Genomic DNA, 136,942 nt, shown 5'->3' with positions numbered 1-136,942 from the left:
TAACGCAATTTTTACTTGTTATCATTGTTATTGTTGTTGTTGTTGTTACTTGTGTGTGGGAGGCTTGGGGGCGTCTGTCATGCTATTTTGGCAACATTGTTACGTATGTCGACAAACTCGTCTGACAGTCTGTGCTCCATTCCCATTCAGCAAACACAAATGGCGTGTTAAGTAAGGACTATGACAGCGGTTATTGTACACATGTGTGTGTGTCGCTGTGTGTGTGAGCCCCTTGGGGCATAGCCAGGTGTGTGTGTGTGTGTGTGCGTATGCGCGGCACTTACTTGCCTTAGACTGTAATTGTATTAGGCTTATCTCAACGCTGATTTATGTATGCAAATTTTCTTCATGTTTTCTTTTTTTCTTGCTGCTTTGCTGTGTCTGTTTGTCTATCAAAAATCAACAACAATAACGGGGCAAACAATGCGCTAAATTGATAAATGATGCGCCAGCTATAGACATATGTTAGACTTATGTTACTCCTGATATGCTTTTTAGATCAACAGAATGTCAACTCAAGCTTAAGCACAGTTACACTGTTAAAAATATAAATAAGATTTTACATTAATCATATTTTAAAACAATTAAAATATTACTAGTAATAAAAATTCTACAGCTGCTGCTATTACATTTTTTAGTACTACTACAAACTATTAAAATAATTTTACATACTACTGGCATATATAAAAAATATTATATATATTATATTACTTAAAGTTCACAAAATGTAACAGCTCAGCAAATATGCTACTACTAATTAGTAATTGATTTTACTTCTAACGCTTAAGCTACTAAAATGAGAGTAAATAACTTGTATAAAAGAAAAATAACACGGCTTTTATTAATTATAATGTTATAACAATTATATACTAAAGCGACTTAAATCCTCATAAACTATTATATATTATTATACTACTATTAAATATGTGACTTAAAATTTAAAATATTTAAATTCAAACAGATCTCAGAGTTCAAAAATGCTACTACTATTTATACCACTCTTATATTTATATTTTTACTACTTGTTCTACTACTAACTCAACTAATATTGCTACAACCATATCTATTACTAATGCTACTACGATTTCAACTATTATTTCAACACATTCTTATGTTACTCATGCTACTACTGCTAACTACTACTAACTAACTAACTCAACAACAACAGCTGCTTACATTTTTGCTACTAAAATAAAAGTAAATTAGCTAATAAGCTAATCATGGCTACATATTTATTACAATTTTATAAAATATAAATTCTATTACTACTACAAATTCTGCAAAAACTTTACTACTAATTTTACTTTCACTACTTCTACAAAATACACAACATTTTAAATTTAAACAGCTGTTTGCTTAAATAAATGCATCGTAGCTTAGAATTAAAATTCAATAGTCTTATTGCTTAGCTAAAAGTTTTAATTTGATAAGCTGCACATGCAAATATTTGTGACAACATGAGACGAACAATGCAGAAATCTCTAATCTTATAGGCTGCTATCCTAAAGTAAACAGAGAAAGTGGAAGAGAGCGAACGTATGATAAGCCGTAGTTAGCGCAGGTTAAGCGTATAAATTGAGAAATTGACAATCAGCAGACAGCAGTGTGACTTAAGCAGCAGCTGAGACAAAGTGCAGCTTATTATTATTAAATATTAGGTAGCAATTTTAAATGTGCCACAATTGCCTTAAGTAGTAACCATTAAAAGGTTGATGTTGTTTAAGAAAATTCCGCCTTTTAATTTACTGCTTGCGACAATTGCTGGCCTAAGCAACAAATAAATAATAAACAAAAATATTTTCCGAGTTTCTGCAGCAAAATATAAGCAGCTTAAGTAGTTGATACAAGAGCGAAAATAAATACATAATAATAAAATATGAATCGCATTGTGTTAAGCTACTTGAATTGCAAATATTTCTAATTCAGCATAAATGGAAGTTCTGGAAGCTGCACACTTGAGTTTAATAAAACAAAATCCTGTGGCGATAATTTACAACACGCTCAGTTTGCTTGTGTGTGTGTGTGTGTGTGGCAAATTGCTTTGATTTAAGCGAGCCAACGTGCCACACACACACACACACACACACACACACAGGAAATAAAAACAAGCAGTCAACTCTGTGCTGGGGCAGGCTCTAACCTTGCCACAAGATGCTGCACACACACACAGAAACACATTTGCTTCACACTTGACTAGCAAGCCAAGCCAAAGGCAAACCAATTCAACATCCGTTTGCCGCTAATTCACACACACACACACACACACACACTCACTCACTCAGGCAGCATCTTGACAGTAAGGATATATGAAATACGCGCAAATAACGTGTTGGGAAAATTGTGTGAAAATTGTTATATATATTATATCCGTATGTGAAGCTATAGAACGCGCTTCATATGATTTTCTTATGCGCCATTCACTGCCAAAAGGTGCGAGCGAACTAAAGGGGGGCGCTGGTGGGTGGTGAGGGGATAACAGTTTAGTTGCTAGCGGATGCTTTCGTTGACGGATATCGCTGCGGATGCGTAGCTACATGCTTAAATATAAATTCAGTTTGCTTATCTTGTGGGATTGTCATAAAACCCAAACGATGATTGCTTGACATTTACTCATAGATTTACTTAGCTCAGTTACATATGCATAGTTAGTTTATGCAGCAGATTGACAGCAGAAAAAACTTAAAAATTAAATTGTGTATGAAAAGTCGGAAATTCAAACCTTTACCTAATTTTATTTATAGAAAAACTTAAATAATGATTGAAATTAATTTCAATAATTTTTTTAACACTCAATTATTAGTGAGGATTACAAATAATCTATTAGGATTATTGTAGGTATAATTATAATATTTAAAAGTAATCTGCGCATATTTTAATCATTCAAATTAAAATTATTTTTGCATTGATGCAATTAGAATTACACATAATCGATGAGAATTATTGAAAATATAATTATAATAATTAAAAGTAATCTACGCAAATAATTCAAAATAATTTTTGGAATATTTTAAATTATTTTTACGCAATTAGTTTAGCCCAGTAATAATTATAACAGACAGTTTTAAAATTAAATTCAATAATTTTCTCAAATTATTTATCGATAATTTGCTAGCGTAATTAATTGAGCTACAGTTTGAATTTTAGTTTGACAATTAAATTAGTGCGCTTAACTAAGCCAATGCCTAAATGATTTCAATTGAGCGAAAAACCGGAAGCGAACTGCAATTTCAAGTGCACGTGACTCAAGCTAAATTTAATAAAGCAATTGCATACGCTTAGTCAGCTTGGTTAAATGAAAATTTATGCATTTTGGTCAGTTTGGCTTTAAAATGTTTGTTGTCGTTGGTCCAACAGTTGCCAGTTTGCCATTCATTTGCACCTGAGAGCGAGTAAAGCTTGGAGAGTGTCAAGGTATAAACCAAAATGTCTGTAAACTGTGTGCACGTGACTTTGCGGCGAGTTGCAATATTTTGCAGCTAAGCTCCGGCCACGGCTCCAGCTCCGAGAGCTGAGCTGACAACAGTGCGCAGCAGCATGATGGCAAACTTGAAATCAAAACTAAAAAATGTTCTGAAAGTCACATTTGCAGTTTGCCAAGTTAGCAACTAACCGAAAGTTGTAAACGACAAGCGGGTATATAGTATGGATAGGGCTTAAAATGAGAGCGAATGCAACTAAAGGTGCTATGAATAAAGTATGAATAATTATATAAGTTATTAACAAAATGTTGAAGCTAACTGCATAACTAATTTGAATTATTATTAAATTATTAATATAATTCATTCAATCAATTTAATCTTTGATAAGTATATTATTTATTATTAAAAGTTTTGCAGCTGACTGTGCTACTTTTATCTTCTATTATATCCATTCGATTTCAAAGAACTAAAGATTCTAAATTTAATTTCATAATTTTATTATTTATTAGCAAAATGTTGAAACCAACTAATATGTTAAATAGCAAACCAAAGACTAAGACTTATTTGTTTATAATTAATTTATAACTAAAACGTCTTCATTATAAGCGCAACAATAAGCAGCAAGTCTTAGCTTAAGCATAAACAACTTATGACATTAAAACTTTTAAACAATTGCTACATGCATTTAATTATTGCATTAATTATTTATTCATTTCAATTGCAATTACAGCGCAATTAATGCTTATCAAGCTTTAATATTTAATTCATAACAATGTAAATTTTTTTGTTAATATTTTATATTATTTGCATTTGTTTAATAATTATTCTAATGTTATTGCAATTTGTTCAATTGCCACTGACTGCCCCCACTATATATAAATATTACAGGATATATCTTTTATACATATTTCCATATGCATAAGCTGAAGCTCTGGTTAGAGCTAGACGCAGATAGATGTGCATTGTGTGTCGCTGGCAGATACTTTGGCTTTGGTTTAAAAAGTCTGGCAAAGTCACTCACTGTTTACCTAAATGATTTTGCACATTTTCCATGTTTTTTCTTTGGCTTTGGGTGCAAGTTTTTTGGGAAAAACTAATATTGTGTGTGGCAGAGAGTGCGAGTTTATTGGAATTCAGCAGCACAAAAAAGTTTTAACAGGTAATACGGCGGGACTACCCAGCGTACTCCTAGCTTGTAGTTGAGAATCCTGTCGTGCAACTTGTGCATGGAAATCGCTGGCGAAATGTCGTAAAAATCAGCGTAGTTCATACGCAACCGAGCAACTGCCGTTAAATGTGCTTGACTCGAATTGACAAACTTTGCCGCCGCCGGATTTTGTGTCTTGTCTTGCGGTCTTGCTTGCGATTTCATAAAAATCCACAAAAAAAAAAAAATAAAGCGAACGTGCCAAACATTTCGTATGCAGGACGCATTATCCTTAGCGGGCATGGTCCGTTTACTAGTTCGCTATCGATACTAGAGCAGCAGAGCAATGGCTCTAATTTTAGTTTAAATTGTGAGCTTTTTATTATTGCTAAACATTAAATTTACGCGCAGTCTAAATCGGTTTTAAGAATGCAACAAAGTTTAAGAACAAAACTAAGAAATTGTAAATATAGTGCCAATTTTAATAGCAAACAAAGCAGCTATAAAAATTAAAACGTTACTGTTGAAAAAGTATTAAAAATGTAATAAAAATTCAGTCAATAAGCACAGATAGTTTAAATATTATAAACTATAATTACAATTGCAATTTTACTAATTTAATTACCGATTTATTTATTTAAAAAATTGTTTGATATAAATTTATTATAGTTCCTGCTTAAGTTTACTGCAAAATCAATTATTTAAGGTAATAAATTGTAAAGAATAAATAACAACAACTAAGCACGCAGTCCGCACATAAATAAGTCTACATTAAGTTCCATTCAAGTATTATATAAATTAAAAGAGCTTAATGTCTTTAGAAATGTTTGTAAAATAATTCTATATTTTGTTCTTTGATAAGTTTAAGCTAAATTTCACTCACCTGTGACTATTTTCAATTGCATTGAAGGCTGCAGCAAGCTGAAATTACAAAATACAAAATGAAATTAATAACGCATAAGTAAATTTGAATTCTATGATTAAATAACTTGTGTTACATTATTAAAATACATTTGTCGATTATGTGCAATGATTTATCAGCAAATTTACGCAGCGCTTCAGTTGCAGTCGAGACGCTGGTAAAACGGAATTAAATTAACTGCATTGTAATTGTCTGCAGTCAAAACGTATAATAATAAATTTATTTTCTTAGACTGCAGCAGCAGCATCGGCGTCTGGTCCCTCCAGCCCGTCCCTCGCTCTTAGCTAAACCGCAATCCAATTTATTGCTGTTGACCGCGACTAGGATTTGGCTTGTTGGCTGCTGCTGCAGACTCTCAGTTTGACTTGAAATTGCAATTTACGTGCTACGTAAATGCTACAACAACAACAACAACAATAGCAGCAGCAACAACAACAACAATAAGTGTAATGCTAAAAGCAAGGTAAGCCCGCAAACCGGCAACATTTGATTGAAACGCTGCAATTTCGGACAAGGAGTCGAGTCCTCGCTTTGGCTGCTTCTGGCTTTGGCTGCTTCTGTTTGTATAGACTGCTAAAATTTCACGAATATTCATAGCCATGGCCAATTGCTTGACTTACACACACACACACTCACACAACCACAAAAATGCATTGAATTGAAAATGTTTGAATTTATATTGCAAGCTTTACTTGATTGAAGCACTTGTAATATCGTTTCCTTTTTCTATTTTTTTTTTCTTTACCTCAACTATGCGGCAAGCCATAAAAGTTTACACAAAAATAATTCCATTGAGAAATTTGGCGTGTAAGAAACTAACAAGCTTTAGCCTTTGCCTTTCATAAATCAAATTTTTCCAGGGCATCGACTAATTAAAGTTCATTGTTTGCTGCTAGAGCAAAGAGGTTGAGGTAATTATTTATATAGCAGGTGGCTGCACTTGTTAAATGCATTGAGTAACGATACGAGTAATTGACAAACATAAGCGCATGAAATTGTTTAAATAAAGTATTGATTTTAAAAATGCTGCACATACATATGTTTGTTTATATGGAGATACTTTAAATAATATTATTATATGCAAAGGGAGTACATAATTTGTTGTGCGTTAAATATTTAAAGATATGTATATATGTAAAATATAATATGGCGCGCGCTACTAATTTCGTTTGCTTCCAACGAAGAGCGCGGCTGAAAGAGCGCTGCTAAGAGAGTGCGACTTTGCCTAAGCAAGTGAAAGACTGAGCAAAGAACATTTCGCGTAAGGAGTCGAATAGAACACGAAGTAAGCACAACTTACCGTTTGAACGCAGCTGCAAATGCTTAGAGCAAGCACAAAGCACGAGAAAAAAAAGCGAGCACATAAGAAAAAAAACTTGGAGCACCCACTAACCGAACATGGGCAAACTGCGCATTAACATTAACACATACACACACAGTCATAGCAGCGCGCCCAGGGCAGCGCTCGCTTAGCGTAAGCTGAGATTCTAGCTAGTATGTGTGTGTGTTATATGCGACGGCTCCCAACGAAAAGCGCAGCTGAGAAAGAGAGCGCTGCTAAGAGAGTGCGGCCTTGCCTAAGCAGTGAGCGGCTGATCAAAGATGGCGCGCGCTACTAATTTCGTTTGCTCCCAGCAAAGAGCGCGGCTGAGAGAGCGCTGCTAAGAGAGTGCGGCCTTGCCTAAGCAGTGAACGACAATTTGAGCGACTGAGCAAAGAACATTTCGCGTAAGGAGTAGAATAGAACACGAAGTAAGCGCAACTTACCGTTTGAGCGCAGCTGCAAATGCGCAGAACAAGCCAAAGCACATGAGAAAAATAAGCGCGCACATACGAAAACGAAAAAAAAAAATTTGGAGCACCCACTAAACGAACATGAGCAAACTGCGCATTAACATTATATTCATGCAATGCGGATCACTAAACACTGATATTATTCACTAAACACTTACACTAACACAAAAAAAAAACTATAACTAATTTATTTGCAGCCACTAGAAAAAAAATGCGGAGCCGCTAACAACCACACACGACAAACTCCTTAAAAAACTTTGCTCATGAACATTATATTATTATTAAACACTCACATTAATTACTAACACTTGCAGCAGCACAAAAATATAAACAATAACTAATTTATTTGCAGCTCCAAAAATTTCACACGCGCACGCGGCAAATTAAGAAGATCAACTATCGAGCAATTGAGCTTCCACCTGTTACTCGTGACTTAAGCTGTGACAATAAAAATAATTGTGACACCTAGGCCGATAACCTTTGGCGATCATTGCGCGAGTTCGAAAGGTTGCTCACAGCCTAACATTTGGAGCAGGCGCTATTGCTCTCTCGCTCGCGCATTGTAAGTTCTGCTTGCTGCTTCAAGCAGTTCGCTTTTGTGTTGCGCTTGTTCTTATGGTTTGACTTTGAAAGAACTTAAATAGTTGTAAATTGCTTGTATTAATTGCTGCTTGCTTAACCCTCTATCGCTTAGTTGGTTAATAGAACAAACACAACGCACACGAAGAAAAAAAAGTAATAGAATAGCAAAATTACAGCAAAAACCTTAAGATTTTGAGTAAGCATAACTAACTTATTCAGTATAAACTAAGAGAACAATAAATATCTAAGCGTCTTGGACATTCTTGGTCAAATAAGTGAATTAATTTCAACTAATGAATTTGGTTATTTGATTACAAAACTGCTTTATCTTGTAATTCGAACTATTCTTTCTATTTTCATCAATTTTGCTGCTCAGTGTACATTGCCAATTAGAGAGCAATTAAAATTGCTGCATTGCCAGTTAAAGTTCGCGTCCATTTATGCTTCAGGCCAGGCCATTTAAATACGCATATTGCTTACGGCAACAGCTGCTGCTGCTGCTTCGATTACAACTAAACTAAAGTAAATGTTGCTGCTGCTGTTGAAATTGGAGAGGCGCGCACAAATTATATGTTAATGCAATTGTAATTGATACAAATTTGATTTCGTAAAGCATAAAAATATTCACTCGCTGCTGCTGCTGCTGCTGCCTGTTGGCAATGAAAATGAGAAATCATTTTCCAGTGTATGTGTGCGTGGTGTGTGTGTGTGTAGCATATGCTGGCATAATGTGCCACACGTGGCAGCCCCAGTCAGTGTGTCGGCGTTCGTGTTGGCAGCTGCCAGTAAAAGTTGCCGTTGCCGTTGCCGTCGCCTTTGCGACTTTGCCTTTTGCCATAGCCAAACGCTGTAGAGATAACGTAATAATTTATATGAACTTTACAGGGTCATTAATTTAAAGCTTATTCAGTTGTTCAAGATTTATTAAATTAACTCAAGTTCTGGCGTGGCCCAGAGGGAGAGAAAATCACAGCTACACGTAGGAAAAGTAACACAAGTTAAAGTTGCGCTTTGCCAAAATTTATTTATGAATTATTTTTTTGGGAATTAATTGTAATCGAATTGCAAGCAACTGCTGCAATTAAAACAAGTACAGAATAAATTATTATTTTGTTGTTTAAGATTTAGAGAAAATCACAGCACGCTTTTAGGGGCAAGCAAATAGTTAAACTCGAACAAACACTTTGCTTTTTATTTATAAATTATTTTTGTGGCAATTAACTAATCTAATCACATTTAATTGAATTGCAAGCGTTTAATTTAATTGATTTTGCACTTAAAACAAACTCAGAGCTTAAACCAATTGATTGTCATAAATAAATGAAATTTTCAATCAGGCACAAGCCTTTAACAAATTTAAGCTCTAGGTTATATGCCAAAACTTTATAACAGCTGCGGCATAATATCAACAAAGGGCACGACAAGTATGTGTGTGTGTGTTAGTGTGTGTGCCCAAGTAGATTACAAACCAAACACAAGCTACATTGTGAGTTAGCAGTCTTGGCCTTGCCCATGGGTGTGGATGAGAAGCTGCAGCAGCTTCGACCCAATTTCCCATTTCCATGCACAGAGTTAGTTTTTGGCTTAACTAGCCCAAACTTGTGTGTGTGTGAGAGAAGTTTGCGTGCCAAGTTGGCATTACAGCAAGTCAAACAAACGAAAGCCAGTCCAAAGACACATACGAAGCCAAAGAATCCGCCAAAGCGAGTTGCAGTCTCTCGATTTGTCTGTGGTTTCTGTTCCAGGCAAAAGTTGGCGACCACAACACCGTCGGTGTTCTCTAATAATATTGAATAAAATTGAATTTGCACCGTTTGGCTTGTTGTAAAATTATTAAGCATGGCAAGCATGCCCCGAGAGCTTTTGCGGCAACAACAATTTCTGCCGAGAAACTCTGCGCCATATTCATACATATATAAAGTATAAATAATTCAATTAAATGCCACTGCAGCGCTAAAGCTGAAGCTGAAGCCGAAGCCGCAGAAGATTGTGTGCAATCTCAAAAATGGCAAATTGTAAGACTTTTGCAATTATGCGGCAAATTGCAAAATGCTTTGATTATGTTTTCAGTGGCTTCAGCATAAACTTAAGCAAATGTTAATAGAATTGATGGTTAAGCAGCAGACAAAGTCAAGAAGCTTAATAAGTATAAATTAGAGCTACTTTAATTAAATTTGGCAGTAATTTTGATTTAATTTATTAAATTATTTAAATGATTGTAGTGTGTATGTAAAAAAAACTTATTAAAAAAAGTTGTTTTAAGAATTTAACTAAGCCTTATAAATATTTGTTTTATTTTCAATTCAAATATAAGCACAAAAAATTGTTGTATTTTTTATATACTCAATTATAATAGATATTTAATATATATATTATATTAAAAAATATATTAAAAAATATCAATAAATATTAAAATCGTATTGACTAAGTTTATGTGCATTTTTGAGTGTAATATTAAAATTCAATTTAGTTAACTAAGCAGCAGAAAATGTATAAAATATTACTGAATTTATTTATTTAAATTTCGACAGAAATTCAATTAATTTGCAGTTGAAAAAGCTGCATATGCCACCTGCAACATGCCACAATTGCAAATCCAATTTACCAGCTAAAGAAGCCGATAACACTTCAAAGTAAATAACTCAGTTATAAGATCCCACAAATCAACTGCAATCAATTCAAATTTCACACTTCAATATTCATTAGAAATTTATTTTGCTTTACCCTTGGCGCTGGCTAAGCCGCTGGCTAAGCCAATGCAATGACGTGCAACGAGCGGCAGTGGCAGCCAGCCAGGAAAATTTGCCTCGCGACTGGGGCCAAAGAGGAAATAAAAAAATTGGTTAAATTTTGCGCAAAATTAGCTGCCAATTGTTTTGAGAAAAATAAGACACTGCTGGCAAATTCAGTTGACTTGATAAATGGCAAAAACGGAAATTGTGCTAAATCAAGCTAAAGGAAATTTTCGCAAATTGTCGACAGCTGCTGCAGCTTTAATTTAACTACAATTTATAACAATTAAAGCTGCACACGCGGCGTATTCGCAACAGCAAAGAACTACTACACAGCTAAAAGGCAAAAGGTGTGTGTGTGTGTGTTTCTTTTTGCATGTGCACATAACTTAATTATGCAGAAGTGTAAACGCTGCCAGCAGCAGCAGCAGCGGCAGCAGCAAAGACTCGAACACATGTAGCAAAGGGTAGAGCTGAAGCTGCTGGAGTTTTTTTCCAGACAATGCGCCGCTTGAAGTCTTTTCATAAGCTCAAAGTTCATAATAGGATTTAGTTTTGTGTTGCCCGCTCGCTCGTGTTGCCTCACATAATGTTGTTAATGTTGATGATGATGATGCATGTGCGACCAGTGCCAAGCAGCTGTGACAGTGTGCACAGTGGTTAAGTTTAGAAAATGTTACGTATACGTATTAAATTTGTGAGCATAGCATAAAATGAGCATAAGCTGCTGGTTTAAAATATTTCAATATTATTATTACATTGCTTTAGTTTGGTTATAAACAAAAATGCGTATACGCAATGTACGCATTAAATAAAACGAACTCTAAAATATTTTAATAAACTTTTTTTAATTGCACATTGTATATTTTTTATTATTTTAATCACATTGTTTCATTATGACAGTGTGCACAGTGGTTAAGTTTAGAAAAACATTACGTATACGTAATATGTATAAAAAGTTTGTGCGCATTACATAAAATTAGCATATGCTATTGGCTTAAAATATTTTATTTAATTTTTTTAAGTCATAAAAAATTACGTATACGCAATGTATGTAAAAATTTATAGCATTTAATGTAATTAGTTGGTTTTAAATATTTTATAAAATTGTTTAAAATTGAATATTGTACATGTTTAATTATTTTAACTACAGTAGTTCATTACGAGTCAGTTCTTGGACACTGCTGCGCGACTATAAACTAACTGGACCTGCTGCTGTTTGCCTTGTTATTTACTCGTGACACATTCCTGACTCTACAATTTTTTTTTTTTTGCATTTGCTACTTTCGCTGACAGATAAATTATGCACATAAGACCAACGTGTGTGTGAGAGAGAGAGCGAGAGCGGGCAGAGTAGCCAGTGAAAAAAAAAGAACTGCAGGTTGTGCTTCAAATTACGTGAGGGGAGAGTGAGAATGCATCTTATAATTCATGTATGAAAGTAATGGCAGCCTAAATGCTGGGCATGTGATAATGGAAATTTATGTGGCACAAGCACGACATGCAACATGGCAAAACACACACATACACACACACACACAGAGATGGGTGTATAAATATTTAAGCAATGCGCACTTCTTAGCGCTGCTTTGACCGCAACCTCAACGTCAGTCAAGAGTCAAGTGAAGTCGAGCCGCAGTCAAAAGCAATATACACTCTATATATACAGATAGCTGGCACAATTACCGTTAGGTATTGATAAACATTAAAAGCCAATCAGTGTAATGGGTTGTGAAGTTGAAATGTTGCCTCGTCGTCGTCTCACTTCATTTTCAACAGCTCATAAAATTGCAATTGACTTTCCACAGAAAGCTGCCATATAAACAAATATACATACACATACAGCTGTATATATGTGTGTGCTTTTGTGTGTGTGTGTTTGGCGCAGTCACACACAAGTTGTATGCGCTTAATTAAGTGTATAAATTGATATTTGCTGCTAGAGTTTATGACTGCAATGCAGTCTCATTTGCTGATGCTGTCGTCTTTGGCGGTTTTATGCTGCTTATAAATAAGTTTATTGGTTTTATTGCTTAAGCATTATCAGAATTCTTAAGCACACTTGATTAACGTTAATTAAATCGTATACAATGTAGCTTAAATTAAATTACAAGACGTTTGAAATTGTTTATGCAAATTAGTTGTGCTAAAATTGGAGAATAAAATGTCAATTGATTTTTTTTTGAGTAACTTACTTTTATATATATTCTTTCATATAAATATATATTTTTGATATTTTTATTTAACAACTTGGCCTGCTAATTTATGTTAATGATTATTGCATTTATTTTATTCAAAAGGTGAACTTAAAATGTTTATATTATGTTTATTTTCAGTTTCTTTCAATAACTATTTGAATTAAAATTACAAAAAATATGTGTGATTTACATTTTTTAAAAAATTAATTGAAAATTAGCTTGAATTATAAAATTCAAATAATCTACCTCATTAAAAAGATTATTCAATGATTTTAAGAATTTGTACAACAATAATAATAATAAGACGAATTATTATAGATTATCTTTCGTTTAGTTTTATTCGTATTCATTTAGTAATTTAAATTATTTCAAACGGCGATTACTTAATTTGATTAACTGAATTTCTATGCATAATTCAATTGATTGATAAGCGTGTTTAAAATTGAGCAGCCATGAACATTATCCAGTCAAATATAAACCTAGGCATATAATTTTACCTTTTGCTAACATTTTATATGCATAAATCTATTAAATAATTTTATTTAATAATTGTTAAGCTGAAAACAATTTTTAAATAACAAAAATGTATTGAACTGCATAATATTAAATAATATTTTGAGGTAAGTCTGCTTATAAATTGTATACTTTGAAACAATAAATTTGTTGCCTAGCCCGCTGCAAGTTAATGAAGCTTAAAACTCATCCAAGAAATGCTGAAATTACTTTCTAATTTTGCGGCAATAAATATCAAAGTTGTGCAACACCAAGGGCTACAAAATAAATACACAAAGCAGTGTTGTAATTCGCAATTGCTAAAATATTGCCTTCAAATTACTTTTCAGTGGTGGTGGGGGGCGGTGTAATTTGTGTGAAGCGAACTTTCAAGTTGAAGTGTAACTTGTCAAAACAAGAGATCTTCAAAAGGGGGGAGGATGGGGCGTGGCATCAATGGAATCAGCGAACTGTGCGAACTTTTGTGCAACAATACTCATTAAGCAATGTATTAATTTCTTAGATGCGTTGCAAACATTTTGCGGTACATCAACTTTGGCCGCAGCAAAAGTTCGTTTAAAACAATTAGAGAGATCTCCCAGTGGCTGGCACTGGGCGCCCACTCAAGGGAAATTATGGCCAAAGTAAAAGTTGCAGCGCGATAGAGAAAAATGAAAAACAAAAAGCGAGAGAAACTTCTGCCCAACTGGCACTAATAAGCACTAATTTTGTTAGCAGAGCAACGGAATTGAAATAAAAGTTACGTGACAAGCCGCTGACTAACTGACTGACGAACAGACTGACTGACGGACTGACTGGCTAACTGACTTAACTGCTTGCCGAGGCATTGAAGCGGCTGCCGCTGAGTTTGATTTTTAACACTAATTCCAGCTATTAGGAAAAAACTTTTCTATATGCCAATTTTTTATACACTTTGATATTCTTAATAACAAATGCAAAAGGTTAGCTTGAAGTTGTGCAGCTAACATAAAGTATATATATTCTTGATCAGCGAGTTACGTGTTCTGCTCAGTCTGACTTGAAGATCTAGAGCAACTTTTTATTCTTCCGACATCAACGTTATGCAGCATTAAAAATTCTGTTTTTTAATTTTTTCATTTTTGTAATAGTCTAAAAAGTATTTGAGCAAAAGTTTCAAGTCGCCACTCGCTTCAGTTTTGGCGTTACCGAATGAAAATAAATCATATTTAGCTTTTACATAGTTTAGCATATTCATTAATTAATCATATTTAATTTATTAATAATTTATATTAATTTTATAAGTACATATATCACTCAATTCTAAAAAGCAAATCGCTTACATTTTTAAAATATTTGCTGCTCCTGCTTCTTACTTGAATTGAAAAAAATCTAAAATAAATCAAACTAAAGCTTTGTCCTGTTCTCGATCGATGCCTAAAATTTCAATGTTGCAATATTAAAGTATATATAAAAGTTGCTTACGCCGCATTTGTTACGCTATTCTCTTGTCATTACAAAAACTTTCAGGCAGCTTGTTGAGTTTACACAAAAAAAAAATGAAAAAAAATATGATAACTTGCCACTGCTGCTGTACATCATCAGTCAGATAATGAAGCTGCAGCTGGTGGCGGTGGCAAGTTTATGGCTTGTTCAAAGCTCTGCCAGCTCACTGTGCTGCATGCAGCGTGGCAAGCAAATTAATTAAATTTTCTTTAAGCTACGTGGCATGCTAAGCATTTTTTTCTTTCTCGCTTTCCTCTTAAACTCAAGTCTAGCGCTCAAGTGTTGGTCTATTAGCGCAAATTGTTCCAAGCTTACTTGACATCATTTTTTATGACTTGCAACGTGCCACAAATTAACGCGTTAAGATGTTTTAAATATTTACAGCGACTATTAAAATTTATAACATACTCCCAGCTGACCACAGAACTGCATAAAAATCACAACAACAGCTCTGAGTGCAGTTGCTGCTGCGGTGTGGCAACAACAACAACATTTTGCATGTTTTGTTAAAGAAAGTTTTTTTTTTTCAAATATGTTATGCATTGAGCTGCAACCGACAAGCTTTGTGGCTTAATACACATGAAAAAATCAAAGTTGAAATGTTTTTGTAGCTAAATTTGTGCTCAAAATATAGTTTGGAATTTTTTTAATAATATTAAAAATATTAGCAAAATATTATTAAAATATAATATAAAATAATATTTAATTAAATATAAATATTTAATAAGCATGAGTATATTTTTGAATTTCTATATATAATTTAATATATAAAAATATATGAATTAATTTTATATATAATTTTCATGTATTTTAAAATGCATTAGATAATAATTTGACACATATTTGTCTGCTTTTAATTATAATTTATATAGCTTAGCTAAATTAAAATAAAAATATGTATTATAAATATTTTTTACATGCATGAAAAAAAAAATTATTATGCTATAACTGTTAAAATATGTATAATTTTAAATTTAACAATAATACTAATGATTGCTATAATATTTTTATTAATCTGTCAAAATTTATTGAGCACTGAACTACCCTCTACCCTCTTTAGACTCAAGAGCGCAACCGAGTGCAATCAGCTGTTAGTGAAAGATGCAACTGACAAGAGCCACAACGGAAATCGACGCGTAATAAATTTAAATTTATGTTGCCATTTAAAAACGTATAAAAAAATTACAATAAATTTATAACGCAGGCGACCACAAAATGTGGTCAACCAGACAATAAAAAAAGTGCGACAGATACCGAGCGCAGAGAACAAACCAAAGCAAAAAAAAAAAAAACAAACAAATAATAAAAGAGTTGCAAAAGCGAGAGCGAAGCGCATAAATAAATCAATTTAGACAGCGAGCGAATAAAACAAGAAAAGCTTGGTCAACCACATAGAGAACTAAAGTCGATGCACAAAAAGTAGTTTGGGCATTTAATTTTCACTGTCAACTGCGTTTGAACTTTTGTCGTAAAATGAGTTGCAAACGTAACAAAATTAGAACAATTCAATTGTTAAATATCATAAAAAGAAAAAAGAGCAAAAGCAAAAGCAACTGCTAAGCTAGAGCGAGCGAGAGAGCATAGCAAATTGCAAATGTTTGTCACGTATTTTACAAATTCACTGCGACGACAAAATGTATCTTTTGCAGCGTGTATCTTGTATCTGAACACCTAGAACGTGCAGCTGTACAGCTGTAACTTTAGTTATGCCACCGCAAGCTGAGGCAGCAACTGAGCCAAAGCCTGGGGGCATGAGTTGAGCATTTGTGGTTAGTATCGCATCGATTGTTCATTGATATGTTTTGCGGCTTTTTTTTTCTCTCTCCCTCTCTCTGTCGTTACTGGGAGCAAACTCCATGGGGAATTCCAATGCCACATTATTATGTAGACTGTGTCTTTATGTGTTGCAAATGAAGCCGCACAGTGCATTTGGCAAAACTATCTATGATTATTTTTGATGTTAACCATTAAAGGTGAATTTTAGCTTGAATTATTTTCAATACAAAATGCAAAGTGAATTTTGGCTTGCATTTCATTTTTATAAAGAATCATTTTCAATTCAAAATTGTCTACATTTATTTTATGATGTGAACTATTAAAGGCAAAATTTTAGCTTGAATTTCGTTAACTATTAATTTCGTTTTTATCTAGAATCATTTCAAATTTAAAATTAATAATTCTATATTCGATTTTTATTTTAGCTTGAATTTGAATTTTAGTTAGAATTATGTTCAATACAAAATGTTAAGTGAATTTTGGCTTGAACTTCATTTTTATCTCGAATCATTTTCGTTTTAAAATTGTCTGTTTATTTTTGATGTGAGCTATTAAAGATAAAACTTGAGCTTGAATTTTTATTTTATCTAGAATAATATTTTTAATAAATTGTTAACTATTAATTTCGTTTGTATCTAGAATCATTTAAAATTCAAAATTAACTGTGATTATTTTTCGATTTGATTTTATTTAGATTTATTTTAATTACAGAATTTTAACTAGTCTAATATAGTCTAAGCTTATCTAGAAATGTATTTATTACAAAAATATCTGTGATTATTTTTGATATTAACTATTAAAGGAAATATTTTTATAAAAAAAATGTTAAAGCTTTTTTTTGACTTGTATTTCTATTTTATATAGAACTATTTTCATTTACAAAATTTTAGCTAGTCTAATTTACAAATTAATCCAACCCAGAAATGTTTTTATTTGATGCAAATTTCGGCATGAATTTAAATTTTTTTCGTAGGAATCTCTTTATTTAATCTAAAATAACTTTCATAACAAAATGTGCGCAAATTAAACATTTTAATTGTTGCATTAAAGTAACTAGTTAATTATTTAAATTATCAACGTTGCGTTGAGCACGCGTAATTGACATATCAATTGTCATTGTCAGGCTTGTGTACTCAGCATTAAGTATACGCCAGCGCTGTCAATGGGCTGAGATTTATGAGAAGTTTAAAACAATGGCAAATGGCAAATGTCGAAAGCCCTTTACAGCATTAATAAAGCGCAGAGCCACATCAATGGCAGCGACATGTGCCACACATTCGAGTTTCCAATGCATTGTTGGCAAATAAAAATTAAAAATGAAAACAAACACAAAGCGTGCTGCAAGTGGCAAAGCTGCGATTGAGTTTAATGCGCTTACATGAGAGCAGCAGTCACGAGTCTCGCTCTGCGCTGCGCTGCGCTCTGTTAAGTGGGTAAAGGTGACTTAAGTTACGCAAAAGCTGTTAACGTATTTATGGCCAAGGTAAGAGCGTAGCCAACTTCCGGCCAAGGCGAGAGTTATTATCTGTCCCTCTCTCACACTCTATTTCCTGTCTGTCGTATCGTAGTCGCTCGAGCTGTTGGCCAAACTCTGCTTAGCCCCACAAATTGTCGAGTGGCAGATAAACTGCAAATCTAAGCTGGCTGCCAACATAATTGTGTATGTAATGGAGCTGGGCGAGCAATGGAATTTTAGTGCCTGGGCAGCTGTTGTTACAAATCGACACAACGAGCTTAGTTTTTAATTTAAAATTGTTTAATTGCTACACACAGTTTACTTTAAGCAAATTTATTGCTGCAATAGGAACAGACTTACAACTAAAAAAATATAGAACAGACACTTTAAGTTAACATTAGCATTAACTTTATCATAAAGAAGCTTAAGCACTTATATTGAAGATTTTAATTCTAGCAGCAAATATCTTATTTTTACAATTATGTAAGCTGAAATATTTGAGCCTCGAAACATTTGTTTATACCAATAAGTGTAGATTTAATAATTTGTTGCAATAAATATAAATTTATTATAGCGAATGTGTTAAGCTTTTTCTCTAGTTCGTTAAGCTAATACTTTAGTTTAATAATAAAAATAAAACATAGTTGACTATTAATATTTTTTAAAGGCAGCCAAGCGTGAAAATATAAAACAAACCAACAGTTTATTGATTCTAAATATTATAACAGTTTGAATGAGTTTAATTTTATAATCTTCTAAAATAAATTTTTTGTATTGAACTGTCAGTAAAGGTATAAAATAATATAATTTGGTTGTGCAGCAAATAAAATATAAAAGATTTTAGTTATTTCTACAAGTTTTTGTGACCGAATGTGTCGATTTTCTAAATATTTATAACAAATATAATAAAAAAGCTACTGCTAACTAAATAAAATATGCAAATATCTCAAAAAAGACACAACCAGCAAAGCAAACAAAAGGAATAGAATTTCCGCATAGATTATGCTATCTATTCGAATAAGTCTGTTCATTGATTAAAGCGCCCAAGCAGATAAACTGATAATCAGCAGCACAGCATTAGCTTTGAGCTTTTATGACACTTTTAGTTAGGGCCAGTTTTTTCTTTTTTATGTCAACATTGCTGTCTAAGCAAATTTTAGCTAAATGCCCACAAAATTGACCTGTGGCCATTCCCTCGGCAATTATAACAAATTATCAACTGACTCACGCACACACACACAGACAGCAGAGAAGCGACATAGACACTCACAGCGCATGCTGGAGAGACAGACATTAATTATTCATAAGTTGAGCTTGTAGTCGCACTCGCTCTCGCTCTCGCTCGCTGTGTGTCTCTGTTGCGCTTCTAAGTTGATTGTGAGTTGGCCACACGGTCATTGTCTTCATTTCCATGTCTGTTGTTGGGTCTGTGTGGGGGTGGGGGCTTTTTGTCTTTAGGGAAATTTTGTGCCAGCCTCCATCGCTTAAGCTTGTCGCACCTGCCGCCTGCGGTTAGCAGCAATCAAGCCTCAGCATCAGTCGCTTCGATTTAATGTCAACAGTCTGCAACTTAAATTCGCATTGAGTTTGCTCAAAATTCAACTAATTATAATGCAGCTGGACACACACACACACTCACACACACACGTGTAATCCAATAACAATTAACGCAGGCGACTTTATTAACTGTTGCCTTAGCAGCTCGTGCGGCAATATAAATTATTTTCCCCACTGCGTATACTTAATTTTTTCCTTTTTTTTTTTGGCATGCTCTCTGCTCTTTTCGCTGCTTAATTATGTTCGCACAGAGAACAACAAGCGCGCACACATAGCAACCGCATGGGCTGAAATATTTTGCAAAAATATTCACGTTGCATTTCAACAAATAATAAACTGAAATATGCAATGCATACAAACATATGTGTATATGCTATATATATACACATATATGTTTACTTATGCGCTGTTCGAACAACGCGCTGTGCATTCTTCTCTTAATTTGCATTATTCGAATTAAATTACATGTTTGGCTTATAGCAATGCAATAAGCCTGAAATAATCTATTTTCAAAGGCTGAAAATGAGTAAAGCTGTAGAAATGAGGAGACAGGCACAGGACTCGCATTAGTGCAACTTTTATAGAAATTTGGATTTAGTGTATAAAAAATTAACGATTCATTTTATAAAGCAGCGTTTATTTGATAGATTGCTCAACTTTGAGACGCTTCATGCTTAATAAATATTCGCTTCAATTAATTTATAAGTGTTTTTGTATATTAAAAATGCGTAAGAAGCAGCCAAAGCTTTGGAGCAGTACAATAGCAAGATTAAGTCTACAGAAACAGCAACAACAATTCAAATAATTGCAAGTCGGTCAAAAATATTGAAACTTTTAACTTTAAAGTAAGAGTTTAAAAATTAGATTAAAATTTAAAGAAATGAAATGAATTTTTAATTGTTTTTCTTGAGAATTTGCTTTATTATTTAGAAAAGTTAGGAGGAGGAGTCTAACTATTCAAGGGAGCAGGTCCAGAAAATACTTCTCAATACGGAAATAAGGACTTCCCAGTAAGGGATTAAAAAACATCCGCTCTTCCAATCCCCCCTCTACCTCTTCCTCTACACTACCTCTACACTACCTCTACCCCTATATCTATCTCTATTTCTATCTCTATCTTTATCTCTATCTCTTCCTTTACCTCAAACTCTTCTTCTACCTCAACCTCTACCTCTACCTCTACTTCTACTTCTATCTCTTTCTTTACCTCTTCCTCTTCCTCTATCTCTAACTCTATCTTTATCTCTTTTTTTATCTCGACCTCTACCTCTACCTCTCTTTAACTTTTCACCCAAGAAACTCCCAAATACAAACTAATAATTTCATTAGTTTCTACCTAAAGTTTGTTTACTAAAGAATAAATTTTTATTGCTATATAGCGCTCTATAGTGGCTGCAAATTGTTGTTGCCACAAACATGAATACAAATAAAACCTCAAAATATTTTCAAAACCCTGGCGAACTTACGACTGGGAGCGGGGCAAAACCAAAAATGTCCACAAAAACAAACGCATAAGTTTTCAAAAATTAAATTAAACAATGTGTTTCAAATGCAAACCGCATTGCGTATTGTTTGCACAATAGCCCAAAATGCAAAATAAATTGTAATTAAATTTAGCGTCAGCAGTGCTTGTCAAACTGTAAGTCAACCCAATGCAAACGTTAATTATACGCAATGAACAAGTGACTAAATGATCAATATTCAAATGCCAGAAATCAATGACAAGCGATTGAGTGTGGATGGAGTGGGGTGGGGGTGGGGGTGGTGTAGAGTTGACAAATGCGGCAGCGGATTTTAGCATTATATAAAATGCGATTGTCAGTCGACAAAGTGGCCACAGTGGTTTTCATGCTGGCGGCTTTAGCGCTTGACCTCTGACCTAAATGCCGCTACTTTTGTTCGGAAAATCCAATGCAGAGCTAATGGTCGTTGTAATTTTGATGAGACGCGCTTAGAGTTATCGAACTTTCGAACAAAGTTAAAGCTGCAAAATTAGTCAACACTAAATAGTCAATTAAGTATTTTTTTTTAGTTGAGCTGCATGCAGCTGTAATTAATGCAAATTAAGCAGAGCTCAGTGGCCACCCCATGCACAATTCAGCTTAAGATTTGTTACAACCACCCACCCCACCCACTCGCTAAATGAAGCTTTCAACAGCGAACTTGGCTGACGACAACTCGTACAACATAATTAGGCTTATGGCAGTGACTTTTATAGTCAAGTGCCACGCCCACCCCACTGCAAACCACCCATCAAGCGCTTTGGCTCGTTATTTGCCTGCGTCGCTAATTAGTGTAAAATGTTTCCTGTTATTTACCTTTTTCGGTTTTGCAACAAAACAAACGACAAGGCCTAATTGTAAATGTGCGCAAGGGGGGTGATGGGGTAATGGGGTGGGGGTGGAGGACTAACAGTTTGTTATACTAACCACTTTGGTTACGCTGTCGATTTACGTTTCATTTTCATTTGTATTTTAGTTATTCTTTTGTTTATATTTATTTAATGTTGTTGCCGCCCTACGTGACCTGCTTTGTTAATAATAAAGTTTAAGTATTTATTTTGCAGTTGTAATCAACGAAAACAACAACAAATCAACGCTAATTAAACTCAAAGCGTCACATTGTTAAATATCTCTCTCTCTCTCTCTCCTCTCATTTGAAAAGCTGCTTAGCATGCATAACAACAAGTCAACTTTTCAGCTCAACTCAACGCTGCGTAAATTGCATTTTAAAAATAAATTATAATGATTATTATGCTGCAAACAACAGATGTCAAAACTCTTGCAAAAGTAACTGCCTCCTACTCACTCGCTCTGCCTCCTTTGGCTTGTTGACAACGTTTGCGACTTTTTGTTGTTATGAGCGCCACAGCATAAAATTGTTAACTGAACAACATTAACGCAACGCATTTTATGACGTTGATCTTAATATTATTAAATCAGCGTTGAGTTTATTAAGCGCTAAAGTGTGCGAGCTTAAGCGTCTGACAGCTGCTGCTACATTTTGGCTATTGAGCAATTGCATTGCTTCAATTTAATATTTAGTAAAGGCTACAAAACTTTAATGATGAACTTCTGAACCTTAAGTGTCTCTTAGCTTGAAAACGAATTTTTAAATATTTAAAAAATTACATGTAACATTTATTCAGTTAAATCATAAGACAATGTTGTGAGTAATGCGAGTTAGTAAATTAATATCATAAAAGAATAATGTGTACGTTAAATTAATAACTTTCAATTAAACAACTTAACGACTTTTTGGGCAACTTTAAAACAAACAACTTCGCAGCTTCAACTTTCATTTAAGAGTGAAAATGCGCTTTCATTCTTAGGGGTGGTCAGCTAGTCAATAGTTGTAGGGATGTCACCCTTCGTCAGTGATTCAGTGTTGCTCTACTACTATTTCTATTATTGCTTGGAGTCCAGTTTCTACTTCTAAGTCAAATAGAGTCTATGAAAGATATTATTTTTTATAGAGAATTGATTTACCAAATCAAAAATTCGAGGATTTTCATAGGTTTATGACTCAACATTCGTTATTAACCCCTTAAGCTGCAAAAGTGTCTTTGGGTGTTTATATTAAATATAAAAATTGAATTTAGAAAATATAAAAAAATCGAAAAATATATCAAATAATATTTATTACTTGGAGACGCATTTATTCTTTAGAATATTTATAAATCAATATAGATTTTGCTTATCTGCATTCTATTTATTTATTTTATAACTTTTTTTAATCGAATTTGCTGCAGAATATTTTTGAAATAAACTCGAGTTATCGAAACAAAATCTGCATGTTATAAATTTGTTTTATTATTGTTCACAAGTGTCAAATCTTAAGTTTTATTTATTTATTTTAACATTTTTTGATGACCATTCAGTCAAAATTTCGATTCAAATTACTTAAGATACTAAATTGTTGTCAGCATATTCTTTTTTTTTGCTTTTACACTTAATGCTTTAGCACAATTATGAATTGACTGAAATCCTTTAAGCCTGCAAATTACTTTAAAGACTTTTACTTGCCATTTAAAGTTTTACTTTGAGCTCTAAAGCTGTCACTTGCAAATGGTTTTAATGCCAAATTCGTATTTGTGCGTTTGTCTCTCTCTCTCTCTCTCTCTCTCAAACATTTTTGGACTGGCTCACGACGCAGTTGAGCAATTTAACTAAAATAATCCCCATTGCATAATTTCATAGAGCTGACTGCTCAACGGACCAATTTCGACTAAGCGTTTGTTCGTTGTTGTTGTTGTGTTGTTGTTTTGGGCACTAGGCCTATGAATGAGTTTTTTGGCACTGACGTCGACGGCCAAGATCTAAACATATTTTACGACTCATGCGACTCACTACCGACCACCCCCCACCCCACTTTAGTTGCTCGCTTTAGTCTGTCAACAGGCAATGGGCACAGCTCACAGCTGTTGTTGTTGTTGTTGCTGCCTACTCAGTTCTATTGCTCTCGCTTTTGCTAATTCTCTGTGCCTTTCACTCTGTCACTTTTTTCTCGATTTCTTTCGCTCGCTATGTAAAAACTTTAGTACGGCACGACCTCGAAAAACTGTAAAACACTGGCTGTCATTTCAAATTTATGTGACTTTTGTGAGCAACTGTACACACACACACACACACACACACATGTTTATATTGCATTGCTGCTGCCTTTTGGCAGTTTATGGTTTGGCAATGGCGCAAGTACTTTGCTAATTTTTCCTTTACGGAAATTAGAGCATAAACTTTAATGCCTCACCCCGAACTCTAAAGTAAGTTCCATGTAATGCAAAAAGCCTCAAAAACCGCCGCGTTTAACACTTTTGCATAAGAATCGCAGCAGCTGCAACAAAAATTCAGCAAATGAAACACAAAAAAAACAAACTCATAAACAAAAAAAATAAAAACAGCAGCCACAACAACAATTTATTTGCTTTTGGGCAAAAGTTTTTAGCTTGTGCGTTGATACTCTAACGAAAAGAATTAAGTCGTATGGGTTATGCTATTTAATAGAAAAGCTTGAGAAGCCTCTGGAATATACCAAGCATAGTTATAATGCTATAGTTGCTAGTTTTTTTTTTTATTATGTTTTCATATTGCTATATGTCAAAAATAAATAAAAGTTAAACTATTAAATATTAATCAATATTATTTAAATAAGGCTATTATTATAGATACGTTTTTTTATTTTTCTCAACCGCTAACAGATTTTTATTATAAATAGAAAACATAATCTTGTGTTTGGGTGCTTTAAATTTAACTTTTAATATTTAAAAATTCAGCTGCAACTTAATTTGTTTAAAAAATTGTAACAACCTTTGTTGCGCTGCTATACCATTGTACCCATATGAATTTAATTCTAGGCCTACAATTAAAATAAATAAATAAATATAAACGTCAAAAGCTATTATTTTTTAATATACATATATAAAATCAATTTAATTCATCCGAAGAAACTTTTGATAATTTTAATTATTTCTACATTTTTATTAAAAATATAATTAATTTTGGAGATTATTAAATTAATTTGTATGTATTTTTTTATATTATTAGTAATCGTATTATTAAGAAATTGTTGATATGATTAATTAATAGCAATGATTATATTAACTAAGCAGTAACTTTCATGCCAAAATGTTTGTACACTTGTTGTTAATTGATCAAAGACTGAGCCTGCAATGTTAATTTCACTGCCTTTAGTAGCAAACGATCTCTCTAAGCGAGAGAGTGTATACAGCAGTTTCAGCACACACACACACACCCACACATAGACTTGGCTGGCAAAGCGTATGTAACAGTCGACACCTCGGAGAGAAACTTACATTCTCACTTGTTTGGTTTATTATTAACACTCACACACACACACACACAACTTCCACACACTTCCTCGCTCACTCTCTACCACCCCGCCCCCTCTCGTTCGCTCTCATGGTTATTGTTGCTCCCTGAACTGAACAGCAGTGCACTTTGCATCATCTCAAAGTAAAAGTTATGAGTTGCTGGCAAAAGTTTATGCAAGCTGTTTGGTTTTTCTGTTAGTTGTCTAGCATCTTGGCAGGGCAAACGCAGGAAGCTTTAATTACAGTTAAGCTTAAAATCATATGCAAAGTTTTGCTTGCTTTTAATTGTTATCAATGTCGTTTAAAGTTTTGCTGGCCAAAAAGCCAACTAAAAGTATTGCACATATTTTAATAAAATGTTTTGAATTAGTTCACTAAGCTGCTAAGCTAAAAATATACAAAAGCTGCAGTTGGTTTAGGTTAAGAAAATTAAATTCATATAAATAATAAAAGAAGAAAAGTTGTAGTTAGCATAAATAATTTAATCATAAATATATATGTAGATTTTTAAAAGATTTAATGCCAAAGTCGCTTGCACAAAAACAAGCAAAGAGTTGTCAAAATGCATATTACGTATACGCCATGTGCATACAAAATGAAACACATGCATACACGGAAATTGGCATTTGTTGTTGCTTTATTATTCTGGGCTAACACACACACACACACTGCGTTTTATTTACATTTTTTATTGACGTAACGGAAACATTCGCAGCATGCAAGTGGTCGCCATTTTTGTTTCATTTCCGCATGGAAATAAATTTACATCAACTCAATCAAAATGCGTAAGCCAACATAACAATAATACACGCAAGCGAGCGAGCGATAATAATGACAACAATATATATATAGAAAAAAATAAACACAATAATAATCGTTACGTTCGAGCTATTGCTATTGCTTATTGGCTTTATATAAAGTTATAAACTAATGCCCACTTGATGTTAAATTGGCAACTTTTCGAAACAAACTTTTGCCGCCTGGCTGGCATACTTTAAACTTTAAACACACTCAATTAGATAGCATCAAATGTTTAGCCAACTTTCATATATATATTAAGCTTTTTTTACATTTTTTTTTCGTATATATTTGTGCCAGGCCAAAACACAGCTTGACCCAAGGGTCCAACTTTTTGACTAGCTGCAAAATGTTTGGCCAAAAACTTTTCTGTATACACTTTTGTTGATATAAATATATATTTTATATATATACATTTTTTTTTTCTGCAAACAACTTTTGGCAATTATCTTGTACATACTAACTGACAGACATTGTTTCAACTGCAGTTTGTGTGCACTGCCTAATATATATATATATATATATATTTATTTTAAAACAATTTTGTGCTTTGAGAGATTCCATGGCAGTGTCAATAATCCTTTAAGTGCATTTGCAAAGTTTATGTCACGCGTTTCGTTTGTTCTAACTGCAAGCTTTTGTTAATCAACTTTTGCTTGTACTTTAGCATACAAAAGATTAAATATTTGCACACAAACAAACACACACACACACACACACACTCACACTGGGAAATGCAATTCTCGCTTAACAATATATTTTTCGAAATTTCAAATTCAAAGCATACGCAAAGCGTAAAAATAAAGTTTTTAACATGCAAATCTAACAGAGTTGAATATAGAGCAATTCTAAATTTAATATATGTTTAATTTATAGTATAAAATTACTCAAAATTAATCTATATTGGTGAGGGAAATCATAAGAATCAATATATAATCGTATAACGTAATTTTTAAAATAAAGCTTAATCATTACGGTCCACTGATTTATACTCAAATTTCAATCAAGCATTTTAGTCTAAAAATATAAATACAAATTAATTTAATAAAGTTTAGCTAATATAAATAATAAGTACAAAAAAATTATCAACAATAATCTAAAAAAATAGTTTATTGTTAATTATAGAACTTTTGAATAATTGCAGTAATGGCTCAAACTCAACTTATTAGTTTGAATATTAAATACAAAATGCAAAAAGACAAGCTAATTTTAAAAGAGCGAAATGAATTTTAAATGCATTGAAATCAACCGAAAAAACTAAGAATTAATGAAAATAAACTGACTATAACACTTTTGTATAAAATTTTTTTTTTTTATTCATTTATTATTTATTTATTATTTTTATTTAAAATTTTTCTTTTGCAATTAATGTCAAAATAACGTTTTATAGCATTTTCAGCAGCTAACTAAATAGTTAATAAACTGCTTATATAATAAATTAAAAAAATAAACTAAAAAAATAAATTGCTAATATATTGAAGCTGGCATAAACAAAAAGAGCAAGTGTAAGTTAATCATTGTAAGTTGTAACCAATAGCAGCTGGCCAAGTGCGCTTAAGAGAAAGTTTCGAATGCCTGGAAAGCCTTTCCAGTGGGCGCTTAAGAGAGCGAGCAAAGAGCGCGCGTCACATAAACAAACGTACGACAGTCAAGCCAAGCTAAGCAGCGTTCTATGGCCTGCCACAAACACTCGCAGACACACACACACACACACACAGCTTGAAGCAATATTGGCTTACATTACAAAGCATGGCCAAAAGGCATTGCAACAAATGCCGAAAAGCATACACAGGACAATACACAGGACAATGTACAGGATAACACGCAGCAGACGGTATGCGACAGTCGCAAATGGGCACAAAAAGAAAGAAAATAAAAATGCAGCTACAAAGCAGAAACAGCAAAGAAAAAACAGATTTTGCTCATTGCTGTGTTCACGCTGTTCTTTTTTTTGGCTAGAACTAAAAACAGGGTCAGCATACTCGGCGTATACTCGATGGTGTTTGTTTGTCTGTTAAATGAGCCCGTGAACTACGCACAGATTCTAATCAAACGAAGTAAGTACGCAGACATATCTATGTCGAAAAGTAAACTGGCTCGACTTGGCTCTGTCAACTTTTAGCAGCCAAGATAAGATAGTGGGTGGCTTGGTTTGCTGCCAATTAAGTGTGTGTGTGTGTGTGCGTGTGTGTGTGTGCTCAAAGAAAAATGCATAAAAAGCTGTTGAGATTTATCTTGCCGCACGACGTTGCAAGCAGCTACTTCAGCTTGCCGCTAACTGCATTTTCAGCTGCCAGCAGTTGCAACTGCATACATAACATATGTCAGTTTATTTATGGCATGAGCACGCTTCAGCTTCTTCACACACACACACACACACAGACGCACGCACATACAAATGTGAGTGCAACGGCGGCATTTAAGCGCCTTAAAGTATGCAACGCGCATTGCTTTTGGCTCTGTTGGCATTCTTGACACTTGTTGTCGACACATACAGCCGCAGTTGTTACATTGTTGGCATTATGAGAATCCAACACACTTGACTGCCAAAGCACAAGAAGCTGTGTCATAAAATCTCCCGACAAAATCTGCATACAAGTGTTACATGCATAATTGAATGGGCTCAGCTTAAATATGCAACTGGGTCGCACACATCAAAAATATGTAAGGCCAAGCAAGGTAAACAAAATATATAAAAAAAGTAATATGCGTATATGTTAATTTTTTTAATTATCAACTAAATATAAACTGCTGTAACTATTATTAAGTTAAGTCGTTTGATAGTTTATTAATATTGTTCTCAAATATCAAATATACGTATGCGCAATATTTTTCTTAAATATGTAATTATTTTTTAGTAATATTTTGAAAGGTTTAGTAAGCGAACTATTTCAGTAGTAGTAGCTTTAGGAAAAATAAAAACATTGAAGAATTTAATTAGCAGCTGAAATTTCAGACAACTTTATACATAAGAAATATATATTAAATTTCATGTTTTTTTTTGGAATTGCAAAGATAATAAAAATGTTTAGGTTAAGCATCATTTAATTACTAAAATTATGTTACGTTAATATCTTTCGCTTGTTTTTCAATTACTAAAATTATGTTTATATTTATATTTATATTATATATTTACTATTCATATATTTCTCATTATTAGAAAAGAATTTATATTTATATAAATAACAATCGATCTGCCTAAATAGTGTTTGACTTAATTTTGAATGGAGCAAGAGTTTCTTAAATTACTGAAGCATAATTTTAAACCCATTTGTTAAATTTTAAAACTAATTAATATGCTCTAAATGAATATTAATATGCTCTTTTTGAAATTTTTTTTTCATATTCTTTGAATGCAACTCACAAATATTGCTTAAGATCTTTCAATAACAAATAATTCTCAATAATTTCGCTTTAAACTTTATGCCCACAGCTAAGAGAGAAAAATATTCCGTGCCTTTTGGTGCTTTTTAAGCTCAACTCGCTATACTAATCGCATTTGCTTGCACACACAACTCAGCGCGCCCACAGCGAGCCACCCACACCCAGAGCCTACTACTGTATCTATTGAATATATTTGCTGTCAGCAATGTTGCCAGCGTCAAGCGCATCCGACAACAGCGTCCATTGATAAAAGCAAGGAAAAAAACAATGGACCACAATGTGTGCAAAACAAATGCACAACAACAACAACGAGAACAACAACAAAATATAAATTTTGCACAGCCATCGAGTGGAGTGCACAAAAATATAACGTTCATCAGATGTTGCCGGCTTAAGCGATATGGCGTGCATATGCTGTGATCAAAAGTGCTACAGAATTCTATTCGCTTGGGTTCTGTGGCTGCTTCTCTGTGTGAGATAAATAAAGTAGAAGCTGTAGAAGCAAAAAATTTAAAGCATACTTTTTAGAGCAACAAGCAACAATTTGATAACTGGAGCAAATAATAAAATGTTTTTTGCAAGCTGCAAACAACTGTTGCATGTTGTACGACAAAAACACACACACAAAGCACAACGATTTGTATTTGTTAACCGGAAGCGTTATTTGCCTCAACAGCAGGCACCGCAACCAAGTTAAGGCAAAAGATAAAACTAAAAATGCGAAAACCAAATAGCAACAGCAACAAAAACTCAGTCAAATGATACAAAATACTCGTAGGCAAACCGAAGCCATTCCCCTAATGTCGAATGCTGCTCTGCTCAGTGCTCAGCTATCAATAACACTTAAAAGCTTTTTTAAATATTTCTCTATTGCTTTTGTTTTCCACTTTGCATACACTGCCATTGGTATTAAACAACTTTTGTTGTTGCTTAGCACAACGCTTTAAATGTTAATACGCACATTTAATATTTTTATTCACACAATGTTGCGTATTTGTTTATGCAAATTGTAGCTTTATTAAGTGTATTTAATAGTCGCTTTTAATACAACTTTTATTTCACATTTGTTGCTTTCTTGTTATTCCCATGACTATGCCATTCCGTTAGTTTCGCAACAGCATATTTATTGTTTTCTACTTTTTCTTCTACTGTGATCTGTTTTCTCGTTTATTAGTGAGAAAAAACACATTTTTTTTGTACGCCAACCAAACTACTATTTAAAAATGCAATTTTTACTCGGTGTTGAAGTGAAAAAATGTTTTACATTTGGGAAATGTTGCTAAATGCTAGCGACGCTGGCAATATCCTAAGCTCTTTGCATAGATTTATAAGCAGTCGAATATTTAGTGGCATTTTTTATATTGAACAATTTAATGCTGGTGCTAACTATTCAAATCTTACAATAGGCATTAGTAAACAAATAGTGCTTAGATTTATTTTGACAGTCAACAAATAAAATTTAAAGAGAAATTCAGCTTCAACTTTGACTCATAATTCGCAGCTTGAGAGAGTGAAAAAGAGAGAGAGAGAGAGAGCAAGCAGCAGCAACAGCTGCCTAAGTATTTTTAAAGAATTTTTCAATTCATTATTTAATTTAAAACTCGCAAGTGTGCGAATGAATTTTGTTATAAACAAAAGACTATACAGATTTATCAATATTTATACAAATAAAAGTAAAACTTATTTCAAAAATTCACATATCTTAATTTCTAACACTTCACAGATGCATTTTGCACCAAGATACATATACAAATATATGTATATATACTTATGGATATAACTTTCACTTCACAAAGCGTATGATGCAATTACACAAGCAACAATTAAACGCTTAGAAAAAAACAACAAATTAAACGTTTACAACAACAACAGCTGATCGCAGCTTCAAGACAACAGCTGGATCGAATGCTGCTCGATATACATTACATATCTCATTACATATTCAATACACGCATTTGATATATGGTTAACTTGTCGATAGCCCTTTGGAGCGACGATCGCAGCTTAAGCAGTCGAACCTGTTCGACGAACATGTTGTGTGGTTCGATGAAATTTTCGCCGCTGCATTGCCAATTTAGCTATTTGCCCGCTAGAACTGACGTTGATGTTAATTGTGAACTAGCTGCAAGCGCGATTATAGCTATTTCATAAAAGTGAGTGACTATTGTAACGTTTTTTTTTATAGTTTAGCTTGCTTAAGTTGCCAACACTGATCCACATTTGTTGTTGTATGTACTGTTCATAAAAGTGCGTGTGTATTTTAAAACTTACCCCAATACTTTTAATACTTTTTCATAGCAGCTGAGCTGATGCTGCGACTGCTATTACATGCAGCTATGATAAATCACTGATAAGCAGCTGAAGCCATGCAATTAAATTGCAACCATTGTCTAGCGCTGAGAGCGGCTAATCTAATTGTACAAAGCAAAATCAAATGCAAACTCAATTAGCAGCAGACAACAACAACAACAACAATGACTTGGCTGAATAATGTGGCTGTGTGCGTGTGAGTTTCTAAGCATAAGTGTGTTGTCAAATCGAATGGCAGTCGGTCAACACCTGATGCTGCTGCTGCGAGCCAAGGTCCAGACATAGACACGTCCTGCAGGCAGTCGTGCGTGCTTGCCAGCGTCCTGCAGAAGCCTTTGACTAAAAATATTTAGACGCTCGAAAGCACTCGACAAAGATGCTGAGCTACAAGGCGAGGACAAAGGGCAAGCAATTAACTAAAATGTTGCTGCCATTTTGCCAAGTCTACATGTGCGTATGTGTGTGTGTGTGCTAGACTATTTGCCATGAGTGGGGGAGTTACATTTTATCAGACCGAACGGTCAAGCATCAGTTCATTTTATTGACATAAATGTTTATGTTTATTTGTCTGCGTTTAAGCATTAATGTTTATTGTATTTGTTTGTTGTTGTTGTTAGCGCTGGTGTTGTGCAAATAAAAATAGCAAAACAAAAAAAAACTTGCATTTGGCCAGTGCGTGATAAAATTAAATAATTTACATGCGTAAGCAAATAATGTCTGTTTACACTCGAACAATTTAACTTGCATTAAAAAAACGCTTGCTATTGTAAATAAATGTAAATTAATTTGTAATACATTTAAATTGAGAGATACTTTTAGATAGCGTACTAAAATTAATAGTCTTTATATATTTTAGATCAAAAGCTCTTAGGTGCGCTACTTGTCTAACAAGCTTTTGGCCAACGCTGCAGCTTTCAAAGCTTAACTGTGTGCTAGCAAACAAAAAGTCCTTCGCATCTGCAGCTGTAAAGGACATTAAAGTAACAAAAAGTTAGCTAGCTAAGTTTCTTTCCAAATATAACTTACAAGAAATTCAATGAAAATTCAACAAATTTGAATTTGTTTTACACAAATTACGTATGCGTAATTTTTATATAAATATTAAAAGTAAATTTTTGCTATTAAAGTAAAATTTCAAGTTAAATATGCCAATAATAATTTAATTTTAATTAATTAATATAATGATTTATTATTTAACTTTGAAATAAATATTGCATAAATTTCCATGCGCTCACATATTCTCATTTGTTATTAAAGCCACTCAACAAATTTGCAGATTGCAGCAGAAACCTCAACACATTTGCTTATGGCACTGCTAATAATAACAATTAGACATAATTCTTATTGAAAAGCGCTAATTATGCGCAAACAGCAAAAACTGCAAATTTGGCAAAAAAAAAAGAAGCACAAAAGCTGCGCATGTGAGCAAATAATATTCATATGTGTGTGTGTGTGTGTATGAGTTTGTCTTTGCATTTCAAGCTTAATTAGACAGCAATTGAGACTCCCAACTGAAAGAGAGAGTTTGCCAAGTGCGTTTAGTTGTTATCAGTTGGGAAATAGTTATACAAGCAAAATAATATTGTGCTCAACCAATAAATACACTTGAATTTTAGCAGAACCACAAATTAAACAAAAGAGCGCAGCCAAAACATTTAAAGCGAATCAAATGAAATTAAGACCAAATATAAAAAGATTACTAATGTATTTTTTAAAAATAATACAAATAGCATTAATTATATATATATTATATATCAATTAAATCAAAACATTTCAGTTCAATTATATTTTTATTATAATTCATAATTATGTAGTAATTATTAGTACGGAGCTGATGCTGTTTTCAAATGGGTAAATAAATAAAATGTATTAATTATTTAATTTTATTTGTTAACTTATACTATCATTACTATTATTTATGCTCGCTAACTTATCAACCCAGTTGAATTGTTAATTTGCTTTAAACTTAAGCATTTTAGTTAGAATTGAACAAACTATTCGAAGGCTTCTAAACAGCCTAGCAGCAAGGATATACCCACATATATTTACACATACACCCCCATACACATGTGCACAGCGCACACCTCACGTGTAAAAAATTGTTACGCTCAGCGCTTTATGAATGAAACATTTACTACTTTTTGGCTTTTACCTTTGGCCAGGCCTGCAGCAACAGTCGGCGCAACGCGTAGTCGTAGTCGTTGGCAACTGCGAGGCGCCACCACCACCAAAGCCACCCACTGGCAGCCAAGCTTTAGCCACTTTTGGTTGGCAGCCCCACAAGACACATGCGCAACGCCATTTGCCTGTGCGGCCTTTTGCTGCTGTTGCTGTTGTTGTTGGCAAGCATTTGAATTTTTGAATATGAATTTTGACACTTGATTATCAGCGCCAGTTCGCAGTTCGCGTCCAGTTCCAACTGTGTGCAGACGTTAACGCTCGAGCCAAGAGCAGCAAAAATAAATTCACATAAAAAATAACAAACAAACACAAACACTTGGTGGCAAAACGGAAGTAAATAAATTCGCTTTAGCAGCGCGAACGGAAATGCTTTGGTGAAAGTGTCTACTACAACTGAAAGTTTATCTAACCGTAGTTGCATTTGTATATTGTTAAAGTGAATCAGCGCATAGAATATGTTTAAAGTGCATATTGTTAAATTAATAATAGTGCTGCAAATTTTCAAACTGGCGCGCGCTAGTTTCGCTGAATTAAATAATTGTAAGTAAGGAAATAAAATAAATTTAATAATATTTAAAGACGGTACACCTCAGACTTAAAGTTAATTGCGCATATAAATGCAGCAGACAGCAACAAAATTTGTAGCGTTAACTAACAAGCGGAAGCCAAAGAGTTGCCTAAGTGAATAAACTGCGGCCAACATATCATAGAAAGCTGCTAGACGAAAAAACAAAAGCAACAACATTGCACACTTCCGTTTGTGTTTTTGGAGCTCGCAAACCTTTTTCTTAGACAACAAAACATATTAAAATAAAGTCCGGCATGTGAAACTTTAAAAATGCTTAAAAAACAATTATTGACAGCAAAATTAAATGTGTTTATTTTTATTTAGATTATTAGCAAAAGAAATTAATTTATATCAATTGAATAGCATTTATCATAGCATACTTTATAGCGCTCAGCTGCTAAGACAGCATTTCCAACTGAATTGCATTGACAGCAAAAGTTGATAAGCAGTATCAGTTAAGTAAACTGTTGTTGTTTAAATCAAAGAGTGTCACATGCAGGCAATGAAAAATAAATAACGAAAATATTGGGCAGGCAGGTACGTCTAAGATAGTGAGAAAGCGACAGCCAAAAAAAAATAAAACTAAGGGCGACGATTTTTTATACTCACTTCCTATTGCACTTATTTATTTATTTTTTTGTTTTTGAGTCAGAGTTGCAGTTTTTTTTCTTGTTTTTGGCAAACATTGCGTGTTGACGTATTTCGTTATGCGATTTCCTTGCTTGCATTTTATTAAATGCCAGACAGTTGTGAGTGTCTAACAGACAGGACATTCACTTTCCGTTTCAAGTTCAATGGTGCGGGTGAGGTAGACAAGTAGACAACCTGTGGTGAGCAATGGTTTGCTTAATATGTAAAGAAAATTAAATTTTGTTGCTGTTTAAAAAACACAAAGCATAAGTTATTGACTGCACGTTTATTTAGTTTTATTTATTGCGTTTTTGCTAATACCTTCTTTGATTTTACTTGGCTTTTCAACTTAAAAGCCCAACAGCCAACAAAACATTTAGTAATCGACCATGTTTTTAGCCACAAAGCTAAACGCAAAACTTTGCCAGACATTTTCACTTCATATGCCTTGTACCTTGCATATAAAAACTGTTTTAGACTTTGGAATGTTTCAATATGCAAACATGCAATAACTAAATTGCAATAACAACAACAATGAGTCTAACAATGGCGTCTTTTGGACGCGTTCAACAATTGAGGCGGTTCACCCAAACATAATCGCAAATTATAGGCTATATAGCATAGGCATAGCGACTGGCTGTACCCTCACTAGCAGCTAGTTAGACTACACACAAACACACACACACAAACACAAAAAGCAATAAGCGGGTTGGAAATGTTTAAAAAGCAAGTAGGCTTCAATTATTGCACATCAAAGCAAATATGGCATACCCTAGAAAAATTATAAGCTTGCTTTAAATATATAAAAAATAAACAAAGTAAATCTATAATTCCAACATTTGTTCTACAATAATTGCATATCTTTTGTACAATATATCTGCCTTTTTTTAGAGTATCCTCATGTTGAACAATTTGCACACTTTGCTAAACTAGAGTTCAATCTATTTTCATCTTGCTTTTGCACGCTTTGCCCGACTGTGTTCCCTAACATTTTTACATGGTTTTTTTCGGGTTATTATTTGGTCATAATTGTAATTTAGGTATTTGCTATGCGGAGGCGCCGGCCTGCCACAAAATTCATGCTACCTGTTAAGTGCCATGTGATGTGATTTTAGTTCGTTATTTGCCTTTTGCCTTTGCTCCGCAACTATGTTCGGCAGTGTTTAAGTTGAGTGCGGGCAACCCTTGAAATTATTAGCACGTCGTAAGATGTAATACGAAATAAATATTTATTATTTATTGCACTTTTTCAAAAATGTATTTTGCTTTTATTGAGTTTAAGCCTTAAAGTATATTTTGATTTAACCACTGAAAAAATATGCCAGCAAACGAATTTTTCAACAACTGAGAATTCATGTTGGATATTTGCTTATCCTTTTCAGCCAGCTTAGTACTCAAATCTGCTGCCTGTCCTTGAAGTTCCAAAATATAAGCTGCCTTTCTGTCATATTCTGCTTTTATATTTTTCAATTGAGTATCCATGCTTGATATCTGCTTATCCTTCTCACTCATCTTTATATTTATATCTACAATAAACTGTTAAGAATTCCAAGTCATTAAATTATTTCTTATAGGTATATTTTACTTTAAACAATAAACGATAAGCTTATAAAATAATGCCTCAACTTGTTTACATATATAAATTCGTACAAATTTAAATTTAAATTCGTTTATTGGTCTGCCAGCTCTTTATTGGAGTTTTCCAGCCATTTTTGAAACGAATTCAAACAACTATTCAAGGCCACTTGATTGCGTTTACTAATTTTCTTCTCCAGTTCTAAAATTTTAGATGCCTTCTTTTCAGCATCAGATTTCGTATTTTGATTTTGAGTATTCAGACTAAATATCTGTTTATCCTTTTCGCCCACCTTGATATTCAAGTCCTTCATCTGTTTCTCAAGCTCTACAATTCTAGATGCCTTGCTGACTGCTTCAGTATTTTTCTTTGATATATCAGAGTTTAATGTGGTTATCTTCTTATCCTTCTCTGCTGACTGTTTCTCAAGCTCTACAATTCTAGATGACTTGCTAACTGCTTCAGTATTTTTCTTTGATATATCAGAGTTTAATGTGGTTATCTTCTTATCCTTCTCAGCTGATTGTTTCTCAAGCTCTACAATTCTAGATGACTTGCTAACTGCTTCAGTATTTTTCTTTGATATATCAGAGTTTAATGTGGTTATCTTCTTATCCTTCTCAGCGAACTGTTTCTCAAGCTCTACAATTCTAGATGCCTTGCTAACTGCTTCAGTATTTTTCTTTGATATATCAGAGTTTAATGTGGTTATCTTCTTATCCTTCTCAGCCGACTGTTTCTCAAGCTCTACAACAATTCTAGATGACTTGCTAACTGCTTCAGTATTTTTCTTTGATATATCAGAGTTTAATGTGGTTATCTTCTTATCCTTCTCAGCGAACTGTTTCTCAAGCTCTACAATTCTAGATGCCTTGCTAACTGCTTCAGTATTTTTCTTTGATATATCAGAGTTTAATGTGGTTATCTTTTTATCCTTCTCAGCTGACTGTTTCTCAAGCTCTACAATTCTAGATGCCTTGCTGACAGCTTCAGTATTTTTCTTTGCTATGTCTGAGTTTAATGTGGTTATCTTTTTATCCTTCTCAGCTGACTGTTTCTCAAGCTCTACAATTCTAGATGCCTTGCTGACTGCTTCAGTATTTTTCTTTGCTATGTCTGAGTTTAATGTGGTTATCTTTTTATCCTTCTCAGCTGACTGTTTCTCAAGCTCTACAATTCTAGAAGCTTTGCTCACAGCTTCAGTATTTTTCTTTGATATGTCGGAGTTTAATGTGGTTATCTTCTTATCCTTCTCAGCCGACTGTTTCTCAAGCTCTACAATTCTAGATGCCTTGCCCACAGCTTCAGTATTTTTCTTTGCTATGTCAGAGTTTAATGTGGTTATCTTCTTATCCTTCTCTTCCGACTGTTTCTCAAGCTCTACAATTCTAGATGCCTTGCTGACAGCTTCAGTATTTTTCTTTGATATATCAGAGTTTAATGTGGTTATCTTCTTATCCTTCTCAGCTGATTGTTTCTCAAGCTCTACAATTCTAGATGACTTGCTAACTGCTTCAGTATTTTTCTTTGATATATCAGAGTTTAATGTGGTTATCTTCTTATCCTTCTCAGCCGACTGTTTCTCAAGCTCTACAATTCTAGATGCCTTGCCCACAGCTTCCAGTATTTTTCTTTGCTATGTCAGAGTTTAATGTGGTTATCTTCTTATCCTTCTCAGCTGACTGTTTCTCAAGCTCTACAATTCTAGAAGCTTTGCTCACAGCTTCAGTATTTTTCTTTGATATGTCGGAGTTTAATGTGGTTATCTTCTTATCCTTCTCAGCTGACTGTTTCTCAAGCTCTACAATTCTAGATGCCTTGCTGACTGCTTCAGTATTTTTCTTTGCTATGTCTGAGTTTAATGTGGTTATCTTTTTATCCTTCTCAGCTGACTGTTTCTCAAGATCTACAATTCTAGAAGCTTTGCTCACAGCTTCAGTATTTTTCTTTGATATGTCGGAGTTTAATGTGGTTATCTTCTTATCCTTCTCTTCTGACTGTTTCTCAAGCTCTACAATTCTAGATGCCTTGCTGACAGCTTCAGTATTTTTCTTTGATATATCAGAGTTTAATGTGGTTATCTTCTTATCCTTCTCAGCCGACTGTTTCTCAAGCTCTACAATTCTAGATGCCTTGCTCACAGCTTCAGTATTTTTCTTTGCTATGTCTGAGTTTAATGTGGTTATCTTTTTATCCTTCTCTGCTGACTGTTTCTCAAGCTCTACAATTCTAGAAGCTTTGCTCACAGCTTCAGTATTTTTCTTTGATATATCAGAGTTTAATGTGGTTATCTTTTTATCCTTCTCAGCTGACTGTTTCTCAAGCTCTACAATTCTAGATGCCTTGCTGACTGCTTCAGTATTTTTCTTTGCTATGTCTGAGTTTAATGTGGTTATATTTTTATCCTTCTCAGCTGACTGTTTCTTCTCAAGCTCTACAATTCTAGAAGCTTTGCTCACAGCTTCAGTATTTTTCTTTGATATGTCGGAGTTTAATGTGGTTATCTTCTTATCCTTCTCAGCCGACTGTTTCTCAAGCTCTACAATTCTAGATGCCTTGCCCACAGCTTCAGTATTTTTCTTTGCTATGTCAGAGTTTAATGTGGTTATCTTCTTATCCTTCTCTTCTGACTGTTTCTCAAGCTCTACAATTCTAGATGCCTTGCTGACAGCTTCAGTATTTTTCTTTGATATATCAGAGTTTAATGTGGTTATCTTCTTATCCTTCTCAGCCGACTGTTTCTCAAGCTCTACAATTCTAGATGCCTTGCTCACAGCTTCAGTATTTTTCTTTGCTATGTCTGAGTTTAATGTGGTTATCTTTTTATCCTTCTCAGCTGACTGTTTCTCAAGCTCTACAATTCTAGATGCCTTGCTGACAGCTTCAGTATTTTTCTTTGATATATCAGAGTTTAATGTGGTTATCTTTTTATCCTTCTCAGCTGACTGTTTCTCAAGCTCTACAATTCTAGATGCCTTGCTGACTGCTTCAGTATTTTTCTTTGCTATGTCTGAGTTTAATGTGGTTATCTTTTTATCCTTCTCTGCTGACTGTTTCTCAAGCTCTACAATTCTAGATGCCTTGCTCACAGCTTCAGTATTTTTCTTTGATATGTCGGAGTTTAATGTGGTTATCTTCTTATCCTTCTCAGCCGACTGTTTCTCAAGCTCTACAATTCTAGATGCCTTGCTCACAGCTTCAGTATTTTTCTTTGCTATGTCTGAGTTTAATGTGGTTATCTTTTTATCCTTCTCAGCTGACTGTTTCTCAAGCTCTACAATTCTAGATGTGCCCACAGCTTCAGTATTTTTCTTTGATATATCAGAGTTTAATGTGGTTATCTTTTTATCCTTCTCAGCTGACTGTTTCTCAAGCTCTACAATTCTAGATGCCTTGCTGACAGCTTCAGTATTTTTCTTTGATATATCAGAGTTTAATGTGGTTATCTTCTTATCCTTCTCAGCGAACTGTTTCTCAAGCTCTACAATTCTAGATGCCTTGCTAACTGCTTCAGTATTTTTCTTTGCTATGTCTGAGTTTAATGTGGTTATATTTTTATCCTTCTCAGCTGACTGTTTCTCAAGCTCTACAATTCTAGATGCCTTGCTGACAGCTTCAGTATTTTTCTTTGATATATCAGAGTTTAATGTGGTTATCTTTTGATCCTTCTCAGCTGACTGTTTCTCAAGCTCTACAATTCTAGATGCCTTGCTGACTGCTTCAGTATTTTTCTTTGCTATGTCTGAGTTTAATGTGGTTATCTTTATCCTTCTCAGCTGACTGTTTCTCAAGATCTACAATTCTAGAAGCTTTGCTCACAGCTTCAGTATTTTTCTTTGATATGTCGGAGTTTAATGTGGTTATCTTCTTATCCTTCTCAGCCGACTGTTTCTCAAGCTCTAAAATTCTAGATGCCTTGCCCACAGCTTCAGTATTTTTCTTTGCTATGTCAGAGTTTAATGTGGTTATCTTCTTATCCTTCTCTTCTGACTGTTTCTCAAGCTCTACAATTCTAGATGCCTTGCTCACAGCTTCAGTATTTTTCTTTGATATGTCGGATCTTAATGTGGTTATCTTCTTATCCTTCTCAGCCGACTGTTTCTCCAGTTCAACAATCTTAGATGCCTTTTTGTCAGATTCAGATTTTGTATTATGATATTGACTGTTCAGGCTAGATATCTGTTTATCCTTCTCAGACAGCTTGAAATTTAAATCCTTTATCTGTTTCTCCAGTACCACAATTTTAAAAGCCTTCCTGTCAGCATCGGTCCTCGTATTTTTATTTTGAGTGCTCAAGCTGGATATCTGTTTGTCCTTCTCAACTATATTGGTGTTGAGGTCTTTCATCTGTTTTTCAAGCTCAGCAATTTTTAATGGCATATGTTGTGCATTTAGAGTGGATATAAGTTTATCTTTCTCCATCATCTGGGTATTAAAATCTATCTTTTGTTTTTCCATTTGTAAACTAATAGCTGCTTTCTTGTCATTTTCAGCATTTGTATTATTAATAATAAGACTTAAGCTGGAAATCTGTGCAGCCTTATCACTCAGTTTGGCATTAAGTTCCTTGATTATATTTTCCTGATCCAAAATTTTATGCGCAGCACTGTTTGCCTCTATTGTTTTCTTAGAAAGTTCAGAGCTTATGTCAGATATCTTTTTGTTAGCTGCTGTCAGCTGAAAACTTGAGCTTTGGAATTGATTCTTTAATTCAAATGATTTAAATACAGCGCTATTCAGATCCGAGGTTAGATTAGTTAGCTTGCTATCTTTTTTAGTGGCTTCAGAGCTTAGCTCGCTTATTTGATTAACCAATTTTATAATCGTTACTTTTGCATTCGCTGCTTGGGTTTGTAAAGTTTCAATAAGTGCATTGTTATTTTTCAGTGTATTTGTATGCAATAATATTGCATTGTCATTACTCTTGACAATGGACTGTAGTTGATCGATGAAGGTTTTGCTAGTCGCAGCATTTTGCTCAAAAGCATGATTCAAGTCAAGATAATATTGTACTTTATTCTTATAAGTCAATAGACTAGCTTGACATTCTGTCACATTAAGTTTCATTTTATCAATGAGTGCTACTTGCTCGTGAACTTTATCCAACAGATTATCGTGCTGCTGCGACTTGGTGGTCAATGTTGAAGCATATTGTAGCAACGGCTTGACAATTTTGTAGCAGTAGCGACTACATTGCTGCTCCTCTGCTGCTGATGTGTTGCAACCCTGCAAAAGAAAGCTCTAAAATTAATTGCGACATTTTGTATACTTAATACGATATAAATATTTTTTATAATTAAATTCAGCTGACATAATACAGAATCAGCAATTATAAGCTTAGGCTTGACCGCTCAACCGTTGCGTGTCCACCCTAATAAGCTGTTAATTTAGATAATTGTGAGCTTATCTGTTTACCGCATTAAATTTATGAACATCAGCAGCCATCTGGCAATTTTTTTAAGGACATTCTAGTTGTGCACTGTTGACATTTTACAGACGCAGCGAATACAAATAATTAAATATAGCAATTATTGTGGCTTAGAAATGCGCAAATGGCTGCTGTCATTTTTTTAAGTCTAATATATATAAATTACCACAATTTCTTCGTTTGCATAGTTCAATTTAAACAGCACACATATAAATAAATATTTAAAAGCTTTCAACATAACTTTTGAATTAACTTGCAATTCAGAACTGTAGCACAATTGAAATTATTCCACACTGAATTTATTAAAAGCTTATTGCTCAGCAAGTTACGTCGGCTTGCTGCCTTATCTAAGCTTACTCATGCCGCTTTAACCTCTGACCTTGAGGAACTTCCTGCTGCAGCAAAGAATTATAAACAAGCTTATCGCAAAAGCCAAATGTAAAGTACAATTTCTTCCAGCAATTAATGCACTTAGTTTATGTTAAGTGTAGCTCTGTTAAAATTCGCTGTTAATGTTAATTTACATGCGCGCCTAACAGCGACTCTTATCATCGTTAAAGAGTGACGCATCAACAAAAAGTTAACAAATGCCAATTTGTGACATTTTCAAGCCTCATAAACAATTGACATGCTTTCCTTTTTTTATTTCACATTATGCTTGCCTCATTTAATGCCATAATAAGCAAAAGTATGTGTTTTATTTTTTATTGCAGCAGACCCAAAGTTCAGTGGACCGATCAACAATGTAACTGTGCCCGTGGGACGAGATGCGCTGCTCACCTGCATTGTACATGACCTAATGAGCTACAAGGTGGCTTGGCTAAGGGTGGACACGCAAACAATACTCAGCATCCAGAATCATGTGATAACCAAAAATCATCGCATTGGCATCTCACACACAGAACATCGCATTTGGCAGCTACGCATACGAGATGTTCATGAATCAGATCGTGGCTGGTAAGTGCATGGGAATACAGTAAAGCATTTCCATATAAGCAACCCCGAAACTCAGCAAACTCTGTTTTTAAATATATCATCATATTTGCTATATAAACATCAAGTTCCATTAAAACATTAATATAAAGCTTGGACTAGCATGGTAAGGTCCCTGGTGCCCTGGAGCAAGATTACTCTTAGTTCAGCAAGCTATAATACTAGATTATATTATAGTTATAATCCTCTTTTATCGTATTAAAAATTGTTTTTTGTTTATTAAGAATATCAGCAACAGCAGCTGTAACTAATTCAATGCATTTATTAATTCTTTCACTTATAAAATGTTTCCTAAATAAGATCAACAGTCTTTGCAACTGTTACAAGCCTAATGGTCCATTGAATTGAAATTATTTATCCAAATTTATATATATACATGTATATAATATTTATTAAAATTATGCTAGCAACTAGTTCACTATTGATATTAGTGCAAGAACGAAAGGTGAGAGCGCAAGCACATCAGAGAGCGCAAGCGACAGTCAACGCTTGCAGTAATCAGAAAATTCCATCATGCCTACGTGCATTCTAGCGCGAGCAGCGCTGCTCGCCGCTCGATCCAACAGTTCGGCTGCAGCCGAAAGAGAGCGACGTCGATTTTTAGCTTAGAGAGCACCTATACGATGGCTTACGCATACAAACAAAAGCTACGAGTAGCGCTGCTCTCGCTTGAATGCATGCTCCAAGCATTGGCGCTTACGCTCTCTGAGGGGCTTACGCTCTCTGAGTGTCTTACGCTCGCACCTTTTGTTCTTGCACTTGGGTCAATGTGTGTGTGAAGTCAGCAAGTGAGGCCCTACGTAGGTCAGTTGTGCCTGAACTGTTGGCGACTAAACACGCAGTGAACATGTTGTCGCATAATTTTTAATAAATAATTCAAATTTCTAATGATCATACAATTTTTAACAGTTGAGAAGACTGTTTATCTTATTTTGCAAACATTTTATAACTAAATAGAATAAATAAATATATAAAATGCATTAGTTAAAGCTGCAGTTGCGCATATTTTAAATAAACAAATAATTGACTTCACTTACAGCTTAGACTGCTCTTTTCTCTATATAAATAACTTTTTGTAACCATAAACTTTTATTTTTAATTGTTGCTTATATAGAATGCTTACTGTATATTTATTTAAGCACTCACCTATTTTATATTGCTGCTAGGTATATGTGTCAGATAAACACCGATCCGATGAAGAGCCAAATGGGCTATTTGGACGTGGTGGTGCCGCCGGACATTGTTGACTATCAGACCAGTCAGGATGTGGTCTGCGCCAGTGGCCAAAATGTTACGCTCACCTGCAGCGCCACGGGCGTGCCCCAGCCCAACATAATCTGGCGACGGGAGGAGAATACGCCGCTGCTGCTGACCAACGAGCAGGGCGAGCCAAGTGAGCTGTACAGCCTGGAAGCGCAGAATCTGACGCTGTGGCAGCTGCAGCGCGAGCATATGGGCGCCTATCTATGCATTGCCTCCAATGGAGTGCCGCCCACTGTGAGCAAGCGCGTCATGCTGATTGTTAATTGTAAGCTAAGCAAATATAACTAATTTAAATCGATATGTAAGCAATCGAATTGCAGTTGCGCCTACGATTTGGACGCGCTATGATACAATCTATGTGGGCTTGGGGCAGAAGCTAGCGCTGGAATGCATAAGCGAAGCGTTGCCAGCTTCCATTAACTACTGGCTGAAGGATGAACAGCTGCTGCCCACAGGCAGCTACGAATCCTTGCTTATCGATCATGTGCAGCGCATGGTCATGCGCCTAACGCTGCGTCCAGTAACCAAACGAGACTTTGGCGAATACAAATGCATTGCCAAAAATGCTTTAGGACAAACCGAACGCAGTATTATACTACACCATGAGAAGATAATAATAATAATACGCCTTAATGCCAAAACACTTTTTGACTTCCACATATATTTTCTCGCCAAAAGAAACAAGTGAAAAACAATATTAAGCCAAAATTGAAGGTTTGCTATAACTTTAACTTTTTTGTACGCTTAATTGTCATTATCTTTTGCAGAATATATAGCAAGCAAAGTTGCCCACAATGAGCTGCAGTTTGCTGCCTGGCATGGCATTATCCTAAGTCAAGTTGCATTTATAATTTATAATAATATTTTAAATAAAGTTCTATGATTCAGTAGAAAGTTAAATGACAAAGGCTTGTTGGCTTTAACATTTATATAGTGCAGTTATAGATATATAATGCAGCCGATGAGCATACAAAATGTTTCTTCTTCTATTAAAAGCTAATATATACTCAAAAGTAAAATTGTAGCCAGCTCACTCTGCGTATGAAAATGTCATTCAAAAATTATTATAGTCCTTTGATTATAAGGAAATATGCTTGAGGACAATAATATTTGCCTATTAATATAATTTCAATTAGTTTCTAGCTTAATTTCGCTGAATTTGTGCATATAAAATTAAATCAGCTGCAAACTAAATTGAGGCCTTCAATACAATAAACGAAAATAAACAAATTAAAGCTTAAAACTATTTTGAGGCTATTCAGTGCTTAATTTAATATATTACACATTTTTCAAAATAGTTTAAAATATTATTTATGTAGCTTTAAACTAAAATTCCAGCTAATCTATAATTTATTAAGCTTTAATTGAAAAGAAAATAAACTCCAAAGCTTTTTTCGTTTGGCTGATATTAGGCAAAGAATCATTGACTGTTCTAATCGGCTGTCCTGCACTGTATATATAATGCTTACATTCTATATATTTTATATAAATAAAAGTCCACATAAATTGTAGTTTTGTGTTTCTCATTTTTTACACAATTTTAATAATTTCATTGGATTTTGTTGTCTAATATCTTTTCTTGCTGTTACATTTGTTTATCGACTGTAAGTGAATTTTGATTTGCATATATTAATTGTTAATAATGCAGACATTTGTTTTTTTTTTTTGGGATTTTTTTTTGCTAACAACATACATCATCATTAAAATTAACTACAATTTATGTACAATATATATTTGAATTAGCTACAAACTTTGAGGCTTAATATAGATACAAATTGAACTAAAGTGAATTAGAATGGCACAGAACGGGCCGCGTCAATAAATTAAAATGAAGTTACAATTATAGTAAATGGTGTATATAGTACTAACTATGAGCGTGTGTCGAGGTAGGCTTAACAATTTGCATTTTGTTAGTTGCATTAGCTTATACATTAAAGAGCATGTGTGTGTGTATATGAAATGGTTTGTGTGTGTGTGTGTGTGTGTGTGTTATAAACTATAAGCTGTACTTAAAGAAATTGCTACAACATCGAGAGCTTGATCCATATGGCTGATCAATATGTTTGGTGTTGCTGAGCATATCAGGCACTTCAAATTGCTGAGCGGCCGGTGTCGACGCCCTTGGCCTTGGCAAGCAGCTGCGCTGGTTCGTAATCTCGTTGACAGAGGTCTTCTTGACACAAATCGAATATTAAACTATTGCCCTACACACATAAAAAGGTGGAAATCAAAAGAATTCCTGATGCCTTAAGCAAAGCAATTGTCGCGCCTTTTCATACTCAAAACTCTGTTTCGAGCAGTTCATTTAAATATTAAAACATAAATCCAATATTTGTGACTGTGAAGCGTGTTCGTATTCCTAAAAATAAAATACATTAATTTTTTGTTTTATTTAGCTGAGCAGCACTTACTTCGAAGAGCTCCATAATGCGCTTGCCACGTGGCTCAATCAACTTGCAAATATCCTCCATAGCCTTAAATTCCATGGCGCGTTTCTCATCCTTGGATACACCACAGAAGGGCGTTATATCGCCCACTAGACTCTCGGCCAGATCATGCACCAGCGCCAGCTCCATGCAGCGTATTTGATTGAGACCCTCGCTGCCATCCAACAGAAAGGTCAACATGCTCATCCTATACATGTGTCCGCTTATGGATTCACAATCGTTCACATCACGCAGCACCCAGCCAGTGCGCTTCGTATGCTAGAAGAAAATTAGATATTAGTCTAAGGTCATACCTTCAACTTAAACCCAAACTACAAGCGCTACGCCGTTGCTATTTGATCAATAAATTTATATATTTATTTATAGCCTGCAACCTTGTTGCCAACAAACAAACAGTTTGTTGCTCACTTCATTGCATTCTGCTATTAACATAATTAAATTTCTGCATGGCAATTTGTTTATAGTTGTGATTAGCAGCAGCTACAGCTGCGTGAAAGTCACGTTGGGGCACTTATCAAAGCGTGCAACTATCAGTGGCACAAAAGTCTGTGCAAATATTTATGTAAGCTGATAAACTTGGTTATATGAGAGCTATATCTTTATTTCTGTTGTTAGTAAGCGTTAGCTCTATTTTATTGCTAGTTTAAATACCTTAACTAAATGGAATGTGTATTGACTTTTTAATACGCTTTGTTATTTAAAATACAGTAAAGCTAAAAGGCAGCATAAAGTTTAGTATATGATGAGTATAAGCTATATATTTGCTTAAGATCAAAAAGGCAGCAGCAGTAAGTGTTGCTTACATTAAAATGTGGCTTGACTTTTGATACGCTTTGTTATTTAAAATATAGAAAAGCTTACAGAGAGTTGAAGTACTAAGCTAAAATTATTTTCAAAATTCAAAAATGTGAGACAACATTTAGAGAAGCGTATTACATTAAAAAATGTGGCTATGGGAGCGGTTTTGATACGCTTTGTTTAAAATATAGAAATAAGCTAAAATATGTGATAAATAAGCTAATTATTTTGTAAAGTCTAAGCATGAAAATAGCATTTAGTGAGGCTACATTAAAAATTAAGCTTGATTTTGATACCTTTGTTATTTTAAAGTAATAGAAAGAATAGAAATATTACTGAGTCTATAATAGCTAAAAATCAAGATGAAAGTCACAGTTAGAGAAGTTTACATAGACCCAACCCCCATAGCTTATTTTGCCAAAGTGTATATCAAATTTGAGTGCGCTTCTCACACTTGTTGCTCTTTACACTTGACAAAATTCACAGTTTACTGTTAAAAAAGTGACAACGTACAGTTAGTCACACAAACAAATGCTAAGAAAACTTCAAAAAATACTGATTTAAGATTACTTAAGTTCATTCTATATTGCATCAGCTTGAAATTTAATGCTCACAATGAGTTTAGTGCTTTGTCAGCCAGCTCTGACGCTTTATCTAGCGAAAGATTAGCGGCGGATTGAATAACCAACTGCCTCATTTTGAAGGCCAAGATCAAAGTCACAAGTTTCAATATGTTTCTAATTTCCAACGCTACACGCTCTATATAATTCCTCTAGATCTAGCGCATATATTTTCTCTAGAGCTGTGCCAAATTGCTTGCTATACTATATAATTCCAAATGTTATTTGCGTAAACAAATCAGCATTGTTTTTATTTTTCTTTAGCTCACGTGAGCCATTTGGTACTCTGGTCTGATATTTTTAATTGAGTTTGACTGCAGCGCAAAGTTCAGTTGAGTGATTGGCTACTCAAATTACAAAATGAAAATTACTTGACTTAGGCGCATTTGTCAGTTTCGTGTGCGGGGCATTATCAATTATGCTGATTAGATAATAATAATAAGCGAAATGAAAGGGGGTAGAGCTTATTGTTTTGTTTGCTTAGGGCCCCACCGAATGACGTTCGTAATAACAACAGCTGTTTTTTGTGCTATAGAGAAAAAGGGAAACCCTTTAAGATAATCACTCTGGCATAAACAAAATGCTCTGTATATATTTATAATATATACATTTTGTTGGCAAGCTGTTGTATTCTCAGAGAGCGCGTCAGACATTCTCAAGTATTATACAATATATACATATGTATATATCTAGCAAAAGCAAAAAGCAAAACAAAAACTTTCCATTTAAAAATAATGCAGAGCGCTATACAAACAAAAAAAACAGCAAACAATAAACAGCATTTTGCATTTTTAAATAATTTTGCTTATAAAAATTTGCATAGACAAGTCAATACTGCATATAGACAAGATCTATAAAAATAAATATATTGTAATCTTTATATAACGATAAATGCGCAAATCTATTCTAAAATATTTAATCTTTACTACATTAGAAGCTTAGAGCTTAGCTAGGCTTTGCTAGCAAACTTTAAATAAATAAAACATATAAAACAAATAAAATAAAGCTGCCTTGGTTAATAAAAACTTTCACGGTCGCTATCACAAACGAAAATAAAAAAAACCTTGTGACAGGCCTATGAGCTATATGCTCACTAATATTTTGGCAATGGGCAAAGCCAACAACAAAAGGCAATAAACTAATCTCAAAGTCACGCGATGTTTTTTGTTAGACACCAGAAATCACAACAGTCAAAGCTGCTCCTGGGGTTGGAAGTGGGAAAAATCGATACACGCCACGTTTGTGCTTTGTGCATTGCTTGAAGACTCTGCTCACCTTAAGATTGCCAATGAGCTCCATGAACTGCAAAATATCAGCGAGTCCAGTATTGAAGCAAGGCTTCTTGCCGGCTGCACTGGAGTCCGCCTCGTGGCAGACGGCGCCATTGCTGCTGCCGCTTGTTGCTGCCGCCGCTGCGGCGTTGTTGCTGAAGGCATAATGGCCTTCCGCGTGGAGTCTGCTCTGTGCTAGTGAAGACATGGCAAACTTTGTTGTCTGTTGTTGCTGATGATGTGGCGTTGATTTGGCCGAAACGCTGCTTTGCGTATGGAAGAGACGTTGTATGTCCTGAGGCACGAATTGCTTTAATAAATGTTGCTGTTGTTGAACGATATGCGCCGACGCCAACTCCAAATTTGATTCGCTCAAACAGCAACCACCGTGCGCTGTCGCTGGCAAATTGTGACTGGTTGTAGTTGTGGCTGTTGTTTCGCTTGTTGCCGTTTGACTAGATTGCTTTGGTATTGCTTCAGTTTCAGTTGCTGTTGCTGTTGTGTTTGTGGTCGATGACGTCACGCTGCGTGCGCCTAACACAGCTGCTTGTTGCCTGAGGAACTTGTAGAGATCGCCGCCCACACAGCCATTGCCGCTGCTGCTGCCAGCTGCTGCTGCTGCTTTGATCAGTTGCTGCAGTGAGAACATGTTGAAAGAGAGAGAGAGAGAGAGAGCGGAAGAGCGAGCGCGCGCTCTCTTTTGTTTAGCTACAAAAATTTGTTGCTAGCGTCTCAGCCACGTGACAAAAGCGTGCAGCTACAAAACTGTAAGAGCGAAAAAGAGCGTAAATTACTTTACAGTTTGAGAGTCATTGGTCTTAGTGTATAATATATGCATTTAATTTGCATGTCTGCGCCTTGGCAATTAGCTACATAAACAATATATTACGTATAGCAACATTGTTTGCATTATAAATTTTCGACTTCCTATTTGGCAGATCAATTAGTGCGAGGGCAGCTTTGTAACTTGCTCGCTGCATGTAGCGCTTAGCACTTAAACTATTAAAGCCACCTTCGTCTATCATCGATTAGACACATAACGGTTTACGCAATATTTGTGCTCCGTAGTTTTTGCGCTTATCAGCTAAATTACTAGCGCTGTATTTTTTTTTTTTTTTTATTGAAAATATGGTTTGTTTAGAGTCCAAGCACCAACCTTGACACCACCGCACTATGGGCCACAGCAGCTGCTCAATCCAGACTTGACCAACTTTTGGTTGCAACAAACGTTGATGACTAGCACTTTCAAGGTGACGCTGGCGTTTTGTTTTGTTTCTGTTGTTTTTTTTTTGTTGTGGGCACGAGTCGCAGCTGTAAATGTTGCTGCTGCTGCTGTTGTTGCTAACTAACGACAAATGCCGTCGAAATTCTTAATTTGACAACGGGTCGACCAACAACGGCGGCGGCATCGATAGCACGCGGACTGGTGGGCTGAGGCGGGCACAGAGCGGGCGCACAATTAAAAATATCACCAAGCTAATACAGACCGACACACACACACGACGAACCACTACACATACACACGCGCTCACTAACAAAATACATGCTGCTGCTGCTGCTGTCTCTTCATTGCGCTTTTCACTATTTGTTGCTATATTACAATTTAATTTATTTTTGCACAATTACTACTGCAGCTGCGTACTGCACGCGTACCCCAAACAGCCCAACGGTAAATAATTTCGCGCTTTCTTTTCTTTTGCCTTTTTGCTATTAACGAATGCGATTCGATTAAGTCGATTTATTTTTGAATGCACAAGAATCGATTGCAGTTGCCGCAAATCAACTTTAAAAAAATTAAAATTTTTCTTAACGAATTAATACACTTAATTGTATATTTACTATTTACAATTAATTATTTATGTAATAAGCTATTTTCTTGCAACGCATGCAGGAAATTTGCGACTATTAACTGCAATTAATTGAAAGCAGTGCAAGCAGTTCGATTTTGTTACTCGATACTTGCAGCAGCTGCGTAGAAGTAACGAGTCAAAGCCGTTGCAAGCATAAGTATCATCACTAAAGCAGCACGTTTTATTGTTTTGTTACGCGCGCTTTAAACAAATTGCTAATTTGTAAATATGTTGGCGCCCATTAAACATTTGCTAAGCAATTATCGGCATTGTGCTGGCTAGCGGCTCACCCAGGACGACAGGAACTAGTACAAATGCTGGTGTGTATATCAGCAAATAATAATTAAAACTGGATTTGGACTAAAACGCAATTTGTTTACAAACAGGGCCTGAATGCCGAACTATGCCCTTCGACATTTGAGGAGAATTTAAATGTAGCTGACTTTACGGAATTCAGCGCCTATATAGAAGCCACAGCGCTGGGCAAAGCTGAGGAAGTGTTTCAACGCTTGAGCGGCGCAGGCGGCGATGATAAGCGACAGCTGCTGGTTATAGCAGCGGATACGATGGTTACGCTGGGCAAGGAGATCTATGGCAAACCTAAAGATGCAGCCGATGCTGTGCGCATGTTAAGCAAGTGAGTTGCAGTTGCAATTTTAAGTCATTTGCTTTCATTAAATTGTCTTGACAGTTTGTCTGGTGCCTGCAATCGCGTCTATACGGGCGTAGTGCTTAAGCATGCTGCAGGCTTGCGGCAGTTTACAGACACAGCGGATGTTTATTTCGGAAATTTAACAACTGCTCAAATACAAGACTATGTGGATAGTGGAGATCCACTGTAAGTTGAGACTTACAGACAGTTAAACTTTATTTAATTATGCTCTAATTACAGTGACAAAGCTGGCGCCTATGGTGTGCAGGGACCTGGCGGTGCTTTAATTCCACGCATCGATGGTGACTTCTACACTGTCATGGGCTTGCCCCTGCATCGACTTTGCTGTGAGCTTAATGCGCTTTTGCTGGAGGATCTCAATTAGCTGTCAACCTGCAAAAGCTTATATATGTTATCGCTCCAGAGTGAACGTCAGAGGCTACACTTGCTGATAAGTTGTACTTGTTTGCTTTGTCGTTATTTATTATTGTTTGACTGTGGCCCAAAAATAGCTTAAGGCAAGGCACTGTGGTTAGCTTAAGTACAAATTGACAAATGTTATAAAGCAGCAAGCACTTAAACAATGTTTATTTATTTCGTTTGTACCAGTGTGCCGCTTAAGTTTCCCATTGCATTTAAACGTCACGACCATTTGACTTTATCGCCAGCAGTAAGACACATAGAATAGGCGCGACTGAGAGTGACAAGTTCATGAAATCAACGTTTATATTTTTATATTCCCAAGCAGATAAGACGCTGATTATATAAAGCCAGCTGAGCAGCAGTGAAATTTGAGAAAATATTTATGTACATCAGCTGGCGTTCAGTTCTCAATCAGCGCAGGCAGAAGCACAAGCAGAACATAAATTATGTCGCAGCAGCAAAAGGCAGAAAGTTGCTCCTATCAGCTCTGGGGTGGACGTTATGGCAGCCAAACAAGTGAAGCAATGCAGGCACTCAACATAAGCTTGCCACAAGATGCGCGTCTGTATGCGGATGATTTGGATGCCAGCAAGGCTTATGCCGAGGCACTGCAGCGTGCTCAGCTGCTGACGGAGCAAGAGTGCGATTTGCTTGTAAAGAGTTTGGAGCTCATACGCTACGATTGGATTGAGCGCACCATAAAGTTTCTGCCCAGCGATGAGGATGTGCACACTGTCAATGAGCGTCTGCTGGTTGCTCTCACTGGTGAAGTGGGTCAGCGTCTGCACACTGGACGCAGTCGCAACGATCAGGTCGTCACCGATATGAAGCTCTGGCTACGCAAGGCCATACGCGAGACTTTGGGTAGACTACGCGCGCTACTCTCGGCCATGGCGGCACAAGCGGAGTCCCAGCTGGGCGTGCTTATGCCTGGCTACACGCATCTGCAACGCGCTCAGACTGTGCAGTTCTCCCACTGGCTGCTCTCTCATGCTTTTGCTCTGCGCGAGGATTGTCTGCGCTTGAGCGAGCTGCGTGATCGCTCCAACATTTTGCCCTTGGGCAGTGGCGCTTTGGCTGGCAATCCTCTGGGCATTGATCGTGTCTGGCTGGCGCAGCGTTTGGGCTTTGCTGGCGTCACTGGCAACAGCATGCATGCGGTTGGAGATCGCGACTTTGTGGGTGAGTTGGTTGTCTCTTGATTAGCGGCACTTATAACTTAATAGCATTGCTATCTATAAATGGACACACATGCAATCGCTTTGAATTGCTGGCAGTATCTGTGTAGCAAATACGGTAAACACTCGCTAAGTAGCACAGAGCTTCACTAATTTCTGAATTGAGTAATTCAAAACAGTCAAAAGTGCAGCAAATTTAAAATCTATAAAATTTATTAGTTCCATGTACACTGAGATAAAAATATATCATTATATATGATTACAAAATTAATATATAATATAATATTTTGAAGCTAAATTGCGCCAGAGCTTACACTAAATTCTGAATTGAGTAATTTCTGCTGCTAATATAAAATTTTGAAGCTAAATATGCTAAACCAGCTCAAATTTTTAATACACTTTTAAACACACTTTTTAAATTTATTCAATTACTTTACTTTTTATCGTAGAGCTGAAATTTTTTATACTGTTTTATTTATTTTTATTGCTTACATGTGCCAATTTATAATAATTTTCAATTGAAGCCATTGCCATTGATTCTGCTTATCAACGCATTATTAAAATACTTATCAGCCAGGCATTAAATTTCTCCATAAATAAAATTACTTTGTACTTTATTCTATTTCCAGTGGACTTTATCTACTGCTGCTCCATGGTTAGTCTGCATCTCTCGCGCTTAGCCGAAGATTTGATTATCTACAGCAGCAAGGAGTTTGACTTTATTAAGTTGGCCGAGAGTTTTACCAGCGGCAGCAGCTTGATGCCGCAAAAACGCAATCCGGACAGCTTGGAGCTGCTGCGTGGCATGGCGGGTGTCATTACTTCAAGTCTAACTGGCATGATGATGACTCTGAAGGGCACGCCCTCAACTTATAACAAGGATCTGCAGTTCGATAAGCAATATTGCTTTCAAGCTTACGATAAGCTGGCGCAGAGTCTGGACATAGCGCTGGGCGTGGTGCAGACAATGAAAGTGCAGCGTGAGCAAATGGAGCTGGCGCTAAGTCCGGATATGTTGGCCACAGATTGGGTGAGCTGCAAAGCGCAACTAAAGCTTTGAGGTTTATTAATGATTGAGCTTTAGGCTTATTATCTGGTGCGCAAGGGCGTGCCGTTTAGACAGGCGCATCAGCATATTGGACGCGTGGTGCAGCTGGCGGAGCAGCGTGGCGTGGACATTACCGAAGTGCCGCTGGGCGAGCTGCAGCAAATTTGCGCTGCCTTTGGCGCGGACATTGCAACAGTTGCCGACTATGCGCGCAATGTGGAGCAGTATGAGTGTGTTGGTGGCACCGCCTCCAGCAGCATCTTGGAGCAGCTGCGTCTGTTTAAGAACTACGACAAGGAGCTACGCCAGCAGTGCTAGGACCAAGTCCTTTAGTTTTATTTGCTTTGGCTTTAGTGTTTAACAATTTACATACATTTGTTTAAGCTTATTAATTGTATTTTTTATTTGTGTGCGTCGACTCTTAATTGACGCTGGGACTCTGTGGAGTGTATGTGTAGGGCTCGGTGCTGCCCAGCTCGCCGCTGTTCTCCAGCTGCTGATAGCCGCTCATGGCCGAGTTGGCGGGCAGGCCCACCTTGCCGCCCGAGATGAGCACGCCCAGACTTTGCTGCAGCTGCCAGCGACGCGCCTCGCGTATGGACTTGTTGCGTCGCAACGTCTTGGCCAGCATGAAGGCGCAGAGCACGCCCAGCAGCTGCACAAAGGCCACAGTGGTGGCGCCCGTGGCAATCAGCATTGCACTCTGCGATAGAATGTAGCTCATCTTGCGGAAGCAGCCATATTCGTAGGGCTCCAGGCAAGTCAGTTCGTTTTGTTCGTTGGGATCTTCGGCCAGATTGCCGCAGCAGCTGAGTGGCACCACCACATCGTCGCTATCAATGTGGCTAATGTTCTTGTTTGGCGAGTAGCTGTCCTTCCAGTCATCCGGGCTAAGAACGCCGCAGCAGCTCAGCTGAAAAAAATAACAAAACAAAGCGTTAAGTACGACTCGAGTTACTTTTCATTCAGCAACATAATTGTTTACCTAATGTTTTATAATTTAAGTTAAATTCGACTTTTCGTAGCGTAAACTTAATCAAATTAAATCAATTTATATAAAGCTAATCATTTAATAATATTGTTCATTTAGCATTTAGCTTTGAATAAAAATAATGCTCTACTTGCTTAAGTTTTGTTTCAGCGGCTGCTTCAAAATTCACTTATTTTTATATATATAATTTAATTATACACTTAATAAGTTATAAGATTAATTTGCATACAAATCAGCGCAAGGATTGTTAATTATGTGCGAAAATAATTTAATATAAACTAAGTTAGCGAATTAAGTTTGAATTTTAAATTTTATACAAGTAAAGTTCAAAACTTTCAAGGTTAGAATTTTTTGGTAATCGAATTTGAGTTGCTTGTGAGCACTAAATACTTAACATTTTAGTCAGACGGATTTTAGACTAGACTAGAATATAATTGGAATTAAAATGGCTTGAAGTACTAGAAATATTTATCGCTAGTCTATATAATTTCAAAAACTGTATCCAACTTGCTGCTCCTAAGTATATTAGCATTTAATTTCATACAAATTCCTTGCCCATACTTACACCCGATTGCATAAAGTCCACGCCAGATGCCACATTGTTGTCCGACTCGTAATCGTTGAGCGCCTCCTTCATGGTGCGCATCAGCATGCCCTGCACCTGAGACTGCATAACAAATGCAGCAATTGCAGCAGATACTTCCAAGATAAAGACCAGGAACAAGCAGACGCCATACTGCAATTTAAATGAATTATATCATTGATTTACTTTAACGTTGCTTAGCTTACCAGATTGATCAGCATGACGCTCTCCTTGATGGCACCATAGGCGCCCAACGTGGCCACAGCGATGAGTATAAAGCCAGTGGCGATGAGCAAAGCGGGCGGTGATGAAAAGTTGCCATCAATGAAGAGACTAAAGTCACCAAAGATGGCCTGAATGGTAGTGCCGACCATGATCAGTAGAATAGCCGTTAGCTATATAATAAATATAAATAATTATAAGCATGAGTTACAGTTACATTTTGTTACAGTTAACAAAGTCACGCATGTGTTATGTAAATAATGCGCAATGTAGGGCGCAGCCGACACGATGAGACTTTGCAGTCAATGAAGGAGGACCAAAGTCACAAAGATGGCCTATATGGTTGGTGCGACCATGATGCAGTGTAGAATAGCAGGTTAGCTATATTACATAGAATATAGGATGATAGGATGTGATTAACGGATTGCTCCCTCACTGCTTATCCGTCTCGACTTTGTTTAAGTTAAGCAACGCATCACAGCGACTCTCCGCTTCTATCCACCAGTCAGCTCACAAACAGATATCCAACTAGCTACTCTCGGTACTAGCAATGCTGTCTCTTTTATGCGGCGATGTTGAGCAGAGTGCAACGATTGTTCTGAACTCGTTTCGGAGAGAGGCTTGTGATGGTCCGTTTGTGGGTTGTCGTCACTCGGTAGAATTCGGTGCTGTCGGGGTAGCAGCTTCGTACAAGTGTGAACGTTTGTTGGTGGTGGTGGTAGATTGTGGGTATGATGAATAATTTAATGCGCATGTACGGCGCGCAGCGCGAGCACGTGAGAGCTCGATATGGTTTAGACTTATATATGTAAATTAAATTTATGTAATAATGAACAAACTACATGCTAACCAGCGAATTATGAAATAATTAAGAAGCATTGTTAGAATTAAAAATAAGAAATTGTAGCTTGAATAAATAAAATAATTAAAAAATTTAATGATAATAAAGTGAAGCTAAATAAACTTCATAAGAAATAGTTCGTAAGTGCTGCCTAATTTATAATTATAAATATTTTTAAATATAATGTAATTTTAATGGGATTTGAATTTCAATGAGCAACTATGATAACGCTACATAGACTCTGCTCTTCAGTTTGATAAAGGAATATATATATAATTTATATGTACTGTAGTTCAACTGATAAACAACTGCTGTGCAGTCTGCTTGTTGTTTTTAGAATATTTTGTAGCAAATAAAATCCACAATTATTTTAAATTTAGACTCCAGTGACACCGCACACCACTCTCTATACATTGCTGTTGCCGGGTCTCTCCCGAACGTTTCAATGGCGTGTATAACTTACTCGCTGTGAGAAAATTTTTGAACAGGCTGAGCTCAAATACAGAAGCATATGACAAAGCAAGTGCAGCTGTGTCTTCAATAATAAGTTGCTAGTTATCGTGTGAATGATTGCTTATGTGAGTCGGCATGTGAATATTATATCTTAGAGCTACAGCACATGCGCGTATACCGTCTAAATGTGTGATCGTAAGGCTCGTGATTAACAGATTCTGATGATATATGCTAATCTCGTGAATAGAAATACGCACGTTGCAGAGAATCTTATTTAACAGTAAGAATGCTGCGATGAACTTAAGCATACTATAATGTGGTCTATATATTATATTGAACAAGCTGCATGTAGTCGCTCTAGGTTAAATTGACTATATATGTCTCCACACTGAGCAGATCATATAATATTCAAAACGTCTAAACAATTAACTAATAGGATGGCAGCTCGTTCATATAATTATAGGTTAGTAGCGATTAGTGAGGTCGTGTAACAACTATTTGTGAAATTTAGTGAGGACTGGCGGTTCAGTGTGGAGCCCCTGTTGCAATTTAAGAGAGCGTAGCCCGCTACCGTCCTCGTTACTTATTCTCTATATTGTTTAATTCTAGCAGGTCGTTTTATCTTATCAGCAACATGCGTCAGTTGGGCATATGCAAGGCAAATATATTTATTAATTGAACAATATAAATTTGCCTAAAATAAAACAAATGTTTGACTAGGCAGACAAAATTGTGTTGGGCTGCAGTTAAACTCTTTGGCTTAGTTTCGAAATTTATGAATCACTGCGAAAAGTTGCTTAACTTTAACTGATAAGCGCGCCAGCACTTTATCAAATACAAAAACAAAATGGCTGCCCATACACTTGTGATTCATTTAATGTACTTATTGTTAAATTAATTGAAGCACTTACTGCAAACATAAAGCTCACGGTGATGAGCATATATTTAGCACAACGCATGCCGGAATTTAATTCTAATTCCCGTTGCGCCATTTCGTAGATTTCGTTGCGACTGCAATTGGTTAATTAGTTTTTACTGTTATTATTATTGCTGTTTTCAAAATTGTTATTGTTGTTAACGAAACAGACTTGCACTTTAGCTGGTTACACGTAGACTGAAGCGGGCCTAGAACAGGCAACATTGCCAGCTCGCAATACGTTCAAATGCCTCTCGGCCAAATTGCGCTCGCTCTCGCGCTTAAGCCAACGCGCTCTCTCTCTCTCTCTCTCTCTTATGTATGCGCTCCCGCGTTCAGTTTGCTTATCAGTCAATAAATACATTACTTGCTATATCTTGCGCTCTTTTTTGTCAGATAAAAAAAATTCACGCGATAAGATTGTGGCCTACTTTGTTAGATTTTGCAATAAGTTGTGAAAATAAAAGCGCTCACTCTCTCACTCTTTCTCTCTTTTTCTTACTTTTAGTTAGTTAATTACTTGTCTGCCTCATTTAAAATGCAGCTGCCATTTTTTCAAGTGCAAGGCCATTTGGCCTGTGGCACGCTTCTGGCCTCGCTTTATCGATTCAATTTTGTCTATTGTCTATTTGCCCTATATGTATTTACTATACTATATATGCATCGATTTTTTAATCATACTGCACTCAACTAAGCGCACGAGCTTTAATTATTCATTGCCCACAGTTTGTCAACGTGTTTTTTGCTTTGAATTTTTTAATAGCGGCGAGCCTTGGGTTTTTATTTTTGTAATACAAATTTTATATTTTAATAAAAGATTGTCAGTTGCTCTATATACTCGAAATTTATCTTGTAAGTTTTTTACACATTGTGTTGTCTAATTTTAGGCGTAAAGCCAATAATAAAATGCAATATACTTATATGAAAACATTGCAGGCAACTCAGCTCAATGAATATTATTTTTATTGATTATTTATACATCTTAATATTTTGTTATGTATTTGTTAAGTTTTGAGCCTTTAGATATGAAAATTGTTATTTCTATTAAGTATACGCACTTCTAGATAATTTGCTTATCTTTTGTTTTGCTTAAAAGCTTCGTATTAATATTATACTTGTAAAAATCATTCAAGTGTATACTATTATTTAATTACTATTGTTAACATTAAGTTTGCAACATTTATTTAGTTCAAAAATTTATTTATCTCAAATTCAGCTTATATTTATAAATTAATACATTTTTTTCAAGGAATTCACTTCTTAAGCCTTTACAATTTTTAAAATTTAATCAATTATCTTTATTTTTCTATTCTGAATATTAAGAACTTAATGTGTTTTTTTCTTGCTTCAAAATGAACAAAACTAACCACTATAATGCATTAAAATAGTTTTACAATAGCAATAAAAAATTAAAAAACATTAAAGATTATTATTTTAAATTAGTTTGTCATATTGATGATGTGTAATGCATTTTAATTGTAATCTGCATGTAAATACACTTTATATAAAGAGCTGCAACGCAATTGCACTTAGCTATATTAGATTAATAATTTTCCTTTGTTTTTTGTTTGTCAAATCGATAAGATTTGATAGGGGTTAAGTGCGCAACTCAACAAATACTAATGCAGTTATGTCAATTAAAGCAATAAAGAGAAAAACTTCAAGTCAAGTTATAAATAAGAGGTAAATTTTATTTAAGCATAAAGTTACAAGTATTTTAATAATTAAGCAACAAGTAGTTGCCCATGAATTTAAGCCAAAGAGTGCAGCGGACTTTTACATAAAGCCCGTAATGCCGTTGCGTATTTTAATCTCACGCGCTATGTAGCAAGCAAAGATGACGCCAAAGAACTGCAAAAGCAAACGAATTAATAAATAATGAAATTTCTACGGAGTAGAAGGAGCTCACCTGTAGCACAGCGATGACCACGCCAGCGGCTCCCAGGCTGACAGCATGCGTGGCTATATAATCGGAGAAGCCGAGCAGGCAGCCCACGTTCTCATTGCGATCCAAGCTGTACATGCTGGCGGAGCAGCTAAAGGTGCCCACAGTGCCGTATGGAATTTTGCAGCAGGACAGCGGCAAATCGAAATTATTAAACACCACTTTCCAATCCGTATAGTTGGTGTTGCCGCAGCAGTTGAAGTCGCGTTGCACCTCATCCCACAGCTGAGTGGTTGGATTTGGCGTCTTGCTGTTATAGTTGTACATAGATTGATTCAATGACTTTTCAATCAGATTGTACGCATCGTTGCGCAGCACATAGCCGCTAATGCCAGCCGACAGCTCCAGTATAAAGATAATGAAGAGCATCACCGAGAAGCTCAGAATGAGGCAGTAGTTCTCCTTCAGTGCACCCCAGCAGCCAAAGAAAGTGATGACCACAATGAAGGCGCCAATCACAATCAGGAATGTGGGTATGGACATGAACTTGCTGGCCAAAAAGATTTCATAGCCGGTATAGACGGCGCCAACGCCAGCACCAACTGCTATGAGTATAATGCCAGTGATCTACAAAAATAAACAAAATATATCGTAAATTAAATAAACAACGTAAATGACAGGCTTTGCTTAGAATCAATAATATTATGATTCAAATTATAAAAGATAAGAAGATTATAGCTTCGTTTCATATATTGGTTGAGTCAACATCTATGATAGAGTTGTAAAAAATACATGTAAAATATAATAGGATAAAAAAGTTACGAAGGATCTTAAAAAGCTCATCTAAACTAAATAAGTAAACTTTTTACGCTACTATTCGAAATCATTAAATATAAATTAATATATAACACTATTTATTTCATTTATTTTAAACATTATTATCATCTTTATTTAAACTTGCTTTATATGCATATATATTATAAATTGCAAAGCTTTTATGCTAATTATATCTAGCATTTTTATATTTCGATTTAATTTGGCGAGCAGTATTGCATTGTACTTCGATAAGAAATATCTTATCGCATTAGCTAGCAAATTGATCAATGTCTAGCTCATATATATAAACTGTCTATAAAGCAATAATTAGCACATATAGTAGATTACTAAAAACCAATTTCACAAGCTAATAACTGCGCACAAAATTTTCATACTGTTGTTTTTATTAAATTTACAAAAAAGCACAAGCTTATCTGCTATAGATAACTAACTTACAGTTGACAAATTAATGCATGGACTTTGCCACAAAATGCTAAAGACATGACTCAGCCACAACTAGCATTAAATACTTACCAAAAATATAAGATTAAATCCAAATAGTGTGTACTTTACAGCATTAGCGCTGCCCGTTAGTAGCGACATGTTTGCTAAATTGAAACTATAAAAAATGCAGAAATAAATTTAATTAAAGTGTCAGGTTTAATTGCAGCTGCCAAGTTCAGTTACCAGCAGAGCAGTTGCGTTGAAATTTATTGTAGACACAACCGTTGTGAGCACGCGGCGTATGCGGAATAAAATAAGGTAAAGCATACAAAACACAGTTTGAGTTTAATTTTGCTCTAATCAGCAGAGAAATATTTTTTTGTTGTCTTATCGGCAAATGATATGGCAAACAATTTATTTTTTTTTTTGCCTTTTTAAGCCGAAATGTGGTCAGCTACTGTTTGTAGTTGTTGTGAACGCCAATTCAAGACACGATAAGATAAAAGCAAGCAAGAGAACGAGAGAACTAAAACAAACTAAAAGCATAGGCCAAGCAATTATTATTAAAATTGATGAATTTATGTACTTAACGCAACTATTTTGTAGGTAAATATAAAAGCTTTTTTAAAATAATTAGGCAGCGGCACTAAAGTATACAAACTGCTTAAGAAATATTGCGTATACGCCTGTTGAACAATTTTTAGCTAACAACATGTGTAAAATGTTTTAATAACTAAGTTTTTTATATTTCGCTATGCGGCACGCTTGAACAATATTAAGTATACGCCTATTAGGAAATATTGACACATTGTTTGTAGCTAAAAATAGTTAATTGTTAATTAAATGATTTAATAAATTATACACTAGCATAGCTTACAGCTTTTAAAACAAAACTCAATGTGCAGCTTGTGAAATATTAAGTATACGCTTGTTGAAAATGTTGCCACATTGTTTATAGTTAAATATCTTTGTAAACTGTTTTGATATGTGCATTGCAAAGCTTAAAGCTTTTGCATAAAACAAAGCTAAAGCTAATTGTTAAGTGTTTTTCACATGTATTTAAAAAAAAAAACAGCCATAAACCTTATCTATTTATAGCACACCTGTGTGCCTGAAATTTTGCTATTGATCGTTGTCTAGCTATGACTGTGACTCATGCATCATAAAGTTATTAATCATACATATATTGAAACAAACGTCACTTGAGCCTTAAGACCCACTAACATATAAGAATAATTATTAAATTGTTTGTCACATTTTGCGTTGCTCAGCTGTTGAAATTTACACAATTCTATTTTTTTATCTATGCCTTTGCTCACCTTGACTAGCGCTTGTTATAGCAGACGTTGCTTTTTTGACGTTACGACTAGAACTGAGCGTCAAGCGAATTGACGCGTCGACGCTCGACGCTCCAAATCGTTTTTTATCAACACACAGCGACACTGTTGGCTAACCGTACTACATATAATATCTAACTACATATGCATATATAGATATTTGTAGACAGATAACGCCAGCACGAATGTTAAGTTTGCAATAAATACACTTGACTTGCATTCAATTGGAATATATTTATTTTTAATTTTTAAAAATAATAAATCGAATTTTAAAAATGTAGTTTACAAATAAAAATAAAGTGCAAACAGTTTTGAAACGAGCAAATTTTAAAAAAATCTTATAGCTAAACAAGAATATATATGAGTATCATTTGTTATTTATTTTATTATTATCAAAAAATGTTAGTAGCAAAATTTTAGTTGCTGGCATTGAATTTTAATACTTGAATTTTGCGTTTTCTATGCCAAAAGAACTAACAGCAGATACATGTGTGTGTGGGTGTTGGTGTGTGTGTGTGTGAAAGGAACTGCTTTTTGCACGCTTTAACTGTTAATATATAGTATAGGTATCGATTTTGTTAGCAAAAGTCCAACCTAAGCAATTCTCTTGAAATTTTTATAAATGCCAGAAAAATTTCAAAAATTACCCAAAGCAGTTGGCAAAATAAAACAAAGCACATAACATAAGTGATTAGTAAGTCTATTAATTTAGTTAAAGTTAGATTAATTCGTTGATTCGTCGCTGCTGCTGCTGCAAATTTATTTTCTATCCTTGCCATGGCGTTCCCTTTGATGTTTCGTTGCTGCAATTGTCGTTGTGGTCAGGCTATGAACATGATGTTGCGGCTGTGCGCCAACATGATGCTTGCCACTGCCACTGCTATGATGCTGATGCTGATGATGATGGTGATGACCGTTCAGTGTGCTTTTACCGTGTCTGTGAAATAAATAGAGTAAAAGCTTTTAATACAAAGTTGCAATCAATTTTTTTATAGCTACAATTCAATTTATACATTTGCTTATAGTTTATATCAGACTGTACTACGTGCCAGCTCCAGTTGCTAATTGGCTACATAGAATAAATATAAATATATATATATAGTAGAGTAGAACGAGCGAGTATGTTGATGTTTGGGTTTGCAGCTTGCGCTTCCAATTGCATTTGATGAGCAACATGTTCATAGTCAGTTGAGTTTAGTTTCCAAACTAGAGAGAGTGCTACTTAGAGAGTTATTAATTATTAGAGAGTCATGCAAACAAAAGTTAAACAATACAAAGTGTGCTAAAGTGAAATATATAAAGTTGTCTAGAGCTTAGTGAAAATTAAATAGAAATAACTACGAAAATGTTTAGAAAATTGTTGACAAACTTTTTAAACTTGTTTTGCTACTTGAAACGTGCTGTGGTTTCTTTTTAGCTGCAGCTAATTTATGCGAGGAATGCCATAGAAATATTTGGATATTTAGATTTAATAGAAAATAGAAAAATTTGCGAATTATTGTTTTTAAATTATTTGATTATTGCAAATGTACATTTATATATATATAAATATATAATATCGTAATAATTATGTTTAGAAATTGAATTGCGAATTATAAATCGTTTAGTTTCCAACTATAATTTAATTAAAATTTAGCAGCTTTGGTTTGAGTTTAAATTCAAAATTCTATGGCAACTCAGCATACGTTAAGTTAAATAATTTTGTAAGTTATTAAGTTATAATTTATTAATTTATTATTGATAGTTAGACTAGTCTACAGTCTTGTATAAATTGCGCCCAACATGCTCCACTAATTAAATCGAAAAAAATATAAATTTTGTATTCGCTTACGCTGTGAAAAGTAAAAACAGAACCATAAGTGTTTTGTGCTTGATTTTGTATTGGATTTGTGTGTTGATCTGCGCGTTGGCTCCATTAAAAATATATATTTTAGTATTAGTAGCATTTTGAAGGAATAACCTGGTTAGGCATTGAGGCTGCTCGAAAGTCGTTTTGTAAATTTTTGTGTTTGTTCGTTTGGCGTGCAAGTCAAAATAAAAAAAACCCAAAAAATTATAAAAAAAAAGGGGCGTGCAAGGGAAGTTAACGTGAGAGAAGTAGCTTGTGCTTGTGACGAGATCCATCCAGTGCGACTTATGGTATATTTGGTTTATTGCTCTCTTGCTCTCGACTCCAGCGCTGAACTATGAACATGTGCAAATGCCAAAGGGCTGATGCGTTGAGACGCTGCTGCGCACCTGACGCATGCGCAAACGCTTGGGCCAGCTGCCTAGGCCGCCGCTGCCGCCGCCGCCGCCAGCAGCGGGCGCTGTAGCGCCAAAGAGCTGCGCATGCTCATTAATCAAATTATGCTGATAGGGACGCAATTTGCTGGCGCCTCTGGCGCTGGGCGCTGCATATAGCAAATAATTATCATAGACATGACTGACGCTGGAGTTGCGCTTGGCGGCCAAGTAAGGCAAGAAGGCAAAGCTGGAGCTGGTCGATTGGGTGCTCTTGCGCGGCTGCAGCGCGGGCTTGCAGCGTAGCGTTGACTGATTCGAGTAGCTGGGCGGTATCATTTGCAGCTGCGTGCGATACTCGTAGGCGTTGGCAGTGGGCGTGGTCGTTGTTTGTATGGGCACGGGTATTAATGATCTTTGACGCTTGCGACGCGGCGGTGGCAGCGGTATGGGCGGCGGTGTGGGCGCAATTGTTGCTGCGCTCTCATCAATGCTTGCATAGTCGGCTTCGTCGTTGGTTTGTGTATTGGCTAAATTCGTTACGTATACGTACGTCAGTTCGTTGTGCGGTGTTGTTGTTGTTGTTGCTGTTGTAGGTGCAGCTGTTGTTACTTTGTGTGTTGTTGTTGCTTTTAATGCTGATTTAGCTGCTGTTGTTGTTGCTGTTGTTGTGGATTTTCTGTGTGCCGCTGTTGTTGTTGTTGCTGCTGCTGTTGTTGTGTCATGATGATGGCGACTGCTTTTGCTTGATCTATGACTTTGTGGCTGCTGCTGCTGCTGCTGCTCATTGTGTCTGGAGCGACTGGAGTGACCTGTGTTTGTTGTGTGTATAAAATATAATGAGCTCTTGTCTTTAACATTTGCTTAATAGTGTAAGTAACAAAATCCAATCGCTGATATTTTTAGACTAACTATAGCAATATATACTGTGTGTGTGTGTGTGCTTAAATTTATGTATGTGGTGTCAATTTTATATTTATGTAGTGTAGCTTGGGAATGAAATTCGTTGAGCAGCTTTGAAAAATACTTGGGAACTATTATATACAATTTGTATTGCATACTTTTTAGCGTCGAGCTCAAATTTGTCTCAAAGAGCTGCTTGCTCAATAATAAGTAATAATAAGTAAATATATATGTTATATATCTTAACTATATTTATGGCAGCTTGTTTTAATTATATTTATTTATTAAATGCCAACTTCAGTCATAAAAAGTCAACGCTAGCAGCTTGAAATTGAATTAATAAAAAATAAATCAGAATTTATATATAAATATTTGTAGTGCATATAAATTAGCACAGATTTGCTATAAAACTTTTAGTAACTAATTTCAAGCTCAATTTCATTCCCTTTTAACTGATTGTGTTTGTGTTTGGTGCCAAGAAAAGTGCCGCAGTGGGCGTGACTGCCCCCGTGGAGTGCAGCTTAGTAATTGTCATGATCTCTTAGTGGGCTCTGCCCTTATGGAGTGCAGCTTAGTAATTGTCATGATCTCTTAGTTCTAGCTAACCTAAAGCGCTTGCGCAGCCGAAGCGGCTGGGTGGCACCCATTATAAGCAGCCCCAAAACAAAAAGCTCTGCAAAGCAATTTTAAGATTATGAAACTTGGTAGGCAATAGAACAATCACTTGGGAAATACAGTTATGCACATAAAGCAATGGACTACTTACCACGTGAGCGTGTAAGCTCATCCCGATGCTTTTCACTGCCGCGAGATCGCTCACGCTCCCGCTCGCGTTCGCTGTTGCGATGTGCGCTGCTGCGCGTGCGACTCTCCTCGCTGGGAATGCGCGCTGAACGCACCAGGCGACTGGAGCTGGAGCTAGCTGTGGGCTCCTTGTCTCTGTGGCTGTGGCTGCGACTGTGATGCTGCTGCTGCTGCTGCGACGATGATGTTGACGTCACGTGTGCGCTGCTGCTGCGCGCTTTGCTGCTCTGACGCACTGCGCTGCGTTGCTCTGTGGACTCATGACGCGATTTCTCACGCTTGGGCGTGCGTAGGCGCAAACGCTCCACGCGCTGCTTGCTGTGCTGCTCGTCAGAGGAGCCGCCGCCTTGGGGCATCGACTCACGCGAGCTGGAGCGCGAACGATCGCGTGGACAGCATTCAATCGAGGACTGCGAGGAGCTGCGCGCACGCGTGGGCGAAGGTGTCGATTGCCTGGAATTGCGACGCGCCTCCGAGGCGAATGTGCCACGTGCCACAGCCAGCGGCTTGCCGTCGCCATTGTAGGCCTTCACTTTCTCATCGATGGTCGCCAGTGGTTTGTTGCTGCGGCGCTGCAGCGAGAAAGAGCGTCGGCGCTGATCCTTGAAGGCGGCCTCATCGGAGAGTGCCTGTAAGCAAAGCGTGTGGAGTTAAAGAATTAATTTTTCTAATAAAATTAACATAAAATTTGTAACATTTTTTTATAAGCTCATTTTGCATATTAATTTAAACTTAACTAGTACGAGCCGTTAACAGATAAAAATAGCAAACATTTAAAAGAACTGACATATTTAAGCAATAACGAAATAAATTAATGAATTAAAGTTAAAACGTTTTCAATAAAAAAAAATAGCAACGAAATTCAGATTCATAATACAGAACTTTTTACTGATTTTCTTATTTTTTAAAGCTTTGGGTTAGCTTCCCAAAAGTTAATCTACATTGCCCTCAATGTAAATTTCAAATTATTTCAAATTTTCAATAACAAGCATATAAGTTTCTCAATATAATTCAAATAAGTGTTAAAGCGCATTAAATTAATTAAATTAATCATGATAATCATTAATTTGATAGTCGTGCTATAAGTTAAGGCAGAAATATTAAAAAAATTCTAAAAAAATAAGCAATGCATTGCTAAATATTACAAAATTAATTTTCGTTCTTAAGAGTTTCATATCTATAGCAATTTTACATTTAATTCTGTTGTCTAGCGTAATTTTAAATATGCTGCCACAGTCAGCAATAAACTTATTAGTTTAATTAAATTATTATTATATTATTATACGAATATTACAATTATTTCAATGAAATTGATTGCTCAACTTTTTCTTAACCCACCTTTGTCTGCATTAGCATGGCGTTCATCTCGCTTCAGGATACTTGCGCATCGCGCTGCAGAATCCTGTCTGCGCTCGTTTTAAGGCGGCAAACGCGCCTTTTTCGCGGGCATGGGGGGGCCGACTTGACGCGAATGTGTCGTCAGCTCGTGGCAATGTTCGCATAGCAATGTCGTTTAGCTGCGTCGCTGCTGCATCAAATCTTTCATCCCTTGCTTCTTGGACTGTGGCCTAAAGTAAATCGGGTCGATACGTTTAATTAGTTGCCACTTGGTTTAGTCGTTTGTGGTTGCTGCCTTGGTTCACTCGTTGTGGCTCAGCTTGCTGCGCGTGGGCAGCGTGCGTCTGGGATTGGTGGGCGTGGCTTTGAGCCGAGTAGGCTGCGGACTGCTTGGAGCGCCGTTCTGCACGCCAAAATAGGAAAGCTCATGCTCGCGTAATTTGCGCGCGCCGCGTGCTTCCTTCACAATCTTCAAGGACTCGCTGCCAGAGTCGTCGGCGGTGTCTGTGGACAGCTGCGTCTGCAATGGTTGCACCAGCAGCGTACGTGGCTTGGCAATGGGCACCAGCTGACCAATGCGTAGAGTAGGGGGCGTTGGCTTGGGCTTCTGCAGTTTGGGCGCATGCAGAGCAATGTTCATCACATTGGACTTGGGCAGATCTGCAAGAAAAGATGAAAGTTAAGTATTAAGCTAAGTCAGAGCTAATTGCTAAATTATTAACAAATTCATTTGTAGTAAATTTCAATATTCAAGTAGTGGCAAAAATGTAAAAAAAGCAAAGCGAAGCGAACTTAATAAATATGATTTGTTTATGAGTAGCAACAAATTGCTTTTAATGCATAAATGTATAATAAACAAAATGTATATTAAAATCATAGATTTACTCAATGTTGTTATATGTCAAGAATTTGCTATATATAATAAATAAGCAAAATGTAAAGCTGTTGAAATTAAAACTAGCCAAGTCGACGTTGCAAATACTTTCAAAAATTTTAAAACTAAACTTTGCTGGCGTTGCTTGCTCCATTGTCAGTTGATAAAGTAAATTTCAGCAGAAAACATAACAAAGCTAAAAATAGTTTGTTAAACTGAATTTCAATTATAAATAAATCAAGCACGAAAAATAGGTAAACTCTAATATTTTTATATAGTGCAAATCGCTTAATTTAAAGTTAAATTCTCAGCTAATTATGGATGATTTTTCAATGCGTGTGCAGTGCTGCACTCGCTTGCTGAAGGCTTTTAGACGTTTCCGTCGTCCGGCTACGGCCAAACAGATTAGTTCGCGTCTGGCCAAACTGCTGGACATGGACGAGCGGCTGATGACCAAACTGGTGCGCGATTTACTGTCTGAGGCCGTAGCGAAGGGAGCCCTGGGGCTACATGTGGATTCAAACACTCAGCGCTACTATTGCCCAGGCATCGAGCGGGCCAATAAGCAGCTGGTGCGTGAGTTTCTCCAATGCCGTGCCACAATGCCGAGTCTGCAGCGTCTGGAGCAGGCGCTGTTCTTGAAGGGTTTCTACTGACTGTAGCGGAAATAGAATAAAGGTGGCAAGCTTGTTGGCTTAGCCAAAGCAACTGCTAGTTGCTCTTTAACTGTAGCATCTCTCTCTCTCTCTCTTTCTCTATTTCTCTTTCTACTTTTCTGTATATTGCGTTGCTTGAACTTGTGAACTCTTGTCAGCAACAATTTCATGAGAAAGTTGCAACTTTCGTGTCTTTTCCAAGTCTAAACTAGCTAATGTTATTCGATAGATATATCGATAGTAGCGTTTTCTTATAGTTAAAAGGAAGGCAAATCCAACTTATATTAATAATATTAATTATATATTAAAAAGCTGCTAAATTTCAATGAACATTGCTAGTGAATCAAATTTTTGAAAATTATGAAATTAAAATTTGAAAATAATTGTAATGATTTCATAATAAAAATATTCCTAAACTTATTCATTAAATAAGGGAAATATTACTGCAATTTCAATATAAAGATAATGCGAGCTTACTCTTAATAACAGTTACTAATACACTAATATCTACTCCTGCTTAGGCTCAACTAAAGCTTCGCTACCTACAGTAAACTCCTCTAATTGCCCTTGTGGAATTTTTACCTGCGCGCTGCAGCGTCTGCTCTTGCGCCTCGATTCTCCAGATGGTGCGCTTGGCCTTGAGCCGACTCCAGCTGCTGGAGTACTCGCTGCCCTTGAGCGCCACCACTTCCTCGGGCGAGCAGCTGCACTGTGTGCCGCCGCCGCTGTCCTCGCTCTCCCTAAAGTAACGCTTGACCTCCTCATCGGCGCTATCCTCTTCCTGCTCGGCAGCATCGTAAAGTCGTCGCAGCTGTGTCAGCTGCTGACTCACAGGAATTTGAGTATTGCCCAGCAGCTTGAGGCGTGGCGGCGCCAGCGGCGTGCGCGGCAGCGAATCGTAGAGCGTGCTGCCAAACAAATCGCTCGACGTTATGGATGTGGTGGAGGTGCTCGAGGCACGTCGCGTGCTCTGCTCCTGGTAGCTATGGGAGCGCAGCATGGGTGTGGGCACCACTATGGTGGGCTGGATGAGGGCGGACTCGATTGAAGCTATGCTCAGACGTCGCATGGCCTCATCGAATTCGCTGGCCGAGCGCATCGTTTTCATGATGAGCGTGGTGGACTTGAGTCCCTCGTCGAGGATGCGCTGGTGAGTGCGCAAATCCTGCAGCAGCAGCTGCTGTGCGCTGCTGCGACGACGACAATATACCGAAGAACCTGCCATAAGGACGAGGTGGAAAATGTGCGAAAAAAAAAAAACAAATGTTTGTTGGTGGCTTTTTGATTTTGGATTTTGGTTTTTGGTGGCGGGCAGTTGGGTTAGCAAACAGACTTATTATGATTGAAATTACATTTCTTTATTAAGTTAATAATTTATTTAAAATGTTTGTTTTAAAATTACTTTAAAATTTGTTAAAAAATAATTAAATGTTTTAATAAAACAGTTTGTTATACATTTTTGTAAGTTAGCTTCAAATTTTATGCATACAAATTAATTTCAATCATCATAGCTTTTTTTTTTGTTGCCAATTAAAATTTTGAAAAATTATTTAGCAAATGTTAATTAAAACTTGTTTCGACAGCTGTCAATTGTTAAATGTTAGCATTTAAATTGTTGCTTAGCGTTAATTAGTGGGGCTTAGTGTAGAGTCAGAAGCAGAAGCGACATGCATTACGAGTTTCGAGATTCGAGTTTCAAGTATATGGAGTAATCGAGTATATCAAGTCTAAGACTAATTGGAGAGACAAGTAGAGGAGTTTACACAATAACAACAACAACAATAATAGTAACAACAACAACGCAAGATAAATAAATACAAGATACTTAACAAAAAGTAACGTTAATTTTATAGTTTATAGTTTATTAACCAACCTGTTTCGGTCCATTCCTCGTTACCCAGGCTCACATTGATTTTCGTCGAGTAACCATTACCAGCTGGTGATGCTTGCTGTGCTGCTGCTGGTTGTTGCTGCTGACGCTGCTCACAATACGCACACGCTCTGCTACCGATTTGATGCTGATTGGCGAGTCGCCAGTAGCTGCAAGTTACCAGTGTAAATCAAAAATTAAGTAAGTCACAAATTGCGCAAGTGCTTTAATCACAAAAGTTGCTTAATTTATTTGCTAGCTAGCCGAATTTGAACTATATGTGTAGTGTATTTATTATATTTATTTATTATGTTGCAAAAGTGAACTATAAGTAGTTGTGAGTAATATATTTCGCTTAAAAGTAAAATTCTTATAGCTTGTGCCAATCAATTTGCCTTCTTTCATTATGATTTAATTTATACAGCTACAATTAATTATATTCACATTTTAATTTGAGCAATACTTTTATTTATTTATTACATTTAAAAATTTTTTAAGAACGTTAAGCGAATTCTACGAATTTTAAGCTATTTGTTTGAATTTTTCAACAGCAACTAAAGCCAAAGTCAAATTAAATATTTAAGTAGCTCTATTCATAAGTTCATAAGTAATTTTGAATTATTTGTTAACATCATTTTAAATTGCAGTTTCTTCTACCAAGATATTAAATTATTTTTGCAAATTATTCGTAATATTTATAAAATGCTCACATCAAATATTTATGCTTAGAAAATCTATCTATGCAATTCTTATTATAAACAATGCTGCATTTAAAAACGTCGTCATAAGAGTTCAAGCTTGGTAAGTTATTTGATTGCATACTTTAATAACAAACAAATCTTGATGTTAATTTTGGACAACTTTCAGACTTATCGATAGCTTATGTATTTAATTTAAATAAATTCTAAGTAAAAAGCTGTGGCAAACAGACAATTAAAAAATTCATTTTAATGCCACTGGAATTTTAATAATTGTTTTCTTATAAATAATTGAACACTAATGTGTGATTAAATTTGAATTAATTGTAATAAAAAATATATGAAATCTTTTGGCAGCACTCACCACTTTCACGACTGTGCGGACTCTGCTCACGCTCACTCTTCATGGTAGCGGGCACACTCCAGAGAGCATCGGCGCTTTCAATATTCTCACCCAAGTGATAAGGCTTGGGCTTCACTGGTTTGTTCTTCAATATGCCGCGTATGTGAGCGAGCTCATCGGTTTCATTATCCGTTGTGTCCACACCGCTTGTGGAGGTGTAGCTATGTCTGGAAGTGGACTCCAGTAGACTGAAGCGCGGCTCTAGCGCAGGCTGTGGCGTAGCTGTAACCACTGTGACTTGAGTGGCAGCCGCTGGCTGAGTGACCAGCTCTGGTGGCTCCATAAGCGTTGCTCTATAGGCAACAGTGCTGGTGGCAATGGTTTGACGTCGATTGGGCTCAGTACCAAAGCTGCTGCTGCTGCTGTTGCTGGAGCTGCTGCTCGAGACGCTGGCTGACTTGACCAGACTCTGCAGCGGACCGCTGGCTGTGCGTCGGCGTCGGCGAAAGTTTTGCGTGGGCGGCGGTTTGCCATCGGTTTCAACTATATTGACACGCCCCGATTCGGCGGCAAAGTGCACCTCAGTTTTGCAGAATTCGACGCGCTTTTGTGCGCTGCTGCGCTGCAGTTGACTGGGCGTGGCCGCAGCGCTGCCATTGACTTGCACCTGCGAAGTTTTGCGTATATCGCGCCAAGTTTCTTCGACAGCAATCGAGTGACGCTTGCTTAGCTCGCTGTCCACTGGAGCGGACTGCTCGCTGCTCTGCTGGCGTCCAAAGTGTATGACGGTGGCATTGCTGGCAGCACTGGGCGACCAGCTGCCCAGCTGCTCACCCGAGCGACCCAAGCCGCTGTCGGTGGAGGCGTCAACGCGAAAAATGCTGCGATTTTCAGGTGGCGACATTTTCTCAAATCCATAAGATTTGCGTCTCAAGTGCCAATCGCTGGCGGATTCTTTAACACGCGCCTGACGCGTTTCCAAGCTGTGCGTATTGTGTACAGCGCGAAAGGCGCTGGGCGTGGCAGCAACTGTTGCTGTTGCTGCTGCTGCTGCTGCTGCTGGCGGCGACGGCGGCGTTTGCAGCGCTAGAAAGTCGTCCTTGTATTAAACCTTTCGTCTGAAAGGTTTCTTAAGCTTGCCGCGTATTTCCTGCAGCGATTCGGCGGTCAAAAATGTGCTGCGCTTAGCTACGGGCGGCTTGGCTGCTGTTGCGTTCAGTATGTTGTCAATGGCTACCAAATCCACTTGATTGTTGCGCATTGCTGTGTTCAGCCTGCGGCCGTTTTCCAGCTCTGCGCGCATGCGCGCCACGCTCACGCTGCTGTTGGGCAGCTCCAGTGGGCGTGGCCTGGCTCTGTTGCTTGCCTTATGATAGTCCTGCGATTGAAAACTGCGACGCAGCTGACTGACGCGCTGCCACTCGCCGGGCTCAGCGTCCTGCTCTGGCTGCTGCTGCTGCTGCAGAAATTCGTTGCTGAGATCGTCTGTGGAAATGCTGCGCGCGCGTTGCAAGCTGCTGCTGAAGCTGGCGGGCAGCGGCGGCGCGTATACCGATTGGGATACTTGCTGGCGTCGCTGATGTCGTGCGCTGAGTCTGCAAAGCGCAAATGTTTCAAATAAAAACAGCAACAAAATTTCAATAGCAAACGCACTTACCGCAAATCATCATCGTCGTCATCGTCGTTGTCGTTGTCGTTGTTGTCATGCCGGAAACTTTCCAAATCACGACGCTGCGTTGGCGTTGCCGTCGCAGCTACGTCAGCAGCAGCAGCAGCAGCAGCAGTTTCAGCTGTGGCGCCGCCCACGCTGCGCTGCTTGTTGTTGCTGTTGTTGTTGTTGTTTTTCTTGCCATATATGTCAGCTTGCTTGCTCCAAGTTGTTGTTGTTGCTGCTGCTGATGATGTTGCTGCTGCTGCCGTCTGTCCAACAATTGCATGTAGGCTTATTTTGCCCGCTCGACTGTGGGTGTTGCCAGCTGTGCCTGTTGCCGTTTTGCCACCGTCTGCAGTTGACAAATCTTATGCCAGCTGTTGCTGCTTTGACTGGAAATACTCGAACTGCTTTTCTGTAAATGGCAAACAAAAGCGCAGAATGAACGCATTATTATTAAAGCTTAAGCTGTTTTGTACTCTATAGTGGGTGCACACTGTCTCGAAACACTTTAGTTCTTTAATTTCGTACTCAGCACGGATTTCCGTATTGTTAGCGCCCAAATTGATCGATGCTCGTTTGAGCTGTCACTTGTTTAAGCTGAAGCTAAGTCGTTAATTTAGCAACAACAAATTTATATAACTAAATTAAATATTGTTTAGGTAAGCAATTTTTCGAAATAATAATTCAATATAATGATAAAATGTATATAAACTTTTATTCTAATATATGCGCAAATAATTCAAAATTAAAGTTATTTAAATTTTCAATATTTTTTTAACTTAATGAATATAAAAAAATGCGCATGCCATAAAAGCGTTAAGAACATAATACATATTATTATATTATACCAAATATATTTCAAAATTGTTGTTGCTAATTATTGTGCGAAATCATTAATAATGTTAAAATAGTATTTAAATAATTTAAAGAAAAAGATTATTAATGTAATAATTAATATTAAGTATTATATAGTTCTTCCAAATTGCTATTAATCAACTAAACTATTTCAATTCAGTTATTATTAAACAGCATTTGTTTAAATTATATGCAAAAAGCTTCAATATGAACTTACAACATTATATAAAGAAATATATTTATATAAAAATAATTTAAAATATTTACGCACAAGCAAACACAAACAAAATATAAATATATGCTATTAATATTAAAACAATAAAATAACTTCAAAGATATTTAGCAGATTTCAATAAAATTCTAATAAATATGCAATTTCTAAAGTAGGAATCCTATGCAAATAAATAAGCTTTGTTTTGACCAACTTTATTACAAACTGTGTACACAAATTAAATAAATTTCATAAGCATTTAATATGCAAATTCTCAACTTAAATTGTCTGCTGTTTGAAATCTTTAGAAAACGCTATCTAATTGTCTACGCCGCTGATCCCCTAAATAGACAAATAGAAATTTATGTGCTAAGATTGATGAGTCTAGCCATTTAGCTAGTGGGGGCGTTGAGCTTGGCTCGAGTGTGGTGTCACTTTGGCTACCCAATAATTAAGCACAAAATACATTTTAGATTTTCTTTGATGATGAGCCAAGCGGCAGGCGAGCCAAAACGATTTCCTTAGCAGTCTTGACCCAAATGTTTGGCTTGCCAAAATATAATTTTGATTGTAGCCACACAATAAACATAAAAATGTATTTTTTTGTAAGCTTAAGAGTAAAGCTTAATGGAGGTTGGCTATTAAAAATGTTTGACTGTTGCCAGGCATTAGAATTGAATTGGCAACGTGTTTGGTAATGTGATAAAGTTGTTAAACTTTTTAAATTGGAAATTAAATGGCTTTTTAAAAAACTTGAATTTTATTGTAGAGAAATTTTTGAAAGTGAATTGGAATTTCTTATATGTTTTAATCCTTTAAATAATAATAATGTTTAACTTATAAGACATTTGCCTAGTTAACCTTTTTGCTTTTCATGATTTCCGCAATAAAATTTCTCTTTTTTGCGAAGCGCACCTATCCCGGTCACATCTGCCCATGGGTCTCCGGGACTTGCAAGCTTACCCTACACAAAAAAATTGAGAAAAACCAAAGCAAGCTGCAGATAAATGAAAAGCAAACATCGCAACATGCTAATGAGCCGGCGCACAAGTGAAATGAAAAATTACAAAGCCAAAGTTGGCAACTGCTGTTGCTACTGCTGCTGCTGCTGCTGCTGCTGCCACAGTTTGCGGCAAGTCTCGGATGGGGTTTGGATCGGAGGGTGGGCGTTGTGCACAACTTACCATTAGATTGCTCAATTTCAAGCTGGGCGCTGTATCGGGTAACAAATTGTGTCTGACTTTGTGCAAATGAGCGACGTCGTCAGCCTGGTCTTGGTCGTCCGTCTGGCCATTAATCACAACAAAGTCAACATGATCGTCAACAAGCTGGCGACTCGCTGGCAAGCTCTCAACATAATCATCATTGACAATGGCGACGCCAGCATCGCTATCGCTATCACTAACATCATCATCGTCATTGCTCAACTCGCAAATGTCTAAGCTCTGTGGCTTTGACTGCGACTGCAATTTAGCCCAGCACCCAGCTATGGGCGTGGCTGTGGCGGTGGCAGTGGTGGAGGTGGAGGAGGAGGACCAACGTGAGGTGGATGATGTCTTTTGTACTGTCTGTGTGCGTATCACCTGCATTTGGCCATTGGCGGTGCGCAGCACCTCCAACTGTTTACGCTTTGTTTGCTGTGTGCCATTTGGTTGTGAGATATTTTGGGAATCGGATATCTGGAATATAGTATGGAATATATAGGTGGAGTGAGTGTGGGAATTGAGTGTGTGTGTGTCTTGTTTGGATATATGTTTAGTATAGTTTACAAGTTTAGTAGGTTGTACTAGGCTAGGCAAATACTTTTAGCTATTACTTATATCAAATGAAAGCGCAGACAATATTTGAACCAGAACCCAACCAATAACACTAGGCAACAAGTTTTTTAGACCTAAAAGATTATTTTTATGATATTAAGCATTAAAATGCATTTTTAAAACAATTGTACATGCCTCAATTTAATTCACAGAATTTGTTTAAATATTTTTGAACTAATCTTGCAGATAATTCAACGCTTTGAATTAAATCTTAGCTATCAAAGCTTTGATACTATTTTGATGAGATTGAAATGAAAGATATTGCAATAAGTTTATTTGGACTAATTGACATTTTAGCTGATTGCCCATAAAGTTGAACGTTAATATTTTTGTAATTTAAAACAAACCTTGTTTAAAAATGGGCACTAAATATGTTTTATAAATATTTGTAACACTTACTTTAACAACTATAAATAATCGGGCGATAAAAATTGTATGACAAGCGATGAAAAATTAAAAGAATTATTTTTAAATGCTGTCATGGTAAATTCTTTTCATTTTAAAGCGCCCAAAATTGTACAAAAAATCAAATTCAAGGCTATTTCTTTTTAACAACAACAATAAATAAAAACTAACAGCACTTGAGCTCTATTAAAAAGCGTCAAATTACATATGCTAAGTGCAACAGACTCAAGCGCTTGTGTCCAAGCTGCTGCACGTTGCAAGTTTATTAGGTGTGTCCAATGGCAGCGACCACTTAAGTAGTTGTTTGTGTGTGTGATGTGTGTGTGTGCCACTTGCACATCAACGTGTCTTGTCTTTTGTGATGTGTCTGTAGTGCCCTTTCTCAGCTGTGGCAGCTGGCCACGCAGCACGCGCGTTAGACACAAATCAAAATCAAACGGCACTGCACCCTTTTGGCCACAATTAAGAAATTCGTTGTTTGGATCGTGCCATAAACAATAAGCTTGCATGCATATGAGAGATCGATTGTGGCAATCGATTAGGCTATTGATTTATAGCATTGGCATATTTGTTAGGGTTCAGTTCATGCCAATGGCCAAAGCAAATGCATTCGCAATGCTCCACTTCCAAGCAAATGCACAACAGCAACAAAATAATAACAACAACAGCAACAACAACAACTTTTGGCTGAGTCAATGGCATATAAAATTTGATTACAACAACGACAACAACAGATCTCAAGAACAAAAATGACTGTTGGTTTTTTTTGTGGGTTGAGTCATAGCTAGTTTTATGGTAAATTAATGAATAAATAAATAATATGCATATGCAAAACATCTTGTTTGAGATGCCAAGTGTGCTGCTGAATATTTTTAAATATTTAAGTGAGCAATAAAAAACTAAAACATACATAGCCGTGGCTCAGTTTGGTTTTGCCATAAAAGAATTTAAATAATAATTTAGCTTAAGCTGTAAACTAAATAAAAAATACAAAAGATGCAAGCTTTGTTTTATTTTTAAGTAATTAAATTTGTTGCTTGTCATAAAAGAATTTAAATAATAATTTAGCTAAACTAAAAATACAAAAGATGCAAGCTCTGATTTAATTTAACAAATTCGTTTTTAATTATGCTATGCGTATTTTTCTAACATTTACTATTCTATATGCTACAGCTTATAGATATATATAAACTGCTGTTTATTTTTATAGTATACTGAGCCATTCATTGCATATCGCTTAACCTTTGTGGCATTGTCAATTTATTGACTGAGCTTTTAGTTGTTTTGCAGCTTGGAGTTGGTCAGCTGCAGCCGCAGGCCAATTGTAAAATGCATAGCAATTTCGATTTCGGGCTCCCTTAAGTCACACTCATCCTTGAGCCACGACCAAGGGTATGCGCTGGGATATATCTCAGCAATTGTGTTTGCCAGTCATAAATTATAAGCAAAGTTTCAAACCCTTGCGGCTATGCACGTTCGTTCTTGCACATTTTGCTGAGTTTCTCACGCCAAAGACGCCAGAGAACAGACGAACGGACGAACGAACAGGCAGAGGACCAAACAAGCCAGCCAGTCAAGACTTGTCTTAAAGCTGCTTTTGGCCATGTATTACATTTTTCTTGGCTCGTTGTTAGCTTTTTATTTTGTGTAATGTGTGTCTATCGTTGACCTCTATTTGCTGCAATGTGTAGGCTGCGAGTTTGTGGCCTGATTCTGGCTTAGCCAAAGCTAATTAAGCTGTATCTGCATATATATATATATATATATATGTAAGCTTAGCATGAACAATCAGTGCATCCGTGTCATGATCTCGAACTCGTAGCCCCTATGCAGCTGAAAAAATTGAATAATGCTGCTGGCTCTGGCTCTGGCTTTGGCTTTGGCTTCAAAGTCAAGTTGAAGGTTCAACGAAATGCGGCAGCTGCAAAATGTGCCGCGCAGTCGCGTCTTTGCGCATATATAACAAGTGAGCAAAAGTCGTGATGATGTTGCAGACAATCTGCAAGCTGCTGCACTCCCCACCGATATGGCCTATGCCAAAATATTTTGTTTTCCAAGCCCCCATGCTTTAAACGAATTTAATGATGCTTACAGTCCCCACAGTCATCGTCATCGTCGTCGTCTTCATGCCTGTCTGTGCCCATAAGATTGAATGTCTATCTATGCTACTTTGGTCCATCTGTCTCCTCGTCTACCTGTCCGCCTGTCTGTCTGTCCGTCTGTCTGTCTGCCTTGTCCTGCCCTGCCATATGCTTCAGTGTCTGCATGGATTTCGCCTTTTCTGGCGGCAACAACTCGCACTGATCGCACCGCATAGACATGCCAAAGCGTTGACTCTTTTTATTTTTAGCTGGCACTGACTTTGACTGCACAGTGGTAACAAATGCTCAAAAAAAAAAAAATGTATAGAATTTTAAGCAAATTTAAATTTGCATTAAAAATATGTATGAAAAATATATAAGCGAGTCAGATTTTAGTTATATTATTCCGAAAATGAATTTTCAATAAATAAGATTAAAATATCCTGAGGTCAATTAGCACAAATTAAAAAGAGCCTATGGAATTAATTATGAAGAATTTGTAGCAGAAATGAAAGCTTTAAGTACTTAAATTTTTTTAGAGTAATTTGAAATCATTGCTCTGACACTTTTATAAAAAATTTGAATGCAATCTTAAGAATACATTTATAACAATTGAAATTATAACAAAATTATTTGAAAATAAATTCTACAAAATAAAAATAAATATACACTAGCAAGTAAGTAACTTTAACAATTTCTAAATTTGCTTTTCAATTGCAAATTGACTTTAACAATAATTTGGTTCGTCCAATGAAAACTTTAATTTCACTGATTTGAATTCATTGCTCTCGACTCTCGACACTTTTGCACCACTGTAACTTGTGCTGCATTTTAAATTGCTTTTTCTGCCTAACTATGGCCATTTTGTTTGGCTTTCGCAAGTTGGGTTTGTGCCTTTTGCCTGTGTGCGCGCCTCTTAAACGCTAATAATATACATTTTTATATGCATTATTTCTGTCACGATCTCGTTGGCTTTATATCTCTATATAAGCGAGCGCATGCGCGCGCTTATAAATCATACGGCACTGTCCCCCCCCCACCGCAGGCCCCTTGCCCTAACTAATAGTTGAACTATGTTTTCATGGCCATGTGTTGCTGATGCTGCTGCTGGGGCAGGAAACTATCAGCTGCGGCGCTTTTGGTTAATTGAGGCAAGACACGTCAGTTGACATCCTCAATTAGTTTGTGTGGCATTTGCAAGTTGCAAGCAGCAAGCGGTAGCCACACACTCGTCTCATCTCGTCTCGTCTCTATAGCTGGCAGCCATGCAACATTGTTGGCAACCTAGTGACCTACAAAAGACATCTTTGCCAGCAGCGCTTTTACCGTTAGCGTCTTGCCACATGCGGCATGTTGTTGTTGCTGCTGCTGCTGCTGCTGCTGCTGCTGCGGGCCCCGCGGTGATTGCAACTTGGCCAAAAATAATTCAAATCCAAATGCCGCAAAATGCTGTAAAATGTAAATTGAGTGCAGTTGTTGTTCTTGTCTGTGTGTGCAACAATCCATAATGTTAATGAAGCAACTGCAGCATGTTGTTGCTGTTGCTGTTGCTGCTGTTGTTGTTTGTCTAACGGTGCTTGGCTGCAACTGCGCCCTGCCACAAATCAAAGATCGCTCGCAATTGAATTTTTATTGCGGCTCTTGCTGTTGCTTCGGTGTCGGCAACTTTGCCTTTGACTTTGTCGGCAAACAGACACAGCGGGTTGCCTGTCATTGCTTCAAGTCCCATTCCCATTCCCAAGCCCGTGCCCCCTGCCCCTGCCCACAAGTCCATTGCTGCATCCCAAGCCAATCAACGCGCACTGCACTCCACTGATTGCCTGCTATCGGCCTTAGACAGACAAGTTCAAGCTCACATAATTGGCAAATTAAATAGCCATCAAAATAAACAGACAATTGCCAGCTAAGCGACAGTTATAAATATTAATTTGCAGGCTTGCACAGAATGTTAATAACAAATGCAATTTTATAATTGTTAAAGCAAATGCTTGGGGTCAGGAATTAAGAAGCAGACGGTTTAAGTTAATTCACCAAATTCACTGATAGATAGAATATGCTAATTAAGTAAATAAATGTAACATTGCTTAAGAATTTCAAATCAAAAACAATGAGCATTGAGCTTGATAAAGTCAACACATCAATAGAATGAAATAGCAAAAGCTCAAAGTTTAACAAAACAATTAATATGTCTCTTTACAATGCTATTGTTATTTATATAAAATCTAAAGCATTGCCTAAACTTGTCAAAGCTTTGTCAATTTAATTTGCTACTGAATGAAACAAACTAAAGTTCACGCACTTAAATGCAAAGCAAATGAATTAAGTAAATGCTTATTAATACAATATAAAACTATTTAAGCATTGAACAATTGAGTTAGTTAAGCTTGAAAACTGCTACAGAAACACACACAAAATGTTGCTTAAAGCAAAGATAATATTATATCTGTGGCTAAGCTTGACAGCAACACTAAGCTCCGCAGATGTAAGTGCTTAGTAAATATAAAAAAATAAAAATTAATATTTATATTAATTGCAGCACATCAGCAACGATAATAGCTTAAATGATATAGATGATCTGCTTGCTAGGCGTAGGATAATGGCACAAACTCGGGAAGACAATCTGGCTGAGATGAAAAAGCAAGTTCACGATTTATACCTGAATATGATGAAGCTTTATGATATTGTAGTTGTGAGCAAGCCAGACAGTTGCTTGGGTCAGCCAAGTGGTTTAAATGTAATTAAAGTGGCCAATAGCACGCCCTTCATAGTGAGCTGTGACTCCAGCCTTATCGACCAGGGCTGGACTGTTGTGCTGCGTCGCGTAAATGGCAAGGAAAACTTTGGTCGCAATTGGCTGCAGTATAGGGAAGGCTTTGGTGATCTAAGTTCAAACTTCTTCATAGGACTGGATAAGCTGCACTTGCTCACCCAATCGCAGCCACATGAGCTTTATATTTATATGCAAAATTTGCAAAATGAAACAAGTTATGCTCGTTATGATAATTTTCTAATTGGCAATGAAGATCAGCTATACGAAATACGTTCACTGAGCGCATTTAGAGGCAATGCAACTGATGCTTTGAAACAACATCGCTATATGAAGTTCTCAACCTTTGATGCAGACCATGATCTTAGCTCCGACAACTGTGCGCATGCAAATCTCTCGGGTTGGTGGTTCCGTAACTGCTACCATTGGTAAGTGCAGTAAGCGTAATTTTCCTAACTCTCAAATATTTATATGCAACTTACTAATTACAGCAATTTGAATGGCCTCAAGTGGGGCACTAGTCATTTAAAATTTGCACAAATGATGATCAGACCAAAGTTGGCCTAACCAGTTGAAAACTTGTTTCAAATAAACATTTGTTTTGTCAAAATATAAACAGTTTGAAAGTCGTTCTAAAGTCGCTGCTAAAGCTTCTGAATTAATTCTAAGTTAATGTGGAGCAATAATCTATGACAATTACTTCCTGTAGGAAGTAAAACTTTATGAATAAAGATACATTTTTGGCAACATTTTTAATAAATACAAATTGTATTATCATTTTCCAGCTATTATGAAATGCTAATACTATTGGTAAAATATTTATTCTAGTATATAGCTCAGTGGTAGAGCATTCGACTGCAGATCGGTTCAAGCCCGGGTGTCCCCTAGTATTTCTTTTTAGTACTTTTTAGTATTAACATGACTCATAAATAATAATAAATAAAGAATAGCAGAATAAACATTTCAAAAGCTGTTGGAAAGCAATAAATATAGGCAATAAATAAAGGGAAAATTGCACATTTATCAAATATTATATCTTTGAAAGATCATAGCGAATTTTTTAATGTTTTTGTTGCTTTTTCATTAAATACTTTAATTAACTTAAAATAACTAACATATATACTAGCTTTAATATGAATTTGAATTCTGTCTTTATTTTTTAATTTATTTTTTTTTTCTTAATTTCTTAAGCATACATTATTTTAAATTTTATTTTAATACTTGCTTCTTACGTTAATCAACTGCCCATGGAATTAAATACTACATAAATAACTTGAATTTAAGAAAGCATTGCAAAACTATTAAATTTATTTTGTAGCTCATAGAATTATGCGCTTATCTGTTGATGTAATTTAAATAATTGCCAAGAGTAGAACTAGCAGCGACTTGTGCAAATTTCTACAATTTCCAAGCCGCAATTTGTTGTTGAATTGCTATCAGCACTGCCAGCTGTATTGATCTGAAAGTCTGCATGGCTTTAGCTTTGGTTTTTGATGATGTCATACGATTGGCATTAAATTTTTTTAAGTGCTTTAGATCTGAAATTGTAATGCGTTCGTATTGAGTTGAGTTGAGTTGAGTTTCTTTTTGTTTTTGGAGCCGCAGAGCACTTGAGGCGTGAACTTGACTTGACCACACAGACGCACGAGTTTGTAGCTGAGATGGCACCAACAACAATAACAACAACAACAACAAAAATAATGAAAACAACGCTGCATGAGCAAGCACAAAAAATGCGAAAGAGTTTTTTGGAAATGTTGCCTGGGGTTTATGGCAGACGTCTGGCCATTATAATTAACCGACAAATTCTAGAGCAATCAATGAACAAAAGCTAAGACAAGTGAAATCTAAAAAGCTGAAACTGAAGCTGAAGCTGAAGAGTTTGCATTAATTATCAATGTGTGTGTGCGTGTGTGTGTGTGTGTCTTAGCCAAACACTTGGCAGCATTATCAAGTGCGCCATGGCCATGGCTAACAAGACGCATGCGTTTCGACTGGCAAATCGATTAATAAGTGGCACACACAAACTGTTGCTGTTGTGGCATCTGTTATCTTAACAATGTATCTTATAGAACGCTACGCGTTGCGTTGCGTGCGTTCAAACTGTTAATTATGTGGCCAGTGAGTTGAGTGAGTGAAGTTGGCCAAAAGCGATTGCAACAGTTAGAAATGTGTTTTTTTTTTTTTTTTGTTATCTGCTGACACACAAAAAGCTATCAAATGTTTTAGCCTCTAACGGCAACTCGCTGCCATCGATGGAATTTTTATGCGTGTTTTGCTTTTTGCAATTACTTTACATTTATTTATAAATTTAATTAGCAATTTTGCTCAATACACGCTTATTTATTATCAAGTTCAAGTTTAAATAGCAAAAAGCAATTAAAACCAGTTCTACATTGTCGGGGCCTGGGATGCTGCGCATTTTGCAGGGCTGTGCCCTCAATAGCTTGATAGCTAAATAAACTATTAACTGATTAAAATCGAAGCGCAACTACAACTGGCAATCAAGCTCCAATCAGTGTATGAGCTGCCCAACCCCAAATAAGCTCTAGCTGCACTAAATTAGTGGACGCCTCTCACTAGAGTTTGGTCCGTTTAGACTGGGAGCGTGCCTTTCAATTTTTCGTTTTCATTTTTATGCCCATTCGCACTTAAAACGTTTCAATGCATCGAGACTATTGTAAGCTAGGCATCAATCAGAGCTAACGCATAATACACGTAGAGAAATAGTTTAGTAAGTGCTGGATAAAAAGAGTGAAAGAGAGCACGAGCGCTGATTAGAGTAATAAAATAGCAAATAAATTAAACAGAGTTGAGCGAGTAATTGTCTGAGAGAACAATTACGAGAGTGAGAGATGATGATATAGTATACATATATGGAGAGATAAATGTAACGAGAGAGACAGAAGAGAGATATAGATTTGTATGCTAAGATATTAATTGAGATATGCTGAAGATCTCTACCCAGTCACAGTAGTCTGAGAGATTTGTATAGAGAGATAGTACAGATTATATCGCTTAGTGATAAAATAAGCGATAAGTTACACAGAGTTATACACTGAGAGAAAGATAAAGAGAGAGCAATAAGTATACATAGTAAATATATAGAGAAATATATATATATAGAAAAGACAGTGAGGCTAAAAGCGAGTGATAGAGATTTGTATGCCTAAATATATATAAAATATATATATGAAGTATTCTGAGAGATTATTATAAGGAGAGTGGATGGTCTTGGCAGCTAGAGCTTCCTACTTTAGTTACTATATTATTTTTGTATAAAAATTAAACTTGTAAATAAATAACTCAATATGCCCAGCAGCTCTTCTTGCTGATTCTTCAAACTTAAGCTAAACCACTTGGCAGTCTTAAAATTTTAAATTATTTTGCTTATTCAATATATAAAGTTGGCTTTAAAATTGCACTCGTGGCAATTTGCTTTCAAAATTTTTGTGCACAGTGTAGTTTTTTGAGTTTGGTGGTGGATCTCACTTACCTTGCCATAGCTGTTTAGTGGTCCATTTATCCAGCGATCTGCCTCCAAGCGGCCGCTGAACAGTGCCCCAGTGTCCGGATCGATGCGTTGCCATTCACGCACCTCTCGCTGAAATGGCGAACGTGAGCCGCCGGCAACGCTGTTGTTATTACTATTGCCAGCATTATGATGCACATGATGATGATGATGATGATGATGATGGGTCTGGTTGTGATTATTTGTTGTTGCCACTTCCATGTTGCTCTCCTTCGTGCTACTGTGCGCTTTTAATTTGCACGCTCGACGCGCTCGACTCGAGTTGTAACTAAAGTTGTAAGCGCTGCACTGCCGCGAATCCAAATTGTTGTTGTTGTTTTTATTGTTGTTGTTACTGCTGCTGTCTATTTCAAATTATTATTTATTGTTATGGAAGCTACCGTCTGTTGGCTTCTACAAGCGTTTTCGTTGCTAAATTAATGGCAAGTTTAATTTATTATCATAATAATCATTTTCTAGACAATTCTAACCGAAGCTACTGTGCAGCAACTAAGACTAAGACTACAACCAAATGATAGTTCCCTCTCCCTCTCCTTTATGAGCTATGCTAACTATGATAATTTTCTCAGCTTTTCCCTTTGCACGCTTTGCTGCCTGTTTGGCTTTCACGGTCTAATTTGAGTTCAGCTGCCTATAGCTCTCTATATATATTTGTATGTGTGTGTCTCTGTGTGTATTTGTGTGTGTGTGTGAAACTGAAATGACAAGAGCAACAGAGAAAGAAATTTCGTTAGTTAATTATATATATGGCAAAGTGTGAAAATGCTTTTCATTATTTCAAACGGAAATCAAGTGCCTTGAACTAGCTCCAGATTTCTAATTCAATCTGCGGCCAATGTCCAGCGGATATGCCCAGAACTCGCGGCGCAGCATTCAGCGGATGTCACAGTCTATTTCCGCCTCTAACAAACGCACACACATGTGTATGTGTGTATTAAATTAATTTACTTTTTTATTGTTGTTGTTGTCGTTTCTGTTTTGCAGACAACTTTTCAAGTACTTGGCGCAAATGACAGCCAAACGCGAATTCATTTATTATTGTCAAAATAGCAGAAGAACTTCATTTGTTGTTAGGCATGGTTAACAACTTTAACTGTAGACCAGACATTGGTTCATGTTGAACTTCAAGGCACAGTGGTTTCAATAAGAAATAATGGAAAAAACCTATATATGTAGTATAGTTAAATTTGCAATAAATTTGTATGCAAAAAATGATACTTTGAAATATTTTTAATGCTAATTATGATAAATAAAAATATTTCTTAATGAAAACTAATTTTGTAATTAGTTATTTGAATTTTTGAATGAATGTTTTATTTTATATAAAAAAGCTAATTAATTTATTTGCTCGCATGACTTTCACCCGCTTTGAATTGCCGTTTGCACCACTGTGCACGACTGGACTGTCAAAACAAGTGTTGAACAGCATTTACACTGAAATGTCAGTTGGAAATTTAGCACAAACTGCAGCCGCATCATCATTCGAAGCCGCCACCTACCACAGCTTTAATTTTATTTAGCAGCAAAGCATTTTTCCAGCGAAAGAAGAAAAAAAAGCAGCAATTTGATTGCATATTTTATGCGCCAAGGCGTAGACGATGGTCCGCTAAATAGTAACTGTTACTTGGCTTTGGCTTTTACTATGCTTTGGTTTTGCTTTTGGCTTTGCGTGTAGCTGCTCAGGCATTAACTTCCTCATATGCCAAGAGCCACAAGTTGAGTGTTGGCCAAGAAACAGAAACTTGTTTACGCCGTTGAACTTGCGCTCGTTTTGGTGCTGGCTTTGGGTCGCCTGCTCTTTTTTTTGGTTTGTCTCTTAACACTCGAGACTAGGCAGTTGTAAAAGTTGTACTTAGTGTCTAAGTATTTGAGTTGTTGTGGCAAATGCTTAAAATTGTTGCACTCTTTCTCAATGCTGCGGCACGCATATAAATGAAACAAATACTAACACACTGGCGATAGAGACGTGAACGCGTTTTGCCGGTTTTAGCTTGCCAGCTTTTATTTTTGCTATGGCTTAGTGTGTCTGTATGTTATTTTAGCAGCGAGCGCAGCTTGATTGTGTTAATTAAATTTTAATTATGTATAATTACGCTTTGCGCATAATTCAAATGCAGCCGTTCTCTCTATTGCCAATTTATATATTTCCCGTTGCCCGTTTGCCTATTTGTCTTGTGGGCTTTTGCCACTTGTCGCTTGGCACAGCCAACAAATTATAGACATTAGTGCGTTGAGTGTGTGCTAATGATGCTCATGATTTAGTTTGCAGTTGGCTGAAGCAGCTAAAATGGCATTCAAAGAACTTTCAGTACAGTAGCTGCTATCAGTTCTGGCCCCGTTTTGGTAACCACAGTCAACCGCAATACCCACCCAGAGCCACTGAGATGTTCAAGTCTACTTGCTAACCAAAGTGGTTTTCATTGTTGCCAGCCATTGGCAAAGGTCAGTGTAACAAATATATACAGTAGCTTACAAAGAAATGCGTACATATATAAGCTAAAAACATTTTTAAATTAGCTAGTTTAGATTTATTGATTCACTTGCATTAACTTTAATGATAATATGTATGAATTTTGCTTGCTTAAAGTGAAATTGGTGCAAAAAAAAGTTTTAAAAGTCTAAAATGTCATGTTGGGATTAATTGGTTAGTCGGACTATCAGCAGAAAAGTTGCGATTTATTTAAAGAATTTCAAAAATACTGAGAAGTAGACATTGAAATTTTTGAACTCAAGTTTCTACAAAATATAATCACAGCATTATTGTTTAATTTATTTACTTGTGATTTTGTTGCAAAGTTACTAAAATATTGTAATGATATTTCCTATAGTTATAAAGATACAACGATTTATATCACAGTTTTGGTGCAGCTTAAAGCCAGAGATAAATACAGAAAAACGCTCTGATGAATTATACGATACTAACGCGAAAATGCGTTGATGTCTACAAAATATTTTACTTTTAATATGAAATACATTACTATGTTTAATATGTATGTTGGTTCAAGATCAAGTAATAATAATTAAACCAGAATATGCAAGTTCACCTTGCTTAGCTATTCGCATTTCTTTGTTCCCAACTGTAGCCACATAATTTATATCACTTGAAATTATTTCTGCTGTTTACATTTTACAGTTAAGGAAATACACAGATAGACCGCAAAAAACGAAAGCTCATTTGTTAGCCATAAATTTTGTGTGAGCACTTGAAGTACAATTCGGTTGAAATTCAAATGTTTGCCTTGTATGTAGGTTAAGCTCTTATTACATTTGACAAATTAATACGCTTGATTGACTTATACATCATTTAGGCTTGTCTAAAAATAACTGACAAACAGTGGGCGCGAAATAAACATTTATTTTTATGCAAATATTTGACATTGAAACTGCGTAATCCATAACAACAATTTAAAGAGTTGCAGCTATGCCAACTGCTTGGCATGCGCAACACGTTGACGTCGACGTTGAGTCGTGCAACAATTGACCGAAAAAAATATCACAATTTACATAATTGGCGCTAAAACAGTTTTTCAGTTTTTCAGTGTTTCAGTGTTTCGTGTGTGTTCTAATTTGAATTTGCACAGCAGCAAACACGCGCGTGTTCAACACTTGCAGCTGTAGCATAAATTCAAAAGACTTAGGCAACAAACTGTCAAGCGTGCTGCCAAAAAAGTCAAGTAAGTTTTTCTGCAGCATATTGTAGCTCAATTTACTGTATCTTAAATCTTATTTGAAGCTTGTCTTTCAACAAAAGCTGCGCACTACAATTCAATTAAAATTACTATTTTTTGCTTTTTTTATATTTTTGCTGCCGCACATAAATCAGCAACGCCCCAGACTTTGACTGATATATCAGTCAGCATATACATATATTATATATATATAGATATAAACCACAAGCAGCGCGATAATTTGAGCACCTTTTGTGCTTCCGTCTGCGTCATTTTTATAACAATTGTTCGACATATGAGCGAGCGAGCGGCTTGTGTTTTGTTTTAGCAAACAAATGTGTTTTTAATATAAAAAAAACACACACACACACACACATAGACACGATCATATTGTGGTTAGCAATGCTTTCGTTTAGCGTCTGTTATTAGACGCACGCAAATCAAGTTCAGGCTTAATTTCCGCCTTGCTAGGCAAATGCGCAGCGCGTTTGATTATAGTGCAGCCCCCAGCCCACCCGCACTAGCGTGGGCGTTAGTCAACGATTTGCATTGATTAATTAACTAAATGAGTCAATTGGCAATTGCATTTAACTAAGCGACATCGAGATTTATGGCACCAGCAACTGGTTTAGCTTTTTATTTCTAACGCCTTTGTCTTGGCCAAATTACATAATTGAGACTTGCCAAAATATGCTTTGGCTTGCAGCAGGTTCCATTCACACTCTGCCCACAGCACGACACACAGCAAATAAAAGAGAAACAGGTAATTGTTGCTATAATTTACACACACAGTTTGGCGTAATTGTTGTTGCTGCAGCTATAACGCATAGACATATCTTCCGTCTAATGAAAATTATATTTTATGATTTCCTGCAACGCCTACAACAGCGTCTGGGCGTTAATTTCAAACAATCTCGCTGATCACATGTCGTATGCGTAATGTGATATGCGTATGCGTATGCGTATGCGTAATGTCGCATGTGTGTTGTGTAATTTGGAAATGAAAGTTGGCGCAACATCTTCAGCTATTAAATTGTTAGTCACCCATTTTACCGTTATTTTTAACACTTGCTCCAGACCAAATATTTGGCTGCATATTTATTTTTGCAATTAGCAGCCAAATGCTTCAGCAACAAGCGTTGTGTGAACTTTTTTTTAGTATACTTATAAAATTACTTGCTCTGCTCAACATTTTAATAAAGTTATTAACCATCCGCTGCGTTTATTTCCGCCAGCAGCAGCGCAAATTGCAAACAACACAAAAACATTCATTTCAACATTTCAGTTGAAATTAGCTGACAGTTTGACGAATTGCGCTTGTCTGACAAAATGTTTACGTTCTCATACATTTTGTGCTTTGTGCGCGCCCCTGCGCCTTATATTAAATTAACCGTTAAGTTGTGTAATTCTCTCTTGACCAAAAAACAATAAAAAGCCAACTAACGGCCCAAGCAGTCATTGCTTGCTCAACATAAAGAACTCAAGGGTTCTTCTCATGAGCTTGCGCTACATGCTTATTATATTTTACTTTAAGCTGCCGCCAGCTAAAACAAAAGACTTGAGCAACAAACTTGCTGACCAACACAGCAGCACAAAAAAAATATATGAAATTCCCCCAGTAACGTTTACTTTACATACAAATTTTGTGAGTCAGAATTTCATGACGATATGAAAAGAAAAAAAAACCACAACGCACTTTGTACGCCAAGTTTGATTTACATACGCGAGCTTTTGATTTTGATATTGTTTTTGTTTTTTTGCTTTTTAATTAGCATATTGATGTGAACCATGAGACAGCGCGACATACTTTGCTCTGGCTTAGCAGACGCCCACATAAGAGCAAAGCTGACTTAGACGTTGACTAAGTTGATATTAAGAGAAATTTCCAGCTTGATAATAATATTTTTAAAGAATTGTGCTCAATTGCTAAACGACTAAACTAATGAAAATATAATATATAATAAATTTAGTTAATCGTTAAGCAAAATAATTGTAAGAGACTTTTGACAAAGCTCAGAAAATTATTTGACTTGCAAAAATCATTTTAAATATTTTTATAAATTGCGTATAGAGCAATTTAATTATTGCAGCCTAAATATAAATTGATCTAGTATATAAAGTAACTAATATTATAATATGTTGTGACATTTGTGCTTTAATTACATAGCCAAAAGTAATACAAGTTTCATAATATTATACAATTTGTTTACTACATTTTAAGCTAAGGTCATTTGCATGGCTGTCATAAATTGTTGTTGCTTTACTTGTAGTTAAAGTTAATTTCAAGTAGAGTGGCATGTGGTGTAGAGTGAACTACAATTAAATGACCATCATGCTCAGCTACACTTGCAGTTTAGTAAACTGGTTTGGTTGTTCGTTTGCTGGGCGCATCTGCAGCCGCTACAGTGAAGCTATAAAACGTATGTATCTGTAACTGACATTGAGTGTCATAACTTGAGAGCTGCGTCTTAAGCTTGAAAACGCCTTCAAAGTCAAGTTCAATGACGTCAAAAAATAAGCAAAGATAAGATAAGTTTTGGGCGGCAGCAGCAAACACAAACAAAGCTCTATAAACAAACACAAATAGACAACAATAGGCAGCAGCAACAACAACAAGTTGTTAGCTAATTTATGTGATAAGCTTGATTGCAAACCGAGTGTTCGATTTGCATAACTAATAGGCCATAACAGCAGCTGTTGCATGTGCTTAAAAGCAAATGGAAACATCAACTAAATGTACATGGCACAAAAATAAATTGCACACACTTTCAAAGCAACTTTTTCCTCACTCAATGCGCCCATTTGAGTGTCTGGCACTTTCATTTGTATTGTGCACTAAGAACAGTTGAATAATGTGCGAACGTTGACAAAACTTTCTTCACTTACACAGACGACAAATGACTTTCATGCATATAATTATGGCAGTCAGTGTAACGCTGCTGATTTAACGCTCGTTTGCTGTCGCAATTGAGAGCAGCGTCGCTTTATTTGTAGCTTGTATCATTAAAATGCCAAACAAAACATCTGTCCAGATAAATTTCACAGCCGCAGCCGCAGCCACAGCAGCTGAAGCGTTCGTTCGTATGTGGGTGAAAGTTGTTTACCTTTATTTCATTTCGGTGGGCGTTACAATTATTGTCTGCTAAATGTAGCACACACTACACCACACGGACAATGAAAGTACCGGCTAATTGCTTTAAGTATTTGCCGCTTAAGTATGACAAATCTTAGCCGCAGTTACTTTCGGCTCGGTTTGTTTGTTTGTTACTTTGTCGCCCCCATGCTGCTTGCAAATTGTCACAAGCCAATAAATAAAGTCAGCCAAACGGCGCTTATCGAACGCGCAAAATCAAGTCGAACATTCACAGACACGCCTCTCCAAAAAATATTTAAAACTAGCAGCGCCCACACACAGCAAGCCAAGTGACAAAAAAAAAAAGAAAAATATGTTAGCAAAGCCAGTACCAGTTCCAGTTGCAGGAACTGCATATGAAATGAAGCGTAACGAGAGCAACAGCAACAGCAAAATAAAAAAAATACGTATACGTTTCAGTTGCGTTAACCCTTGCAGGGCCAAAAGTTAATTACAAGTGACGCCTACATAGGAAATGCCGCCAGCTTGTTCAGCTGTGTGGTCAAAGTGAAATATGAGCAGAGTTAGCTGCGGTCAGCTTGCAGCTATAATACCCTATAGCTAGACTAGAAAGTCTGGCTTAGCGTTTCAGTTTCAGCTTTCAATTTAAAGTTTTTTTTGTGCATTTATTTAATTTTAGTTTTGAGCAGGCAATGACAACTTGTTGTTTGAAATTATTAACAAAAAATTATATTAATGAAATAAATGCGCTTATTGATTTATTTACAAATATTTAAAGCTACAAATGTCACTCTAATTTCTTAAGCAATAAAGCGATTTTGCTGATCAAAAAACGCACAAGACTTTAATAAATTAATAAAAGTTTGTTTTGATGTAACTTTGCCTTAAAGAAATATAAGTAATATTCATTTGAAAATCATATAATCTGCTTATGAGAATAATATTTTATACTGCCTCAAGTAACTACAAGAATTTTTTATATTTATTATTTACATATAATCACATTTGCTTATTTAAAAACTTTCTTAACATCAACCCAAGCTGAACTTTCGGCTTAAACAAGTCATTCTCTCTATTGTTTCCATCACAGAGAATATTCTCATCATAACTTTGACTCGTTAAGCAGTTGCATTTCACTTGGACGCCACTGTAATTATAAGCGTGACCCTAATTTTGAACTACAAATGAAAGTTAGCCTAAGATATCTGCTAGTCGCGCTTTATTGACCAACAGCATTCTTAATCGTTTTTTATTTTGTGAACAACAATTTAACACTTTTACTTTTTTTATCTTTTTGGCTGACAATAAGAAATTATAATTTACATAATAATTTAGCGGCATACGCTGATTGATTTGCTTGTAGCGCAGCCTTGAAATGTTGCTGCGGTTTGCGCGCCACGTTTGTCGCCTCAGTCTTTTGTATGCCCTTAATTGGCAAAAAAGAAACATGCAAAAAAAACTTGTGTACTGCTGATAGTTGTGGCACACAAAAAATTTGCATATGGAGTTGGCGAAATTTTCGCCTGGGTGGCGATGCTGCTGCGATTAAGACAGACAAAAGCGATTTACATAAATGGAGCTTAAATATATATCATTGTGCTGTGCTGGCTGCTGCAGGATGAACTCTAAGCCGCGCACAATGCTATGTGGGCAAATTGACAGCTTGCCAATTAAGCTGAATGCGAAATGTTTGGCTAACATTTGGGTTGACCAAACTTATTGTTGGGTGTTAAATAAATGGCGCAAAGCTGCAAATTTATAGACTAAATATAAATAGAAATTGGCGCTTATGTTTTATAGCAAAAGTTAGTTGATAAAGACTATAAATTATTTTCCCACGAAAGCTCATAAACAAAAAAACATAATTAATGCCATATTTACATATTAAAGATAAAGTATTTCCTCTTGGAAATTTATGGCAGACTAAAGGAATTTCATATTAAAATTCGTTATTTATAATCATAAAGTAAAAGCATTGGGCAGCAAAATCTTAAATATTTTGATTTAAATATTTTGACAACTATGATATTAATAGAAAGCATAAATAGTTAAGCCACGAATACATTTTGAGCAAATTATAATTTTGCTTTCATAAAAATAATGCAACCCACGACTTTATTCCATATTGTAGCTAATTAAATTATGTATGCTTATTAGAAGTTTCATATTTGAAACGAATTTCGCAACCCTCACATTTTTGGCAAACAATCAAATTAAATTCTAACTAATTTGCATATCGATTGTCAAATTGAATTGTTGTTGCTGTCGCTTTGCGTCGCTCTATGGCAATGACCCGTAGAGTTTGGAACTTAGAACTCGTTTTTTGCTCAAAACTTTCAAGCCTGATTCTCATCAGCGTGTGATTGAGTAAGGTTAGGTTAACTGTCTCCGGCTTTTGTTTGATGAACGCTTGAGGTCAAATTACCAACCACCCCCCAGGGGGCTAAAGCGTGGGCGGCAAATGACAAATTTTGCGCACACGTGTGCGCAGATCAAAGAACTTGAGCTTGCGTCATGCGTTGGCCATTTGGGCCAATAATGTCAATTGGCCACGTTGGCCATAAAGCTGCAGTTTACAGCCATACAATAAACATATAATAAAAATACGAATATTAACGAGCTCAACATGGTAATGACCATAAAATTCACATGCACGTCTTCAAATAAAGATTTGCTATCTAACTTCTGTTGTCTAGTGTAGGGGGTGCAATTGGCATAGTTCTATGACCTTTTTGGCCAATGGACAATGACAATTGTCAGCCAGATTGGCATTTGATTAGCGCTGACACTTTGCCCATAAATAACCAGCTAAAACATGTGGTCCCAGTTGGCCAGGCCAGAACGGACCGCCTGCTTGCCAACACGCAAAAGTACTTAACAATTGGCCAAAGAGTACTTAAAGCGCTTAAAATGGTCAGCGACAAGCTCGAAATGGCAATGCAGCGAGCCTAACAAGCCCAAGCAACAAACTTACCTTGGCCAAGACAAAAGGATGCTGTTGGGGCCCCCAAGTCAACTCAACTCAAGCTGCTTAGAATTTTTATTTCAGTCGCCGAAGCAGCAGGAAATGCGCGCAGACTCCTTTTAAAGCTAAACCCAAGGCCTGCGAGGTGCCAAAGAGAGTCTCAGCTGCTGCTGCCTCTTTCTGGGGAATCTCAACGGCAGCAGCAGCAGCAGCCGTCGCCTAAGTGCTGCAGCTTGTTAGGCCTTTTTGCTGTTTCCCATTTTATTTATAAATTTTTTCTCTGTTGTTGTTTTTTGTGTATTTCGCTTTCTCGCTGTCTCTGTCTGACTGTGTGAGAAATCATTTTGAGCTGTCTCTTACTTCTGCTCTGCAGCTTAAAGTTAGTCAAGCGGGTATGATCGCGTTGATGTTGGCAATATATAAATTAATATTTAACTTACTTTGATGCAACAAAGCCCAGACTTAAAGCTTAGAGCAGCAGTAAGTTAAATAAAATAATTTGCGATGTAGCTTAGTAATGTATAAAATTGTATAAAATATTTGTATATGAAAGAAAAATCACTTGTAGGTTTGTTTTTCAATAAATTTACTTTAAAATGTAAAAATATTATATTAAACATTTATATAATTTTAATTAGTGCTTAATAAATTAAATAATTATTTTTTATTATTATTATTGACTTTCAATTTTGTATATAGAATTGTTCTTAATAAATCAAATAATTCTTTTTTATTAATGACTTTCAATTTTGAATTTATAATTGTAAATTGCGCATATTTATTTCTAATCATTGCTGAATGCTTAATTAAATATTTTGCACAAATTTGTATTAAATACTATTTTATTTAATATTGTATTTGTATAATTTGTTGAGCATAACTCATAGTCGCGCTTTTTTTTCGCTGCTACTTTGTTTTGTTCCTTTGTAGCTGTCTTTAAAAATAGTTTATCGCCCCAATCGCGCATTTATTTCGTTTGTCTCTGTCGAAGTTTAGCTGCTGCAGCCGCAGTCGCTGCTTAGCCAAGTTAATGCTGTCAAGATAGCAAAAAGGAAATCAATGCACTGTTACAGCTTGTTATTGTTGTTGTTTCTTTTTGGCTGAGCTGGCAGCTTTAAGGGCCGCACATTGGTTTGATAAATGCGCGGCAAAGCAATAACAAACGCTTTAGCAACAAACTGCGAGCAGCTGGGCAAACAAATGCATTGGCTTTGGCTGTGGCTACAGGAAATGCATTTCCATGCAGGTAAGCCAACCATTTATTGTTTGCTTACGGCTTGGGCTAAAAAATATTCTAAATTGCTGATTAACACGCCTGTGTCTGGGGCCTGGGCGTGGCCTTAGTCATGTAGCTGCAACATTGTAAGAATTATGAGGCATCGTTAGTGGCTTGGAAAGTTGACAGCGCCCCAAACTAGTGCAGCGCTTGAATTTTTTAATGAATTTAATAGCACACATATGCTTAATAAATAAAGCGCAAAAAATTAATTATGTCAAAAGCTGTAGCTCCAGCAAAAGAAAAAGCCAAAGCCAGCGGCAACGAGTCATAACAAAAAATAATGAACACAAATCACACAAAGTAGTCATCAATAGACAATAATCAATACACGTTGGTAAGTTGTAAGGAAAAGTGAAGCTGGAAAAAGTGAAAGCGACAGCAGACAGAATAAAGACAAGCTACAACAACAAAAAGAAACATAATTGTGTTTTGTTATAAAGAAAATTGCATTTATTGTTCAGTTCAGTTCAGTTCAATTCAGGTGCAGCCAGCGCGCTGTTAACTGCAGTTCCGCAATATTTTTGGGGCATTAGATAATCGCGCTTATGAAAGTTACAGTGGCCCGCAGTGCTGCCCCCCCAAATCCAATTTTCAATTTAGACAAATTGACTTGTATTATGTATAGACTCATTAGCAGCATGACTAAACAAGTAACATGAACTGCTGCTAGTTGCGAAGTCAATTAAATTTGAAGGTCAGCGCAGGCCCAAAAATTGTGAAAAAGCTTGAAATTGTTTGCTTCCTCACCCAGTTTTTGCACCTCATCGACTCACACAATGTGCGCGCTTGTTGTCAATAGTTCTAGGTCAACATCAAACAAAATTTACATATTTATGCCGCTTATTTGCGCATAATTCCCCAATTAGCCCGTATTATTAGCTTGTGGCAAACTTGAACCTGTTGCTGGCTGAGCAAATAAACTCATTGGTAGCGAGGCGCCATAAAAAATTCGTTACTTATTTTTGCAGTTCGAGTTGAGTGATTTAAAGGTCAAGCTTAGTTGCCTGTTAATTAGACAGTGAATTTTGCAGCATAATTTGTGTTATAACATTTTAGGAGCCGGTACATAAAAATGTTTAAAATGTCTTTTAAGTTAGGCAGTTTAAATAAGTTTAAAAAAATATATTTATATATATATTTATTAGGCTGAGTAGCAGAAGTCGAGGATGGGCTGTCTATCTATCTATCGATCTACTTATGTATATATCTATCTGTCCATCTATCTATATATCTATCCATCTATACATCTATCAATTCATTTAATATATAATCAAAGCATATATCTGTTTAATAGTTTTGCGAGTTTAGGTCTGTAATATTTATATTTTTTATAGCTAGCCATCGATATTATTTTATTTAATTCTTAAAGACTTAAAACAAACAATAAAAATATCGCTTCATAGCTATGTAAAGCAAAATAGTTAAGCTATGGCTATAGCCTATATATCGACTCTGCTAGTAGCTTGCTTATTCTTATACTTTTTACTCTCCACTCTCGTATTCGCTTCTGTTTTTTCCTCAAATAAATGTACTCAGCAGTAGCAACAACTTGAAGCTCACATTTATTTTTAGCATAATTATTAAGTTTACAACATTTTAATTAAAGCCCCCAATGCCTGCCGCATGCAATTTGCAGTTTTGTCTATTTTTAACAAATTGATTTGCTGCGATAAACATGCAATTAATCATATTTTGTATTTTCGTATTGCTTCATTATTTAATTGACTCGTCTCTAATTCAATTTTGTTTGTTTTCGCAAAACTGGGTTAGCTTGACTAGGAAAATTAGAAATCGTGTAAAAGTTAATTGCATTTTGTGCGGCTTGCAGTTAATTGAGTACGGGAATAATTGATTTATTGAAAGCGCAAGTGAAATCACAGCGGAAATATTTTCATAATTCCCATAGCACTTTTCATTGCCACAATTGCCAACAAACTGCAACTAAACTAAGAAAAAACTGGCAACAAATTAAAGCGTAAAAAACCAGCTTGAAGAGCTCCCAACTAAAAACAAATGTAACAAACTTTTTTTTCGTTGCTTTTAGTTGCTTGCTTGTTGTTGTTGGCTTGGCGATTGCGCAGTCAAAGACCTTCATGCTGGTAATTGGCAGCACAGTCTAAAAAGCATGAAAATCAAGCGAGGGAAAATATCAAAGAATTCTGCACATAATTAGGCAAAAATTTAAACTAAAATAGTAAACTACAAACTACACTGCAAAAGTAAATAATAAATATATAAAAAACTAAGCAACTGTCTGTACCCCTGGCTAATCTTTGGTAACATCAGCAGGAGCTAGGCTAGCAGCCTGACCTAAGCGAACTTGGACCCTATCAAATTGGAATTGTCATGGTTTTGGCTTTGCTTGTGCTGCGGCCAAGCTTTGTCTTTTGCCCAAAATAAAATAAAAACTTGACTTAAATGGGATCGCGGCAGCAGCGTCAAGACAATAGCCCAAGCCAACGCCGCTGCCATCCTCGAGCAACATTTGTAATTGTTTGCAATTATAACAATTCGCACAGTGCTTCGGGCTCAGCGGGTGGGCATAGGCACAATTCGCAATTTTCTCTACCAACAATTTATTTTTTGTTAATTTTTTGCTTCTTTGTTTTTGGCTAATTTCATAAAATGACGTCAATAAACACATTTTCGTTACAGCTTTGCGTTGTGTTTTTTTATGACACTCGCTCTGCTCTGCTTTGACTTCAAAGCACATTGATAATTGCCCGTTTGCCGTCGTTGTTGTCTCTTGGACTGTCTTGTCATTCATCCTGAATCGACTTCGTGATTTTCAGTGTGACTGCAGCCATAAACTATAAGTTTTTGCGACTCGAGTGCGCTAAGCGGCTTTTTGTTTTAGCTAGCTGCACAGTGGTTCAATGACTTGTTGGTTTGGGGTGCTGATTTGTTAGCTCATTTAAATCGTGTGACGTTGTGGACGAGCGACGACGTCTGTGTGATATTTAGCCGATTAACTATGCAATTTATATCAACTTTCACCCAACAATTGCAAAAATGCATCAAAACGAAAAACGGCTAATTTAATCAACAAGTTTGTATCTTAAGTCTTTTGTTTTTTGACAGTCACTCAAAGCGGCTTAAATTTTCATTGCATTGATATTTACGAGGCTTTGGCTTGCTAAGATTATTAGAAAGTGCAATTTTCGTTTCAAAAGTTGAATAAACGCTGAATAAGTTAAAAATGTTTATAAAATATTGTCATGCATTGTAAACTTTACTCAAAGCTGCATTAGAACTAAATAATAAATGTTTTATGCTATTAAAAGCAACTTAAGAACTAAACTATAATTAGTTAATAAGTTTTGTTTCTTAAGTCGTTTGTTTTACTTAAAGCGTACAAATAAATAAATAACATTTTTAACATAAGTCTGCCTCGCTGTTAAAATCACCTTAAAGCCACTAACAATATTTAGCTTTACATGTTTGTGTTAAGTCTTTTGTTCTTATAAGCAATACAAATGTTCATTAAATATAATTATAAGAAAGTACAATATTGTTTATTATTATCGCTGCGTAATATATAAAAATAATATATCTGAGCTATGGCACAAATACAAAAGTAAACTTATATTTGCTGTTATAACTCAACAAAAGCATAACAAGTTTATAGCATTGGCTGATTACAGTCAATTAATTCGCTTACATATTATTTTATGAGTCAAACGCAGACATTTGCATTTTATGCGCCAACACCCACAACAAATAACAAGCAGCAACAACAACTTGGCCATTTCCCCTGCAATTGTGACTTCATCCAAAGTCAAACATTGGCTGCCCAGCATGCATATCGAATGAAGCTATAAAATGTTTAATTGCCGGCACAAAAGCGAGGACTTGGGCAACTTGGCCATAAAGTTAAATGTATATAAATATGCAGAGCAGTTTGCTTGCCAATAAAAACTTGAATATGCATTTCTAATACATTTATATAAGCGCAGCATGCATTTGAAATTGAGTTGCTAGCGCGACTTAATTGAAGCTCATTTAAATCGATTAAGCCAAACGCTAGGCTGGGCCCATTGCTGCTCTTTGAATTTAGCAATTGTCGTGTGGCTTGGCTTTGGCTTATGGGTGGCGTGTCTTGTAGTGTTTATGAGCATGATGAAAGCCACTCGGATTGAACAATGTCAAAAACAACAAAACAAATGACTTAAGACACAAACTAGCCAAGAGTTAGTTAATTAGCTGTAGCTAGCAATTAACTCTATATACAGACAAGCCCCCACACATTGGCTGCCCAAGGCTAGGCAAGAAATTAATGCGAAATTCGCAACCCCAAAAGTCAACATTTCGAATTTATTTCTAGCTAAATGCAAACTAATTGCAAACTGCTTGCCATCTGCCAAAAGTTCACTGGAATTCTATTTATTTAAATGCAAAAAAACACAAGTAGATAAGCTATGATTTATATAGAATTTTTCGAGTGTGTGTGTGTGTGTTGCCATAAAAGGCGTAGCTTTTAATTATGAATACGTTCGAGTATGTCTGTTGCCTTTTGTTATTTAATAATTTTTATTTTTCTGCGCTTTGTTTGCTGAGCTAATTCTTGAGTATTGCAAATATATTGTATGGTGTCAAAAAAACCATTAAATGGCACATAAAATTAATACAAAAAGGGTTTGTACATAGCGCACTGAAACTTGAGGCCACAACACGTGTTGTCAATTGAGCTGCGCTTAATGTCAAATCTCAACGCGCTGCCGCTGCTGATAAATTGGCGAAAAAGGCGCGTGGCAAGTCGAGAATTCCACACCCATTTGCTGCCACTCTAGCTGCATTGATATCTTTGTAGGTGACAATTGGGGCCAACTGGCAATGGCAATGGCAATTTGCACTAATGCCTGCCACTCGTTATGGCCATAAATAAATCTGAGGGCTGTGGCTCAATGCAAACTAATTAACTTGCGTGGCAGCTTACGCGCTTATAAGGCAAACTACTGCTCTATGGCATGACTAATGTATATACCGCTCAGCTAGAATCATTGAACTTTAATTGTAAGCTGCAAAAGTTTCCTAATGATTCACAGCGACAAGTTTGTTGTCCAAGTCTCTTTTGTCAACTCATGTGAGAAAATGTGCTTGAGAAAATATGCAAAACATTGTGTAATTTATAATGAGCGGAAATGTTATTTAAAAATTGAAAACAAGCGCGCTCTTAAGCTTAAATTTTGTGTCAATATATAAATCAATAACGTACCTGTTTAGCTTTTTGCATTGAATTTAAAGTCCACCGAAGGCGTTGATTTCGGTTTTTTTGCTTGGCCAAGTTGCAACAACAAACAAAAATTGTGTTTGCTAGCTGGCAAAATAAATTGCTTAATTGATGCAGCAATTTTTTAATATCATTTTTAATTCAAGCAGCTCTCAACTTCAATTTTTGAATAGAAGAAAAAACGCGCAGTCAGCAAAGCATTTGGCATAAAAAAATTATTGAAAAAAAAGAAATACTTATTTAAACAATAAATAAGAAAAAAAATTAAAGTTTTTCAATGATTTTTTTTAGCCGCAAGTGGGCGTCTCTAAGCCAACAGCTGTTCGCAGCGTTGCACTTGAAAAAAGACAAAAGCCAACTAAACAATTGGCTTAAAGACCTTTCGCTTTTAGCTCATTTTTCACTTTCTTTGCAATTGTTTTAGTTTGAGCTTAAATCTTACGCCGTTTAACTTAAGTCTGCTATGCACTTGGCTGACTTTTGTACTTTTATTTTTATATATATATATATATATATCTTATTTTAGCACTGCATGCTTGGCTGCACTTCACTTGTCGTTGAGTTCAGTTAAAATACTGACAGCAGCCAGTGTCTGCAGCAGCAGCTACGATTGTTTGTGTTTTGTATTTAAATTTAATATTTGTATATACTTTTGTTTTCGTACGCACTAGTTCAACGCCTGCGCTTATATTGTAGCTACATATATATGAGTATATAGTATATGTATATATAACTCGAACTCGTTTTGTACTGGGGTTCAGCTTGAGAAATACTTCAACTCAACCGAACCGTCTATCTCGCACGCCAACGCTATACTAAAAGAGCATTCAGCTTGGCCAGCACATTAAATAAGCCACACACAGCTGCGACTGCGACTGCGAATGTATCTGTAGCTGCGCTCAGTATCCATGGGATGATGTCAGCTTTGTGGCGCTCTTTAGTCTCGCAGCTCTCTTTGGCATCAGCTACGTGTGCTTGGGCACCCACTTGGTCTAGTTGTCTGGCTGTGTCTGCTGCTGCTTTAACTAATTGCTTATTACATTTAGCTATATAGAATGCACAAAAGCTTTTGTAATAAAACTTGATTTATTATGTTTAGCTGTAAAAGGAGCTGCACATTAAAATCAACTTGAATTATATAGGAATTGCTTATGAGATCATCTAAAGCCAAAGAGCTAAGCAAGCGAGTCCTCTTGGTATAAGCACAAAAAGCAATTCAAGTTCACTATCGATTCAAATAATATGTAATACATTTTAATATATTTTTTATATATTTATTTAAATTAAGCTATTTGCTTTAGCTACTCCACGCGCAGCTTGGCAACTCTATTGCCATTTCGCTCTCTTAACTTGGCCGCTCTTGGCCGGCGTTTTTATAAGCGTTAAGCTGAGCTGAAAACCGGCATTTGAGACCGGCGCGCATATAACGTAAGCGCGTTACGTCACGTAACAAACAATGATGCCATTGAACCGCTCTTCCAAATTTTTGTATAAACATCATAAATATTAAATTTATACATTTTGCTTTTAGGCAAGTCTTGTAAATAATTCGCACTTTGCCTAATTAAGATTTATTTATGCTTCATCAATGTCGCATGCCCATGCATTGTTTATTAATTAGAACAAATTGGCAGACAACAAACTAAATTTGAGACGTAGGCAGCAACTTCAATGCAAGCTTAAAATTCAGTCTAGACTTGGCGACTCACCCAACTTAAAGGCAAGCAGGCAGCTAAGCAGGCAGCCCACTCGCAGCCACTCGCAGCCACTCGCTGGCGCTTTCAAGTCAATAATAACTACTCGAACAACCCTCTGGCTTCATTTACTGCACGCACTGGCATTAGCAGCAAAATGCATGTCAAGTTCAGTTGGCTAATACGCGCTCTCGCTCGCACTTGCACTTGCTATGGGGTGGGGAAGGTCTTTTGTGGCAGTCGGGCGTGAAGATCGAACTGAGCGTTGAATTGATACAGTTGCTGTTATTGAGCCAAAGCCCTTAAGTTAATTATACTTCAAGCTTCTAAATTTTAACTACAATTAGTTCTTAGTAAATTATTTTTGGCAGTAATTCGCAATGATACATTCCATTGGCATCAATTAATAATACAATGAACTCCCAAAAAAAATAGAATAAAATTCCAAATAATACTTTGAACAATTTTTTATTTTGTCATTGAATTAAAGTAATTGAAAGTAATCTTACTATTATTTTTATTTTAAGACTAATATACTTCCAGTTTATTCTTCAAATATTTTGCATTCAAAAGCAACTAAATCATTTGTTCAGCTGTTGATTAAAAATAATCTAACTATAATACTAAGCATAACAATTAGCAATCAAATTATGCTCAATGCTTTATACACAGTAGCAACAAATATATCTTAAGCTATTCTATTTACTGTGCTTAGCTTTATATTAAATTCAAATAAATTTTCAGCTGCATTTAAACACGATCTAAGCCTGGCTATGGCTGTTAAAGCCAGGGCCAATTGTATTTTGCTTTGTTAGCCTCATGGCTTTGCTTTCGCTACACGCGCCACTTGACCCTTGGGGGGCTGTGGGTTCAAAACGTGTCGTTTGCTGCTGTTGCCGCTGCCCGCTGCCGCTGCCGCTGCATTGAATATTGGAAATTGGGATACGGATACAAAAGCGTTTCGCTGATTCGATTATTGAAACAGTCGAGCGCTCAGCGAAGCATGAAGCCAAAAAATATAAAAATGTTGTCACGCTGTTTGGAAATAGCTCGCAATTGTTTTCAATTTACAAATTTTTCGTTTGCCCAAACAAATCGCATTTGAAAGTAATGGCCCCAGCCCCAAGAGTGAGAAGCAAACAAATTGCAATTGTTTTTGGTCAAATGATATGGCAGTGCCAGAGCCAAGTGCTTGTCACTTCTGTGCCATGAATTTAGTTGTGTATCCTTTTCTGTATGGTAATTGCAGCTAATGTGCCGTTAGAGCGCCATATGCATATATAAAAACAGATATAAGCTACTTTGAACATGCGGAAATCCAACGCTAGAGTGAGCAACAACTTGAGCAATCTAATGAGTTGGTTCCTATTCATTTGACACACACACACACACGCGCTGCGTAATGTTTTTAATATCGTTAGTTAATAGCAGCGCTAACAACTTATAAATCAACAACATAAAAACATTAAAGATTTGACATGAGCAGCAAATAAGTTGCGCATCTTTATGGCTGCTTCCTCAACAGTTCAACATATTTATTAAAGTTTTAAATACACTCACAAAATTTATGTTGCAATTTATTTAAGCAGCTTTTGCTTAACCACAAAATTAATTTACTCAGCGTACCAAACATACATTTGTTTATTAAATTGCAACATTTTGCAGTGTACTTCTGGTTCATATTTATTTTTTATTATTTTACCTGCATGCCTGACTAATTACCAAATACAAATCGTGGCACTAAATTAGCCGCATCAAGCAGCAAACAAGTGGCCAGACAATTCACTAAGCACACATTAAAAATAAATTTTTATTTCTTTTAGCTCTTTTTTTTTTTGCGTTTGCCACGCCTTTGCAAGCGGCCAAAGGTTCATCAGTCGCTGTCTAACTTTGTTTTTTGTGCTTTGTTTGCTTCCGGTGTCAGCTGCAGTTGAACCTGCCATTTGCTCATTTGTTTATTTGCTTATTTTATTGTCTGTTGTTAACATGTGTTCGCTGTCATTCTTGTATTCAGCTCTGGGTGTAACTTTTTAATAAAAACATATATCATTTGAATTGTTTTATTTGTCTGGGCTTGGCAGCAATTGCAAGTTGAAAGTTTGGAGCCCCTCTAGCTCAGCAAAATCAAATCCCATTCGCATGTTTTATTCCGCATTATGTTGGTGTGGCAAGACTCGGTTCATTTTGTTCGATTTTTTATTCGAGAGTTCTCATAGCTATTGTCATCTGACGTTCGGTTTTATACAAATTGCAACTGAACTTAGATTTTCTTTAATTTCAAGCTAAAAAAAATCCCACCTTACTGTTTTATACGATTTTATGTTGGTGTTGAAAACACTATTCAAATGTGCGTTATATATATATATAAGCATATACGCTTAAAAAATTAATTGACGAAGTTATGAACATAAGACTAAACAAACAAGAAAAATTTCTGTGATCTATCAATCTTTGGTAAGCTCTAACTCAGCGAAAATGCGTCCGATTTCAGAGTTTTATGATTTGTTACACTCGTAAGATATATCCAAACAAAACTGCATTCAAAATTGGAAGTTGTAAGATTTTCGCTTTTTTGGCAAAAAACGTGGTGTAACCCCTTTAAATTTTTGCCAAAAATGATGGCGTCTTCATTTCTGATCAATTTCTAACTTTGAGAAGCTATATCTCAGCCAAAAAAAATCGCACAGAAGCGTTTTTAGGCTTAATTTACTCATGAGATACTAAATAAACATTTGCTTTTGTGTTCGATTAATAACAAATTGTTTTTGAAATAGTTATGGCAAGAAAACCAATGCTGATGAGTAACTTTTTGTTTAATTTCAAACTTTGCTAAGCTATAACTCAGCTAAAAAAAATCCGATCCAAATGCTTTTTACGTACATATGTTGGCGTCGAAAGCACAATTAAAATGAGTATGAGATTGTTGTAATATATAAAAATTATTTGGCGAGTTATGAACAAAATACGTAACCTAACACAAAGCCAATTTTTGTGAAATGATCGCAAACTTGTGATAAGCCGCAATTCAGCCGAAATTGCATCCGATGCGGAGTTTATGCCTTGTTAGACTCGTGAGAGTGCATAAGAATAGAAACTGCATTCAATACTGGAAAGTCGTACGTATTGTCGATTTTGGCAAAAAAAAAACGTGATGAACCCCTTGGTAAGATTTTTGCCTCAAAAATGGATGCCCGTCTTCATTTCTTATCACTTTCTAACTTTGAGAAGCTACATCTCAGCCAAAAAAAATCGCACTGAAGGGTTTTTTTTGTATATAAATATATGGTGTTGTGTTTGATCAAAAAAAAAAATTGTTTTGACAAAGTTATGGCAATAAAACCAATCCCAAATAGTTACTTTTTGCTTAATTTCAAGCTTTGCGAAGCTATAACTCTTCTAAAAAAAATCCGATTCAACTGGCTTACACAATTTTATGTTGGTATCAAAAACACAATTAAAATGAGGGTACAAATGTATGATATAAAAAATTATTTGGCAAAGTTATCAGCAAAATAGTAAAAAAAAACATGCCAAATTTCTGTGGACTATGAAGCTTTGATAAGCTGTAACTCAGTAAAATTGCTTCCGATTTAAGTATTTCATGCCTAAAATTCAAAATATAATAATACAACTTTGTTTTTAGCATCAAAACAAGCATGCAACAGTAAACCGTTTAAGAATCGTACGATTTTTGACCAAGATATGGCTAAAAAACAAATGCTGCAGACTTGTGTTTTGTTTATTTGAAAATTGTAACCTATGAATGAATGTTTTATTTCAGACTTTGTTGAGCTATATCTCAACAAGGTAATTATAAAACTAAACAATTTTTGTAAAATTTTATTTTAATGTAAAAATTCAATTTGAACTGGGTAAAACATGCGGCTTTGGCGAAGGTAAGTGTGGATGGCATGCAACAGGTAAGTAAGGGTAAGTTAATGTTTGTTAATTGTTGTTGTATTTATCCAGACAGCTCCTGTCAGTGAAGATCTAGAAAGAACGTGCATTCTAAGAAAATCAGAAGATGGAGCGCATACGCAATCAACAAACGCTATTGAGAACAAACCTTCCTAAAGAATTCTTTATTCTCTTAACAAAAAATAACACATATTTATGTTGTTTTTGTTTAGTATTTTATTGAAATAAATATATGCATATACAATGTATAAATTATATATATTTTATAAAACAACTAAAATAGCAGTAATTATTTGGCAGTGAACAAAATGCTTAATATAAAGGTAATATTAAAATAGTAGTTAAACAATTGTTTGTTGCTTAAAATACTTTGTACTACGCTTATTAGTAGTCAACAGATAACTAAAGTTAAAGTTGCTTCAGGATCCGTTCGAGCAGTAAAGCTACCATTGTTGTCGACTGATGATGATAACTGATGTTGAAATAGATGGCTTCCGTTCTCAAGGATGTGGACTGCAAACTGTTGATTGTGAAGCGGTGAAGTCCATTGCAGTAAGCACTTCCATTAGTGGAGAGAAGCTGGAGAGGCGCCACAGCTATTGCCATACAATACAATAATTGTAAAATATATTTTGATAAGAATAAAGATGTAGATGCAGATGAATTGCTTTTTGACTTACATTCTTCTAGATATAGGGTATGGCATGGATGACATTTGCTTGACTAGTTCCAGGCCTGCATCTTGTGGCTGCCTGCAGCTCCTTGCTATAAGTAGCTTTGGTATATTCCTCAAACTTTATGCAAATGTATGATATTAGAGACACGCCGCTTTCAATTAATGAAACAAAAAGAGTTACATCAATAACAAAAGGTTGTTACATCATTACAAAAGCTTGCGTTCTTCAAACTTTAGTCAGCGAAAAAAAATCCGATTGAACTGACTTATACCATTAATTGTACATATGGATAACACAAATGAAATATGTATACAAATGTATGATTAAAAAATTATTTGTTATGTTATGAACAAAACAGTTAGCAAACATGCCAAATTTCTGTGAAATATAAATCTTTGATAAGCTGTAATTCAGCAAAAAAGCATCCGATTTCAGAGTCTTATGCCTTGTTGGACTCGTGAGATGCATAAGAATAAAACTGCATTCAAAATTGGAAAGTCTACGATTTTCGATATTTTGGCAAAAAACGTGATGTAACCCTTTAAATTTTTGCCAAAAATGATGCCGTCTTCATTTCTTATCAATATCTAACTTTGAGAAGCTATATCTCAGCCAAAAAAAATCGGACTGAAGGTTTCTATACCTTAATTACTCATGAGATACTAAATAAAACTATGCTGTTGTGTTCGATCATAAATAAATTGTTTTGACAAAGTTATGGCAAGAAAACACCAATGCTGAATAGTAACTTTTTGTTTAACTTCAGACTTTGCAAAGCTATAACTCCGCTAAAAAAAATCCGATCCATATGCTTTATACGTCAATTTGTTGGCGTGGAAAGCACAATTAAAAAGAGTATAAGTTTGTATGATATAACAATTATTTGGCGAAGTTATGACCAAAATAGTAAACAAACAAGACAAAATTTTGTGAAATATCACACTTTGATAAGCCGCAATTCAAGCGGAAATTGCATCCGATTGCGGAGTTTCAAGCCTTGTTAGACTCGTGAGATGCATAAGAATTAAAACTGCATTCAAACTTGGAAAGTCTAACGATTTCGATAATTTTGGCAAAAACGTAAATGTAAAATTTTGCAAAATGATGGCCGTCCTCATTTCTTATACTTTCTACTTTGAGAAGCTTAATATCTCTCAAGCCAAAAAAATCGCAACAGAAGCGTTTCAGGCTTAATTTACTCATGATGCTGTAAGTAAACATATGCTGTTGTGTTCGATCAATAAAAAAATTGTTTTGACAAAGTTATGGCAATAAATCTAATCCCAAAGAGTTACTTTTTGCTTATTTTCAAACTTTGCGAAGCTATAACTCTTCTAAAAAAAATCCGATTGAACTGTTTTAACACAATTTTATTGTTGGTATTGAAAACAGAAATTAAAATGAAAGTAAAATGTACAATATAAAAATTATTTGACGAAGTTATGAACAAAATATTAAGCAAACATGCCAAATTTCTGTGGACTATGAAGCTTTTATAAAGTGTAACTTACCAAAATTGCCTCAAATTTTAGAAAACACTCAAAATATAATGATACAACTTTGTTTTTAGCATTAATACAAGCATGCAGCAGTAAACCATTTAAGAATCGTATGATTTTTGAGCAAGATATGGGCTTACAACAAATGCTGCAGACTTGTGTTTTGTTCATTTCAAAGCTGTAACTTAATGAATATTTATTTCACACTTTGTGTAGCCTCTATAGTAATAACAAATAAAAAAAAATACAGTTGAAAAGAACTAAATTCATTTTGCATGTAAAAATTCAATATGAATTGGGTAAAAATGACGGCTATGGCGAAGATAAGTATGACGAATGTAAAAGGTAAGTAAGGTAAGTATTTATCAAGCTAATAACTATATAAGGTAGCAAATAAAACAATAACAAAGTAAATTTACTTTTATGTGGTGTAGTGTGTAAAGCAAAATGAATACAAATTGTTCAACATTTGCCAGCTAAATTCTTAATATAAAAGACTTAAGTTCAGTTTATTTGCATATTTATTAAAAGCAGAAGATCTATTGAATATTTTTTAGTTCTAGCATGCGCAATCAGAAGCTAAGCTTGCTTTCATTTCTCAATACCTATTCAAGTTTATTTCAGCTGCGACTGTTTAGTATTCAGCTAGACGCTCTACTTTGTTTTTTATCGATTTTTGCAGCTGCCGACATATGTTTTATGTCTTGGAAACTATTGTGTTTTCAACGCAGTTTATGATTGATTTGCCGCTAATTTGCATGACTTTATGCTACGTGCCCTTCTTGACAAACTGCTGCGATTTATGAGCGGCTTGTGCTCGGCATGGCTAATCGAGTTGCCATTTGGCTATTGCCATTGCGCGTTTGGGAGCGCGCGCCAAGCCAAAAGTCTATGATTTATTTGGGCGTGTGTAATAAAAGTGTAATTTATGTTCATTAAAATTATGAGTTGCACGCATGCGTGGCACAGTGAGCGCGTGCGTTTGTTGGTGCCACAAATTGTTCGCCAATTGAGTCATTTGGCTGTGACTGTGACTGGGGCTGGCATTTTGTAGGCTGGTTTAGTTTTAATGGTTTTCGCTTGACTGCACGTTTAACCGCTTAAACTTTGGCCTCTGTGTAATCAATGTGCATCTTGGGCCATAATGTGTGGCACAGGCGCAGGCAATGCTGCAAAAATCAAATGACTTAGGCAACAAACTTGCCGTGGGGACCGCTCTCACATGCTTTTATAAATAGTTGCATACATAACACCTTTGTTGACCCAATTCCAGCCAGACTAGACAGCTCTAGAGCCGAGCCGATCCGAGCCAAGCTCTAAACCTTTTAAAGAGCTATTACATGTTTAGCTCGTAGATTTTGTGAGCTGTTAAAGCTGCCAAGCCAAAAAACCGGGCAAGCAACAGCGACAGCCAAAAACAACAAATAAGTAGCAAATTTTTGTGCAACTGACTGATGAAGCTATGCCTTGAATAGGGGCAGGGGAAGAGGGCAGCGCTGATAGCAGCAGCCAAAGCATCTGCAAAACACTTGCAACGCATGTTCAGTGCGACAAGAGTGAGCGAAATAAAATTTTTGGAGCGACTGTTACGCCACGTGAGAGACTTAATTAAACAATAGCGAAGTAGAGTAAGTGTAGTATAACTAAGTGTTATGAAATACTTATATATATATAGCTATGTGCGTATGTATTAATCTAAAACGATGCGAGAAGTCGCTATAAATTCAACAGTTTTTATAAATATTTATTAAGTTACTTGTTACATCAAAGTGCAGCAAGCATAGTCTTAAGATTTATAGCAGCATATGTATCAACATTATTATTACTTTTTTCACTTTAAATATTAATATTACAGCTTGCATTTTATATTAGTATTTTGCTTACAATACTAATACAATTATTTCCATAACAAGCTCTAATAAAATATTAAACATTTTAATTACTCATTACAACTGCCAATATTTTGTGTATCGTTTTAATAATCTAATTGAAAATTCATTGCTCTAATTAGATATAATATTTTAATATATTTGATTATAATGTAGAGCATGTCCTCGTCCACTGCTCTCAACCAATAAAATTCTTCTTTATTATTACTTTGCTTTAATTAATTTTCCCAAATATATTGCACTTCTATCGAAACGGTTTGTTAGCTCAAATAAAGGCTTGGCTTTCCAAATATTTCGCCTGTCTTGTCATCCAACAAGAAAACCGCATTTAGCCATAAAACTTGAAGCATGCCCAAATTGAGCCAACTAAGTGAATAACTTGGTAACTGAATTTTTTAAATTAGCTGCACTTTTTTTTGTCAGCTAGAAATTTGAAGCACACACGTATATATATAATAAAAAATTGTATACTGAATTGTAAATGTAATGTATTTATATAAAAATCATGGCCTAACTACCCACTGCATTTAGCATAATTTTAACACCTAATATTTATGGCCAAAATGACAGCCCACAATGCGAGTGACAGCAATTGAGTAAACGCTGAGTTATGTACGCGTATCTGTATCTCTATGTGCGCGAGTATGTGTGTGTGTGTATTTATGAGCTCGTTTTGTATGCCAACAACTGTCATCTAGGCACAGCCCATTTAGCATGCATATTGCATTAATATGTTTTGTATTCACTTCTTAGCTGCAATAACTGATCTATTTGATTTATGTTTGCTTATTCGAGACTACCTAAGCGTTTAATTGCTAAGCTCGGTTTAATTTATGACAAGTTATAAACTTAACTTAGAGGCTCAAAATATTAACTAAAAGCTGCATCAATCAAAAACAAAACACAAGACACTAAATTCGTTTAATCGATCACAAACTTAAAAAGACTTTTCCTTAGCTATTTTCTTTTAACAAATTCAATACTTAAGAAAATAATTTATGCAAAAATAAAAATAATGAATTATAATTGAGCATTAAATAAAATAAAACTGCATAACTAATATTAAAAACAAAAATGCTTTAAATAATAAAGAAAGCAAATTAAAGACAACGCTTTATATAGAATTTTGTATATATATATATATATATAAACTAAAGTAAACGTTCAATGCAAAATGCTTAGCAATGAGCTGGTTTAGACTGTTTGGTGTAACATGTAAAGCAAATTTATACAATGAAGGTATTGATTAATTGCTGACATGATAAATACGTTGCGCCTAAATGTGACATGTGTGTGTGTGTGTGTGAGCGAGAGAGCGTATAAAAATTACCCACAATGGAATGGAGATAACCATAACAAATCATTTGTAATTAACACGCGTGGGTCTGAGGCAAAGTAACTTGAACTACGAGCGCGCACTCGCAACAAATTCAGCTTCAAATTCAAATAGCAAATACAGAGGGCACTCGTTAGCTTAACTAGTCTTAGTCTAAAAGGCGCATTGCGTTACTTTGGCAGCGTTTACTGTACTGATTAAATATACAATTTTGCCACATGGCAAAGCGTTCGCCTTATAGGGCCGCAGTCTATGTCAAGAGACGCCACCAACTTTAAATATTAAATATATAGAATTTAATTTATATTGTTGCGTGTAAGCGCCATTTTTGTCGAAACTTGTCCAAGTTCATTTGTCAGCATTGTATTTGGTATTTATTTAAATCATTCAACTCATTTACAAGCTATGTAAATTGGCATTTATTTATTTATAATTAAATTGCTTTTGTTTTTCACCCAGCCGAATGCCGTTCTGACCAATTACAGCTCAAAAGCAAACAGGAAGCTAATTAGTTTGCCCATAAAAATGGCTAAAAACTATGCCAAACAATTTACTTGACAGCCGCAGCACCGCACAGATGTTTATCTAGCTAGCATCACATGAAGGAAATGGCCAAAAGCCAAAAGCCAAGAGATCTCAATTAAATGCTTTAGGCCAGCGCGTGTGACACTTGCTTTTTATTTCAAGGACAGGAAGCGCAACAACTTTCAGTTTTTATTTTTAAACACAACTAAATGTCTTAATTAGAAACTTACAGCGAACACGCCTTATACAAGTTGTTGGTATTTATGTTACTAATGCGGACTTGCCACGCCCATTTACACATTCACTATTTGCAATTTCATGACATTGATATGACAATCAAAAGCTTACCGGGCAAAGATTAATATATAAACTCACGATTAAGTTGACATTAATAAAAGAAATAGAGATTTTAGTATTAGAGAATTTAAAGCAATTAATACTGCAAGCAATAAATAAAGCAATAGCAGTTTGTTGCTTAAGTCATTGGCTGGCAGTGCAAATACAATGGCTATTTAAAAAATAAAATCAATATTAATTAATCAAGTTTGTTGCCTAAGTCTTTCTTAAAATAGATACAAGAACAAAGCATAATACGCTTTCTCAAAAAGAATATCAATTTAAGCTAATTAAGTTTGTCGCTCAAGTCTCTTTCTTTCGTAATCTGTAAATAAAAATATAAACAAAACGAATGCCAATTTGCATGAATTAAGTTTGTCGCTTAAGTCTTTCGTTTGCAGCGCACTTAATGTGCTCATAAAAATTTAAATATATATAAAAACAAAACATAATTTGCTGCTTCAACAAGAATTAAGTCTTATATATAAATAAAAACAATAATTTGCTTTCATTGTGTCAATGTCAATTTATTACGTTTGTCACTTAAGTCTTTCGTTTAAAGCGCGCTCGTATACAATAAATAATATAATAATAAAAATAAGCAATACAATGCAATGAATAATTTAATCAAGCAAAAAATACTTTAACACTGCTGCTTAGCAGTAAGCGCACAATTCAATTATTGCTTATCAGCAGGCTGGGCTGCAATTTAATTGTTTGCAGTTCAGCTTAAGTAACAACTAAGATATGTCTGCTCTATATAGCTTTAAATCTTTGCAGCATACAATTTGTTACTTAATTGCAACACAGACTGTTGCTAGGCCCAGCTCTAATTAAAGCTTATGCATTATACAAGCGTCTGGTGCAAAGCGAAATGAAAACTGTCCAAATGCTTATGATTTACAAATATGCAGGTACATAATTAAAGCGCGCACAGCAAAGAGGTAGACAGCCCAGTTAAGTGGGCGTCTGCTTAGTTATTTTTTGGGCGCTGCTGCAAAGTGAATTGTTTTATTACGTTAAGAGCGCCAATTGCGCAATTAGAGGCGGGGGGAGCGGCAGGCGACTTCAATTGCTACACTTGTGGGTCGCCTTTAATTGTCTGTCAGGCGAGCATTGCGCACATTAGTTAATTATGCGACCATTAGGCGCGCACTTTAAACTCAAGTTGAAGCTTCAGTTGCTACAATAACAACAACAAGAATAACAAAGACAAGTTGGCGTTTTGATCATTGAGTAATACGCACAGCAGCAGCAACAACAACAACAACAACAACAACAATTGCGGCACAAGACTTGATTTTCATTTATTAGATTTCTTTATGGCAACTGTGTCTGACTTGCCAGGCCAGCCCACAAACGCAGCCCCCAGTCGCCCGCTACGGCCGTCAAGCAAACAAACTCGCGTGTATTACAATGTTGTCGTCGTCGTAGCTGCTGCTGCTGCTGTTGATGGCATCATTTCAGCAGCTTGAAGTCAGATGTGAGTTCACTTTTGTAATTGTTTCGCTGGCTGGTGGGAAGCGGCGCTGTCTAGCTGCTGCTCCCTGCAAGTTTGTCGCCTAAGTCTTTTGTTAGCCAGCGCATATACTCAGTAAAAAAAAAATATTTAAAAAATATTATAAATAGAAAATATGTTATTAAATATAAATTTAATTATTAAAAAAATTTTTGTTTATAAGTTTTAAGTGCAATAAATTAAATAAATGCAAATGCTGTGCGTTATACAATTATTAATATCAAATTTAATTTATTAACAATTGTTTGTAATTTTTTTAAATTATTTTTTGCAGCGCATCTTTGCAGTCAGCGCTGCTTGGCCTAGCGCGCTTAATTATTCATTCAATTGTGTTAATTGAATGCGTGCCAAGCTGCAGACGCAAACTCAAGCGCTGTCGAATTTCTTTATGGCAGACATAATGGCAGCAATTGCTGGCGTTGGCGTTATTATTGTTGCTGTTGTCGTTGCTGTTGCAATGCAACAATGCGTGTTGTAAAAAAGAAGAATTAATTTTCAAAAGCTGCTAATGATTGATTGCGTGATTTCTTCTTATTTTGGCAAATGTCAAAAACTATTGCGCACACACAATTTTTTTTTTTTTGATTTTAGGCGCAGCTAATGAAATCTCTAGAGTCTAACTGACATTTTTGGTTGAGATACATCAAATCCCTTGCCAATGCCAGAGCTGTCACTCCAATTCCGAGTTTAAACAATTTATGATGTGCAAGCTTAACGGCTTAGACTCGGCTTCTTTCCCCAGACAATAAACCTTGAACGCACAAACGCTTTTCAACATTAGTTATGGTCATTGCAAAATTAGCTCAAGAGAGATTCAAAAAAATAGTCATAAAAATTAAATGTATTTTTACGCAGTGTGCGTGGCCATAAAAAATCGCCACAGTTTTATAGTTCATTTAGCATAGAGTGACGCAGACATTTTGTTGGGGAAATTCTGCGTCTGTTCCAATCGCCAGTTGGCACCAGTTTGTCTGCCAACGCGCAAACGCAGACATAACAACAATAAAAAGAGGAAGACATCAAAGCAATGATTGATGGCCAATAACGAGTCATAACGGTGTTGCCTTTTGTCTCACTGACAAAGCTGCACATCCACATCAATCATACGCCCACATAGACAGCCCAAGACAAAAGCCAAGACATTGCCCTTAAACTGCAGCGCGCTATGCAGCGCTAGAGAGAATTGGCCACATGTGTGCTGCTGCCGCTTAGTTGCCAACTGCTTAATTTATTTGCCACAATTTGTCAAAATCGCCTGCTCAGCTTAATGTCAATTACCTGGTCTTGACCATAAACAGCCGCATGCTTAAGCCATAAATTCTTCATTTTATATTTGTAGTTAACATCTGTTGCTGGCTGTGCACTATTCTCTCCATTTCGGCCAAATTCAATTTCAAAATTTATTACTTAACCTTTAATTTAAGCATAAAACGCTGCTCGCCTGCACTTCAGCACTTTAATTGACTTTAAGCTAATACAAAGCGCCGTCGCCTTGACCACAAAATTTGCTGTTGGCATTTTCTTTGTCTGGCTGCTGCTGCTTTTAAGGGTGCCGCCATTTAAATTGTATTTATGACTTTGTCGTTTCTTTTCGTTGCCAATAAACAAAAAAAAAAGAAGTGTTTTTAATTAAGTTGCCGCCTGCGCTTTTATTGCAGCAATTGACAAACTATAACGTGTCATTAACGCATAAAAGTTTCAATTCGCAATGAATGCGGAGTCTTTGTTTGCTGCAAAATGAAGGTAAAGGCTTTATAAGCCACAAATTGTGGCTGATTAAGAGCATATTGATAGATTTATTGGTTTCGATGCTTGGAAGCAGGCAAAAAATTTAGGCAAAAATAGGAAATAAGATGAATAAGTAATATAAAAAAATATTTATTATTAGTATGACAATAACTAATATTTAAAAATGTTAGCATAAATATAAAATTGTATATACATTTCTTTATAATTATTTTTAAAAGTTAAATCTTAATGAAAAGTTTTTAAGTGCAACACTCGCTTTTAAATGAAACGTTGAGCAAATTATATGAAAGAATTTAGTTTGTAGTCTGAATGAATAATTTTAATTTATTTTATTATTTACATTTTTAGCATAAAACATGAATTTTAATACACTTTGTGCATATATTAAATTGTAAGTAGGTATATGAAAAAATAAAGTATTTCCATTATTATCATAAGTTACATATTTACTCTAAATTAAACATGATAATTCCTACATTATACATTTATTTTATTTAAATTATCTACTTCGTTTATGTTGACAAATAAATTTACATTTTATCTTAATTGCCTTATTAGTAAATATTTAATTTTAATGCACTGCACGCTTTAAATTTTACATCCCACAACTATTGTTTATAATTTTTTATATTCTATTTCATTAAGTTGTAAATTTTAAACATAAAACTTTGGTTATTTTACTTGAGAGCTAGGGGGCGGTGAGGTGTGCAGGGGCTTGTCGCTTTCAAAACACATTTAATTGCATGATTTGACAGTTCTTTAAGGCGATTGACTTGCGGCAGCTCGTAAAAATTGCTCATAAAAAAAAACAACGGCGAACAAAGGTAAAATCGAAGAAAAAAATTGAAAACACAAGCGACTGCCTGATGTTATTTAGACAACATATGAATTGTTAAGAAAAGAAATAATAAAAAATTATTAAGTAATAATCGCTGTACATGCTGTGCAAGCCAAAGCGGCTACAGCTGCTTCAGGAAGTATCCAAAAGCCGTTGTGCAATTTTAATTACGCTTGAGCATACGCGTCTATATCCAGCATCCCCAAGAGGGAAACAGCCGCACTTCTTAAGCATAATTATCTTATCGTGTGAGTTCATTAAGCGACCGTAGACTTCAATCAAGCGTCGAGTGTTGTCTCTCCAACTGTCCAAGTGTTATCGTCAGCGTCTTTGCCACACCCTTTAGCCACGCGTAGTGCTCTGGATAGTACCCCCCGAAAAATAAAGAACCGGACCCAGCCTCAGGCCACAACTTCTGCACACTTGAGCTGATGAATTCGCTGGCTGCTGCTGCTGCTGATGCTGAAGCTGAAAGGGCCTTCAACTTGACACTTTAACGCTCGAGTGTGTTCAGTCATGTTTTAACATTTAGCTATATAAACAGTTTATTACATTTTGTTTACATTTCTGTTTCTGTTTTTGATTTCATGCCCAAACTGGGCTACCCTTAGGGCCCAGCGCCCAAATAATGCGTCAGTCTACCACCTTTATACTTCCTTATAGCTCACAGTCAAGTAGCTTTAATTGTAAATTACAAAAGAATTGTTTTTATTCAACACATAATATCTATTGTGGTTTTATTATTAATCAAACTGCGGACAGTACGTGATTTGATATTGACAGCTGTGAATTAGCTTATTGAATTGAGCGTGAGTGTGAAATAATAGCAATAGATACTGCGACGCAATGAAGATTAAGGCAGTCTTAGGCATAAGTTTAGATTAGAGAGTCTGTTTAATATGTCTATTGTTTTTAGAGCAGCTGCAAAACCTTTAAGCAACTTTGTTGTAGCTTCACCAATAAAACAAACGCTAACTTTGCTTGCAGTTATCCATTATTAAAGCCATAATTTTTTTTAGTTGAGTTAGTCATGACAGCAACCAGCTGTTTTAATTGGCCAATATAATTTGCTTATTCTAAAGTCAGCTTAACTCTGCAGCTCCTATGCGTATGCAATAAAATATCGCTTTAGCTTAGCCGAGCCACAAATCGATAAAAGCAAAATAATAAAGGCTGCTTCAGTGGTTTGTATCGCAGCTAGCAGGTTGTAAGCTAAATAATTTTTCAGCCCTGCGTTTATGTATAGCCATGAACGTAGCAAGGTTAGCGCAAAGGGGACATGTTAAGCAATTTGTATTTGTTGTCGCTGACTGAATTTTAATGCAGACTTATAGAGCTTCATGCTATGAAAATTACAAGTCGAAGATTTTTTAAATATGACACTTAGCAAAAGACAATTACCCAACCATTTTTTTAAATATGACACTTAGCAAAACAAAATTAGCCAAGCTATAGATGTGCACAGCTAAATTTAACGTGCTCCTGTTGTTATGCAACAGTTTCATTTGCTTTGCTTGGGTCTGGATGCTGTCTTGGCTAAGTCACGTTTGCTTCCATAGTAAGTCCTACAATTTCTTATTGTTCATTTGCTGAAGAGAGAGAAAATATTGCTATTGCCCTATTGTGTAGCAAAATAAGATGAAAATTTAAATAAATTATAATAAATGCTGTTCCATGCTAAGGCAAACTATATAAATTGTTGCTCCTGCAGCTTTGTCCTTGCATGTTGAGCAAAATAAAGATACTACGCTTGATCTTGACCGGTTTTTAAAGTATATACGTCATTATGGTTGGCCGTTGGTCGTTGGCGAGAGGTTCCGGGCGTTGGTGTCTCAGGTGTCAATGTACGTGTTGGGCAATTCTAATTAATTAATAAATTAAGAATGACAAATGATTTTCAAACGCCTTAATTAATCATTTCTCAAACAGACTAACGACAGCTTCAAAACGTGCGTTGGACAGCTGACGTTCAAGTATTTCAAGCGTTTGTGCGAGGAATGCAGTTCTAAAATGTACTCTAATAACAACTTTATTTAACTAAATAAGGAGCTATTTTTTATTTCACAATTGTTGTCAGCTTAAGCGTTAAATTGGCTAACAATGCGCTACAGACAAATGTCATATAGATCAAACATGAATTTGTGATTGAACAAATGTCAAATCGCTTCGATTGGAATGCTGCGTAAAAGTGGCGGCTAATCAAATGGGCCAATGATCGATTGGCAGTGACAATTTCGAGTTTCAATCCTTTCCCCTTAACTATATATTTGACACTATTTTGGGACATTGAATGTTGATTAATTAGATTAGCGCTTGCAGGCCACAGATTAGCGCATCTCGAGTGTCGCGCACTTGGCAACGTTATAGATATACAGATATATATATCTGAAATCAGCTTTGACTTGAGCGTGATTGCTGCTGCGCGTCTTGAAGGCAACAAAAAAAAAAACAACAAATAATAAATAAATATCACGCGTCGGCAAAATACATTTGATCCGCCATGACTTGCGCTACTTGGCATACGGATTGGGGTATTGGGTTTGGGCTTATTGGGAGCTGTTTGATGTAAATATGCTGACTGTAGATTTGCCTCGTTGCGATCTCTGCTGGCAAACACTTTTTGGAGTAATTTCAATTTCTTAATTCGTTGCGCTAATCTCGCTGTTTCTCATGACGACGACGACGACGTCTGAACGTCGATGATGATGATGATCCATGTATCTCGATCTCTGCGCTTAGATGCACTGACTCAGCTTCGATTTCAGCCCCCATCCCCCAGCATATATCCATTTCTCTTTCCAGCTAACTGACGCATGATGAGATATATGCCGCATCATGCAAATGTATCTGGGCTCTCGCATCTTTCTCTGATTGATACGTAAACACGCAGCGCAAAACGCTTACGTTGGCCTTTTAAGAGTTGCCGGCAAACCTGATTGGGAATAATAATAATAATATCTTTTAAATCTGTTGTAAATCTTTTTTCATTAAGTATATTAAAATTTTATAACGAATTTATTGCGCTTAAATCAATAAATATTAAGCAATAACCAGAATTAATAAAGAAATTATTTCTAAAATGTTGTGTTGCATTTTGAATTCAAATTCGCACTTAAAACAAATAAAGTGCAGAAACTTTTAGCACTAAAAGCTTTAAGTGTTAGTTATTATTAATAAGTTACAATTTTGAGTGAATAAATTGCGTAAGTTATTTGAAATATTTTTATTAAGAATTTTCATATTGAATTTTGTTGCCTTTATAGATGCTTTGCTTTAAAACTACTTTCGACTTAAAGTCTTGTAGTAAATATGTAACTATACATGTGTGTGCATGCATGTGTGTGTGTGTGTGTGTGCGGCTGCCTTTTTGGTGTCTAAGTCCTTCCGTTGCCTTTATCAATAGAGTGAGCAAGATAAACGTGGACAGGGAGTGACTTCACTTCCTTTTGCTTGCCAGCTATTTTGCATAAATGACAGACACACACACACACACTAGCACACACATACATGCATGACAATCAAATGCCGTCTCGCGTTGAGGAGCCTGAGAGAGACCAGAAAGAATGTGAGTCGAGGGCGTCTGTGCGTCTCTATGCCCGCCCAATGAGTGCGATTTTGTGGGCGTGGGCGTTGCCTTAGCCTCCCCTTACCCTTGACACTGTTACATTCAATTGCTGTTGTTGTTGTTGTTGTTGCTGCGTATTTGGCACTTCCTTCTTTTGCATACATGAATACGTAATTGAATTCTGCGGCGTGTTGTCAATTTTGTTTTTCCCGCCTGCATATTTTTTTATATATTTTTTTGCTCCTTTTAGTTGTTGTTGTTGTAGTCTATGCTGTTGCGCTTTTTTGTTGCACACTTTACATTTAATTTATATATATTTGCTAAGCAGACTTGTTGCTTGCTTAAAGCTGCAGCCGACTTTGTTTATTGAAGCTGCAAAATTCTTGAATTTTTTAGCAATTATAAAAATGTTCTAATTAGCGTGAATTTTGTTGTTCAATTATAAATTTTTTATTGCTGTGCTGCGCAAATTAAATTTGATGTTAATGAGATTTTAAATTAATTTCACTTATAACAATTTAATATTGCTATAACAACAGCTATAAATATTTGTTAAACATTTAATAAATATTACTTTATCTTTAACAGCAAACTCAAGGATTCAGCGTCGATAATTTGCTTGTCACTGGGCTTAATTGCTATTAGCAAAGCCACAGACACGGCAAATGGAGACGTAGTCTAGCTGTATGTGTTTGTATCTGTGTGAGCCACAACTAATGTGGGCACGAAGGACGAAAAGTCAAGGGAAAGTTATCAAAGCTTTAATGCAGTCGGCATAATAATGAATGTGCAGCATCAATCAAAGCCGAGAGCTGTTTAAGCAGTTTAAACACCTCAAATATATAAATAAATATTTACACAAATGCGCAGTGCGCAGCAACTTTTCATTGTCTGGCAATTATTTATACTTAGGCATGTAAGTTGCTCATTTGAATCTCTAGCGCTTTTAAGAACTAAAAACTCAAGTTGCAATACTCTTATTTATTATTATTTTTAATTTAAGTTTAATATATTTTCAATGTATTTAAGTTTCACTCTAATTGGCGAGTGTTTACTGTACTTACTTGGCAGCTCTCGCCTATTCCACCCACTGTGTAATGTCTGTGACATGAAATTGAAATTAAATTGAAGAAATATTTTTGAGCAACAAGAACAACAAGACCCAACTCATAACGACGTGCTTGGTATGTTTAATTATATAGCATGATATTCAAAATTCTATAAAAGTGCTGTGAATGAAACATAAGTTGAGCGACTGTTAAATGCGCTTTGATATAAAAATCGAATCAATAGACAACTTTTGTCTATGCAGAGTATTAAATTGTTAGCATAGGACGACTTGGCTAAGCGTTGTACATTTAATAAAAGCCGAAATTAGCGGCGCATATGTGAGCGAGAGTGAGAGAGAGGCAGCGAGAGAGCTGAGAGCAGACAGTGAGACGACGCTGCATTTAGAAGATATTTGAGGCATGTGTGTTGGACTTATCCGCAGCATTTATCGTTGATTTCTAACACGCGATAAGCCACGAAGACTTCATTTAATTGCAGGCCATGGAGCAGCAGCGTCTTGGAAATTGCTATGGGAATGCACTTGGCTTGATTATGATTGCACTCGGTTTGGACTCGAAGTTGATTGCGTGTGCAATTAGAGCGAAGTTGGTTGGCTGCACCACGCATCATCACTCAACAATTTTTTAACACTTTTTTTTTCTACGTTGCAGCAGCAGCTTCCAGTGCAAAGCAGTGGCCTAATGGCCAACTCATCAATCAGTTTGGCAGCGAACTATTTTCCATGCCGTGTCATATTTCTTTAAAGTGCAACGGCAATGGCCATTGCATCATTATTTCAACATTTACTTGTCTCATTTATCAGCATTTTTCACTCTTCGCGCCCACATTTTTGATTACAGCCGACTCGACTCTATTACCTTTTTTTTTTTTACTTTTTTAACGCTGCTAGTAATTTAGACATTAATTTAAGCAGCTCATGCAGTCAGCTGAGTTTTAGTTTTGAGCAACAATTTGTCAACCGCATAAGCGTTAAAAATTATTATTTGATTTTATTGTTTCTGCGCCCGCAAGTTGCAGGCTCGTGGTCGTGGCTTTTCCCCTTGTTGCTGAACCATGGCAAATTAAATCAAATGAAAAAGTCAAACCCATAAACACATGCTAACACCGTAGAACGACCTTAGCGCCCACCCCACCCCACAGCCACTTGTGTGTGTGTATGCGAACCCACAATTCCAACCACCACCACCACCCACAGCACAAACATTCGCTGCTGCTGCTGCTGCTACTTGGGGGTTGTGTCTTTACCCTAGCCTAGAAACAATTGCGATACATTTCATTTCCTTTCGCTACGTTTTGAAATTTATGCACCCTTTGTCGTTGGGTTCATTTTTTTGCTCAACTTGCACTTGTCGTTTGGTTTTTTAAGCGCAGTCTGTGGGTATTTCCGCTCCCCCCGCTCGCCGGCTACTACGTGCGGTAATTTGAGCGGCTCAACTCTTGACGCTCATGCGGCTAATGCCGCCAAATGACCCCCAAAAGCCGTTCAACGATATTTCACTTGATTTTAGTGTCTGATTCAATTTAGCGCTAAATCCTCAAAATATGCACAATCGTTTTTTAGCACAGATTTATACGACTTAGCAGTGATTGTCACACACACACACGCACACACACACATTTATTTTTTGTTTTGCGACAGCTGTAAGAGATTACAATGGGGACTACTTAAAAGTAAAGCTGTCGCTACTGATCAAATCATAAATCTTTACTTTAGCTATAAATCAATTTAGATTATGCACTGGTATTGATTTGAAGCATATCAATAAATACCCAAAATATATAAAAGAAAAGTATAAACTTATTACTTACTTGTAATTAAGTTATAACAATTTAATACTAAGTTCGTTCTAATAAAATATATTTTTAACATATAAATTAAATTAAATAAAGCATCAAATATAAATGTTAAATTTTAAGAGTCTGATTTTAGGAAGTTTATATACAATAAAATTAAAAATTAAATAGGCAAAAATAATTTTCGTTTTAACTATAGAGCAATGTGACCAAACTAAATTCAAGCATTCAATATATAATCTGAATCAAGCCATATATATTTGTAGAGTTTACTTTCGATTTTAAGCTTTGTTTGCTTTAATTTATAAACAATGCTACTACTATATGATTCTTATGGCACGCACTAACAGCTCAAAATGAAACCCTGAGCAATAATAAATAATGCAAATTAAATTCTATAAATATAGCAGAGCATAATAAATTTTATGCTTGTACCATGTTTATAAAATTCGTATACATATGCATATTTACTCTGAATATATTTCATGCTTTGCTATATTAATAGAACTTAAGTTTTATTATTTCCCTGAAGCTTGCATAATTTTATGTTATTGCAAATTAAATCCGCGCATAACATTCTATAGTTTTTTTAGTTCAAAGCCAAATCTACATTGGCAGTTATTTTGCATTAACTGTGGCACTTGCTTTCCAAATTCATTAACACTTTGCACCTTTGGCCCATTGGCGCCCACGCAGCTGCAGCTACTGAGTGCCGACCCTAGCGCACAATTTGCAATCTGTTGTTTGTTATAGACACTCGCTATATATATAATAAATGAATGTGGTTGCAGCATGTGTCTGACAAGTTGCGGCAGCAGAACAAACAAAAAAAGGGTCTAAATGGCAACCGCAAAAACTTTGCTTTAATAATTTAATTTTTTTTCGTTGGCCTGCTGTGCCAATTCATTTGCGTATAATTTGCGGTCTGTCCCCATCGGGAGCAGAGTGCAAAGCGCATGTATATTTTGATTTTAAAGAAGTACAAGGAGTTAGTTTTTGAATGCATTGTCATTGCGAACTGATTTAATGAGAGTGCCACCGTTTTGCGGTTTGTTTTGGGCACAACTGTTAAGTTTCGTACACAAAAAGTAACAATCGAACGCTAATAACTGTGTCAGTAGCAGACTGGGGCGTTACTAAGCTCTGGCCAAAATTGGCAGCTACAAGAATTGGCCACAGTTTGATGCCAAAGACCTTGAAAGATGTCAGCCAATTAGACCCGAACAAACAGAATTTGTCGCGAGTGCCAGCTCAAGTTTAAGCCCTTTAAATTTGACTTACTTTCTCCAATGACATTTCCATTCAATTGGCCAAACAAAAAGTACGAAAAATTTAATTTGTGATTTAGACGGTTACGCTTGTCTAAGACGCTTAGGTGGTGCCGACCGCCTGGCGGCTTTAATTAACAGCTCATCAAGATGAAGTTGTTCAACATTAATTACACACACTCAAAATGCCGCAGTGGCAGCTCACACACACACACACACACAAGCTCACAATCATATTCGTTGCTGCTGCTGTGGCAAAAAAAGTCCAATCAAAGCGCAGATGAGTCGCTGGCATGCGAATCATCTATCTATATGCCAAACAAATCAAAGCGCATAACGAAAGACTTAGGCAACGAACTTGTTTAGCTGGCCACGATCGATTGCGTGTCTTGCTTATAAGCGAGTGCAGAGGGTCAGCTTGCCTTTCTACATAAAGTTATTAACAAATAGGCATATATAAATTAAATTATTTAAATAAATTGTTAATTCAACAAATAACAATTAATGTGGGCAGTTTGCATATATAAAATAAAAGCAAGCGATACATATTTAATGCATTTAAAAAATTAGAAAAAAGTTTTTTCTTATATAAATAAATGTTTTCAACTAATTGCTTGCTTATCATTTACCAATCAGCAGCGCTTAGCAAAGCTTTTGGAATTTTTTAAGCCGCCCTCGCACGCACACACACTTACGCCAGAGTCTCACACCTACACACACAAGTTAACATAACGATCTGTAAATCGATTCAAGCTTCGCTGCTGCTGCTGCTGCTGCTGCTGCTGCTGTTGATGATGATGATGATGATGATTTGGTGATTTTCTTTATTATTATTACTGTTTTTAAGCAACTTCTTATTACAACGAGTTGTATTTGTGTCTGGCACACTCGAGAGGTGTTGAAGACTTGGCGGTGCCAGATAAAAGGCCGCTACAGAAATTGCTCGACGCATCAGCAAATGAAATGAAAATATAAGAAAAAAAAAATTATAATAATAATACGAGCAGTTCAGCAGGCCCAACAGCTCACTCCAAAAAAAAAGCGAACAGCGTGGCTGGCGTCTGAATGACTGCGGAATATTTAAAAAGAGCAACAAACTACCGAAGCGAGGGAGAAAGAGAGCGAGAGCGATAGAGCAGCGCGAGTGGGAGACAAGTAGGCAGTAAGGCGTTAATTGCTCATTATTGGGCACACTTCATGTCACATGCATCAGTTGTAGCTGCTGCTGCTGCTGATTGAGCCCAGCGGCGTTACCTTCCATTTTTTTTTATGTATCTTTTAGTTTTACCTTTTGCCAGTTGGCGAGCCCATTGCACTTGAGGCCAAGTGCTAAATTACATAGTTTTTCAAGTGGAAAAACTCAAGAAATTAAGTTTATGCTGCTGCTGCTGTTGCTGTTGCTGCCGTTAATTGTAGGTTGAAGGCAGCAGTTGCAGCCACGCTCGCAGTTGCGTGGCGACGTCCGTTGCGCAGCTGTGTGTCGGTGAAAAATCTAAGCTCTTGGCTGACTTGAGTTTGACTTTAATTGCTCTTGACAGTCATCACTGTCAGCAGCTCTCTGTGGTTGAGAGCGTGGAATGCGCCGACACCGTTTGCCAATCTTGCTGCTCCAATCAACATGCGCTTGTCCGCGTCGTCGTCGGTCGTCGGCCCAGGGCCCCAGTGGAGTCTGGCTTAGATTCACTGCTTGGCTTGGTTTGGTTTGGTTGGCTGCCAAGTCTTTGCCTCTGCCTCATATGTCCGCCATTTTGCAAAGTCATTTGCGTTAATGGCGGCGTTGTTGCTGCTTTGAAGCTCTCGCTGTGGCTCTATCTCTATGGCATGGGCATATAATTAATATAAAATTAATTTGTGCGTCTTGCAAGCGAAATGGGCAAGCAACTTGCAATTCCAAATGCAGAAATTAAAGCAAGCAGCAAATAAATATAAAAATATTATTGTAGTTTCTTATGATATAAGATAAATATATTTATTAATAATAAGTAGAGAAAAAACTAATCTACAATTTTTTACTATTTAAATATTTAAGTCAAATCAAAATATTTTTAAATATGTTAGAATTATCTACATATTAAATATTTACAAAGCCTTCAACATTCAAATGTTTAAACACTGCATTTAATTTAAGTCATATCAAAATATAGTTAAATATATTGTAAGCCCATTACGTGTTTATATATTATATGGCTTTATTCACTTTAAATAAAAATAAATCAAAGCCTTCAATCTAGAAAACATTTCAACACTGCATTAAATTTTCTAAAAATTCATTTTAATATATTAAAGACTTGTTAGTTTCTTATGCTTCATTAGCAGCAACTTTAGCAACTTTTTTTTTTTGCCACTTAAGCTTTGCTTATCTCTAAACAGTTAGCAGTTATCAATGGCGCTCATTAAATATAAAGCGCTACTACAACTATTCGCGACTTGTCAATTGATTAAGAGGACGCAGCTCTGTTTATCGCACTCGCCTTCTCGCGCGTTGATAAATGTCTAAATATTAGCTTAATGGGCCAGCAAAGCTGAAACTAATAAATACGTATGATTAGTGAAGGCAGCTCTTGTATTTGTAAATCACTTGGGGCGATTTAAAACGGGTCTTCCTAATGAATACAACAAAAGCAAATTTGAAATTTATTTGCTAACCACTGATTTGCAGCGAAAGACGCGCATAAATTTCTATATTTTATAAATTAAAATATAATTTGTATACGGTAAAAGGCTTTTTAATTTATTTAATGCCAGCAAATTTGTCAACGTGAAATTCGAGAAATTTGCAAAGCTTTTAGCCACATTTACTAGCAGCAACTATAATATTGGTAATTTTTCAACAATTTATTCTAACTGTGATTTATGCGCAAGTTCACATGCCGTTACAGTTATTTGTTTTAAACAACAACGCACAACAAAAAATACACAAAGCGTAAATAATTATAATAATAATTTTTATTTTTTACATTTGACATTTATGCGTAAAAAAATATTGTTGCTTATTGTTTGTAATTAATGTTTGCTCATTTGTTGCGCGTTGTTATTGTTGTAACTTTAAACAAAAACGCCAGAGCCCAACAGCGAAATTGACATAAAAATAAATAATACTCACTGCGCTGATCATTAAAATATGCTGTGTGCCATAGTCAGCAACGAAAATACGTTGTTTTGTTAAAAATTAACATATTAGCAGCATTATCTGGATATGCTCAGATCTGTTTGTTTTGTTCGCTCTGTGGCTCTTGGGCGACATTATTAGCACATTATCAGCTCCGTTGACAGAGAGCGCCATTGACAGATGCCTAACAAGGCACTTCTTATATGCTACTTATATATCTATCTATAGATTTTTAATATCTGTTTCATAATTAAGCAGCTTGACCAACAAAATAAAAATATTATGGCTAAAGATAGTTTTGTATTTTTTTTTTTGGCAGCTATAAATGCAAAATCGCTGCACGTGTTGAATTCAAAACAGTAGACACTCGATAGAGTGGCTTTCAGTTTGAGTGAAACTTTGTTATCTATAATATATATTTTACTTTATCTTAATGTCTTGCTTATGTTATATTTAAAATGATATCAAGCACACTTTAACTATCTGCTTTTTTATTTTGATATTATCAATTTACTTAAGTCAAGTTTATCAACAAATAAAAATTCAAATAAGCTTAGATGTCTAAATAAAATTCCAGAGATTCCACTGTTTGAAAAATTTAGTACGCCGCACGAAGAGAAATTTTAATTATTAATGTAAGGAAAATCCAAACGGCTTAAATTTCTATTTTATTGCTTAGTTATTCAATTATTAGTTTAAGAGCATAGGAAATAGGTTTTAATAATTTGTTAAAACTCTTATGTTATGTTAATTAAATGGAACAATATGTTATATATATTATATTATGTATATGTTATATATATAACTTAAGTTCATTTTCTCAACAAAGTTTATTCAATGCCAAAAAAGAAATTAATGCGTTGCAAGTAAAATTTAATTTTTTATACGCAAGCAGATTAAATCTTGTTTTATTATTAAGCTTACAATTATTTATTTTTTTTGTATTTTATATAAATTATAAAATTATAGTTTTTAGTAGTTAAATACTCTCTTATCACAAATTCAAACAAATTAAATTATAATTAAAATATAATTCTAACTAACACGCTTGCTCTTCGGCCTCAATCATATGACTCATAGCCCCCTCAGCCCTCTTAATTTCCATATTTATGTTGGTCTTTTGATGTGCAGACAGCACAGTTGATTGCATCTTTAGCACCACATTAGTTATAATAAATGAAATACGCGCGCTGCTTGGCTCGAAGGGCAACTGTAATATAAATAGGAAGAATCTTAACAATTCGACATTTCTTTTTATTGAAATAGCTAAAACTATGCACATTAGTCGCTGTCAATATTACAATTTTTTTCTGTATATTTTCCAAGCGACAAAAAAAAAAACAACGAAAAACAAAAATGAAATGCGCATACGAAATTATTCAAATGCGTTAAGTTATGAAGTTATCACGATGGCACTTCTGTCGTCTGTCCACACGCTGACGGCCAACTGACAATGCTTAGGGCTCTGCTATCTATTGCACGCAGTCGGGGGTCAGCAAGGGGGTTACACACACACACAAACACACACACATGGACATATGTGAAGAGAACGGCAACGGACTTTAGGCGCGTGTAAAGATTTCGTTTGTTTTTGTGCGCTACAGTTTCGTTGGCCGAGAGTGCTAAACATTTATTTATGAGGTATTTGGCAGCCTGTTGTGCGACACACACACACACACACACACACACACACACCTCCCGCTAAGCCCCCTAAGCCAGGCTTAGGCACAGTCGCAGCAGCAGCGTCTCGTTGCTATTTTGACAGCCAACAAGTTGGGGCAGCCAAGTAACTGTCGCTACGTTTAGGCACATATCTCATCGATTAATTTGAAAGATGAAGTTATGAACGTTGAAAGGCGTAAATTTGAATATTTGATTGGGTCCCCCAAATGCACAATCATAAATTCTACGGATTGTTAACTATTTTTTTTTTCATCGATTTGGAAAATGCGGCGTGAAACGGTTTGTGGACTCGAAAGTGTTAACCAGCTGCCAATTGTGATTCGTCTTGGCCTCTTGGCCATGGGCTACGTGACACTCGCAGGTGTGCGGCGTAACCAAAAACGGAAGCAGCCAAAAATATGGATACGTATATAGATTTTCAAGTGCTTTAGGTCTTGGTCAAGGGCAATGCCAAGTTGGGCTTATAAAATTGGCAAATTTTAGTTGTAATAGCTTCATGCTAAGAATTTTAAATATTTATAAAAGTATTTTAGTAATTTTTTGGTATTTATCTATTAGTAATCTGCTAACTTGAACTACTTCTTGCTATACCATAAATATGTGATATAAATTTGGTAGATTCGATTGATTAATATAAATTTTATTCTTTTGAATTAGTTTATTAACTTAATGGTCTAATAACAATTTTAAATATTTTTAAAAACTTATGAAATGAAATTCACATTTGAAAGTTAAAGCTGCAGCGCCATAAATCATTTTGATGAGCATTTAATCAGATGTCGAGTTGATAACAAATTATGTGAATTGATTTTAAAATATGTTAAACTTTTTTTCGTTTATCATTGGAAATTGGAACTTGCTGTGCTATAAAATAACTTTACGAATTTTAAATATTTTTAAAAAGTTGTTTTAGTTGAAATTCACATTCGTTTATATTTTATCTAGGAATCTATTTGATGGGCTATCAATCACTTTGATGAGCATTTAATCAGATGTGAATTGAGAATGAGATGACAATGCAAATTATTTAAGTTGATATAAAAATATATTAAACTTTGATTTTAAATGTGCTTAAATTTAATCTAGAAACTACATGTTGCGTTTTTTATGAATTTTAAATATTTTTAAAAATTATTTTCGTTGAAATCTACATATAGTTTGTTATATCTTGGCAACGCCAACTTTTAATTGTGCCATAAATAATGTTAATGTGAACTTAACAAGCTTTAATTATTTTTAAAAATTATTTTATTTAAAATTCAAGTATAAGCGTTGTATTTGATTAGTTTCTATTTTATCTGGTGATCTACTTGCTATGCCATAAATAAACTTTGATGTGCATTTTATATCAAATGTGCGAGCCGTTTTCTCTCTCATTTGAGAAAACAACTTAATTTTCTCGCCTCGACATCAAAACTTAGCACGTTTTATGTTTGAAAATAAATCAATGCCAGTCGATCCAATCTAATGATGAAAGCCGCTTGGGTTCAAAGGCAACAGCACTGCGCTGGCTCTAACGGTAATATAAGAGATGGATAGATAGAAAGAGACAGACAGACATACAGAGCGATAGATAGAGCTTGCTTAATTTAAATTTACAAGAGGCTGTGGCAACGGCAACGGCGACTTCAACTACTTAACGCAGCCATTACACGATCGGTTTCCATTTCCATTTCCATTTCCATTTGCTGTAACTTCATTACCGCACTCCATGTCCAGTCTACAGTGCCAGTTAAAGTGATGCTTAGGGCTAACCAACAACTTCACCTACTACACACTCCAGCTCCATCTCGATAGTGTGAGTCTGCCTGAGTCTGAGGTTTTGCTTTTGGCTTTGGTGAACCCATTTCGGGTTCGGTTTCGTTTCATTTGTCGAACATTCGTGCACTAATGACACTTTAATAAATCATTCGAAAGGTGAGACATCGAGTGCAAGCTAAAGTTGATGATGGGCCACAAAAGCAGCTGAAACACCAAAAACGAGAAAATAAAAATATACACAAGAGACAGCGACAGAGATGGAGACGGAGATGGAGGAGAAAAAAACAAACCGAAATGAGAAATGTGGTTAGCAACGTCTCGACAGCGTCTTGGGCAGAACAAATAGTTATCTCATATACACTCGATGATATTTCATGGCTCGAAGGCGGCGGCCAGGCCAACATGTGTGTAAATGAGATATGTAAATTTACTCAAAATTTATTATTGACTTATTTCACTTTGCATTTGCAGAACTCTACACAGCATGCAAATGAGTTATAAGTTGTAAACAAAATGAATGTCAAATAAATTGAAAGCTTAACATTGTTATTAATACCGCTAGTTTATTAATCAATGTAACTAAAATGAGTTGAGTAAAATATAATATTTAAAACATGCATTAAAAGTTATATCTAATTATTTATTTATTTTAATAACTTATACTTAATTAAATAATAATATTAATTCTATTAAAATATGTAAGAAATGAAGATAAATTTAAGATGAAGTTAATAAACAATATGTAGAATATTTATTAGGCTTTTTGATCATTAGAAAAAATGCATAAAGTATATATAAAATTTAAAATATTGCTTACCATTATAGCTTAATTAATGTTACTAAAAAATGTTAAGTATATTTAAAAAATTATACGAAGAATTGAATGCATTGAAGTTCTAAACACAATGAATGTAAAGTTATATTTTAAAAATTTATTAAAACTTACACTTATCAAAATAAATATAACTAAATTGAGCTGAGCTTGTAATAAAAATAAATGTTAAGCAATGATTCAATTTTAAATACATTTGCTTAATTAATAGATATTTTTAAACTCCTTTGAATTTAAATAAATTGACATTTAGTAATACTTATACTTAACTAATTAATATTACTACAGCCATTGAATGGAATTCCCTGTCTAATGCTTTCAAGTGGGCGGAGTCCAATTAGGCCCGCTGACTGGCTGAAGCGCATGCTGGCCAAAAGCCACTTATTAACATTTTCTGGTTGACGTCTTATTAATACTTCACACCTTTTTTTTCGAATTTAAAATCGATCGGTTTTTTATGAAAATTAGTCAACGCGCGCCAGCGCCAAAAGAGAGACTTCAAAGAGAAACAATGAAATGAAACAAAAAAAAAAACAACAAACAAATATCAAGAAATAAATAAACTAAAGCTAACATGTGTAGCTGATAAACTTGAGAGCTCAGAGCTCAGAACTTGAAGCGAACCGCATCGAACGGGAAATGTTTGTTTTATTTTTTTTCAGGGGCACTGGAGCAGGGAACGGAACGTGCGCTCAGCAACGCGCCCACAAATTGTTTCGTGGAGTTTATTGAATCTTTATGAGTTGTTTTTATATACAATATATGTTTGTAAGCTTACTCGCCGGCTTGTTGTTAATTAGTTAAAACGTTCTGTTCTGTTTGCTGCTTATTTATGCAAAGAAACAAAAAATCAGATAAATTAATATTTAAATTGCTAATCGCAAGAGCAAGTTGCTTAACATATTTTCAAAATATAATAATATAGATGACAACAACTAGTAAAAGCTTTTTGTTTTTAGCAAACATTTATAAGCTGCAGCAATATATTAAATTAAATTATGACTAAAAGCAGTTCGCTGGACTGTGGGAATGCTTAGCTCAGCTCACTCTCAATCACAGCGGGCAGCAGATTCTCGATTCTAGGATATGGACACACAGTGCGCTCTCCAAAAAAAAAAAAAGAAACATTCCCCTGGGTGCAATTTCTGCAGAAACGTAAAAATTTTCACACCTTCGGCACGGCATGGAGTCCGCTAGGCGACAAAATTTTCTCTAGCTCGTCGCACTGATTAATCGCTATATATCGATCAGAGTTGGCAGACAGCCTGGCAAGGGATGTTAATGTGCTGTTTGTCCTGCTGTTTTCGCCCAGGGCCGAGCACCTGTGCGCATCCTGCGACGTTTCAGGTGTTCACATTAGTCACAACGCCAAGCAGCGCAGACTGCAAGGCGGCGCAGGCAGCGCAGACTGCAAGGCGGCGCAGGCAGCGCAGGGACAACGACGAGGACATTAACGAGCCAGGCAGTTAGACGCCGCCGCTGCCGCCGTCGCCGCCGTCGTTCTGCATGATGCAGCATTTTGCATAGCGAATTCCTTTGGGTGTGGGAGCGCTGCATAGTGCATACGAAAATATATCCTGCGCCTTGATGACAAATATTTTTTTCATTTTATTTTGTTTGTGTGTGTGTGTGTGTCTGCTTCACATATCGACAGTCATGGGCATTTAAAGAGCTCTAAAGTGAAATGAGTGCGCTGTTTATCAATTTGCCGACTCATTGCAGCAGCCAAACATTTGTATATGCTGACTTTTATTTATATAGCGCGCAGTTGATTTATGAAACGATTCAAAATGTGCGAAAAATATAAGAGTTTAATAGAATTTAGTTTTTGTCAGTTTAGCATATTGAAGCAGCAACAAATGCTTTATGAAAATATATTTATTAAATAAATAATAAATAAACATAAATTTTAAGTTGCAACCCAATGAAAATATTCTGCATATAAAAATATTAAAATTAATTTAGTTTCATTAAAGCAGAGTTAGAAACTATTGCATTTCACTATTAAGTAAAAATTCTTTAATTATTTGCATTCACTTTTGCGCACTTTAGCATAATGAAATAAAAAATATTTATTTATATAACAATAGTAAGCAGCAAATTAAAATAAATAATTTGTCAAAAAGCAAAGTTTTTGTATTACATATATAAATAGTGCTTTAGAAATTAATATATAATAACTATTATATATAATATAAATGTATAATATGCATATATATTATAAATTTAAATACCCAATTCTAATTGCTGTAGACTCTAAAATGTTAGACAAACTTTTTTATTTTTGTTAAAAAGTATTGAAATATATTTTGTTAATAAAATAAAATACATAACTAACAGCAGTCGTAACTGAACTTGATCTAATTGTGCTAGAGCAGCAATTTAATGGTTGTTGTTGTGCTGGTTGTTGTTGTTGCTGTTGGTGGTCAGTTGACATAACGAGCGGCAGCAGCAATGTTGAGCAACGCGATTTCATATTGGCAAGTGACAGATGCTGTCAAACGCACGCAACGCACACAAACAAACAAATACACACACACACACGTACATAGCATGCGCTATAAATAAGCGTTGCAGCAACGTTGATGTGTAGGGTGGGTGGGTGTTGCTGGTGGGGTTGTTGGTGATGCAAGTATTGTGCTGCTGGGCTTTGTGGCACATGCATTTTGCACACGAGGCAGCTGAATGCTCATTAATTATGTAGGTATTAATATTGGACCAAAACACACACACACACACAGTGCTGCTTATATGTATAGGCATATAAATTTTGTGCAAACATAATTTATAACAACACATATTTGTTGTTGTCGTTGTGGCTGCTGCTGCTGCTGCTGCTGCTGTTGGCGGTTCTGTTTATTTTAACGCTCGCTAGTTGGGCTACAAGAAAAAAATGTGTAAATATTTATAAATAAAATGTTGTGGACTGGCTGGCTGACTGCTGTATGTGTGTGTGTGTGTGTTTGTGTTTGTTAGTTGGGGGGGTCAGCGCACTTGTAGCGTGTGCGCCGCCATTTTGTTAGACGCCATTTTGTCAATATGGCGCGCGCAAGATTTACGCAGCAGCGAAAATTAATTTCAAAAATTTATTATATTTATAATTTATAAGCAGCAGCGCTCACATTCAATTGAATTGAAACCTTAGCAAATATATTTTATACTTTTTTAATTAAATAAAAAAAAGCATCGCATGTAGTGGAAATAGAAAATACGAAAGCCGCATCCTCAAGCTGAAGAGTTTGAGTTGCCTTGACAATTATCCTTGCATCCTTTTGTATCGCAGCGGTGCAGAGGCAAACGGTGCCTAAATCATAAA

The 136,942-nt window shown here is 35.8% G+C and overlaps 7 protein-coding genes across 7 annotated transcripts; 4 read left to right on the top strand and 3 right to left on the bottom strand.

Annotated features, from left to right (window-relative positions):
* Positions 1 to 34,518: 34,518 nt before the first annotated feature.
* Positions 34,519 to 45,209, top strand: LOC108607578 (opioid-binding protein/cell adhesion molecule homolog). Its single transcript, XM_033294922.1, has 4 exons — positions 34,519 to 34,603; positions 42,979 to 43,222; positions 44,425 to 44,786; positions 44,842 to 45,209. Exons 1-4 carry the CDS (start codon positions 34,519 to 34,521, stop codon positions 45,207 to 45,209), a joined length of 1,059 nt encoding a protein of 352 aa, XP_033150813.1.
* Positions 45,210 to 46,748: 1,539 nt separating this feature from the next.
* On the bottom strand, positions 46,749 to 51,186 carry LOC108594249. The gene is given in 4 exon segments (XM_017979370.2): positions 46,749 to 46,880; positions 46,933 to 47,226; positions 49,662 to 50,422; positions 50,814 to 51,186. Coding segments are annotated over 3 exon segments (1,071 nt in total). The 5' UTR covers positions 50,307 to 50,422; positions 50,814 to 51,186.
* Positions 51,187 to 51,735: 549 nt separating this feature from the next.
* Positions 51,736 to 52,757, top strand: LOC108608242 (dTTP/UTP pyrophosphatase). Its single transcript, XM_017999529.2, is given in 6 exon segments — positions 51,736 to 51,774; positions 51,776 to 51,802; positions 51,804 to 51,827; positions 51,894 to 52,144; positions 52,199 to 52,345; positions 52,400 to 52,757. Coding segments are annotated over 6 exon segments (633 nt in total). The 3' UTR covers positions 52,545 to 52,757.
* Positions 52,758 to 52,931: 174 nt separating this feature from the next.
* LOC108608241 (argininosuccinate lyase) lies at positions 52,932 to 55,196 on the top strand. The gene is made up of 3 exons (XM_017999527.2): positions 52,932 to 53,764; positions 54,390 to 54,790; positions 54,845 to 55,196. Exons 1-3 carry the CDS (start codon positions 53,029 to 53,031, stop codon positions 55,124 to 55,126), a joined length of 1,419 nt encoding a protein of 472 aa, XP_017855016.1. The 5' UTR covers positions 52,932 to 53,028; the 3' UTR covers positions 55,127 to 55,196.
* On the bottom strand, positions 55,110 to 62,294 carry LOC108607570 (Tsp29Fa). The gene is made up of 8 exons (XM_033294921.1): positions 62,203 to 62,294; positions 62,050 to 62,134; positions 60,724 to 61,326; positions 60,595 to 60,665; positions 58,810 to 58,915; positions 56,589 to 56,777; positions 56,365 to 56,535; positions 55,110 to 55,721 (listed from the first exon to the last, which is right to left on the bottom strand). The coding sequence occupies exons 2-8, from the start codon at positions 62,116 to 62,118 to the stop codon at positions 55,230 to 55,232; spliced, it is 1,701 nt and encodes a 566-aa protein (XP_033150812.1). The 5' UTR covers positions 62,119 to 62,134; positions 62,203 to 62,294; the 3' UTR covers positions 55,110 to 55,229.
* A 1,352-nt stretch (positions 62,295 to 63,646) lies between these two features.
* Positions 63,647 to 103,360, bottom strand: LOC108607835. The gene is given in 13 exon segments (XM_033294920.1): positions 63,647 to 64,233; positions 66,073 to 66,331; positions 67,189 to 67,855; positions 68,845 to 69,224; positions 70,677 to 71,315; positions 71,947 to 72,081; positions 72,084 to 72,134; positions 73,027 to 74,600; positions 74,663 to 75,030; positions 75,033 to 75,071; positions 76,910 to 77,404; positions 86,292 to 86,738; positions 103,214 to 103,360. Coding segments are annotated over 12 exon segments (5,022 nt in total). The 5' UTR covers positions 86,529 to 86,738; positions 103,214 to 103,360; the 3' UTR covers positions 63,647 to 64,055.
* On the top strand, positions 69,607 to 70,169 carry LOC117135057. Its single transcript, XM_033294999.1, has 2 exons — positions 69,607 to 69,692; positions 69,750 to 70,169. The coding sequence occupies exon 2, from the start codon at positions 69,756 to 69,758 to the stop codon at positions 70,092 to 70,094; it is 339 nt and encodes a 112-aa protein (XP_033150890.1). The 5' UTR covers positions 69,607 to 69,692; positions 69,750 to 69,755; the 3' UTR covers positions 70,095 to 70,169.
* Positions 103,361 to 136,942: the final 33,582 nt, after the last annotated feature.

The sequence above is a fragment of the Drosophila busckii genome, chromosome 2L (genome assembly GCF_011750605.1).
Source record: "Drosophila busckii strain San Diego stock center, stock number 13000-0081.31 chromosome 2L, ASM1175060v1, whole genome shotgun sequence".
NCBI lineage: Eukaryota > Metazoa > Arthropoda > Insecta > Diptera > Drosophilidae > Drosophila > Drosophila busckii.
Note: the sequence above shows the minus strand (reverse complement) of the source record. Positions and strands in the feature narration are given on the sequence as shown.

Excerpts from the sequence above, each read along its gene's own strand:
- LOC108607578 (XM_033294922.1), top strand. The coding sequence starts at position 34,519 with ATGTTTAAAGTGCATATTGTTAAATTAATAATAGTGCTGCAAATTTTC. Across the intron at positions 34,604-42,978 it reads TTTCGCTGAATTAAATAATT|CAGACCCAAAGTTCAGTGGA; the intron begins GTAAGTAAGGAA and ends TTTTTATTGCAG. Across the intron at positions 44,787-44,841 it reads CGTCATGCTGATTGTTAATT|TTGCGCCTACGATTTGGACG; the intron begins GTAAGCTAAGCA and ends ATCGAATTGCAG.
- LOC108608241 (XM_017999527.2), top strand. The coding sequence starts at position 53,029 with ATGTCGCAGCAGCAAAAGGCAGAAAGTTGCTCCTATCAGCTCTGGGGT. Across the intron at positions 53,765-54,389 it reads TGGAGATCGCGACTTTGTGG|TGGACTTTATCTACTGCTGC; the intron begins GTGAGTTGGTTG and ends TTCTATTTCCAG. Across the intron at positions 54,791-54,844 it reads ATATGTTGGCCACAGATTGG|GCTTATTATCTGGTGCGCAA; the intron begins GTGAGCTGCAAA and ends ATTGAGCTTTAG.
- LOC108607570 (XM_033294921.1), bottom strand. The coding sequence starts at position 62,118 with ATGTCGCTACTAACGGGCAGCGCTAATGCTGTAAAGTACACACTATTT. Across the intron at positions 61,327-62,049 it reads GATTTAATCTTATATTTTTG|ATCACTGGCATTATACTCAT; the intron begins GTAAGTATTTAA and ends TTATTTTTGTAG. Across the intron at positions 56,536-56,588 it reads GCGTCATGCTGATCAATCTG|TATGGCGTCTGCTTGTTCCT; the intron begins GTAAGCTAAGCA and ends TTTAAATTGCAG.
- LOC117135057 (XM_033294999.1), top strand. The coding sequence starts at position 69,756 with ATGGATGATTTTTCAATGCGTGTGCAGTGCTGCACTCGCTTGCTGAAG.